The 123,388-nt window shown below is 38.0% G+C and overlaps 3 protein-coding genes and 4 long non-coding RNA genes across 12 annotated transcripts; 5 read left to right on the top strand and 2 right to left on the bottom strand.

Moving 5' to 3' along the window:
• Positions 1-8,642: 8,642 nt before the first annotated feature.
• Positions 8,643-15,178, bottom strand: LOC149647318 (uncharacterized). Its single transcript, XR_016371808.1, has 6 exons — positions 15,107-15,178; positions 13,647-13,711; positions 11,980-12,087; positions 11,083-11,124; positions 9,422-9,460; positions 8,643-8,680 (listed from the first exon to the last, which is right to left on the bottom strand). It is a non-coding gene; the product is annotated as an uncharacterized LOC149647318 (long non-coding RNA).
• A 15,747-nt stretch (positions 15,179-30,925) lies between these two features.
• LOC149647316 (thioredoxin domain-containing protein 11-like) lies at positions 30,926-51,391 on the top strand. The gene is made up of 13 exons (XM_089850181.1): positions 30,926-31,150; positions 37,534-37,744; positions 38,571-38,798; positions 40,138-40,231; positions 41,219-41,391; positions 41,525-41,653; positions 42,986-43,323; positions 43,437-43,875; positions 44,987-45,193; positions 45,493-45,605; positions 45,684-45,764; positions 45,840-46,159; positions 47,291-51,391. The coding sequence occupies exons 1-13, from the start codon at positions 31,005-31,007 to the stop codon at positions 48,244-48,246; spliced, it is 3,435 nt and encodes a 1,144-aa protein (XP_089706307.1). The 5' UTR covers positions 30,926-31,004; the 3' UTR covers positions 48,247-51,391.
• On the top strand, positions 31,496-32,736 carry LOC149647317 (uncharacterized). The gene is made up of 3 exons (XM_089850180.1): positions 31,496-31,795; positions 31,872-32,551; positions 32,625-32,736. Exons 1-3 carry the CDS (start codon positions 31,777-31,779, stop codon positions 32,628-32,630), a joined length of 705 nt encoding a protein of 234 aa, XP_089706306.1. The 5' UTR covers positions 31,496-31,776; the 3' UTR covers positions 32,631-32,736.
• Positions 51,392-55,092: 3,701 nt separating the features above from the next.
• LOC149647312 (lachesin-like) lies at positions 55,093-111,855 on the bottom strand. 2 transcript variants are annotated; one of them, XM_089850178.1, is made up of 10 exons: positions 111,618-111,855; positions 66,688-66,791; positions 61,898-62,105; positions 60,504-60,674; positions 58,582-58,710; positions 58,033-58,320; positions 57,250-57,318; positions 56,609-56,683; positions 56,097-56,189; positions 55,093-56,018 (listed from the first exon to the last, which is right to left on the bottom strand). In XM_089850178.1, exons 1-10 carry the CDS (start codon positions 111,739-111,741, stop codon positions 55,933-55,935), a joined length of 1,347 nt encoding a protein of 448 aa, XP_089706304.1. In that variant the 5' UTR covers positions 111,742-111,855; the 3' UTR covers positions 55,093-55,932. The 2 variants fall into 2 exon arrangements, with proteins under 2 accessions (XP_089706304.1, XP_089706305.1); XM_089850179.1 differs by lacking the exon at positions 57,250-57,318 and having other exon boundaries at positions 111,618-111,850.
• On the top strand, positions 83,253-87,346 carry LOC149647315 (uncharacterized). The gene is made up of 4 exons (XR_016371920.1): positions 83,253-83,944; positions 84,094-84,166; positions 84,635-86,261; positions 86,342-87,346. It is a non-coding gene; the product is annotated as an uncharacterized LOC149647315 (long non-coding RNA).
• LOC149647314 (uncharacterized) lies at positions 90,692-91,946 on the top strand. Of its 2 annotated transcripts, XR_016371806.1 has the most exons (4): positions 90,692-90,723; positions 90,783-91,038; positions 91,128-91,273; positions 91,748-91,946. It is a non-coding gene; the product is annotated as an uncharacterized LOC149647314 (long non-coding RNA). The 2 variants fall into 2 exon arrangements; XR_016371807.1 differs by having other exon boundaries at positions 90,783-91,273.
• LOC149647313 (uncharacterized) lies at positions 93,187-107,850 on the top strand. Of its 4 annotated transcripts, none has more exons than XR_016371921.1 (7): positions 93,187-94,024; positions 94,122-94,239; positions 95,429-95,739; positions 96,123-96,165; positions 98,560-98,811; positions 99,995-100,033; positions 106,183-107,850. It is a non-coding gene; the product is annotated as an uncharacterized LOC149647313 (long non-coding RNA). The 4 variants fall into 4 exon arrangements; XR_016371922.1 differs by lacking the exon at positions 106,183-107,850 and adding an exon at positions 100,770-101,646; XR_016371924.1 differs by lacking the exon at positions 106,183-107,850 and adding an exon at positions 100,660-101,646.
• Positions 111,856-123,388: the final 11,533 nt, after the last annotated feature.

The following is a 123,388-nucleotide window of genomic DNA, read 5'->3' as shown; positions in this document are numbered from 1 at the left end:
CCGCCTCTATCTCACGAGAGAGAGCGGGATTTGGGGTTGCTTAAGTAAATTTCGTTCCCCCCAATGCCTGCCTATACGAAACGTAAAAATCTCCTTTATCGCATTGGATGATTTTTTATCACGTGACCCATTTAGTAATCGTCTCGACCGCTTGGTGGCTGCACCGCGACAGAAATTTCAAAATTTTCTCTCTTCGGATCTTAGCGCTATACGAGTTCTGACGTCACAGTAGCCTGCGGAAGATGCCCAGTTGTAACCCGTATTTGTGTACTTAGAGGCATGATAAACTTATGTTATAACCTATCTTAGATAATGTTATCTTTGTCTTCAAGTAAAATGTGTTTGTTCCAAACAATATATAATAATATTTTTATTAGCCTTTCATTTATGGTTTTTATAATTTTCGCGATCCCTAAATAAGTTTTCGGGATATTGCCTTAACACTAAATGAATCAAATCAACTTTACCAAAACGGCAAAAGATAGAATTAATTACTGTGAATTCAAAAATATCAAGCTTTTAATTATCCGATTTCTAGTTATTTGGCAATATGCATTTGAAAATGCTTCATATGAAATTATTTAAAATCCACTTTTTAAAATTTTTAAGAAAGGCTACAACGTTTTCTTGTTTTTGACGTCACACACGCGAGATTGTGCCACTCTCTCCGCTATCAAAGCATGGACAGAGCACGAGACGGGTATAGCTCGGGCTCGCGCTCGCGCATATAGGTTTCCCCGTGTGATGTCATAAACCAACCGAACAAGCTCGACAAGACAAAATTACTTATATATCGAAACTGAGTTTTCGTGATTTTCCAATGGATTTTAAAAATAGAAACTTTGGTTCAATTATATTAAAAACTTGATATTTTGAAAGTAGAGACTTGAAAGTGTAATATAATACCACTTTCGTGCTAAAATATGATATGAAATTGTAAATTCCCATACCCTTTAATAGGAGGATACTTACAGCTTTCTGAGAGCTAGTTCGAGAACGATAAGCGAGAATTGCAGACTACACTCGGTTAATTTTGCAGGACTCCCATCATCCTATTTAGTCTGCATTATTAAGCCTTTGTCAGTGACTCACCAGGCGTCGCTTTACCAGAATCTATGACCTGCCTCCCTCACTTTATGACAAGTTCTCAGTAAGCAGTGACAAACTTATGGAGAAGATATCTTATGAACTTATGATAATATTATTCAGAATAGTGGATCATTCCATTAAATCCAAAAGAGAAACAAACACTACAGCTGAGAGGGTTATTTCCCTCGAGAAAAGAAGCACCGCTAGAGGCAGTGCGAGTCGACTAGACTTCCTCATTGTGTAGTGAACTCGGGATCCGTCTGTCTTTGCCTTTTGGCACGAGGGTAATAACTTGAAATCATGGCAGCCCCGATCCTGCGCGTTGGGTTCTCTCAAATTAATAGAATGGTCCATTTTAAGTTTTCTTAAATATTGTGAAAGAAGCAATAACATTTGCTTGAGCCATTCCTTAAATTAGAAGACCTGAACTCACACTATAAAGCAGTGGCACTGGCACATCATCCTTTATTCTTATGAAATTGAAAGCGTAATGATAACTGCCATAATTTATATTTCTTTAGCTTCAAGTTTTTCTCAAATATTTAACGAATAATTAGGGAAATATCTTAAATAAAAATTAGAATAAACCGTTAAGAGGCGGAAGGAAAAGTTAGTTTTTGCCACCCGGTTTTAACGGCGATTTTTCCACCCCTGGCAAAAACTAGAAAACCCTGATTTTCTTTGAAAGGAAATCTGAGATGAATATTTTAGTTTTAAACGTAATAGAATGTTTTAATATTCGACTACTTAGTTTTGTTTTAATTTTTTATTCTTTTTACTACCTAATTACATTGCAATTTTTTTTATTAATTTATAAATTTTTACTTGTTTCATTTTGGCAATATCGTGAAAAAAGCACCAACAAAACTTTGCCAGAAAAGTCTTCGTATTGGAAACATGATAGGTTAAATTTTTGCTACAATTTCGCAATCCGACATTTAAGATTAAGAGAAAACTAGTTTAGCTTTGTAATTAAGCTGCGGTTTATTCTTATTAATAGTAAATAAAGAAGATCGTATGGTATTGGTTTTGAAAATGTTACACTCTTATCTTTATCGTTTAAAATTAACATAGTTGTTTATTATTTCAAATCCATTACATAAATTTTTGTTGAAATTTAATTTCAAATGAAAATAAATTTAAAGTAAAATAAATGTAGATTTATATTAGGCCTAGGCCTATATTATATTTTATAGAGTTAAAATAATTCTATAAAATATAGGTATACTTAAGTGAACTTAATTCATATTTCTTTTTAAAGTTATTTTCAAATGAATTTCACAAATATTTCTTTCAAAAAAATTTTCGGGTGATAAAAGAAGGCTTAAACAAATTACCAGGTTAGATTTAATTTAATTCTTGTCTTTGAAAAATTATTTTTGATTTTTATAATGGAATTGTATGAATTTTCGTATGATGTCTTTAATGCAATGGTATGAGAAATATTACTTTCTGCCCTTATTCTATATTATTTTGTAACTGTTCTGAAGGATGACTTGAACACGATTGTGACTTTTTTTACAAAGGTTAATTGTTTATTCTTAATTTTGCTGTATATGCGTGACATTACCTTTTTGATGGTAAACTGTGCTATTTACCATATTGTAGGTATGACTCGTTTTTGTCGATTGTAATTCTGTTTTGCACTGCGCAAGGTCACTTTTAAGTTGTTCGATTTGTACAAAAAAGATCAAGTTTTCATCTCTAAATTTCTGTTTATCTTCGGTCAGTAAAGCCACTTTTTTCTGCAGTTCTTCCAAAGCTCGGTTTTTTTCTGCCAATTCCAAATCCCATTGTTCTTTTGATTCATTCAGTTTCTTCTCCAGGGTAAAAATTTCATAATTTTTCCTGACTTCTACGGTGATGAGAGAATTCAGGGCAATCGAGTAAACCTCTTTCGCGTCAGCTTCTTCTTGTTTCATCTTCTTCAGTTTTTCAATTTCTTCTTGTTGCATCTTCTCTAGCTTTACAATTGCTTCTCGATAGTTCTTCAGACTTGCATTTTCTTTTTGTAACATCTTATTTAGTTTTGAAATTTCTTCTTGATAATTCTTCAGTCTTGCAATTACTTCTTGTTGCATCTTCTCTAGTTTTGCAATTTCTCTTTGATAGTTGGTCTTCAGGTTTGCAATTACTTCCTGGTGCATCTCTTTTATTTTTGCAATTTCTTCTTGTTGCATCTTCTTCAGTTTTGCAATTTCTTCCATTTTTTCATTCACTGCCTCCTCTTTTTGTCTCAGGGCGGAAATCAATTCAGCTCTCAAAATTTTGAATCGTTCCTGCAGACTTGACAACTTTTCTCTCAATTCTTTGTTCATAATATCATTGCCGAAATTCGCTCCACGGTCCAAAAGAGTTTCCGTAATAATCCAATTGCGTTTACTGAAAGCCAAGTCCAAAGGGGAGTGGCCGTCATTATTGACAGTGTTGATGTTTGCGTCTGTGTCCAAGATGGCCGTTACTACTTCCGAGAGTCCCTCTAAACAGCAATAGTGTAACGGAGTCGAGCCACGCTTGTCTCTTTTGTTGGCATTCGCGCCTTTAGCGATGAGTAATTGAACCACAGGCAAATGACCCCTATTGCAAGCCTCCATTAAAGGGGTCAATCCATCGATATCCTCCGGGTCAATTTGAGCTTCTTTCTCTAGCAATAATTCCACCACATCCGAGTGACCTTTATGGGCAGCCGCAAATAGTGGTGGTCTCTCATCGATATTTGCTTGCTGAACGTTTGCTCCATTTTGGAGCAGGAACCTTACTACATTCGAGTGACCGTTTTCGGAAGCGGCGAATAACGGTGAGTTGCCATGGCTATTCGTCATATCAACTGTCAAACCTTTTTCAAGCAAAAATTCGACTACTTCTAAGTGACCGTTTTCGGACGCTAATAATAAGGCCGTTTCTCCAAAAAGATCCCTTTTACAAATCTGAGCTCCTTTTTTGATTAACAATTTCACCAAATTAATGTGACCTTTACGGGAAGCGGCGAATAGTGGTGTGCAGCTAGAAAAATCAATCGTGTCAACTGTTGAACCTTGTTCCATCAAAAATTTTGCTATTTCAAAATGACCGTTTTTGGACGCTAAGAATAGAGCAGTTTCTCCAAAGGTTTCCTTATTAACTTGAGCACCGATTTCAGTCAATACTCTAACCATATCCAATCGACCACTGGCGGACGCCTCCATTAAAGGTGTCATTCCATTTATATCGGCCGTATCAAGTTCAGCTCCTATTTCTTTGAACAATTTCACAATATCCAAGTGTCCTTCGCACGAAGCCACGAATAGAGGTGTTCTGTAATTGTTGTTCACACGCTCAATATTTGCTCCAGCATGGAGCAATATTTTTACTACGTTCAAGTGACCGTTACTAGAAGCGGCGATTAAAGGAGTCGTGCCATCAATGTCCACCGGGTCAAGTTCAGCTCCATTTTCTATTAAAAATGTCACCACATCCGAGTAGCCTGCACGGGAAGCCTTGAATAACGGTGTCTGGATATTAACATTCGTCGTGAAAACGCTGGAGCCTTTTCCGACCAAAAATTCGACTACTTTCAAATGGCCGTTTAAGGACGCGACGTGTAAGGCTGTGTTTCCATAAATGTCTTTCTTATCCAACTGAGCTCCGTTTTCGATCAACTGTTTAACAACCTCCAATTGACCTCTAAAGGAAGCATCCTTTTCTAGCAAAAATTTCACAATTTCCAAGTGTCCCTTCATTGAAGCAGCGAGTAACGGGGTTAGGCCAATACAGTTCGCTTGATCAATTTTAGCACCACGTTGGACCAAACATTTTACTATATTCACGTGACCCTCTTTGGAAGCGACGATTAACGGCGTGCATTCGCGATTATTCGACTGGTCAATTTCAGCTCCGTTTTCTATTAATATTTCAACAACATTCGAGTGACCTTCAAGGGCAGCCCGAATTAAGGGTGTATTTCCATCACTGTCAATCTGATTGGCTGGTTCCCCATTTTGGAGCAACAATTTGACTGAAGGTAAATGACCACGATGGCAGGCCTTCATCAAGGGAGTCCAATCAACATCACAACTCTCTTCGGGGTTTCCATTCCTCTTCAAATAATCCTCAACACTATATTTTTCAACAGATATAGAAGACGCCTCTTTTTTCTTTAAAAAGGATTTTAATTTTTCTATAGTTTTGGCCCCCGCTTTCTTAACTTTATCACTGTCTTTGTCGCCACCATTTTTATCCGACTTTGATTTTGAATTCCCCATCCTATTGAAAGTCACTTGATTCCTATAATTTACTCCGTCATACTTAATCTATGTGTTTTGGGCTGTTTTACCGCAAGCGTAAAATAATCCTTCATTCACTGTGGTGTCTTGGGAATTACAATGATAGTTGGGCTTAAAATTTGAAAACCCTCTATCACCAATCACCAGCAAATATCCTTACCCAAAAGATGTTGAGAGTCCATTTGAAACTGAAAAATTAATTTTAAGGTTTGTTTTAGGTATGATGAGAACGTCAGTCGTTGGTAGGCTCTTTCAACTGTTCATCATATACGTCAAGAATACAACTAGAAAGATTGAAAGGGTGACCATAATAACCAATTTTTGAATGTTAAAGTTATCGAAGAAGGCTATGATTTCATACAATAAAATGTTGCATACCGTGTTCCACCCATCCTTAATGTGGTGCGTATCCATTACAATTTCAACTGCTTGGATCCATGCAGCACGTGATCAGCTTCCTTAGTTCACTTACACCTTTAGTCTCTATTTTCCTGCTATAGATTCCAGAAATTTATCTTGGTGACACTGCATATTTTCTGCCATAAACCTTCCATTTCAATCTTCAAATGAGAACACAAATATGGTAAATAATTAATATACTAATTAAAAACCGGTTTGCCACGATTTGGCTCTAAGTAAAAATAATCTGCAGGGTTGTACCTTGTATGAGCAGTTCCCGAAATAGCAACCGCGATTTCATAAAAAAAATCGGCGTTGTTCAAAACTGCTGTTTTAGGAAGTAGCAGTTTTTAGCTTTAGTTTTGAACAATTTTTAACCCTACAGTTTACCTTACCTATTAAGTACAACAAGGACGCCATACACTAACCTAACCTAACCTTACCTGACCTAATACTATTCGGGTCGGAATAACAATACCTAAACTGACCCTACTACTGGGGTTCAAATAACCAAGACTAACCTCACCAAACCGAGCTTATTCTAACTAAACCTACACCATCATGAACGACTATAGCTTTTCACTTACCGGTTGTACTGCTCTTTAGGGAACTGCTGTAACGGTACGCCGCGTTTGCGAGAACTATACTGTAACCGGACCGCTATTAGGCGATCCACTCATACCGGAACTACTCCCTTTCTCCTCTCGCAGTGACCTTGTTTGTCGCAGGCTCTAACAATAATATTTTCACTACCACATTTAAATTATCGTTAATGGCAAAGACAGATATGGAAATAGTTCAAAATATAGTTTAAAATTGTAATTTCAAAACAAAATAGGTTAAATATATTTAAACTCAAAAAGATGTTTCGCAACTTCGAAAGCTATGTGAAACATTGCCGTAATGAGAAACCAGCGCACAGAGGCGACACCGCCCTCTTAAGTTATTTCCCTCGCGTCAAGAATCAACGCCAGACGGAGCCCGAGTTCACTACACGCCGGAGACAAGCCGACTAGCGGTCCTTCTTGGCACTAGAGAAATAACCCCAGCTTGTGGCCCCGTACCTTTTGCGTTTTATGGAATTATACAATGGAATGATCTATACCTTTCTCCTACACAATTGTACATATCTCGATATGTGTGATCGGGGATAGATGTAATTTTAGAAGCAGGAATGGAAAACATAGTAATCTGGGCGCTCCAAAGACCCGGATCCCCTTCCCCGGGAAGGAGGGGGGTGATGGTATGAAAGAAGAGGCAGGTCATAGTGACAGAGGTAAAAAGGAATTACGTATCATCAAAACGTAGTTTAAGTGAGCCAATAAGATAATTTAAAATTTTCATTACGTGTTGGAGGGAGGGGCTCTATACTGGGCTATGAGTCGGACTGAAGTAAATACTAACCGTTCTCCATTCCTGCTTCTAAATTGCATCTATCCGTGGTGTGATTATACGAAATCTATATCTATATAAATCAAAGTCCTGACTGACTGACTGACTGATAATCAACGCCCAGCCCACCCCGCTTGCCCTAAAAGGCTGAAAATTTGCTGGAACGTTACTCATAAGTAGTATAGGCGCGTATTAAGAAAGATTTTTCCAATCCGCCGCCATCTTAAAAAATGGCGTCCAGAAATGTAAAAAATATTCTCTATGCAATTAAGTACGCGCGTTTCAACCGATTTCACAAATATTTAGTACACTGGTTTGCTTTAACCTTAAGACGGGCTGAATGGTCTTTCGGGTTCGATTTTTCGCGATCTTTTAAAATGGCGGCCAGAAATGTAAGGAAATATTCTCTATGCAACAAAGTCCGCGCGTTTCAACCGATTTCACAAATATTTGGTACAATGGTTTCCTTTAACCTATAGACGGGCTGAAAGATCTTTTGTGTTCGATTTTTTGCCATATTTTTAAATGGCGGCCAGAAACTTAAAAACCCTTCTTTATGGAATAATGTCCGCGTGAAAAGTAATAAAAAATATCCCGACGGGCTGACGGACTGTGCCGAGTGCCTTCGCTCCTAGGGTGCTACAAAAATATTAGTCATCAGTAAAATCTACACATTCTTTATATCATTTTAGATGGAAGTTCTTATTACACGCGAGCGACGCCGCGGGTAACGGCTAGTTTCATATAAAAATTTGATCCAGTTAATGTCAGATTTGATTCTAAAACTTAGGATTCCGCTTTTGAAAAGCAATTTTCTTTATTTTAATAATCAGGGAAAAAGGATTTATTTTTATACCGGCATATTTATATTTCATAATAATTGTTAGCGAACGGGAGGTCAATGCCTTAATGTTAAGGGGTTTGAAAGATATCGTTTTTCTACTACCCTACACATAAATCAGATTACCCGTTTTGTAAATAATAATTATAATAATATTTAAGGATTTTATTTCTTACCATTTCGACGCGAGTCGGGAACTCTTACGAAGTATTGCCAGGATATTCTATTCTCAGAAAAACTTATCTTTCTCAAGTGTTTTCAGTAAAGTATTGATATTCTTAGCTCATGATAAGACTCGCGTCTCTGTTTTAATAACAAAGACATTGTTATCAAAAGGCAAATAAAATTCTAGGCTTCTTTCCACTTTACTGACATCTCTCGGTCAGCTTTCTATATTTGATTTGTTTACATTAAAATGTGTATTTTGGATAAAATTGACCTTTCAGTTTAGGCAATTCGAAATAAATTTGAACAATTGGCGAGAATTTGTAACGTGGCTTGGGGTATTTTGTTATAGACATCTCTTTGGGGGAAATTGTCAGGGGGATTCTGGCCCATGATTTTTGCTCTATCCCTTACCCAAACAAACGATTAAGTGTTAATTTACTAATTAAAACAACTGAGATATTTTATATATAGAATTTTATTGATCGTGGATTTATTGACCGATAAATTATCTTCATTCTGATAAGCATACCTATAAAAGAGAATCCCTTTAATAACGAAACTCAAAAGTAACATAACAATAATAAGTATGACGATAAATTAAATACATTAATGAAGGTTTTTCTTCGAATAAAACATGAATTTTTAATAACAACTTGTTATTAGCTGATCAAAACTTATGTAGAATTGATCCTTGCTGAGATATTAACACCAAGGCCTAAAATAATTTTATAGCTGCTCCAAAATTAATCAGACTGTAGAATTGATCCTTGCTGAGATATTAACACCAAGGCCTAAAATAATTTTATAGCTGCTCCAAAATTAATCAGACTGTAGAATTGATCCTTGCTGAGATATTAACACCAAGGCCTAAAATAATTTTATAGCTGCTCCAAAATTAATCAGACTGTAGAATTGATCCTTGCTGAGATATTAACACCAAGGCCTAAAATAATTTTATAGCTGCTCCAAAATTAATCAGACTGTAGAATTGATCCTTGCTGAGATATTAACACCAAGGCCTAAAATAATTTTATAGCTGCTCCAAAATTAATCAGACTGTAGAATTGATCCTTGCTGAGATATTAACACCAAGGCCTAAAATAATTTTATAGCTGCTCCAAAATTAATCAGACTGTTTTCACGTAAACCCCATATGGGAACCAAGCCTTTTAAGAAATTAGGCATCAGTGCAACTTAAAATGTCATACTTATTGTCATTACGTTACTTTTGATACTTTGATTTTTTTCTCTAAAAAAGGATTGCACCTACCATGAATGGTCCGCAATTTTCTATAAATTTCTCGTCTTTCTGCGTAAGAAATTTTAAGTCATCGTTAATATTAGGTAGAATAACTGTACCGGTGAAGAGTCCAAAATAATTTACCCGACACTTTGCTGTTATTGTGGTAGGCGAGTACTCGTTTGTATCGAGTAATTTGATCGAATATCTCTATAATAACCTAACCAAACGAAACTAAACCTTACCCTATATAACTTAACCTAACGAAACTAAATCCTACCGTATCTAACCTAACCTAGTCAAACTAAATCTTACCTTAACAAACGGAATTAAACCTTACCTTATCTAACCTAACCAAAGTCCAAAGAAACTAAACCTTACCTTATCTAACCTTACCGAAGTCCAAAGAAACGAAACCTTACCTTATCTAACCAAACGAAACAAAATCTAACCCTAACTTAACCTAACCAAACGAAATTTAATCTAACCATAACCTAACTTAACCCAACCAAACGAAACTGAATCTAACCATAACCTAACTTAACCCAACCAAACGAAACTAAATCTAACCCTAACTAACTTAATCTAACGAAACTAAATCTAACCCTAACTAACTTAATCTAACGAAACTAAACCTTACCTTACATCTAACCTATCGAAACTAAACCTTACCTTACATCTAACCTATCGAAACTAAACCTTATCTTACATCTAACCTATCGAAACTAAATCTTACCTTACATCTAACCTATCGAAACTAAACCTTACCTTACATCTAGCCTATCGAAACTAAACCTTACCTTACATCTAACCTATCGAAACTAAATCTTACCTTACATCTAACCTATCGAAACTAAACCTTACCTTACATCTAACCTATCGAAACTAAACCTAACCTTACATCTAACCTATCGAAACTAAATCTTACCTTACATCTAACCTATCGAAACTAAATCTTACCTTACATCTAACCTATCGAAACTAAACCTTATCTAACCGTATCCTAGGAGGATATAGGGGTGAAGGAGTCTTCGACTGCCCGTTCTTAGAGCTCAGGTTTCGGCCTCTCCCATGGGAGATTCGTTCACGCGCACCTAGTGACCTTGGTTACGCGCATCACGTGACGACGCAAATCCCAATTCAAAAAAGAGCGGGTTTTTCATGGTAGCTCAGGCCTTAGAAGCAACACCGCCTATATGTAGGCGGCGTTGTAAAAAGTAAGAGATTTGGGGAAAGAATGACATATTTTAATGTTATCGGGTGTTAACTCTACTCTCCCACTGGCTTCAATCCATCTTAAACACTTTTTTACTAAGTTTTTGTTTTAGAGATAGAGTAAAAAAGCGTACCCTCTACAACAGTTTTATCAAAGAACAAATAATTTACAATTAATAAAAAATGACATAATGATAAATGTTCCGTTAAAGCACTAAAAAATGCAGCCTTTACCAAAAATGAAATCAGAAGAAAAGACAACGCCCGATGACGATGTGCGCGGAACTAGTTGCGCGGCTATGAATCTCCCAGAACGAGAGAGAACGGGGGAAACCACGGCCGATAATCTGTAAGCGCGTTTCAATGGGAAATCGGGCAGTCGAAGACTCCTTCACCCCTATATCCTCCTAGCCGTATCTAACCTAACGACGGGGAAATGAGGGACACCCCATGATTCGGCTAACATTTGCACTTACTTCCATTTCCTCCATGAATTTCTTTTCATTGCACTCAGAATTCTGAAATGGAATTCAAAACAACAATAATTTAAACGATCTCTATTCGTGCCAAAGAGGCATTGTATGGTTGAAGTCTTGTTAAATTCAACTGAGAGCGCCCGCTTTTATAAGCGAGGATAATGAATGAGACACTGAGCTAAGAGATAGAAGGGTATGACGTTTGCAAGCGTAGAACTGACATTAGTCTCTACTAGTTGAAACTCTCGCGCATTCAGGCAGAACCGAGTTATTGGAACTCCACCATGGACGATGAATTTTGCAGGATCGACTTATCGGTATGAAAGGGTTGTTTTTTACCCTGCGTACCGATCAGGCGATATCATAATTGTGGGCGTGTATAAAATGCTAAAGGTTGAAGAGAGAGTGAAAAGGTGGTATCAACGACCTTGGAAGATGACCTTTTATCCCTAAAACTCCGTGACTACCCTCCATCGAGCTGATTGTTGCTGGAGGGAGATAGTTTTGTACTGAAGTACCAAAATAATTCTAACGCATTTCCCGAAGAACTGGAAACTTTAACTTCATACTGAGCTGAGTGAGAACCAGAATTCCCTAGCTTTAAACAGTACAAAGGTTTCTCCACGTGGAGTATAGGTTAAAATGGTCATCTTCAAGGTCATCGTTATCATGTGAAAGTTTTGGACCTTTTATTCATCGTTCATGGCTGGTGCATTGACCAATGAAGCTCTCGACAAAAGGACGTATCTCATCGAAATTATCAAACAGACTTTCACTAAACTCCACATTGTCACACTTCCGTTTATTTTTATTTGCCTGAAGTTGCGCATCCCGTATCAATCTGAACTTCAGATAGGGCAACTCGGACTTTATTTGAATGTCAGAAAACGTTCGTACCTTTTTGGCCATATCGGGATCTCCACCGCAAACCTTTTTGATGAATTCTTCATCGCTGAGATCTTTTCCGCCTACCTCTGCCTTGCATTCTTTGGGAATATCTTGGGCCTAGTCAACATTATTTATTAAACTTCATTTAAATGCAAATACCTCTCTCCTTTAAACTAGAGGTGTGCGGTTAACCGTTCCAAACGAATAATTCGATCGGGTATTCGATAAGGCCATTTTCACTATTCGATACGGATATCGAATACCGAACTGACTATTCGACTACCATAAATTTAGGGCCTTGCCGCCTGGGCACTGCAGCTCTCTCTACAAAAAAATATCCTCCCCATTTTAGGCCCTATTTATCTCCCATCAAAAACTACCATGAAGTGACTAGGAAAGTTTTAGAAAATATTCGGCGACCAATGAGGAGAGAGGTAGTTTGAAATTTAGGAGCTTCTAAAAGTTTTTCTCGTTGCTTGGTATTAGCAGGGATAGATAGACTTTTTTAAGACGGAATAAACAATGTTTGGCCTTTACTTCAGTCCGACTCATAGACGAGTACATAGCCCCTTCCTTCAACACGTAACCAAAAAATTAAATTTTCTTATTGGCTCACAAAAACTACGTATTGGTGACGTTGCTGACGGGGAGGGACAAAAATACGTAATTCCTGTTTACCTCTGTCGCCATGACTACGACCCCTCTTGCGTTGTGCCATAGCCCACTCGATCATGCGCGTCACGACGCAAGCTGCTCGCGCTATAGCTATAGAGCGCGGATCGAGTGGGCTATGGTTGTACAGATAAGCGTATTCACAGGGGTTCAAAATGGAGCCGTCTAAATGCGAGGGTCTGGTAATTATTCGGGAATTGTTTTTAATAGCAATTAAGAAGGTAGTTAGTGAATTTGGTGCCGGTGTTTTGGATTTGGAGTACATCTGTAAAGGTGAAAAGTGTTCGCTAATTCTTCCTTAAGCCAATCATTTCTACTATCCTCATGATTTTGTAAACTAATTTGATGAAGTTAACCAAGGCTTAGTGAATGGTCAGGAGTTTTGTGAGCTTAGTGTTTGGTTAAAACCTGTTCGTGCTGTAATATCTATGAAGACTTTTACTCAATTCTAACTCACTTTTAATTTTCTTGGGTCTTCCCCGTTTTTTTTTGTCAGTTGCAAGCCCTATGTCTTGTGTAACTTCCATTTTTAAACAATGTTATTTCAAAAATTACAATCCGAGCCCATTCCAACTTGGCAGACGAAGGGGCAGACGACGTTTATTTGACCCGGATATACATACAACGCCATAACAAAAATAAGACCCGCCTCTTCTTTCATACCCCTCCGTCACGGGTAAGGGGGTCGTGGACTAGGACGCGCACCCGAATAACCCTGTTACCCATTCCGTCTTAAAAAAGTCTATCTCTCCCTGGTATTAGGTATTCGCGAATATTAATGCTAACTATTCGCGAATAGTTAAGCCTAATATTCGCGAATATTAGGGTTAACTATTCGCGAATATTAGGGTTAACTATTCGCAAATATTAGGGTTAACAATTTGGTATTCGAAATTGAATAAACTATTCTATTCGGTTTTGGTATTCGGTAGCCGGTTCGATATCCAAAAAGTGGTATTCGCACACCCCTACTTAAAACCCTCTTTGGTGGATTTTAAACTTACTCGTTGAGGCGCCTTTTTAGCGCATCCTAATAATTTGTCCATTCCACCCTTGGTTTTAGCCATTTCTATAAAGAAATTTACCATAAAATATCAAAAATTATTTGTCCTAGTTATGACAAATCATGGTCCTATAGACCCAACCAACAATATATTTTTTTTAAATTTTTGAATCGGTTCAGGTCGCTCTCGAGTTTTGAGATGAGAAAGGGCTCGATTTTGCCATGCGCAGAACCTGTTTTACCCCAAGAGTCAGAATCTGTCGAGACTATAGTCCAATCAGAAAAAAAAAATAAATTTATTTTCGTCTCTCAACGACAGATGGTTCTACGGGCAACCTTGTTAGTCACGTGATCCTATCCCTTAGATAGAGACGAGATCCAGCCAACTTGTTTATTTGTTGGTTGGGTCTTCTCATGTGAATTTTTTTCCTATTTCACAGGTCTGTACTTTGAACAATTTTTATATATTTTGCTTTACACTATATACTACCAAAATCTTTGGTGAAACATGATTTTATAGATAAACAATACACTACACTCTTACCAGGAATACATGGATTTATTTTACATGGAATCATTAAGAGGCTATAGACCCTGCAATATCTGATTGAAAGTATGGGGAAGGATTTAAAACTTTTTTAAACCGCCCGCTCCTCCTTTCTTCGCATTTCATTGGCTGTTCACCCATATAGGACTAAAGTCGACCCTAAGTCAACTCGATTAGAACTCGCAAAGAGTACTCGTTTACATTCTGGTTTGGAGCTCATAAATCGCGTTAGTTGCGCAACAGGTCGCTAGCTAAGTCAATATCACGCAATACGAGGTTTCAAATACATTATGCATGACGTCAATGGTGACAGTTTCTACAACTCCTCCCCCCTTAATCCAAGCAGAAAGCCAATGCAGAAAATTACATGTTGAATATTTCAATGAGAAGAGATCTATGTATTCCCGCTCTTAGCAACAGTGAGATTACTTGTAAGCCAACAAGATGGCCCCGGCCAAATTACTGTTTTTGCAGCATTATTAAGTTCATTTAAAGTGACCCCGGCTTATTTTTACTTTGCAGTTTTTATTTTTTAATCGTGAACTGCAGGAGATATTTCAGTCGATAAAATTTCAAATACTTGCAACTTAAATTATAACAAAATGGAGCAGATCACACCAATACAAGCGTGCAATGGTTATAAGAACAATAGTTTTCCAGCTCTAACTAGACCAAAACTTAAAACGCCTTAGTCTAATCTGAATTATTTTTTGTTAAAGCACGTTTTTCACTAATATATCAGCTTGTCCCGTGAACATTATTAAAATTTGACTCAAAATTTCGAAACTGATCTGAAAATCTGTCTAATCAGATTTCAAATCTTACGACAAAAACACTGCTAAATATTTTTCCATTCGTGGTACCAGAATGCTAGCAGCTAATAGGAAGCGGTATAACATTGAAGGGTGACTTACCGCACATATGGTCTTGCATTTCATTGGCAGAAACAACCGCGACCAAAATCACCGATAAACAGATAGCGCTGAACATTTTTGAAGAGCTCCGCGAGAGTTATTGCTCTGAATTTCAATCAACTCAAAGCTTAAATATAAAACAAAATACGAAGGCCGTTCATATAACAGAGTTATTTTTTATATTTTCAATTAACTCCAAACACGCTATTCAATTTGTTCAGGAGGTTCGATGAGCAAACTGAAAACAATTTTCGTCCCTATTATGTTAAACATTCATAAAGGAAAGGGTAAGGCTTACCTGTATTTATTGAACGATCAAAGCGGTAATATTTTTAACGCTAGTGTAGATAACAGAGGGCAGTTTTTCCTAAACGATGTGTTGCGCAAATTACTGCGCAGTCAGATTTTAAAACTATGTTGCCCGAATTTTAAAATTTCGAGTCAATACATTGTAATTTAGGTTTATGGACAAAATTGTCACAATGTGATAGCGAAAAATGGCTTTGCCACGAGCTAGTTTTAAGTCCATTATTGGTGTGTGCTTGTTTAATACTGGCAAAAAAAATAATCATATGTTCGACACCATACTTTTATCGACTAAAGTTTAGACATAGTTGTTTCAAGTTGAGATCTCTGAAATAACAACGCTGGCAAATTCAGTATGACCGTAAGTTTATAAGATTTGTTTCATAAGTATGACAATACCTTTACTTCGTGATGCTTGAGACTTACAGCTCGAGCTAGTTCGAGCCAGAATTGAAGTCCTACACTCGGTTTTTAATTTTGCACGGACTTCCAAATAGTCCTATTTAGTCTGCATTACTAAGCCTTTGACGGCGTCTCACCAGGCGTCGCTTTACCATAAATCTATCACCCACCTAAGTCATTGACAAGCTCTCAGTAGCCAGTGACATCTTATGAACTTATGGTATGACCTAGAATTCAAGAACCCTAATCTTCTTTTGAACGTGCATTCCGTGAATTTTGTTTGGAACAAGCTTCCAGTTTTCTTCATTCCCCTTTTTTTATGGTTCCGTCTTTACCTTTAATATCTTAACAATATAATTTTAATTGAGATAATTATTTGCCTGAAATGACCTGAAATTTGAATAGGGCTATGAATAAGATGACGTCATAAATCTATTGTTTCGCCGTTTTCGTTCATTGAAGGTGCCTGAATAAACAAACCAAGTTACTCCTTAAATTTCTCCATTCAATGTGGTTACGCGGGGTAAGCTTTCAAATAGAGAGAAAATAATCGGCTGAACATTTAAATGTAATTTTGCATTTAAAGGAAAGGTGAAATGGAAAATAAATTGATTTGTTTATCGATTCTTCTAATAATTATGAGAAGAATCTGCTTGGTAAAACATCCAGGAAATACCTCCGTATGAATTTAAAATTAAATTTTTTTTGAAATGCATGGATAATTTTAAATAAGGACCTCCGACTAATCACGTATAGCCCAGCTTTTTTATTAACAAACTTCTTGAGGCACGCTCCGTGTCGAATTAAATTTATCGCGAGATTTGATAAAATTTGCGCGCGATGTGTCTGGCAGGTGGTCGCCCGTTTCCGCACAGTTTTATTTTTCACACCTTAAAAACCTATAGCCCGTTTCCGCACAATTTTTCATAACCCATTTCCGCACAGTTTGCAAAAAAAAAATATTTTCTTGTTGATTACATTTTAAACATCTTAAACTTATGCTGCTGGCCCATTGGACCGAAAATAGCCAATATATGTGAGGTATTTATGATTATAAAATCGATACTATTTAATGATAGATTTATTTTTAATGCGCATTTACAAACGGAATTAAAATATGCTCCTTTCACTTCAATTTTCTAACAAACACACACTTGGTTTAATTGCTTAGTCTATCAATACACTTTCCTATATCGATAGTGATATTGCAATAGTCAAATCAAACGTTTAATAGCATGACTATATTGATGCATGAAAGAACCGAACCAAACCAAACTTAATCCAAACCGAAACTAACCCCAATCGAACCGAACCAAACCTAACCCTAAACTATATCGATAGTGATATTGCAATGGTCAAATCACAAGTTTAATAGCATGCCTCTATTGATAGCAAAACCGAACCTAACCAAAACCCAACCGAACCTTAACCTAATCAACAAGAAAATAAAAATGTTTATTTGCAAACTGTGCGGAAATGGGTTATGGTAATGAATGTTGAACTAAAATTTCAATGTAAAAACTGTGCGGAAATGAGCCATAAAAAGTGTGCGGAATTGGGCTATGATTCTCGAAAAATGTGCGGAAATGGGCATCCTCGGTCTGGCAATCGTGACACGAGACAGGGAGCGTGCCACGATAATTTTTTAAGTAAAAGGCAGGTCGTTACGCGATTGGTCGAAGGTGCTAATTTTAAATTATCTATTAAATCTCAAACTAATTGTAATTATAAAATCATTCGGTGTTATTTCAATATGCAGATTCTTCTCATTATTATTAGAAGAATCGATAAACAAATCACTTGATTTTCCCTTTCACCCTCCCTTTCAAAGATAACTGCACCAGATAGTTAGGCTCATTTGGTTCCTTTGGTTAAATTTGCTTCCGATTCCTTCACACTTAATTTCTCTAGATAGTTGTTAAAATCAATTGCCTAATTCTCTGCGTAACAAAAACGCTTTAGAAGTATTGAGGCTATTATGCTATTAAAATAATAACGATCGTTTTTAATGCACCGTCCCTTTAAAACACATTTGCTTCATTTAAGGCATTGTGGTCACATAAGCTATGTGCGTATATCATAAGTTTATATGATAAGATCCCTAAGTTTGTCACGGGTATAACTGAGAGCTTGTCATGAAGTGATGTAGGTCATATATTCTCGTAAAGCGACACCTGGTGACTCAGGCGCTGTCAAAGGGGGCTTAGTAACACAGACTAAATAGGAGGATGAAAGTCCTGGAAAATAACCACCGAGTGTAGGACTTCAATTCTGGCTTGTCGTTCTCGAACTAGCTCGACATTATTGTCTATAGCATTTCGAAGTTTAGGTAGTGTCATACTTATGGAACATATCTTATAAACTTATGTTATATTAATAATAGGATTCTTAAACCGCAGATGAAACCATTAAACTAATTATCTTCTTTCATCAAAATTCGAAAGATACGATTACGCAGTTGCGTGTTGGCTTAGTTTACCGAGCTCTATGGTCAAACCGACTGAAATTGTATTTATGAAAATATTCAGTAATTATGCTAGTAAGTTTGTTGAAGCAGACGATATGACCTTTTATAAAAGTACATATACACAGCTTACTTTTTCAACCTTACATTTTCTTTCAGGTTTTAAGTAAAAATTTAAGATTTTTTTTGAATACTCTTAAGGTAACGTTTGTAATCTGGCAAGCATTTTATGATGCAACAGCAATTTTTCTTAAAACATTAGACGACATGAAAGGACACAACTTCAATAGATACCATCATAAGTTTATAAGATATGTACCATAAGCATGACACTTCCCATACTTCGTAATGCTAGAGACTTAATTACAGCTCGAGCTAGGCCTAGTTCGAGAACGACGGAAGTGAGAATTGAAGTCCTACACTCGGTGCTTAATTTCGCAGGACTTCCATCTTCCTATTTAGTCTGCACTAAGCCTTTGACAGCACTCTCTCACAAGGCGTCGCTTTACCCTGAATCTATGACCTACCTACCTCACTTCATGACAAGTTCCAGTTTGCAACCAATGACAAACTTATGGAAAATATCTTATGAACTTATGATAGTATTGAATTTAACACGCACATTTTCTTTCAAAATTTATTTCATCATTCATTAATTTTACAAAAGACGAAAGTTCTCGTATTTTACTTCAAGAGACATTCCTGTAAAACAATATTTTATTATCATTAATTTTATGAAGTTCAAATTTTACGTTCTATAGCAAGGGCGAATTTCTATCATAATTAACAACCCTTTTTTCTCGCCTTTTCTAGCATTAAAAACAGAAAGTTAATACTTACCACCGATTTTGTAATTTCAGCCATCTTGGCTTCGTCTTTCTGAAATATTTAATGACATTCAATTTCAGTCAAAATTGAGAGGCTAACCACTTGATTAAGAGACTATTACACTACACAGAAGCAATAAACACCAAATATCTGATTGAAAATAAGGGGAAGGGCCAAAAATTTGATACCCGTCCGATCCCCCTTCCTCACGTTTCATTGGCTATTCAAACATATAGGACAAACGTCGACCCTATAGGTTTACTCGTTTAGAACACGCAAAGAGTACTTGTTTAGATTGGGGGTTTAGCTCTCAGAGATACGTGACGGCACAAGTCGCTAGAGCTTAGTTAATATGACGCGACACGCAGTTTCAAATACATTATGTATGACGTCAAGAGTGACGGTTTCCTTAACTCCTCCCCTTTAATTCAAGCACATAGGACTTGAAAATGACCTCTTTAACGATTCCAAGTGGAAGAAATCTATGTATTCCTGCTCAAACTAGTGTTTAAACCGAACCTTGAACCCAAGGGCGGTTCTGATCAGTTGAAATAAACCAAAAAGGGGAGGACACAGTCAAGACGGGGAAACTATTGGATCTTATTCCCGTGAATTTATTCTATAATGGCCCAGAGGTAGAAATGTTGTGGTGTTTTTGAAATTTTTTGGACTAGTTTCATTCATGCATGACGGAGTGAATTAGGATTAAAACATTTCGATGTTTTGGCATCATTGTTGGGCCCTTTGATGCTTAAGGAAAACCCCTTGCCAAATTTTACCCTTCTACCTCAAAGTTGGAGGGAAAACAGCTAGACATAAAGATTCCTGTTGTAAACAGTATTTTCAATAGAATTTTGATTGGTTCCATAGACAGCTATAATCAGTTAATCACTATGCCTACGCCTGAACGAGAGTTAATGTCATCACACAAAACCCATGGTTTTACTTACCATGACATCCATAATTTTCTTTTTGTTACATTCTTTCACCTAAATCAAAAGAAAGCTTTCAATTATAATTATTAAAATAAGCTACAGCTAAGACCATTAAACACAGGTAGACTGGAATGGAGATACGGGGGCGAGTGGTTCTTTCAGGGCAGCGCCTCTCTAGGGCCACGCCGCGACCAATATTGAGAAAATTTATCGACTCAAACCATAGCCCTATAACATAAGGCTTATGAGTCGAAAGGTTACGGACTCTAACGCTAGGTCACCGACAGGCGATGCCATTAGTAGAACGAGGATTTTTAGCTTATACTTTTTCCAGTCAATCCGTGTTTAATGGTTGTATCAAGAAGTGATATTAGGGAGAAGGTATAAATTCGCCACATTTCAAGCTTTATCTCCAGTCCGGATTTAATCCCCGCCGCCTCTAAATTACAACCAGCATCTCATCGGTTCTTGAAAACTCACGTCAGCGCGACGCGAATGATGACGAAATTTAAAAGTATTTTCCGACTGAGGAGAGGCGAAATAGCTCGGCCTCCTTTTACTTCCCCCCCCCCTTGTATTTTGAAAGGGGGACTGGGACTATGGCGCCCGGCGAATACTTAGGCCTCTTATACCTTCTCCCTAATAAACTAGATATCACTTCTTGGTTGTATCTAGTAAATTAAAAGTCGTTATGCTCTCATTTTGCTTATATACCTTTTCGGCGTATGCTTTATCCTTGCAAGATTTCACTAGCATATCTTCATCAGACGTTTTTTCTTCGCCGATTTCCTTTTTGCAACCCGTATGAATGGTTTTCATCTATACCATGAAAAAAAGGTTGGTATCAACTTGGTCTGTCCCAGCATTTCAAAGTGTGTCGTGATAATTAACAAGTTGGGAAACCAAAAAACGTGGGGCCCGTTGTTTAAGTTACAAAGTATAAATAAAACGTTATCCAGACTAACATTTGCGCAAAGTTCAAATATGCTACAACACTTTTTAGGAAATGGAACATCATTTGCGGTAAATTTTGGACAGCACTTGCGTAAAAAACTGAATGAGTTTCTTATTGCCAAAAACGTTATTCAAACGATTGAACAATAATTCGCGTTCGAATAACATTAAAGTCTATGTATTTGACTCTTTATACGTAATGTTTGGACATAATAATTGCGCACGGTCTATGGACTCAACATCCAACTTTTTTCTTGTGACAAAAATATGTTCAATGTAATTGAACAAGTTACGTGGAATTTAATCAATATATTTGTCCAATGACGTTATAAGGTGTTTTTCAAAATATTGGGCATTCAACATCACGATGAATTTTTGATTTGCTTCACAATTAGTGAAGTCTTTGGCATAATCTATAAGATGATGAATTTTATAGATCTCCCCCATTTAATTTGCGCGAAACATTGAGCGTATAAAGGCCGCATTAATCTACTATTTGCCCTGGTCGAATATAAATGATAGGATATTGCAAAAAAGGGATACTTACGAACTCAGGAGCGGCATCGTAGCACTTCTTCAAACCATCCATGCCTTCCTTAGTCTCGGACTTTTCTACAAAAAAAAATTTTAATAAATAATCCAGAACATTTTAATAAACTCAAAAAATAATCGGGAGCATTAAAAAAAATAATAATAATAAAATAACAAGTTGGGAAACCAAAATAAACCTCTCAGAGTCGAGACGCAATTAAGAGGTTTTTCTTAAATTATTAAATAAATATAATTGATATTAATTATTTTAATCGCCAGTATTTTAGCTTAATTCTAGTTAAATCGTTTTAAGAAACTTTGTTCCTAAAATCATTTTAAACGTAGCTATTGTTAACGTTTGAATTCAAGCGTATGCCTCTTTAGAATTTTTGGAAGTTTAGGGCGAGATTGAAGGCAAAGTTTTACCCCCGTGTCTTTCCCTCTTAGTTACATCGGAATGGTCTATTGCGTGAACCTCTGGTGGAAGCCCTGTCATTGGGAGGCTAGACGTTTCTCGTATCCCTAGCCAATCGCCGCGTACTTCTTAACCCTAACGATGATAATGGAGTAGAAGTCAATGTTGCTTTCTGTGAACTGCGAATGCGGTTCAGAAATTGCGAACATGTTGGACCCGATTTGCCAACTGCAAACGCGGTGACAGACACAGACAAGTCCAGTGTATTACCTCTCCGTGACATCATCGTTACTCGGAGAGGTAAAAACTGTTGTGCAATAGGCGCACTTTAGGGTGATATGTAATGGAAACAAAACTTACTGCAAATGGCTTTAGTCAGTGCTTCTTCATCAAAGGAATAGACGGTGGCTACCAACAAACATAGTGCTAAAACGCAGATTTTCATCATATTGTATTTCCAGGTAGTTCAATTCAGACGCGATAACAACTAGATACAAGAACTACAAGTGACAAGTAGACACTTTGACAGTACTCGTACAGCGCTTAATATAGGGGCAGAATCAGCTCAATTGTTGAATTAGCTGCATTTTAAACTTCAACTAAACTAAATATTGCTAATATCGTAACCACAGGTAACGACAACCATTAGCGTTTAATAAATCGAATTTAAAAGGAAAGTGAAACATTTTAGAAAAAAATTTAACTTTCGACTAGTTAGTGTTTCTACACTAATATACGATTTTAACCAGTAATTTAGGAATGACCATAATTTAATATGGTAATTCGAAAAAAATATTACAGGTATTTGTTGTTTATAATGTGTAATCAACAGCCACTCCTAAATGAACTGTGTTTGTGAGAAAAATATGATTTCCACCAATCAACCATTTGTTTGTCAAAACGTTCTTTGAAGCGACACCATGTGAGACAGATTCTCGGATCTTATTGGTCAGTGTTTCCCAAAAGATTTATAGACCTAAAAATAAAATAAACAAGCTGGCCATATATATACGCCCGTTAAGGGGCAGACTGAAATTGGAGCAAGCGCCATCTAGTGAACAGAAATACAAACTCAAAGGTGACATTTTTTCATTGGTCGAAAAAATTCTGCCTTTGAAAATGGAGCAAGCGCCATCTAGTGAACAGAAATACAATCTCAAAGGTGACATTTTTTCATTGGCCGAAAACATTCTGACACTAAAATTCTGCCTCTGCGCATTTCCAAGCGAACCAATAAGATCACCCCTCATTCGTGAAAGCCCGGTTAGAAACTCGTATGGCCGTTGTAAATTTTGAATGAATTTATTTTTAGGTGTAATGGTTCGAAATTTTATTTGAAAATCTCACGACATTGAAGTAATTTGTCGGAACACGATAATTGTGAAGCACCGTGTTAAAGGGTCTCTAAAGTGTCTGAAGACCGTTGAATTCTATTCATTGAAAAAAGTCGTTATTGACGTCACAACCGCCCGGAGATAAGCAAAACGAAAGTCTTTCCTTCTTTCCAGGAAAGTATTGCTGAGGCATTTTCCTATTATTGTGTTATTCAGACTTATCCGGCGGGTGGTACAATTGGCCAATCACAGCGCCCTTGCTATTGCTACGGTCGACGGTTCTACCAAACGCAGCGGGGGTCTCGAACTCTCGGGAGTGTGTGCTGGGGAAAAGGCCGGAACGGGGCGTCTCACAACCAATCACAAGAGAGATTAAGCTGATGTGAGGAACCGCTTTACAACCAAGAAATAATTCCTCTTTGGCGCATTTTAAATCAGCTGCTGACGTCAATGATTGTGAAAAGGGGGAGGGTGTCTTTTTGCAAAAAGTTTTAACGGTCCACCGACAACTTTACAGCCCCTTTAACAAGTAATTTTCCCAATCGTGTAATTTAATATTATGATTCACCGGGTGAGTTACCGGTAACATGGACGAACCAATACTGAAGGACGGTTGGCAGAGGGAGAAAGCTGAAAAATACTTGTTAATTCGCCTTCTAGCGGCAGATAGTAGCAAACAGGACAGTGGGGGGACATATGGGGGAATCAACGTTCTAAAGAGGGAAGCATCTAACGTCTCATTTTGTCTAGATGACGCTAGCTTTTACCGGGATTTGACTCGGTATTTTTCATAACCCCCTTTCATTTTGGGGCTGAAAAGGGGGAAGTAAGCTTAACATTGGTTGTTTAGTCGCTTAGTATGGGGCTCTATGGGCTGCCATCGGTCCTTCAGTATTGCTTAGTCCATGCCGGTAATCTCGTCAGTGAAACCAAGAAAGGTTTCAGGGGAAAATTTTCAGTTCATTTTCCCTTGAATTTAAAACAGAGCTAACATTGATTTTCGTTGTAGTTTAATGATTGGAGCGATAACTCCAAATGGTTCCGAGGACAAAACCTTAATGGACTTGTTTTCCAACATTTAAATCGAATGCCAGCTACGCCAATACACGGTTGGGAAATTGGGTTAATTTTACCCAAATAATCGTCATGACTAAACATAAAAACTCATTAAGCGAAACCTTTGAGAAAACCGAAAACCCAATATAAAAATTAAAGGAAAACTTCAAGCGGGCACGGCTCAAATATTCCGCATATAATGCGCTAATGTCGTAAGCATGGAAAAATTCATCGATACCGCCGAGCTGCGTAAGGATTCTGATGTGAATTTCTCCTAAAGTTTTCCTTTAAATTATAAAAGTCGTATTTTTTCGAAAGCGAGTGCCAGCTATACAAATAGAGACGAGAAATTAAGTTTGTAGTATAAGTTAACCAAATAGTCTAACCGTCGAATTAGAGGAAGAATTCCGAACTACATGTTAAAATTTTTTCAAATGTAGCTACTGAATCATAAATATTAAAATTTCGATCCATGGTTCATACAATTATATTTCTAAATTAAAATGAGATCTGCTACTTCATGGAGGATTTTAAAAACTTTAATTGAAAGTGTTATCACGGAAGCTTTCGGACCGAGGTCCCTCTTCAGCCGTCGTTACATTTAAACTGGCAAATCCTTTGTTTAACAAGTAGTCCACTTAGCCATGCGAAAGCGTATCGTTACCGTTTTAAGTTCGTAAATCATTACCTAAGTCCGGAAGCATTGTTTTAGAAACGTTATCAGATGGCGTTCTGTTCGTATTTGGATACGTGACGTTACGTTAACGATACGGTTTCGCAAGGCTTAGTGGACTACTTGCTTAACTCTCTAAAAATCCAACTTTGACTTCATTATTTATATGGTAAAAAATTATGGTATAGGAAATAAATAATTTGAACATCAATGTATTTATTACGTCTTTATAGCGTTTTACACGAGGCAATAATAATTCTTGCTCATTTATTTGCTGGTGATGTGACTATCGTAGCATTGCTATAGTGAAAATACAAGCAAAAATTGGTTCAAATGTGAAGGGTAAATTGGAATATAATTATTGGATCGAGCTAGGTACAAATGACTCAAATTTCTCAGTAACACGCGTACACTTTAACAAAAACAAATAGAAATAGCAAAAAGTGAGGCACTGGGGTGTCGCATTTTTTGTAGCTTCTTTCGTCGAACAAATCATCGCCTTATTTAAAATTACGATACATTGTTTATCTCTCTGAGGAAACTCTGTTTTTTAAGGCATTCGAGGCGTTGAAATATGTTGGGTCCAAATGTTGTAGTTAAAACATGATAACCGTAAAGCAAGTAGTTCACTTAGCCTTGCGAAACCGTATCGTTACCGTTTTAAATTCGTAAATCATCCGAAAGAGGGCGCCCATTACCTAAGTCCGAAAGAATCGTTTAAGAAACGTTATCAGATGGCGTTCTGTTCGTATTTGGATACGTGACGTTACGTTAACGATACGGTTTCACTATAGTGGACTACTTGCTTAAATCGGTTTGCCTTCCGTGCTCACCCTACGATTTCTTAACGTACCGCTATGGGACAGTAGGACGCTATGACCTTTGAATCGTGTACTTTGTCCATTCCTCCTCATTCTCTCCTATTTCTATTTGTTTGTTACCGTGAAGTGAATCGGGAAAAGGGCAAACATCGATGTTTTCACGCCTTTCCCATGATTTTTAGGCCAGTTAAATAATAGTACGTCATTGATCGCTCAGCCAAAAACTACTCACTATAAGAGGAACCAGTTTCTCCAGAGCTTCGTCATCTTTCTAAAAAAACCAGAAAACCATAAAATAAAAGATATCGACCATCACATTATTAAAATTGAAAAATTCGTCTGAAATTTGAATTCGCAAACTTCGGAGCAGATAACGAAATGAGATGAATATTTTGTGGGACAATACACCATTTCCAGAATAACTTAATTGTGATTCGGTAAGGTGTGAAAGCGGTGCCACGTAGCGGTATTATAGATGATTGAGTGGGAACCACAAGTTCGTAATATATGTTACATAAGTTTGTCAGTGGTTACTGAGAGCTACGCCTGGTGAGGCGCTGTCAAGGCTTAGTAATGCAGACTAAATAGGACTAGATGCAAGTCCTGCAAAATTAACCATCGAGTGTAGGACTTCAATTCTCGATTCCATCTTTCTCGAACTACCTCGAGCTGTAAGTCTCTAGCATTAAGAAGTATTGGTAGTGACATACTTATGGAACATATCAGTTATAAACTTATGATACAACATACCATCGTAGCTTCTTCATATTTAGCCTGATTGCAGTCGTCAACCTACAAATGCGAAATTAAATTAGTTAAAATACTGTTGCGGCTTATGATACGCCCGCTTCATTTAACGATCGACCAGTTTTTGTAAAGACTTAACACGCATGATATGGCTTGGCAAATCAACTGTTAAATATAATGGAAGTTAAAAAAAGCAGACTATACTAGGCCTAATGCTACTTGAAACAAGAGTGAATCAACTATCAGTGACAAACTGAGCGTAATTAAATTTTGAATTTCTTCTTGTTAAGGACGGAAAAAGTCACACCATAACTCCCTCTTGTTAGCGCTAAGCACTACAATAAACACCTGTTGTTTAAAAAGTTTTACCTACAATGGCATGTCCAAACTAATTAAGCCTGGGTTATTTCCTTTGCCAAAGATAACCTCAGCAAGTTCTGATGGAAAACAGAAACCGGGGACACCGCGGACATAAACACCTTCAACAAGAAAGCTAGAGAAGTTACAAACTCTACGCAGAAGGGTTTGATCCGTGGTTATAACTCTTAGTTGATTTACTCCGGTTTTTTTAGAGAAATGAAAAGATCAACCTCTTGTGTGAACTAACCTTTGTCTTCCATTCTTTGGTTTCTTTGCAATATTTGCCCATGAACTCGTGGTACGTGGACGAATCCATTCCAGCCACTTTTTTGCATTGTTCGGCTATTTTGATGGCCTATCAATTCATATATTAATCCGATGTAATTAATTTTAAATGAAATTTATCATTTTTAGCATTGTTTTTACAAGTCATTGGCAAGTCATGCGCAATTAATATTCTATATCATAATAACTTAAAATTGAAAATAATTCAGTGTAACATAAGTTCATAAGATATGTGTTCCAGAAGTTTGTCACTGGTTGCAAACTGGAGCTAGTCATGAAGTGACGTAGGTCATAGATTCGAGGCGCTGCTGTCAAAGGCTTAGTAATGCAGATTAAATAAGAAGATTGAAAACCTACAACTAGCTCTCAGTTGTTTCCAGCATTTCGAAGTATAGGTAGTGTCATACTTATGGAACATATTATATAAACTTATGGTGAAATCATTTGTGAAACAGCAGTTTAGAAATTCAAATGAATCTTATGAGTTAAATTTATATAATTTTAATCACTAGATTTCCAAAGCCACTCGCGCCTAATATTCCCGTTTTGCAAGCTTGGAAGGAGCACGATTTTCTTTAGAAAACCGATGCAAATAACTATGAATAAAATCAGAAGTCCATTAAATTAGCCTAGGAAGTAACCAAAAGGGGGTCTAAGACTCCCATCTCTTGTGTGGTACAAGCGCGACACATTCGCCACCTCGCGATAACCTTTCTCATGCCCAATTGGGAGACAAACCAGCTATTTAAAGGCTGAAGAAGTTTAGGAAAGGGGGGAAAACGAACCCCGTCCATGGATTGTAATTGTTCACTTCCTATAGGCAAATTTAATGGATTTCTGGTAAAATTAAATATACTGACAAATTCCGGTGCGTGTTTTTCGTAACAGTCAATAACTTTCTGAGTTCCTCCTTCTTGACTCACCAACTCTGCCAGAAAAAAAAAACATTTTAAATACTTGTATTAAATTAGACTTGCCCTTAAGACATATCAAAAGTAATATAAGAAACACTTCTGGACATATTAAGAAAGATTTCTTGAACCAGCGACCATCTTTAAAATTGACGGTCATTCAGAAATGTAACAAGACGACCCAAGGGCTGGGCTCGTATAGTAGCCACATCGTACCGAACTTAACAGGTGTACAGAAAACTTGAGTGAATAGCCCCTCGATATGTTCCATAAGTTTGTCACTGGTTACTAAGACCTTGTCATGAAATGTCGTAGGTCATAGATTCTCGTAAAGCAACGCCAAAGGCTAAATAGGATGATGGACTTAAAAATTAACCGAGTGTAGTCGCAATTCTCGCTTGTCGTTCTCCCTCTCAGTAAGTCACAAGCATTACGAAGTATATAGGAAGTGTCATACTTATGGAACATATCTTATATACTTATGATGCATTTATAGAGTTGACAGTGGAGGGGGGATGTCCTGACGGGCAATGCAGAGTCTATTTGCTACTTGTATAAATAAAATATCTTACTGCAAAAGTCTTCTTGAAGCTGGTCGGCCTCTAAAGATGCCACAAAGATAAGCAAAACCAAGGCAAAACGAATCATCTTGAACGAAAATATTAGCTGCTAACTCTACGCTATTACTGCATCTAATGACTCTCAAAATAATTTATAAGAAGGGTTGGTAATTAAGGTAATTATTCTTTCATGCTAATCGAAGCCCACAAAATTAAAAAATACAGTAATTCTTTCAGCTAGACAAACACGCATTCTTCTATCTATGTAAATGTTTTGAGCCGTCCTTGGCGTTTTAACTATTTGTGGTCAGAACTAAACGTAGTACCAAAAGTATATTGATATAAAAACAAAAGGACACTTCGTTGAAACTTGCTCGGGCCATGTAATACAAGAAGCCCCCTTTATCCCAGAATAATGTCGACCCCCTCTGCGTATGATTACCTTCCCGACCGTGGCACTGGGAACAACACGTGAATAGGCTCACAAAGTAGCAGATGCTAGCTCTAGTACCAAAAATTTCTACTACTACTTTCTATAAAGCTATGACGTCAAGAAGATCTTCCCTGATTGGTTAAATCGTGTAGGTGGTTGAGCGGAGGGTAGTTTGTTTCTCAGTTTACATGTCGTCTACAGCCAAAGGCTGGGAGTTCTTAATGAAGTGTACTTTTTGTTTTTATATCTATATTCTTTTGGTAGTACTTGCGCTGATGCTATGTGACTTTGCTTGTGTTCCGTTAGGCGTACCACGTGTTACGAAAAGAGCGTCTACCACAGGGCCGAATTAAGCAATTTCGTACCCGGGGGCCGAGAAAATGTGCTCCCCCTTAAGTCGAAAAAGAAAGGAACAGCAAATGTTGCTAAGGGGGAATAGTTTAACTCAATGCGCCCCCGACAAGCCTTGCGCCCGGGGGCCAGTATCCCTAGCCCCCCCCCCCTTTAATCTGGCCCTGACTATAATCTCTAGAAGAACCAGAGTTATGAGCCTCAAAAGTTTAGTGTAATGCTATTCCTATGGAGTGTATGTTTATGAACATTACTCGGCCCCTATTTACTCGATCCCCAAGTTTTTAGTATAGGACTATAATATAATCAAAGGAAATCCCCGGATCTCTAGTAGAACCAGAGTTATGAGCCTCCAAATTTGGAAGTAATGCTATTGCTATGGAGGGTATGTTTATGAACATTTTTCTCAATTACTCGGCCCCTATTTACTCGATCTCCAAGTTTTTAGTATGGTTGGATGGGGAACTCAATGCGCCCCCAACGAGCCTTGCGCCCGGGGCTCAGTGCCACCCCCCCCCTTTAATCCGGCCCTGGTTTGGCCTGGGTTTTGATTATCAGCCAGTCGGGTCTTTTACTTAATATTATCCTTAAATGGTTCACTGAGCCTATAATACCCCATAATTTCGTGCTATAATAACTTCGCTCTTGAAGAAGATACATTTAATTGAATGTTTAATCACGTGTACAAACAAATTGTAAATTAATAAGAATTCCATGCCACATTGTAATTAAGAAAATGTATGAAAAATATATGGTAATTGAGATAAAGAGATTCCAAGGCTAAGTTTTAGAAATAACAGATAATTTTCTATATTTTTCGTATTTATTTGTATTTTTTCAAAGATATTTATTTTAATTTTCATTTGACCCTGATATATAGACCTTGAAGATTAATTGCAATTATTTTGAATTTTGTGATATGATGCCGGAAACCTATAATTACTATTAAATTCTTAATTTGATTAAATCAAAATGACTATATGACATTTAAATAGAGTAAAACTTGACCTAGAAATTCCATATATTATTTTTAGTTATTAATTTTTATTTTATTGAAGGTTTTTACGAAGTTTTAAAAATAAAATAAACTCTAGCGCGAGTAGATTGCGTCGTTGAGCGCGCGATCGAGCGGGCTATGGCTAAGCTGAGCGGGCTAGTTATATCCAATCCAACCCTCAACTATGGGAGCATCTAAGTTAATTTTAATTTTGTATTTGGAAGACAAAATTCGTTTGTGAAACCAACGTAGTGGTTTATATACTTCCTTAGTTATAACTACTTAATTTAAATCCATACTACGCCTATTCAACCTATTTTACTACTCCATGATTTTCTTATAGCAGACGACATTGAAGTTCGGCAATGTTACCACTCCAGTGTCTCTAAGTATTTTACTTCCATACATTCTGTGCCGGTGGCTGAGAATTCTGCTTGTGCCGCGAGTTAACCAGTCCTTAGTCGCGGCGGCGGGTGGTTGGTGGGGGATAGTGTGTTATTTGGTGTTTGTGTCGATAAGTGTGCAGTGGCTGGAGATGGCCGTAAACGATGAAGCCGAGGAAGATGAGAAGCGAGAGACACGTGGCTCTTATCGTTTTTTGCATATTATGTCGTCTTATGGACGCGAAGGCTGTTTTCTGTTGGCCGTCATATTCACCGCCTTCGCCGCTTTCCAAAATGGGTAAGCAAACGGTATAATAATCGAGTAACAACGTTTAATCGTTAAGCCTAACACCCCTGGAGCCGCTCCAGATTACTTTAACTGTACTGGAAGAACTCCCCGGGCTGGTACCTTCCCAGACATTACCATCTTATCCTGGTATTCCCCCTTTTTGACGGGAGCCGTACTATTTATAGAACCAGTTCGCTTCTTGCCAAACTTATATCTTAAGCGCAATAAAGATAATGTAGGCCTATATATAAAATTCCTCGGCGAGGATTTGTGCCTGAATTTGTGGCAGTGCTTTTTATGTTAGCTATTGGGGCTTCAATATGGTTAAGGTTTGTAAAGACTAAAGAGGCGGTTGGTTAGACAGTGACTAGCATCAGAGAGAATTTACAAAGGGAGTGGAAGATGTGGTTTAGAATGTAGCGCAACGTCGTCTGCTAAAAATTATCTAGGCAGGTCGACTTCCGGCATGATGCGTTTGCAACCTCCCTAAAGGGGCGGTTCCAAAGTGAAAACCGTTTGGCGCGTTTGGTAAATAAATTTGAAAATTTAGCTCCACGGTGACAGAGAGAATCGAGAGAATTTACCACGTCTCTTATTTTTTGCTAGTAGAAGCTTTGCTAGTAGTTTTTTTTACAATGAAACCATTTTTAAAAGGTAATTATATTTTCACTATAATCTATTTTATTATATTATATTCTATTATATTATTTTTCATAATGTACTGGCTTAGGTGCAGTGACCTATTCTTTGGAACAAGCTACGGCGAAATTTGTTACTCAAAAATTTGCTTTTCGTTTGGAAAAGCAAAGAGTGGACCAATTTTTAAAGACGCTCCAAGAAGTTTTGCTTTTAAGTTATAACAAAGAAACAATAGTAAAATATCTTACAAGTGCAATACAGCACATTAAATTTGTTGAAACAACGAGGGATGAATTTCTGAAACAAACTCACAAAGTCTTATTGCAAGAAAGAATGGAAAACAATGAGCAATCTCTCAGACATCTCATGTTTCAGATTTGTCCAAGCTTTATTAATTTATCAGAACAAATACAAAAAAATGTAGTCAGTCGTTTCCTAAATTTAGTTTTCCATGAGTTAATGGTAAAAATGGAAATAGGCGTGGATACTGCACTCACAAAAGAAACGACCAAAGCCATTAGGATACAAAAACAGCTAGACATGATTGACACTGATAAGAAACCGACGCCACTGAGGGTAATCACAAATACTAAGGTTCCGGAAAATCTTCCAGTAACTAGATATGTCGCTGGTTTCACCGCATTTTCCCTGATCAAAAGGAAGTGTCCTCCAGAGCTTGCCAAAGCAATGGTTAAGGATGAAGTACCCAACAATTTGGATTTCGAAGATGAAACGGAATCGTGGACCCTGAAATTATCAAGGGGTGGACTGGTATTGATTACCGATTGTTTTTTTAACCTCATCAAACTCATTAAAAGCATATCTGACCTCATATATAAAACAGACGTGAGAAAAATTCGACGTCAAGACTTAAAGGCTAAAGCTATACGCCATATTATGCAAAATGATGAAATCACTGCGAGATGGCAAGCAATATACAGCGAAAAGGATAATAAGAAATGGCTTTTGACCCTTTTAGACATATTTTTGAACACTAGAGGTAAGTGTTTGGTGCGGGATATGTTAGAAGAATACCAGTATAACACGAAAGAGGCTCTACGAGCGAAAAAAGCACTACGAAAAAGTCTGATGGATAAGAGCAAGGATTCTGAGAATATCATCACGCCAAAAAGAAAAACTATGAAGACTCACACTGACGTAAAAAAGAGGTTGAAAACTCCTAAAACGGCCACAAGAAATAAAACTCCGGATCAACTAAAAGTTACAAAAATCCCTACTATTCACATTCCTGAAAGTAACATTTCAACTCCGAGTGGGATTAACTTCGAAGTTACTCCGGATTTCAATTTCTTAACGGAAGACCCCGATTTTGACCTGTTCCAACAATTTATGCCGTCCATAAATGTGTGATATTTAAACCAATTTATTTTAAACCAAATGTTCCTAAATGTTTTTAAAAAAAGAGAGAGAACTGAAGTGTTTAAACTAGTCAATGAAATGTTTAATAATTTTATTGAGTATAAACGTGGTTCCTAAATTGTGATAGATTTGAAGTCATTAAAAAGTTTACATGACCATTTTCTCCGAAATAGTTGTATTTCCTTTAACTGCTTCTATAACCAATCCCGATAAGGCTTTTAGTTTATCCATGTTCGCTTCAAAAAGAGCAACCGAGGGATTGCTGTTACGACCACCAGAACATCTCTGTCTTCCGAAATACTGCTCCAACGGGTCTTGATTTAGATGTTGGGTCAAAACGTACTTGGCCCCTTTCTTGAGAAGGTATTTCACAATTTCTACTGTTGACAGGGCTATAATTGACAAATTAAAATTAATTACATTAATCACAGGTTCAGGAGCTTTTCTTACAAACCTGTCATTCGTAGACCTTCAATAGTAGTTGCGCTCAGTAGCATCCTACTCCTATCTGTTTTTGAAAAATCTCCCGGCCTACTCGCAACGTCTTTCTCCCAGTCATCTAAATACTTTATGAAATCTTCTTCAAGCCACTGAAAGAAATATTTTACTATTATACTATTGAATAACGGTGAACTACCCTGAGTTTGTTTAATTACCTTCAAACGTTCATCATCCTCGGTTTCGTACACTTTCTTGTTAGGTTTTCTTTTCCTGAACCCTTCAGTACAATTTTTGACGTTACACAAATCAAAAAATTTATCAAACGTCCTTATAAACTTAAGTGTTTCATGATATCGATCATTCCCAAAGAGTGTTTCAATCGCGGAGGCTACAGTTTCACTCATGACTTGTGTGGCCAGATTAACTTTCATTTTGGAATATCCATTTAGAAATACATGAGAGTACGTCAGCTTCGATGCATTTTTAAATTGGCCTTTCATTCTTAGTTGAGAATAGTAAAGCCGTAGTATCACTTTCCAGGATATTTCTTCACCATTTCTCCACAGATCACGAGACAAAGAATGAGCGCCACTGTTGCTGAAGCAGTTCCGAACAGTTTTTATCAGATGTGGAGCATCTGATAGGAAAAAAATATTTCTTTCTTCATCGGCGGCATGCACATTACAAGTGACAAAGGGAACAGTCGCTTCGCCTTCATCATTGGCGCACATACGAAAAACCTTTCGATTGGTTGAGGCCCCATCTCCGACTACAGCTAAAATTCGAAAACCGTGATTCTCCAACAAACTGATGGCCTCCCAAATAATAGAATATAGTTCTCCACTTGTAGCACCTGTTGTTGGGAAATGGGCGAATGGTATTCTTATATTGCTTGTAATTCCACGGATCATAAGTTGAAGAATACTCGTTGCAAGTGGTGGTGTAGTTGTACCCTTCAACTCTTCCTCCTTGTCATTTAGAAAATTATGATAATCGTCAATATCAGTAAAACCAGTCAGATACCCAGTGTCTTTGTGGCAGTTTAAATCGGGCTTATTGGACATTTCATCTAAAAGAAGGACAAAGTATTTCTTGTGTTCTGGAAGGTTATCTATGTCAGTAACGTCTACTAGTTCATTAAAAACATCTTCATTGAATCCAGATTTGTTTTGTGTAGTATGCTCATGGTTGTACAATGTTCTGATTGTAGGAAGTGTAATTATTCCAGACTTCTTTAAGGTTTCGTATGCAGATTTTGATTTATTTTTCATGTAGGAACACCACTTCAAAAAAACACTGTCCCATCTCATGCCATATTTTGATCGTTCCAAAGCACGCAATTGTTGCTTAATGAAAATTGACATAAACGATCCTGGTTTCTCTTTCTTCATTTTTTCCTTAAACAGCCGTTTTAACCCTGAAAGTTCTTTTTTAACATTTTCTGATAATGGCAGCTGTTTCTTCAGCTTCTTATTAGGTTTGGATGACTTGGCTTTCGCATTACAATGTTTAGTGACAACTTTGGAACGCAAACGTAGGGTTCGCAAAGTCGAGCGATATAGTCGACACGAAACACACCTCTTCCCCAAAACCTCAATGAGACCTTCACATCTATTGCTATAAACAGATTTTAAATTTTCTGAGTAATTACTGTTAACTTTATGATTGTTGGGTCGTCTCTCTCTGTAAAGTTTAACGAGATCTTCATCGTTATTCCCAGGACAGATTTTGAAATAATCCAACTTTTTCAATAGGTTATATATGTCCAAATTACACTCGATTTTCAAAGTCTTATCAATTTTATCATTGGATATTTTTTTACCCAAGGCAATAATGGTCATACTAACGGGATCATCATTGACTTCAGAAATTGTATTATTTTTAAGAACTTCACAAAATAAGACTACTTCATGGTTCCTATTTTTAGTAAATACAACACCATCAGAGAGAATTTCCATCGACCATCCAATTGGTGGTAATAAGCCTTTGAAGTCCAACGTGTTACTCTCCGGAGACGCAGGTTGATTTTCTTCTACTCCTTGATCCATTGTTTCTTGTACTTCCGGTGGTTTGGCTGTTTTATCATCTACTTTCCCTCTGACTTCTAGAGGTTTGGTTGTTATATCAACAACGTTTTCTCTGATTTCTTCCGGTTTGGTTATTCTATCTTTCTAGAAAAATATGAAAATACGTCAGTTCAATATCTGTACAAAAAAACTAAACTTAAAGTATTTTACTTGATATATTTGGTTTTGAAAAGAAAAATTAGGATCCAAGAGAGTGGCTAAAGGTATCGGATCTGGATTTTCATCTGTCGGTCCACTTAAACTGTAGAAATGTCTTGAGCAAATGTAAGTACCCCGAGAAACGTTGGCTAGCGTGAACTCTTCTCGCCCACAGGCTTTTACCCATCGTAAACATTTTTCAGTATCCTTTTTCGCGGACGGAAACTTTACGAAATACACCCCTGGAGCTCCATTAACTTGCCTGTTGGTTGAATTCTGTTTTGACGTACATAAACCATATTTGCATGAAAGCAGTCGAGGCATCCCTAGACCCCAGTAGAATTAGATCATATACGAATACGATGGAACTCCTTAAGCCTTGCACTATTTAAAATATTAGCTTCACCTTTAAGTAGAATGAAATTATTAATACCATTACAACTTGAAAATATTTAATGACATTTTTCAACGCATTCTGTATTTACCTTTATGCTTTGTTCTATAGTTTTATCAGTTTAATCAAATTCTCTCTGGTTTAATATCTGTTAATTTTTAAATTAAAAACTAGCAGTTAGCCTCTCCGGTTAGCCAACGCCCAAACAGGGGAAGAATTGCCCAACATCATTGGTTGGAACGAAAATCCAATGAAAATCGAGGTGGCTCTCATGTGACCGGAAACTCGCCTACCCCGAAAGCTCACGATTCATGCAACGCGACGTCTTATTTGGGCGTCATAACATTTAACAGAGTAAAAGGGGGGGGCTTCCACTCCCTTTGTAAATTCTCTCTGCTAGCATTTTCTATCTCACTTAATAAGATCCAGATGGCGTAACGAACGTTATTAGCCCTTTGCACAGGGCCGGAAATAGGAAAAATTTCTTATAGAGTGCTGTCAGTTGTGACGTCAGATCCAAGGTTAAACGTCACGAGTCTGCCTTTAGCAATGGGCGGCCATGACAGTTACCGTTTTTTCTTTATGGGAAAACAGCATGGGTGACGTCACACCGGCGCTTCTGACAGCACTCTATAGGACATGTATCCAGTGACCCCCCCATTTGGCTGGAAAATTTATAGGACATTGTCCACTGGAGTTGTGCAAAAATATTGTCGCATCTTCATAGTCAAGCTATAAAAACTACACAAAATTTATTGGTCAAAATGTCCAGTGATCCGCTTAGTTTTTAAAAAAGTTATGGGACATTTTAAAATTTTATGTCCAGTGTCCTGTGCTTATTTCCGGCCCTGCCTTTGCATAAGTATAGAGTGCTGTCAGTTGTGACGTCAGATCCAAGGTTAAACGTCACGAGTCTGCCTTTAGCAATGGGCGGCCATGACAGTTACCGTTTTTTCTTTATGGGAAAACAGCATGGGTGACGTCACACTTTCGCTTCTGACAGCACTCTATAGCCCACTCGATCCTCGTTCAAAGCGCGGGCAGCTTGCGTCGTGATGCGCGTGATCGAGTGGGCTATGCCATAAGATATATTCCATAAGTATGACACTACCTATATTTCGTAATGCTAGAGACTTAAAATTCGAGAACGACAAGCGAGAATTGAAGTCCTACACTTGGTTAAATGGTTTTGCAGTCCATCTTTCTATTTAGTCTGTACTAAGCCTTTGACAGCGCTTATATAATAAAGATATTAAAAAAATCCACGTTGTTGAATCAATATTTTCTTGTGTTTCTTTGTATTTTCTATGAAGGCCCTTGAAGACACGGAAGGCGAACCCGCCGCAGAGGTTTTTTCCTCTGTCGTCGCTGGTGACCGATTTCTATGTGGGAAATATGCAAGGATTGAACTCTTTGTTGTTGGAGAATGACGTCAGCATCGTCATGTATTACGCCCCTTGGGACGCCCTCTGCATTCAAGCTAGAGCCGAGTTTGAAACGGCTGCTAGATATTATCATGCTCAAGTAATTGTCATTGTCAAAATACTCAAGGAGGGAGGGATATTTAAACAAAGGGATAGTGAGGTACAAAACAACAGAGTTAAAGGGGGGAGAATGAAGAGCCATGATACAATTCTATTCAGTAACGAATAGACATCTGATTCTGTGTTATAGCCCTTTTAACCAGTTATTTCGATTTCGGTGTTGGCTTACAAGCCTATGACGCGTTTTTCGTAGTTCAAAGGGCAAATCATAAGACAGGAGGAAGGGGCCTGTCTAAGAGTAGTTGGGAAGCAACTAATAAAACCCTTACCCTTACCCACTAGACTTACATTTTAAAGAGAAATTTCAGTTAATATAACTGATTGTACCGTAATTAAATGAATGGCCTTTTTCTAAATATAAAAGGAATTAAATATTGAAAATTAAATAAATGATCTCTTGTCACAAAATAATTACTTAGTATTTAATTAGTCATAAAAATAATCAAGGATTACCGCGCCACCCACCATTGCTTTACTGGCTTCTGTTAATCCGAACCCGTTACGCGCGTGATCGAGTGGGCTATGCCCTACCTTACCGCTTACCTCTCTCAACCTGTGAGATTTCAGGGTAAGTGGTTCGATTTAGCAGACGGCACTAAACTGATGGCGGTTCTTTTTTTTTGCTACTAATTAAATGCTAATTATTTTGTAATAAGAGATAATTTATTTCTTATTCAATGTTTGATTCCTTTTATATTTATTAAAAGGCATTTTTTTTCTAATTGAACAAATTGACTAATTATTTATGGACCACAATTATTAATTTTGCTAATACTTCCTTTTTCTGAATCTATTTTGTAATGTAGGTGTTCTTTGCCGCTGTGAATTGTTGGTGGCCAGAGGGAGAGTGTCGTCGCACTCTAAAGCTTCAGTCTTATCCGTTGTTGATGGCGCACGTTCGCCGAGCAGGGACGGTGACGTATAGCGGGCCCTTATTGGCCACTTACTTGATTCCTTTTTTGGATAATGTCCTTTCTCCAGTATTCCCCATTTATCAACAAGGCGAGCTTCTTGATCTTCAAGCCCAACACGAGGTAATTATATAACCAACTCGGTAGCTACTTCATTGTTTTAAAATAGGCTCAAAATTGGTCAGGGGATTTTTAAAATAGGCCCAAAATGGCCAGGGAATTTTTGAAATAGCCCCAAAACGATTAGGGAATTTTTAAAATAGCCCCAAAACGATAAGGAAATTTTTAAAATAGCCCCAAAATGGTCCGGAAATTTTTAAAATAGCCCCAAAATGGTCCGGAATTTTTTTTAAATAGCCCCAAAATGTCCCGGAAATTTTTATAATAGCCCCAAAATGTCCCGGAAATTTTTATAATAGCCCCAAAATGTCCCGGAAATTTTTATAATAGCCCCATAATGATTAGGGAATTTTTATAATAGCCCCATAATGATTAGGGAATTTTTATAATAGCCCCATAATGATTAGGGAATTTTTATAATAGCCCCAAAATTATTAGGGAATTTTTAAAATAGCCCCAAAATTATTAGGGAATTTTTAAAATAGCCCCAAAATGGTTAAGTAATTTTTAAAATAGCCCCAAAATGGTTAGGGAATTTTTAAAATAGCCCCAAAATGGTTTGGGACATTTTAAAATAGCCCCAAAATGGTTTGGGACATTTTAAAATAGCCCCAAAATGGTTTGGGACATTTTAAAATAGCCCCAAAATGGTTTGGGACATTTTAAAATAGCCCCAAAATGGTTTGGGACATTTTAAAATAGCCCCAAAATGGTTTGGGACATTTTAAAATAGCCCCAAAATGGTCATGGAATTTTTAAAATAGCCCCAAAATGGTACTGAAAATTATAAAATAGCCCCAAAATGGTACTGAAAATTTTTAAAATAGCCCCAAAATGGTCATGGAATTTTTAAAATAGCCCCAAAATGGTCATGGAATTTTTAAAAATAGCCCCGAAACGGTCTGGAATTTTTAAAAATAGCCCCAAAACGGTCCTGAAATTTTTAAAATCGCCCCAAAACGGTCGTAGAATTTTTAAAAATAGCCCCAAAACGGTCGTAGAATTTTTAAAAATAGCCCCAAAACGATCGTAGATATTTTTTAAATAGCCCCAAAACAGTCAGAGAATTTAACCTTGATGTCATGATGACATTGCAGAATTGAAACACGTCCATTTTTATTAATTTGACAATATGCCATTTTGTCAAATGTATGCTGATGGACTAGATTGAAATTTCCCAACTACTGACTGCTCTTTTAGATTAGATTCTTAAGGGATTTGTAGAATGGAAGACAATTTAGTTGTAAAAAAACTTCGACAAAATTTGACAATTATTTTGCAAGCCGTATTTGTCGGAAATGATTCTTAGGTTGTAATATAATTAACGTTTAATGTTTCGCAGGCCGTAATGGTCGGTTATTTTGAATTTCATTCATCGCCTCAACCACCTGGTTATCGCCAATACTACATCGCTGCCTTGAAAATGCTCGGAAAAGGTCAGTTCATAAGTTCATACTCGTATCTAGGCCTATATAAATCAAAGTCCTGACAGACTGACTGATAATCAACGCCCAGCCCAAACCGCTTGCCCTAGAAGGCTGAAAATTTGCAGGAACGTCATTCATAAGTAGTAGACGCGTACTAAGAAAGATTTCCCCCAATCCGCCGCCATCTTAATAAATGGCGCCCAGAAATGTAAAAACATCTTCTCTATGCAACAAAGTCCGCGCGTTTCAACCGATTTCGCAAATATTTAGTGCACTGGTTTCCTTTAACCTATAGACGGGCTGAATGGTCTTTTGGGTTCGATTTGTTACCATCTTTTTAAATGGCGGCCAAAAACTTAAAAACCCTTCTTTATTGAATAATGTCCGCGCGAAAAGTAATGAAAAATGCATCCCTAGGGGCTGACGGGCAACGCCGAGTGCCTTCGCTCCTAGGGTGGTACAAAAATATTAGTCGAATCAGTAAAATCTACCCATTCTTTATATCATTTTCATGGAAGTTCTTATTACACGCGAGCGACGCCGCGGGTAACTGCTAGTACCCATAAAAAGTTACTAGCTAATGGTGCACTGATATCGATCCCGTTTTACCCTATTACGTCACAAAATCCGACAGAGACCACCAAGATTGTTAATTACAGATAATATTCAAGGGGCGTTGGGAATAAATGTGTTTCTATTATAAGTTCGTAAGATATGTTCCATAAACTATGACGTACACTTCCTATACTTCGTAATGCTACTGAGAGACTTACAGCTCGAGCTAGTTCGAGAACGACAAGTCAGAATTGAAGTTGTACACTCGGTGCCCCATCTAGGTCCTATTTAGTCTGCATTACTAAGCCTTTGACAGAGCCTCACCAGGCCTCCCTCGCTTTACCCTGAATCTATGACCTCCCTATAGGTCACTTCATGAAAAGATCTCAGTAACTTGTGCAACATATCTTATGAACTAATATCTATGAATTATTATCGTAGATACCACAAGGAGATTGGGTTTTGCTGTGGTAACGAGCAGAGCGGCGGCCGTTCGCTTACGGGTCACAACGGAATCGGTGGTTCTTCATTCGTGGAATGGAACCAAAGTTTATCCCGAACCCATCGTCAAGAACGAGAATCTAGTCAATTGGGCCTACAGTAACCTGCATCAGGTGAGAACTTACTCATCAGTTATCGTTACTAACATAATTACTATAAGTTCATAAGATATGTTCACCATACGTTGGTCACTGGTTAAGGAGATCTTGTCATGAAGTGACGTGGGTGTGTCTCTTTCTTCCTTAGGTTTGCACTTGGCTCTCACCTTCTGGTATGAAGAGTCGTCTAATGGCTCAAATACTCGAGAAGTCCCCCACTCTTATCCTATTCACTCCCAGAAATCTCATGTTGGGACCACCTCCCTATTATGACCTGGTAAGTAACACAATTTCAAGTACTTATGTTCAGGCGATGGTCGGAGTTTAAGGTACTTGTCGGGTATTGATCGTAGTTTAAGGTACTTGTTGGGTGTTGATCGTAGTTCAAGGTACTTGTCGGGTGTTGATCGTAGTTTAAGGTACTTGTCGGGTGTTGATCGTAGTTTAAGGTACTTGTCGGGTGTCGATCGTGGTTTAAGGTACTTGTCGGGTGTCGATCGTGGTTTAAGGTACTTGTCGGGTGTCGATCGTGGTTTAAGGTACTTGTCGGGTGTCGGATCGTGGTTTAAGGTACTTGTCGGGTGTTGATCGTGGTTTAAGGTACTTGTCGGGTGTTGATCGTGGTTTAAGGTACTTGTCGGGTGTTGATCGTCTTTTAAGGTGGGGTGGTGTAGCGGTTAGCGCTTTCGCCTCGCAACAAGAGGATCCCGGGTGGGATCCCGGACTGTGGCACCGGGTGAAAATCTGGGAACAAATCCTTCTGTGTAGAGTTTGCAAGTTCTCTCCCCGCTTGTTAAAAGGAGTTTTCCTCCGCGGTCTAACCCGGTTTCTCCTTTCCATCAAAACTTGCAGAGGTTAACGGTAATAGTTAGTGTAGGGCGCTGTAGGTTAGCTGTGGCATAGGGGCTAGCCCCCTGCACCCCTCTATGCACTGTAAAGGGACCCACCTGTAAACAAGCCTTAGTGTGGAAATCCCTTCATAGACAAAGCTTACATTATTATTATTATTATTATTACTTGTCGGGCGTTGATCGTAGTTTAAGGTACTTGTCGAGTGTCGATCGTGGTTTAAGGTACTTGTCGGGTGTTGATCGTGGTTTAAGGTACTTGTCGGGTGCCGATGATGGCTTAAAGATACTATTCAGGCCAAAACCACTATATGGCACTCTAGTTTTATATGGCACAGTGGGGTGGCGTAGCGGTTAAACAGTGGGGTGGCGTAGCGGTTAGCGCTTTCGCCTCGCAGCAAGAGGATCCCGGGTTCGATCCCGGACTGTGGCACCGGGTGAAAATCTGGGAACAAATTCTTCTGCGTAGAGTTTGCAAGTTCTCTCCCCACTTGTTAAAAGGAGTTTTCCTCCGCGGTCTAACCCGGTTTCTCCTTTCCATCAAAACTTGCAGAGGTTAATGGTAATAGTTAGTATGGGGCGCTGTAGGTTAGCTGTGGCATAGGGGCTAGCCACCACCCCTCTATGCATTGTAAAGGGACCCACCTGTAAATAAGTCGCGAGTTGACTTAGTGTGGACATCCCTTCCTAGACCAAGCTTAGATTATTATTATTATTATTATTAGTTAAAACTTAAGGCTTCACTTTTCCATGGTTTTTAGTTACGAGAGACAGCCATGAGTTACATGAATTGCGATGGTTCTCCCGGAGTGACGTCGGTCATTCACCGCATCATTCTAAAGCGTCATATCAAACAGAAGGACTTTGACAAGTTACGGGACATGTGCTCTCCTCGTAACGTGGACATGACAGGGTCGGGGGAACAACCCTTCGCTTCCGCTTGTTGCCAATCCTTCTCTGTCGCAAATCGGAAGAGGTCCTCTAAGGGCAAGCCATCAACTTGCTATTGTTCGTCCTGCGTCTATAACGCCAACGGATGGCCTCTAGCCAGTGGGGATGACATGTGCCGTAAAGGACTCAAACTCGCGGCTAAACACAGGTAATTGTCACTTTTCTTCTTGATGGTTACAATTAGGCTTAGTTGGAGGGGGAAATAGATCCTTGGTTGGTTCCTCAAATAATGAAGTTAGTGTTGTAATTGTCCTTTGACAGGAGATTACGTAAAGGGGGTTGCGAGTGTCGTCGTTTTTCCTCGAACGTGGCAGGGAATCCCTTTTACTTTTCATCCTTCAAGTGCCTTTCTCGCCAATCGGAGTTTGCCAAGCTGACTCTGTCTTTGGCTGTGGGGACGTCTCGGGCGTCGGGCGTTGAGGACGACAAGATTATTAAGATGTCCTTGACCAAGAAGAAGCAAGAGTGTCGCCACTTGAACCTGGCGCTTAAGTACAGCACCTTCAATTTCCCCTTGGCTCCCGTTCAACCGAGCCTCTCATACTGGCAAGCTAACTTCTCCGGCTTGGGTTGTCGCACCAATCGTTCTCTCAGTTTTCTTGCCTTGGACACGGTGCTTCATCACACTTTTGCCGAGCATCTAGGAGTCGATATCTACTCCATGCCTCATCAAACTGCGGCCGTTATTGTCGAAGCTAAGGTGTGTTCTCATCAGTTCTCTGGTTTTTAGATTAGAGGCCCATAGATAAAACCCTAGTGTTCACGAAGGTTTGGGTCTAGTAATGGCGAACGTTTGGGTCTAGTAATGGCGAAGGTTTGGGTCTGGTAATGGCGAAGGTTTGGGTCTGGTAATGGCGAAGGTTTGGGTCTAGTAATGGCGAAGGTTTGGGTCTAGTAATGGCGAACGTTTGGGTCTAGTAATGGCGAAGGTTTGGGTCTAGTAATGGCGAACGTTTGGGTCTAGTAATGGCGAAGGTTTGGGTCTAGTAATGGCGAACGTTTGGGTCTAGTAATGGCGAAGGTTTGGGTCTAGTAATGGCGAACGTTTGGGTCTAGTAATGGCGAACGTTTGGGTCTAGTAATGGCGAACGTTTGGGTCTAGTAATGGCGAAGGTTTGGGTCTAGTAATGGCGAACGTTTGGGTCTAGTAATGGCGAACGTTTGGGTCTAGTAATGGCGAACGTTTGGGTCTAGTAATGGCGAAGGTTTGGGTCCAGTAATGGCGAAGGTTTGGGTCCAGTAATGGCGAAGGTTTGGGTCCAGTAATGGCGAAGGTTTGGGTCCAGTAATGGCGAAGGTTTGGGTCCAGTAATGGCGAAGGTTTGGGTCCAGTAATGGCGAAGGTTTGGGTCCAGTAATGGCGAAGGTTTGGGTCCAGTAATGGCGAAGGTTTGGGTCCAGTAATGGCGAAGGTTTGGGTCCAGTAATGGCGAAGGTTTGGGTCCAGTAATGGCGAGGGTTTGGGTCCAGTAATGGCGAGGGTTTGGGTCCAGTAATGGCGAGGGTTTGGGTCCAGTAATGGCGAAGGTTTGGGTCCAGTAATGGCGAAGGTTTGGGTCTAGTAATGGCGAAGGTTTGGGTCTAGTAATGGCTAAGGTTTGGGTCTAGTAATGGCGAAGGTTTGGGTCTAGTAATGGCGAAGGTTTGGGTCTAGTAATGGCGAAGGTTTGGGTCTAGTAATGGCGAAGGTTTGGGTCTAGTAATGGCGAAGGTTTGGGTCTAGTAATGGCGAAGGTTTGGGTCTAGTAATGGCGAAGGTTTGGGTCTAGTAATGGCGAACGTTTCAGCAAATTCCCCATTGATAATTTCAGCAAGAAAGTCAGTACCTGTTGCCAGATGTCAATAAACACAGTCTAGTGGATTTTATCAAGAATTTCACCATGGGTCGGTTGGACCGCTACTTGCGCAGTGTATCCTCACCTTACCCAACCTCGCCCTTGGACGAACTAGCGGGGGCCCTATGCGTACTCGAAGTCACCACAGATACCTTTGCCGAGATTGTTCTTAACCCTAACAAGGTAAATAAGCATTTGTACCATTCACTTGAACACGCGCCCCAGAGTAGTAAATGGAGTGAGTTCTTACTCGCTTCGCGAACCACCGTCCATTTCCACAAGCGAGAATTCAATTGACTGCACTCGGTGGTTAATTTTGCAGTCCATCTTCTTATTTAGTATTTAGTCTGTACTAAGCCTTTGACAGCGCCTCACCAGGCGTATGTCGCTTTACCTCGAATCTATGACTTACCTCCCTCACTTAATGACAAGCTCCAGTTAGTAACCGGCGACAAACTTATGGAACAGTTTATTGCTTATAGGACGTGATCTTAATGTACTACGCCCCCTGGTGTGTGTTCTGCAGTGGCATCGCTCACATTTACTTAACAGTGGCCAAATTCTTCTCAGACGTTGAAGGCATCACTTTTGCCAGGTCAGTAACTAAATTATTTTGTCATCAGCCAGAGAGACGGAAGTGAACTCTTACATCACGTTTCTTTGTTGTGTTTAGAATCAACGGTGATTTAAACGATCTTCCATGGGAGTTTACAGTTGAGAAGTATCCGACCATTCTCTTCTTTCCGGCTCACAGGTTAGCGGAAAAAATCTTGCCAACTGGCTACTTTAGGCCTAAAAACTAAGAGTGTACTGAGTCTGACGTTTTTAGGAAGTCCGAGAGTGTTGAATTTCCCTCGAGTCTGGCCATCAACAACGTCAACTTGATTCAGTTCGTGTTGGCCAATGCCCGTCCCAACATCCGTTGGCAAGCGGCGATGCAACTGTGCGACGGCGATTGCCAAACGCAGAATGCCTTGCAATCCTCTCTTCAAGTGCAAGACCTCTTCTTGGAGCTGAGGACGTTGCGGAATCAATTGCATCATTTGGAGGACTATCTCTTTGGTCTGGCCAAGGACGAGTCTCTCAAATCTAAGGAACTTCCTTCGTCGCCTTTCCCAAGTGACTTACCTCAGTACAAGAGTCTCAATGGTTAGTCACTCGATCGTATCCCTGATTCATTCACTGCTAATGCTAGTTTGCGAGATCGGGCTCAATATAGTTTGTCTAGGTTCCTAATACGTGTATTAATGTCTATGACTCCTATTCCCGGACTTATTTGCTCCAGTTCCCCTGAGCTTATGAATCCTATTCTCAGACCTTATTGGTCATATTCCCGGACCTTATGGATCCTATTCCCTAACCTTTATTGGTTCTATTCCTCGGACCTTATTGGATCCTATTCCTCGGACCTTATTGGATCCTATTCCTCGGGCCTTATTGGATCCTATTCCTCGGGCCTTATTGGATCCTATTCCTCGGACCTTATTGGATCCTATTCCTCGGACCTTTATGGCTCCTGTTCCCCGGCCTTTATGGCTACTGTTCCCGGGCCTTTATGGCTCCTGTTCCCGGGCCTTTATGGCTACTGTTTCCCGGCCTTTATGGCTACTGTTTCCCGGCCTTTATGGCTCCTGTTCCCGGGCCTTTATGGCTCCTGTTCCCGGGCCTTTATGGCTCCTGTTCCCGGGCCTTTATGGCCCCTGTTTCCCGGGCCTTTATGGCTCCTGTTCCCGGGCCTTTATGGCTCCTGTTCCCGGGCCTTTATGGCTCCTGTTCCCGGGCCTTTATGGCTCCTGTTTCCCGGACCTTATTGGTTCTATTCCCCCGACCCTATTGGGTCCTATTCCTCGGACCCTATTGGTTCTATTCCCCTTGACCTTATTGGTCCAATTCCCCCGACCTTATTGGTCCAATTCCCCCGACCTTATTGGTCCAATTCCCCCGACCTTATTGGTCCAATTCCCCCGACCTTATTGGTCCAATTCCCCCGACCTTATTGGTCCAATTCCCCCGAACCTTATTGGCTCCTATTCCCGAACCTTATTGGCTCCTATTCCCGAACCTTATTGGCTCCTATTTCCCCGGACCTTATTGGTTCCTATTCCCAGGACTTCTTGGTCCTATTCCCTGACCTTGTGGCTCCTACTGCACAGTTCATTGGGCGTTTTATAACTGACTAACATCATGCACTTATTTGTTGCTGATATCTTTCACATCAAGTGCATTGCTAAGCCTTGCCACTACTTTCGTTACTATTAATATTATATTACATTTAAACAGAATATCGCAATCACTTAGTAGAGGTTTTACGAAACAAAAAGAAAAAGATTCGTCAAGCCAGAGAGTTACAGAAGTTCCTACGACGCCGATTACGAAGCGGTTCCGCCATCAGCACCGAAATGGAACTGCTTCATAAAGAACTGGCCATCACTGAGGGGCTACTCCCTAAAACACCAGCACCTAAAATGACCCCTATACCCAAATCGAAATCAACGACAACAACGACACCCGAAATTGAGGAAGTTGAAATTAAACCCAAAATAGCCAAGGCCCAATCTAAAATCACCAAGAGCCCGGAAAAACCCTTGAAAAAGTTGGAAATTGATGAAAAACCCGAGAAACTCATGGAAAAACCCTTGAAAAAGTTAGAAATTGATGAAAAGCCCAAGAAACTCACGGAAAAACCCTTGAAAAAGTTGGAAATTGATGAAAAACCCAAGAAACTCACGGAAAAACCCTTGAAAAAGTTAGAAATTGATGAAAAACCCAAGAAACTCACGGAAAAACCCTTGAAAAAGTTGGAAATTGATGAAAAATCCAAGAAACTCACTGAAAAACCCTTGAAAAAGTTAGAAATTGATGAAAAGCCCAAGAAACTCACGGAAAAACCCTTGAAAAAGTTGGAAATTGATGAAAAACCCAAGAAACTCACGGAAAAACCCTTGAAAAAGTTAGAAATTGATGAAAAACCCAAGAAACTCACGGAAAAACCCTTGAAAAAGTTGGAAATTGATGAAAAATCCAAGAAACTCACGGAAAAACCCTTGAAAAGTGACGAAATTGAGGAAAAACCTAAGAAATCGGGCTTAACCAATGAAAAGGAAGGGCTTAAATCAAAAGAAGCGGCCGAACCAAAGAAACCTATTAAGATTAAATTGGGCGCTTCCAAAAATAAGGATAAGGACAAACCCGAACGAATACCTTTGACGAAAAAGCGAAAAAATGACGAGTTATGATGATTAGTTTAGTTCCGTGACGAAAAAGATTAATATAATTATATATCGTTAATGATTATTATTATTATTATTATTATTATTTTCTTGGACGGCTTTCGCTAAAATTCAGCGCTTTTAGTCGATGGATCGTGTTGGGCAATGTTTCAAAATGAGACCCAAAAAAATAGTTGAATGGGAGATTTTGAACTTCACACCTGAACGGGGCTGCAAAGTTTCTTAATAAAGAAAAGGGAATGCCTTCTTTTCTGCACCGAATTATTTTAAAATGACTAATCGAATCTGTTGGTAATTTGAATTTCCCAATCTACAGTTACTTCAAGCAGAGTGCGGGTCAAGTTGACTTTTCTCCTGAAGTTAGCTTGGCGAAGGCTAGTGGGCGAGATTTATAAATCCCGCCCACAAATGCCTCTAGCTTTGCCAAGCCAAAACTGGAGTTCGTAAGGAAAGTCACAGGTCTTCTAGGGGATCCAGTGGACCCGCGCTTTGCTTTAAGGCCTTTTCAGACGATACAACTCTTGACCCAGCAGTGATTTGAAATACGCGTCTATTCGTTTGCATCCATGATTTTTCATCTATTCACTCAGGCCTAAGACGTAAATGAACCAAATTCAATCGAATTCTTTTAATTAAGTTCAAAATATTCTCTAAATTTATTCCGTAAATCGTGAATATTGTGACATTAGAATGAAAGAAATGTTAAGGCCAGTTTAGTCTCATTTTGAAGCTATTGATTTAAACCATTTGTAACTTAACATCAATAAGTATGACAGTCAACCAACTCGTTAGTAAGCTTTCGTAGAGGCAATGAACCCCTGAAAGGTGAGGCATACATACATAATCAGGTATAATATGGCTTGAGTGTCACACCAAGCAGCTAATATTCCCGTTTTGTAGCAACTCCACCTACTCAAACTTTCCTTAGTGTCACGCTTATTGTTATAATGTTACTTATGGTTTAACCATCCATAAGTTCATAAGATATGTTGACCATAAGTTTGTCACTGGTATCTTAGAAACTGGAGCTTGTCATGAAGTGAGTGAGGTAGGTCATAGATTCGGGGTAAAGCGACATGCGCCTGGTGAGGCGCCGCTGTCAAAGGCTTAGTAATGCAGACTAAATAGTGTGTTACCACGAACTTTGTAGTGACGTCACATGCTCTTATCTCTTACCTTATTTTCAGGCGACCATATTGGCAGTCGCGAGACGTCGTCAGCTTGGGCAATACAAATTCGGGACCCAATATTGACGTCACAGTTTCCCCCCCCCTTCTAGCTTCGTGGTAGCACACTATAGAGCTATTTCAGAGGGGGTAATGGCTACGTCACCAATGCTATTTGCCCACAGAGAAACCCTCACAAAATGGCCGCCCTCTACACTCAAAGGCAGGCCCAATTTTCGTAGTAGACGAAATTTTTCCCCCACTGAAATAGCTCTATAGGACTAGATGGACTGCAAAATTATCCACCGAGTGTAGTCTGCAATTCTCGCTTGTCGTTCTCGAACGAACTCTAGCTGTAAGTCTCCAGCATTACGAAGTATAGGAGCCAACATATCTTATAAACTTATGATAAAACTTAACACAGTATCGCTTTGAAATTGAAAGCGTATTTTTGGCGAAAGCCCTCCGTCCTTTTTAATTACAAAACAAAAAGGATTGTTTAATTTTGCAACTTGATTAAATTATAAACTTTAACTTAGATTAAAACGTTTAAAAAGAACTCCACCTGTGATATCCTAAATTCGGAAAGTACAAAAAACTGTATTTTTTGAAGAAAAAAAAACGATAACTTTTGCAATTTTTATCAAAAGAATGATGAAATAACCTTATCTTGAAATTAACTATTTAGGGAAAACTACAATAATTCAAGTGCCACTTTCAAAACTCTATTAACTATAGTGATCACGTCAATAATAGATTTAATATTAAATCAATGGTGATAAAATATTTTTGCTTCACTTAATAGGCCTTTCTATAAATTATTTCGCGGGAGGGTACGAACGCCCTTCATCTCTGCTTTTCCCCCCGGCAACATTTTCTTTTCGCGGGAGGGAAGAATAGCCTTCGTCTCTGCTTTTTCCCCCGGCAACATACGGATTTTATGTAAAGGCCTATTTAATAATGCCAGGTCCATTTCAGCCACACTGCTAGGGGTTTTGATTTTGCTTAACCCGGGGTAAACAGGGCCGGATTAAACGGGGGCCGAGGGGGTGCAAGGCTTGTTAGGGGCGCATTGAGTTAAACTATTCCCGCTTTGCAACATTTGCTGTTCCTTTTTTTCTGGCTTAAAGGGCGCGTATTATCTCGGCCCGCTGGTGCAAAATTACTTAATCCGGCCAATGGGCGTAAATACTCAGCACTATGCGATATTCAGGTAGTAACGAGTGGGGATTGTGCCAGTACTGTTTGGCAAATCAATTTGATAGTGCCGGCACTGCTTGGCTAATCAGTTTGATGGTGCCGGCATTGGCTGGCCATTCAATTCGATGGTGCCGGTGCCGTTTGGCTAATCAGTTTGATTGTGCCGGTTCTATTTGGCTAATCAGTTTGATGGTGCCGGTACTGTTTGGCAAATCGGTTCGATGGTGCCGGTTCTGTTTGGCTAATCAGTTTGATGGTGCCGGTACTGTTTGGCCCATCAGTTCGATGGTGCCGGCGCCGCTTGGCCAATCAGTTCGATGGTGCCGGCGCTGCTTGGCCAATCAGTTCGATGGTGCCGGCGCTGCTTGGCCAATCAGTTCGATGGTGCCGGCGCTGCTTGGTTAAGTATTCAAAATTCGCTGTTTTCTAAGTGATTTGTTATCAACCCCAACTCTCGCAATTTGGTTTCCTCGTGTATTGTTTGCCACATCACGGGACTGCGGGTCAATGAGTGTTTTGTTGTTTTTGTTTCAATTTTATTTCATTATTATGTTTATGAGTTAATGGTTCGAACGATAACTTCCTTGGTTCATTAGATATTACAAAATGACCAGAACTAACAGGGAGATTTGTTAGTAGTTAAAATTCTGCGCTAATTTGTAGCCGCAAGTCGAGTTTGAATCCTCTTTATTGAGTCCTGTTATTCGGTTAAGTGTTTAGCGACGAATGGTTGTTTGTAAATATCTTGTATAAAAGGGACGATTAAATTGTGTACAGAATATTAACTTATTTGTTTTCACTGTGTCAAAGGGACACTTGCGTGTAAATCGGTCATTTAATTTTGGTTAGAAGCCTTTTTTATATTTGGCTACAAGCAAAGGACCCGGAGTTGCCTATCGGGACATTTTGTTACTTTTCAGTCCGCCATTTTATAAGATGGCTCCAAATTTAACCCCAAAGGCAAAGAAGCCCGTCCGTCTATAGGATATAGACCATTCCTGTTATTATTTGTTGAGAAACCAAGGCGCACGGGTGGTGGGGTTACTTCTGACTCGCCAAGAAGCAACGCCAGATGGAGCAAAGAGATATAATCCCCACCGAAGTTCACGTCGGAAGCCTCTCCCAGCGGTATTCTGACACTACTACTACTACAACGCCTCAGGGCAGGTCAAAATAAGACCCACATCGTAGATGTTCATCATGCGATGTGGCTAAAAGGGAGCTTTCGAATAATTTATATGGCCAACGCCGGACACTTTGAAAAGCATTGCTCTCATACAATAAACTCCTGATTTAAGCAAGAAACTGAAACTGTGCTCATTTTACTACGGGGCGTATAGGGGAAAATGTCATGGAACATTTTCGGTTCTAACTGTACTTCTGTTCTGACACCCTCTTTTGAAACACACTGTATAAACATTATGTGTATTGTTTCTAGTATTTTTAAAGGTCAATTCGGGTGTGGCTTGTACGTAAGGCACGCGACTACTAGAACAACAAACACTAGTTGCTTTTGAATTTAGATCCATCAAACACACCTAAATCTATCAAAATGAGTTTACTTATGGGTGTTTCAAAGTTTACTCATGTAAATACGAACTTTTAAACCCCTGAGTGTTTAAAGGTTTTTTGGTTTGTTTACTAAAAATAGTATCTGTACCTTCGAGAGCTCAGAATTGAAGAGATAGGCAGTAAGATATCAGGAACAACAAATCCAGGGACTGAAATGGGGGCCTTTTACAAATGTCTTACTTGTAATTGAAAAAGAAATCATTTTAAAAGTTTTGGTTTCTGATAAAGCCGTGAACCACTTGTTTATATCATAGAGCAATATGGTTTGGAATGGAAAGTTTTGACAATTCACGTCAAAAAACAAATCGTTTGAGTTCTCTAACCGTTATCTGCGGCGGGGTGAGTAGTGCATTATGGGTAGGGGGTGTTCTCTCCTATTGGGTGATTAAGTGCCGTCTAGTGGGACTAACCAATGAGCACTGGGGCAGGCAAATTATTAACCAATGTGATGTGTCTACTATCTAATGTTCCCCAAAGATGTCGCTCCATCGTTAACACACAATTCACTCCCCAATTCTCGGCCATCATGTTTTATTTTTTGTCCCCCAATCTTATAATTTGTCTACATATTTTCTGTAAAATCACGTGATTAAAGGGACTGTAAAATCGGCGTCGGCGGGTAGGTAAAAATTATTTGAAATACGTCATAGCCACGTGCCTGAGGAAAGGCCTTCTTTACAGTCCCTTTAAGAAGAGAGGTTGGCTTTGTTTGCGAGTAGACGAAAAATTAGACCAATAATATTAAGGGAAACACACTTTTCCTCCTTCAATGGCCGTCAAAACCTACCAGAGACCCGGGGAACAAACCCTTTAATTAATGTTTTCATTGCATAATGGAAATCAGTTTCCATTCCTTACTCTTTCTATTCTTTGTTATGAATATCGATTTTTGCACGTAACCCGTCAAGAAATTTTCTCCATAGATTTTCATAAGACCGCTTGACTTCACATTAAACAGCACAGCGTTGTTTCTACCAGATTAAATTATAGTTTTTGCAAAACTTGGAAAATGCTGAAGCACCCGAAAAACATCATTAGTTCAAGCGCAGTATGGATAACCAGCAAGTATTTAATTTTAATATGGTTCATCTACGGTTTTATCTACGTCCATTATTTCACCTTAACCTGGCTGTTTCTGAAGAATTCACGCCAGCAAATAGAGCTCTCGTATTCCTTGAAAATGTACTTCACCTTAGTATCATGCACCTCTTTCATTATCAGCCTGTATTTTTTATTGATCAAACGCAAGAAACTTACGATACTCGTCGAAGATTTACTGGACGCTGTGCATTCAATTAACGTACGAAAATACCAAGAAATTTTCACGCGATTGGAAATATATCTCGGTGTAGTTTTGATCTACGCGACTGTTCTTTCGGTTTTGGGCATACTTGGTGTGAACAAGTGCAACGCGTTGTACAACGAGAATTTGTACGGAATGTACACTTTCGGGCAAAACGATACGCTAGTGCCCAAATGGGTGCACAAGAATGTTCTCACGGCTACTTACATCCTGTACACGTTTGCTCCTATTGGTTTCAGCCTCTTTTTGGCTTTGAGTTTTACGGTATTCTTAAGAGTAATCGGCGTCATAGTTGATGACTTGAAAAGTACCATATCCGATATAAACGTTACTTGCGAAATTGGATTCAACTCGATGTCGAATTGGCGTAAGAATCATTTAAGAGTTTGCGACTTGATTGACCGTACTAATACCATCTTTGAGAACTACTTGTTCATCTGGTACTCCTTGACTTTAATCAGTACCTGTTCAAACATTACGATCTTCATCGTGGAACTTCAAAACTTCGACCCAGTTAGCCTCTCATACTACTTCTTCGTCAATTTTCAAGATTTGTTCAATTTAACTTTCGTCACTCTGACCGCGGCTAGAGTCCCTGACACCATGGAATCTATAGTCGAAGACATTCCCAGTTTGGCGGATAAAGCCTACGAAATTGGGAAAGATAAGGATGTCCATTTGATGTACGAAGCAATTGTGGCCAGAAATTTTGGGTTCAAAATGGGTGGATGTTTTGTTATCACGAAAAGTTTATTTTTATCATTTTTGGGGCTGGGTGTTACTTACGCCGTGGTGGGGGTTCAGTTGTTTCCGGATTTGATGAAAGGCTATTCGGGTAATAGCACTTGTACTTAAAGGAAAGCATATAGTGTACTAAATAATGTATTTTATTTTAGCTGAAAATATACTGTTAATTTGTGTAATATTTATTCTATTTTGACACTCAATAATAGTTTTAATTTTAAAAGTAGGAATGGAGAACGGTTAGTATTTGCTTCAGTTTGACTCATAGCCCAGTATAGAGCTCCTCCCTTCAACACGTAACGAAAAGTTTAAATTATCTTATTAGCTCACTTAAACTAAGTTTTGATGATTTTGCTGACGGGGACGACGAAAAATACGTAATTCCTTTTTACATCTGTCGCTTCTTTCATACCCCTCCGTCCCGTGGAAGGGTGTCCGGGACTTTGACGCGCGCCCAGATTACTCTCAGCTCTGTTCTCCATTCCTACTTCTAAAATTAAATCTATCCCTGACAATATAGTAGTTACATTATTACTGCAATTAAATATCTTAATAAAGCCTATATTATCAACTTTACAAATTAAAATAACAAACTTACATTTAATTGTTTTTGATAAAACTCGGAAATGGCACACCTTGAATAGTTACTTGTTAGTTTAAAAGTGTTCCGAAAAGAAACTTAGCTGTAGTTTTTTAGTTATACGATGGAGTGGACAACCAAAAACCCCATACTTTTTCTATAGGACGCTAAGCCTAAAATTTTTTTATTTAACATTACGGAAGAGTTTCAGGTCATATCTACAAGGGCCTACCGGCCCTGTTGAATGAGGTAGTAGTATTATAAACCCGTAAATAAAGATACAGCTGTCTTCGAAAACGATCTTTATTTTGTGTTCTTCTAGTAAAAAGTACAAGCTTCTTTGTTAATTTCGTTATAAAACGCTATTTATGAAGTTTATCCGTATTGCTTTAGTAACTTTACTATACTCTGTACAAGAGCAGTTTGCAGTGAGCGCAATGACGTAAAATTGCTCTAATTTGTAAAAGTAAAATTATAAATTCGTGAAACCTTCGCCTTTTTATAACAAATATCAGCACCAATTTCTTCTTCGTAAAACGGAAAACCATAATTGAAAATATTTGTAACAAATTCCTTTCACTCTAGGTAAACAATTCTAATACTCTGTAGTACCGCGAACCATTAAGTTTTAATATTATTAATTAAATAATTTATTTAATTAAATTTGTTAATAAAATAAAATGAAAAGTTGGTTATCGAAGAAAAAAGATTATTTTCGGTATTCGTTATTGTCCTTGGAGCTTCAGTGAAAAGAAGATATTTCGAAAAACACTGGCCAATATTGTCAAATTCTTCGACTTAGTTTTATTGCCTTATTTAGTGACGTAAAAGTTACGTAACTCTCTCAAAGTGGTACTCATTTAACCATTTTAATGGTGATTACGGAAACGTCGTGCTAAGTCGTAACTAAACCAGTGAAACTAAAATTGAATCCAGGATAATATACGAAGGTCTTCGTGTTCTCCGATAGTAGTTTTCTCGTATGTGGCAGCTAGGCATAGTGAATTTTGCCTCATTTTAGTTATTTAATCTATTTGGGAGGAATATGTTTTGCACTGTTTGTTCGTGAAATGTTTTTTGTTCGGTATCGGTCATTATAGCTTGTTTTTTGTATTTTTTGTTTTTGGCTAATAGGTCCGCATCAAGAGGCGGCAAAGGATGGTTACTGTCATTCCCATTAGATGTATGACAGATATGCATTGAATCGTTGAGGCTGAAATGAAGTAAAAAAAGGCGTTTAAAGTTCTAATATCGCTTTAGAATTAATGAATAAAGTTAGAGACAGTGTTACCGGAATGGCTTTGAGTTGACCTTTGAACGGGGTCAGCCGTGTCAAAGTTGATATCGATTTGAGCGGGAATGGAACTTCGAGGACGACTCTTGTCTAATTAAAAGAAAATTAAAAACATCCCATCTTATTAATGAGAATAAATATTTTTATGTTCTAAGTAACGCAAGGGATAGATTTAATTTTATTAGTAGGAATGGAGAACAGAGTAATCTGGGCGCGCGTCGAAGTCCCGGACCCCTTTCTCCTGGAAGGGGGGTATGAAAGAAGAGGCGCGTCATAGCGACAGAAGTAAAAAGGAATTACGTATTTTTCGTCGTCCCCGTCAGCGACGTCATCAAAACGTAGTTTAAGTGTGCCAATAAAATAATTTAAATTTTTCGTTACGTGTTGGAGGGAGGGGCTCTATACTAGACTATGAGTCGGAATGAAGTAAACACTAACCGTTCTCCATTCCTACTTCTAAAATTAAATTTCTCCCTGGGAATGCAAACGGTGAAGATAAAAAGTTTTACCTATAAGAGGTCCCTGAGTTTCTTGCAGCGGGACTAAGGAATCCATTTTCGAGGCGTTTGTGAAACTGCCCACTTCTGAAATTAGTAACAAACACATTAGTGACCAATTAGGATTTCGTACTGTTTACACTGATTTCTTTTACACGAATCTACGGAACCTAGTTCAGGAAATTGGGTCAGTAAAAAACGAGAGGCAGATCACTCTAATCAGTGTTTAAGCCTGCCTCTTGCAACTTTTGGAGTGGTTTTTATTTTCATGTGTTTCCATCATACGGGTCAGAATTAAGACGGACGAATACTTTTAGAACCGTAACTTAATATTGTGGATCCCATTTTCTTTGACACTTTCCGTTCAGTTCGACTCATATTTATGTACAAATAATTATTTGGTGGCTTATGCGGAGCGAGTGATGGGCCTCTCGGGATTGGAACATTGCTTCAAATATGTAGCATGCTTTGAACGAACACTGTGTTTAGGGAAAGCGTTAGATTTTTCAGGGCAGTGGTCAAATTCGTTGTAATTTCTATAATACTATAAACGTATATCAACGTGGTACAGGAGGATTTTCTACTCCGCGGGACAAGCACATTAAAGGGGTTACGGACTTGGGTGTATTTTAAAGGGGAGAGCGATTACTGACCACCAATGTTGGAGACGAATGGATCGTAAACCAAAGTTGGTTTCGTAATAATTGTTGGTGGAAGAATTTCTGTAATTATAATAAATAACAAAAAAAGCGAAAATAAACGTCTTGTGGTTACGACCCTTCGCAGGTTACACCACAACCCCCCGTTCTCTGTTTACATTTCCTGAAAAGCGACTCATCTGAATCATGTGCTCTGTACTTGGTGACAGACTTTCTCGGATCATAGGTGATCAAAGATTTATATGGTTTTAAGTGGAAAAGTCCGTTGCGGCTAAAAACGTTGGTTAGTATTTTAATTGGAAAAATTGTTGCATCTTGTATTGAATCTTGAAACTTCACACGCTTTAACAGTTGATAATATCACGTGATTTGTGAAGACATAGGTATTTGCATAAGTTTATTAGATATGTTTCATAAGTTTGACACTTCCTATACTTCGTATAAGAGTTAGTTCGAGAACGACGCAATAATTGACTACACTCGGTTAATTTTGCAGTCCATCTTCCTATTTAGTCTGTACTAAGCCTTTGACAGCGCCTCACCAGGCGTCGCTTTACCCAGAATCTATGACCTACGTCACTTCATGACAAGCTCCAGTTTGTAACCAGTGACAAACTTATGAAACATATCTTATGAACTCATTGTCTTTGTTTTTAGAATTTAGTAATTAAACTCAAATACAGTTAATTGTAATGTTACGAGATTAGTGAATATGGCTTGTCGGTCGTGTGGGTGAACGGCCATTTCTACCTGTATAAATATAAATTGGCTTCTTACCGTATAATCGAATGTATCCCTCTTTCTCTCCTAGAAGATTTTTCCCGACACATTTGTATGAACCAAAGTCTTTAGAGGCGAGGTCGTTAATGCGCAAGCGCATGACAATTTTGTAGGAATCGTCCGTTTCACTCAAATGGAACTTTTTGCTGTTGAGGAGTAGTGCGCCGTCGCTGCGTATCCAAGAGGTCAGAGGTCGAGGCGATGCCTCCAAGATGCACTCCAAAGTGACATCCGTCTTTAATGCCGAACCCACCAGCTGGTTCGGAACACGGATTTTAGGTCTGACTGAATTCCATCGTGATATCATATACCAAAAAGTATTAAATCAATTCAGTATTTTTGAAAGATATAAAACGTATACTGTTTCTATAAAATGTAAAATTAATCTCAATCCACAACTTAATTGGGTAAGAAACTCTTGATTGTCGAGTGGCAAATGAGTTTTTTAAACATTCATTTGACAAAAGCAAATTTAAGTTATGACTATTTTTTAAAAAAAGGGTCCCAAAATGAAGCTTAAAATTTAGGCGTGTCGACCATACTCACAATTAACCTGTAACAGTATTCTTTTGCTGACGGAAGGAGGGATACCATTAGAAGCAATGCATAAATAGGCTCCCATGTCTTCTCGCGTCGCTTGAGTGATATTCAGAAATTCTCCTTCAATCGTCCTCGCTAAATATAAAACCTAGAGTTAGAAAATATTCTAACATATCAGGGATAGATTTCATTTTAGAAGTAGGAATGGAGAACCGGGTAATGTGGACACACGTCAAAGTTCCGGACCCCATTCCACGGGACGGATGGGTATGATAGAAGAGGCGGGTCATAGCGACAGAGGTAAAAAGGAATTACTTATTTTTCGCCGTCCCCCTCAGCAACGTCATCGAAACGTAGTTTAAGTGAGCAGCCAATAAGATAATTTAAACTTTTCGTTACGTGTTGGAGGGAGGGGCTCTATACTGGGCTATGAGTCGGACTGAAGTAAATACGAACCGTTCTCCAAATGTTCCTTTTTCTAAAATTAAATCTATCCCTGAACATATAAACGATATAAAAAACCAACACTTTTTAATTTAATCATAAGTTTATAAGATATGTTCCATGAGGATGACACTACCTATACTTCGTAATGCTAGAGACTTATACAGCTCTAGCTAGTTCGAGATCGACGGAAGCGAGAATAGACCCAACCAACAAATAAACAAGTTTGTATTGGTCTCGTCTCCATCTAAGGGATAGGATCACGTGACTAACGAAGTTGACTGTAGTACCATCTGTCGTTGAGCGACGAAAATAAATCTCTTCTTTTTCTGGTTGGTCTGGTCTGACTTTTGAGGTAAAACAGGTTCTGCGCATGGCAAAATCAAGCCAATCTGGTTATCCCTTTCTCGCGTCAAAACCCGTGAACGAGATCTGAGCCGTTATGAAAATTTTGCTGGACTTCCATCTTCCTATTTAGTCTGCATTACAAAGCCTTTGACAGCGCCTCACCAGGCATCGCTTTACCTTGAATCTATGACTACCTCCCTCACTTCATGGCAAGCTCTCAGCAGTAACCAGTGACAAACTTATGGAATATATCTTGTGAACAGTGAACTTATGATATATTTGTATTTTTTGAAAGGCAAAAGGCAACGCTATATTATGATCGATAACTCGTTTCCATTATGAATTTTAACGAGCTCGTTCGCGGTTGATTCAAAATGATTCAATTTTATTTTGTAAAGGCGCCACGATTTTCCAAGAACTAGTTTCGAGTTTCCCTCAAGCCCAGGCGTTAAAGCCCGACCATTGTAACTGGACTCTTTTATCTGGAGCCCTAATTATCTTGAGTCACTTCCGTGCATTAGTCGACATTCGATACTTTCTTTGGACCAAAGTCAAAAAAGATGTGTTAATGGTTTATTGATGCCTTATTTTACTCCTCAAGCAAGCCAGGAAGAGAACCCAAGGAACGATTAAACGCCTACGTTTATATTTTACCGCGCTCATCGATTGAAATTTCGTGAATCGTTTCAGAATTGTTTTATTTTCATTCATAGCAAAGACAAATGCGATAAGTTCATAAGATATGTTCCATAAAATTGTCACTGATTACTTTGAGCTTGTAATGAAGTGACGTAGGTGAAACGTTATAGATTCTGGGTAATGCGACGCCTGGTGAGGCGCTGTCAAAGGCTTAGTAAGTTCAGACTAAATAGGAAGATGGAAGTCCTTCAAAATTAACCACCGAGTGTAGGACTTCAATTCTCGCTTGTCGTTCTCGAACTAGCTTGAGATGTAAGTCTCTAGCATCAATCTATGACCTACGTCACTTCATGACAAGCTCTCAGTAATCACTGACAAACGTAAGGAACAAATCTTATGAACTTATGCTGGAACTAAATAATTTAAACTCCACTAGCATTTTCATTTTTATCTCGTAAGCAACGCTTAAAAAACCTTGAATAAACCAAGTGCTTTACTTTGCTTCCGACGTCCGGAAGTGGATCCGTAAAAGATCTCTTTGTTATCCTCTCTCCTCCAACTGATTGTGGGTGTCGGGTAACCCTTGGCTTCACATTTTAAGCTGACACGCCCCATCTCTTCCACAACCACGTCTGAACTCGTCTCTTCATCCACAAAGCTCGGGGGTACTACATAAAAAAAAACAATCAAAAATTAGAAACACTTCCGAATTCATAATCAGACCCCTGTTTTAGTTTTGAGAGAAGCTACCGGTTGAGATCTCATGATTTGATGTAAATCATCAAACATTGCAAATATTGCACTGTTTATCTTGTTGATTCATGTATTGTCATAACATTTATCCATGCACACGAAATGTGGTAAAAATCGCTTCAGTAGGAGCAGCTCAACTTGCTCAAAAGTGGGTTACAATTTTAACCCTGACAGATATGTTAAGTAGTCTTAGATTAGGCCCACTGTTCTATCACAACGAATTATACAGTTTTAGAGAAACAAATGCTTTAAATGTAAAGTTGATAAGACCTTAACAGCTTAAACAAATCATTATCCATTTTTAATCCGAGAAAGATAATAGCAGGTAAAATTATTCTTCCTAATTAGTAAGATTGCCAAAGGGAATATAGCATATGGCTATAAATTGTCGGAATGAGGGCATCCAATTAGAAACTTATCTTGCTGAAACGTCGTTCATAAACTTAATGATTCTTTAATTGGAAACAAACTTGTCAACTCTAGTCTTACTCGTGATGGATTAACATAATTATCACGTGGGCTAATTTGTCGGTTTTCAGCTCAAAAAGCATGAAATATAATACTGGTAATTCCAAATAGGGAACTACCAGTCTTTTTAAGCAAGCACACATACTTCTGACGTATTCGGGAAAAACGTCATTCATATTGACATACGTTCATAAGATATGTTCTATACGTAATGCTAGAGACTTACTGAGAGCTAGTTTGAGAACGACAAGCGACAATAGAGTGCTGTCAGTTGTGACGTCAGATCCAAGGTTAAACGTCGCGAGTCTGCCTTTAGCAATGGGCCGCCATGACAGTTACCGTTTTTTCTTTATGGGAAAACAGCATGGGTGACGTCACACCGGCGCTTCTGACAGCACTCTATTGATTGGCTTCACTCGGTTAGTTTTGCAGTCCATCTTCCAATTTAGTCTGCATTACTAAGCCTTTGACAGCGCCTCAACAGGCGTCGTTTTACTAGAATCTAAGACCCACGTCACTTCATGACAAGCTCTCATTTACCAGTGACAAACTTATGGAACATATCTTATGAACTTTCATTAAACCTTGATCTTAGATGTATCATGTTTATCAGCCAAAGTCCTTCATCAAAGACCGGAAGCATGCAGTTATAGGATATGTTCACGCTTACCCATAACGTCTAGAAACCCTCGTTGGCTGAGCATGGGTTCAGTGTTCATTTGGCACATATAGAATCCTCTGTCATCGGATTGCACTTTGTTGATGTGGAGGAACCACTGTTTGAAATTGTTGTGCGTGATTTTGATGCGATGATCACGAATTATGACGCGCGTGTGAATCGTCAAAAGAGTCTGACTGTCCACTTTGATCCAGGCAACCTTTAATACACAAAATAATACCAAATGACCTTCCATTCATCGAAAAAAAATCCCTCCAACAGAATTAGTAACTTAAGCCTATAAATTATAGTCGATGTACTGCAGCGCCTCAATTTCTTCGGCGGCAAGCGCCACCTAGGGAATATTTTGGAACAGAAAAACCCGAATGAAAAAGGAGCTTAAACTGCTAGGCATAATTGGTAGGAAACTTAGTAAGTAAATTGACAAAGTCGTCCACATTCTCTTGACAGTCTCACTATCTGTTGTTTTGGTACTCCATTACGTTCAATCATAAGTTCATAAGATGTGTTCCATAAGATTGTCACTGGTTACAAACTGGATCTTGTCATGAAGTGAAGTGGGTGAAACGTCATAGAGCCTCGTAAAACGACGCCTGGTGAGGCATTGTCAAAGGCTTAGTACAGGCTAAATAGGAAGATGGATTGCAAAACCCAGTGTCGTCACGAAGTAGCCCTCATTACGAAGTGTAGAAAGTGTTATACTTATGGAACATATCTTATAAACTTATGTTTGAAGTGATATTCTCTGCGAAGACTCGGTTTAGTGTTACGATTCCTGTAGGCCGCATTTTTCGTTTTTCCATTAGTCGTATTTATGGCATTGATTTGAGGGCATCGAGCAGCGGCCTAAGTAGAACATCAGTCTCGGGGAATTGCTCTCTCGAGTACAAAAAGAGAAGTAAAAATAACATCTAGCGAAATGTCGCTACTTAACCTTAATGGGCAAAATACTTCAACGGGGTCCACCAAGTTAAGAGGTCATCAATTCGGATAAATCATATCGTCATTTCCCTGTCGCAACAAACACTGATTGTCCTTCTAATGAGAGAAATTACATCACGAGAAAGAAAATCTTTGCCGCGAACAAGAAAACAGGTTGGGAAAGCAAAATTTTACCTCTCCGAGTAAAGTTATAGTGGGGATTGGAACTCAGGTAGAATAGTTCTGCTAACGTAGTGAAATACAATTTTCCAAAATTCTGTAAACTGTAAACTTGGTGCGGAAATTGCGAACACGTTTATTGCGATTTGTAAACTGCACTTTAGTGTAAAAACAGACATACAGAACGTCCAATTTAATACCTCTCCCTGACGTATATCACTCAGAGAGGTAAAATTATGCATTAGGTTTTTCTGTTTATTCGCGACGCCTCATATTGGTTTAAATGCGTTGTGGGGCTGTTAACAAATTAAGTATATCGTTTCCACTCTTAACATTACAAAATTAGTAAACAGCCACAGCCTGCCCAATTACCAAGAAGCGATATCTAGTTTACTAGGGAGAAGGTATAAGATGCCTAAGTATTCGCTCGCCATCCATTGTCCCAGTCCCCCTTTCAAAATACAAGGGGGGACGTAAAAGGAGGCCGCCGGGCTATTTCGCCTCTCCTCAGTCGGAAAATATGACTGTAATTTTCGTCATTCGCGTTGCGCTGACGTGAGTTTTCAAGAACCGATAGATGCTGCTTGTAATTTAAAGGCGGGGATTAACTCCGGACCTACGTTTGAACTGGAGATAAAGCTAGATTATAATGTGGCGTATATATAAACCTTCTCCCTAGTAAACTAGATCTCGCTTCTTGCAATTACTTTGTTACAGAAAGCACAAACTAAGACCGTATAATTTAATTATAAAATAAGCTAACCAAAATAGAACCCTTCACAAGCTTGAATTTCTACTCCAATCGCTATATTTTCTCTCTGTTTTATGCTTCTTCAGTCCCCATTAGGCACTCTCGCTAAGTAGACAGTTATCGTTGCTTCGTTTATGAAACAAATGGTTTCGAACTTCACAAAATGAAAGATAAGTTATGAAGAGTGCGGTGTATTTATTCAACTATGAATTAAGCGAAACGTTCGATTCTTTCAGTCCTTATCCTTGCTCTTAACCCCCCATTACCTGTCAAGTCGTTTCTTTCGTTTCGAGCTCTCATTTACAATAGCGTATATTATATTATATCAATGGGGTTTGCTTCCACGGGATCGAGTATCACCAGAAGTGAGATGAGACCAGAAGTACTGAGCTAACCAAATTCTTCACTCGGCGAAAGTGAATATTCTTGATAACACACCAACGGTTGGCCCTCTGGTGGCGGTTTCAGAATTTCCCCTCCAAAACGTGAGACGCTCGCTGCGGTATTTGGCCGAACTAGATTCAAGGAGCCGGGTCCGTGTTCCGCCGCTTTAGGTTGAGGGGAAGGTGGTAGGAAATGTTTTTGGAACTCGACCATTTTTTCCTCTCTAGTTTTAGCGCGTGGGAACCGGCATAAAATCCTCAAATTTGTTCACTAGTGCCAGGATCTACTATCAATGCTAGAGCCCTTCACTTCTAGTCTCATCTCACTTCTGGTATCACCGATATCAGCTATAAAAAGAAGACACCATTTTCACCTGCACGAAGTTTATCAAGAATATTGAACCATATTTCCCCGCTATTGTATCGAGATTTAAAGGGAGGGTGAAATTGAAAATCAAGTGACTTTTTTATCGATTCTTCTACTAATTATAAAACCAATCTGCATATAATGAAACATGCAGGAAATACAGTCACCGAATGATTTTAAAATTAAACTTAGTTTGAGATATTAGATAAATTTAAATTAGCACCTCCCACCAATCGCGTAACGTGGCTCAGTTTCTATGAAAGTAAGTGGAAGGCTCGATTACAAAATATATAAATAACGTTTTGACAAATAAGAAGTTGGTCTTCTGGAAATCATGTTTTACTCGATAAAACACAATTTAGGCCTACGTATTTCATTGAGTGTCCTACTTATTGTTGGTATGTTACTTATGACTTTAACTTGGCATGGGTGGTACATAAAATCATAAGTTCATAAGATATGTTCCATAAGTTTGTCACTGGTTACAAACTGGAGCTTGTCATGAAGCGGCGTAGGTCATAGTTTCGAGGTAAAGCGACAGCTGGTGAGGCGTTGTCAAAGGCTTAGTAATGCAGACTAAATAGGAACATGGACAGAAAAATAACATTACGAAGTATAGATACTAACTATAGTCTGTGGTAAGCCTTTGACAGCGCCTCACCAGGTGTCGCTTTACCTTGAATCTATGACGTACGTCACTTCATGACAAGCTCGCAGTAGGCGCTGTCAAAGGCTTAGTACAGACTATATGGGAATATGGACTGCAAAACCGAGTCGTTCTCGAACTATAGCTTTCAGTAAGTCTCAAACGTTACGAAGTGTAGGTAGTGTCTTAGTTATGGAACACATCTTATAAACTATAGTCTGTACTAAGCCTTTGACAGCAGCGCCTCACCAGGCGTCTCTTTGCTTCGAATCAATGACCTACCTCTCTCACTTCATGACAAGCTCCAGCTTGTAACCAGTGACAAACTTACGAACACATCTTATGAACTTAGGTTTTAACTAGTAAAAACAATTTTCTAAAAAATATTTTTCGGTAACCCGTTTAAGAATTAAGTTTAGCATGACGGCAATTTAAAGTGCCATATTTATTGTTACTACGTTACTTATGGATGGTTGTAGGAAATGACTCACTCTGAGTCTGAGTGAACCACGTTTCTTTTCATCCTTTCTCCGACGTTGCTCGCGTACGTCCGGCCATCCTTATAAAAGATAAGACGTGGCCAAAATATATGGCATTGTACGGGATCTAGGGCAATTAAGAAGAATTTATAAGGGACCCCCGTTTTAAGGGAAACGATATATTCTATAGAGTGCTACTTTTGGCTTTGTACCAGCATATTATTGCTCGTTTCGATGTTTACTCAGTCGAAAGTTGAGCTCGAAAAGCACGTTTCCTCATTAATCTAAACCAGTCTATATTGTTCGGGATACCGAACCACTTTGTTTTAGCCTTAAGCGCAACTTAATCTATTTCCATACACGTTCTTCGTTCTTGAGGGAGCAACAATAGCAAATGCTAAACAAGTTGGGAAACCAAAATAAACCTCTCCGAGTAGAGACGAGAACTATCAACAAACTTAACAGTTTTTCTTAATTAATTAAATAAATAAATATGATTGATATTAATTATTTTAATCGTCGGTAATTTACGTTAATTCTAGTTAAGTCGTTTTAAGAACCGTCATTCCTAAAATCATTTTAAACATAGTTATTGTTGACGTTTGAATTTTAGTGTATGCCTTTTTAACAGTTTTAGGTAATTTAGGGTATGTAAGTTTTCAGATTTCCGATAAGGGGTAAGAAATAGCGCGATATCGAGAACCTGTGGTGGATATACCTAGCCATTGGGAGGCTAGACGTTTCTCGTAACCCTATAGCCGACCGCCGCGTACATCTTAACCCTAACGATGATAATTCAGTAGAAACCATTATTGTTTTCTGTTAGCTTTCGAGAACGACAAGCGAGAATTGAAGTCGGTTAATTTTGGAGGACTTCCATCTTCCTGTTTAGTCTGCATTACTAAGCCTTTGACAGCGTCCCACTCACCAGTTGTCGCTTAACGAGAATCTACGACGTTTCACCGACGTCACTTCATGACAAGCTCCAGTTTGTAACCCGTGACAAACTTATGGAACATTTACTTATGATAGTATGTGTGGTAAAGATGTTTACCTTGTGATTTTCTAGATTCCTGACGGTGCATTGTAAGGTGACGTCCCTGCCAACAGCCGCTGTTACGTTCGGAATGGGCTCCACGAAATACTTCTTGATGAACTCTATGAAAAAACAAATACACAGAAATTAACCTAAATTATACTCTCTATTCAGAAATAATCTATTTCATCTCAGGCGATTTAATAAGAGGTAACAAAATTATTTATGGGTAGCCTAAAATTAAATCAGCATAAAAGCTTTGTGGAGGGCAATTATATAGATTACGATACGTGGCCGGATTGAAATTTGCTGTGCTTGATTGGTGCGTGCTTACTCTGAATCCTCGGCTGTGCGAAAAGGTAGATACGCGCATGCGCTTGGGGTACAGAGACGTTCAAGTCGCCTTCCCCCTTCGACTCTCCTCTCTATACTTACTCCATACATTAGCCAACTTTATCCTCTTTTTACTTCCCAGTGTAATGAAAGGTAAGCCTAGCTTTATTTTTACAAAACTAAAGGTCTTTTCAGACGAAACAACTTTTTTCTCATTTAGATGAGTCATCTTGAGTTGAGTAAATTAGTTGCTTCGTGTGAATAGGCATAGAAATTGGTTTTACAAGTTAAATCACCAACTTAATACTCAACTTTTTGACCGGAGCCACCGAGATGAACTAGGCCCATGCGTGTCGCGTAGCGAGAATATTTTTTTAACCAATTTATTTCGCCGTGGTTTTACGCTTGGGGGCGCTGACACGACCGTAAAATAAACAAAGTTCAACCCCGTGACCCTGTCAACTGCTTAAGTATTTGCGCCAAGATCGCGGATTGTAAGTATACGTTCTTATTACTCTTACTGAATTATTTTGATTGAAATAATTTATTTTGTAGTCATCAATACAATCTAACCGAAAGATTCGATAAAAAGTGAATAGTCCCAATTTTCCCAAAACATCTACGTTAATTTTAGGATAAAACTTTTCTCTATCATAAAAATTTTATGACTGACCCCTAAAATATCAACGATAATGTAAGGAAGACCCCTGTCACAACGGTTATATAAGCGCCATCTCGTACACATATATGGTGAAAATATTTTCCTTAACAAACTGGATATTTCCCCACATAAAATTTGACATGCATGGGCCTAGTTCATTTCGGAGGCTCCGTTTTGACCAATCCAGTTGAGTCAAAATTTGTATCGTCTGAAAAGGCCTTAAGATAATACGATGGTAAAATCAAATCTACAACACAAATGATTGTTAATCGGTTTCAGTTTAGTCGTAACATAGTTGGCACCACACGCATACGTGTCGATATTATTGCATTTAATTAACCGCCTCATTTGGCAAAAGGAGAACATCAGTACATCAACCGGGACTATTTAAGGAGATTAGTACGCACTTCATTAACCCAGTTGTTCCGCTTAAACAGAAACATTACGCTACAAGCTTCTCTCACAACTCCCCCGTCTTTACAACTCGATAATTTAATTAGCGCTCTTCGTTTGATTCTGGAAATACGGAAAGCTAACGTCTGTGACTCGTATATTAGGAAGGTCGAGAAACAAGTTTTATTGTGTGTTCATGGTAAGAGATGCAAAATTAACCTAATTTTTAACATTGGTAAATTACTGGTTAACTACCCATTCAAATTACCGTTCTGTTGGTAATTTATGGGAAATTATTGCTTCACTTGTATTTAAAGGAATAGCGACCTTGTTTAAAAATTATCTCAAATCTAAAGGAAATTTTACTTTTTTGATTGTTTTAACTCTTCTGATTCCAAAATGTGTTTGATCAATATTTAAATATGAGGGAAAACACAGAAGAAACACTTCGAAAACTTGAAATTTGGGGGACAAAAGCAAATTTTCGGAGATTTTTGGCGCTTTTTCTTCTTGATTCGTCACTCACGGCATCTCGCGGAAAAGCCAAGCGCGAGCGCCGGAGACTCCCAAGTGTACTAATGCCGCGCTAATCTGAATAAAATAGGCTTAACAGACGTCACATGAGCGACGTCTAGAAAGAAAATTTCTCCTTACTACGTCATCAAACGAAACAAAATTTTAACTAGGCTTTTTCCAAACACAATACTTTCATTGTAATTTTATAAATTGCTCCGAAACCAAATAAAGAAGTAAACATATCATAATAAACTAGATTTTTCCAAGGATTTGTTTCGCCTTTTTAAGTTTGTGGATGAAGAAAATTATGTCACTAACACTTTAAACTAAACACTTTTTCTCAAAAATGAAACCAGAAGTAAATTAGCAGTGTATTATATATTGGAGAAAACGATGTGACTTGTATTATGGACCAACTCTTCGGCTATCTTGTTTTTCAAAACGTGGGTAACAACTCGTGACTAAATATAAGGAATAAGTTGCGATTATTTCAGCTAGAACATTTATATGACGTCTTCAAGAGCAGTTTGCAAACTATTGGAAAATCAAGCCAGTACAAAATTCTGCTAAGTGGGTCGAAAGCCCTGATCTCGACTCGGAGAGGGTTTATTTTGGCTTCCCAACTTGTTTCTTTTTTCTCTCTCTGTTGAACGGGAGCCTATACGAAATGCCTTGTGGAACCGGAGCCTTCGAGATGATCTAGGCCCGTGCGTGTCGATTTTTATTTGGGGAAATATCCAGTTTCATAGAGGAAATATTTTCACCCTATATGTGTACTAGATGGCGCTTTTATTACAGTTGCGAAGGGGGTCTTCCATAAATTGTAGTTGATATTTTAGGGGCCAATTATAAAAATTTTATGAAAGAGAAAGGTTTCACCCTTAAATTAACGTAATTATTTTAGGGGATATTTACTTTTTATTTAATCTTTTGGTTAGATTGTGTGGACAACAAAATTAATTATGAGATTTTGACATTGTTGTTTTTTTAGTAAAACAAAACTTCTTGAAGTTGCTAATTCGCAGTTTTATTATACCATAACCATAAGAGGAATTTTTTACCCCTTCGTAACCTTTCATTTTTTTTATCCTTTACTTCTTTGGCATGATTGTTTAATAAAGGTCTTCGGAAATTTCTAAAACGTTTTTTACTATCCTCGACCTCGGCTTCACCGCTCTACGTCTATGCCTTGCCTAGCAGTCGACGGGGTCACGAGGCTGAACTTATTTTTATTTTACCGCCCCAAGCGAGGAAACACGGCGAACTAAATTAGTTAAAAAAATATTCTCACTTCGCGATAGGCACGGGCCTAGATCATCTCAGAGGCTTCGGTGGAACGTATGGGATGGAAATCCATAATACCTTAGTATTTATACATATCCATGACTCTATGGTGACATTTGAAACGATGTTTATTTATTCAAAATATCGTTCACGCTACGTTAACACAACTATGTGTGTGTGGCTCTAACGGTAAAAATGGTGAATTTTATTGCTGATGCTAAGAAAAGAAAATACGTAGGCCTATATCGTACAAAGGAGAAGGCGGTAGGTCACGCAAGGTGGGGGTGTTGAACTTTGGACAGAAATGACTCTCAGGAGAGAAAGAGAAAGGGTTATATTAAAAAAAATTAAATCCGTAATATTTGAGGCGTTACCAATGGATTTTTGTCGTTCCCCTCGCTTAATGCAAGGCCTACTCTTCCATCAAAAACTGCCTATTTTCTCTTATACTGCCACCCAGGAACAGATTTTATATTCCACCAACTTATTCTTGAAATTCTTTCATGAATATATTTAAATTTCGCAGAGTATTGCTTCAATTCTGCCACGAAAAAATGTCCAGAATTTTTATTTTAATATTAGTTAAATTAATATTTTGTGCTCAAAAGATGATGAATACCATAAGTTTAAAAGGTATGTTCCATAAGTTTGACACTACCTATGCTTCGTTATGCTAGAGACTTACTGAGGCATATATATCAGTATCTAAATATTAGGGTACGAATTTCCCGTCTTTTTCTGGTCAACTGAACACCAGTACAACCAAAAGTAAATAGATTAAAAACAAAAAGCACACTTCTTTGAAACTTGTTCGCGCCGTGTAATATGAGAAGCCCTCCTTTATTCCAGAATAGTGTCGACCCCCTCTCCGCATGATTTTCCGACCCAGGCACAAGGAACAAGCCGTGAATAGGCTCATAAAGTAGCAGATGCTAGCTCAAGCACCCAAAATTAACGTTTGGATCGCCAGCATCATGTACTACTTTCTAAAAACGTATGACGTTCAGAATCTCTTCCTTGATTGGTTAGTTCCTGTAGGCGCTTGAGCGGAGGGTAGTTTGCTTCTCAGGTTACATGTCATTTACAGCCAAAAGCAGGGAATCGTTAATGAAGTGTACTTTTTGTTTTTATTCTATACACTTTTGATTTAACGTGTATATTCTTGAGAGAATGAAATAAATATTCTGAAAAAGATGGCAGAATGTTCTTTAAAGTTTCATATGTAAACGTCACTGTCTTCTTAAAAGTCGAACAGCGAAAGGTGTCAAGGGAATCTTACAATTTCCCACTTCTTGTCGAAAATTTTCAGAAGTATCTTGAAGAATTCCCACTATGTATCAACAAAACTTGTTCTTGAAAATGGAAGCGTATAAAATGTTTAATTAAAAACTCGCGTCAGTGCATGGTTGCTGCAAAAGTCAAATACGAAGTTTGTAAATTTATAAGTTGACACGGAATTTTAGTAACGATTTTCGGGTGATGGAACAGTTTTGTAATGAAAGTTTTTCGTCGATTGGCATCCCACTCAAGTGTAAATAGACTTTTTCAATTTCGAAAGTCAGGTTTTGGACAATAATCTGAATTTTTGATGAAAAATAATATTTGCCTATCGGCACAAATTGCAGGTATCAAAAGTAACCTGGATTTGTTCGCATCGGAACGCTGAGCCAACTCGGCCTTTGCGATGAGTTTTTGTAAGGTTGTGATAGCAGCGCTAGATGCGGACTTATGGTGACGTCAGTACTCTTAAAAAAGATCCTTTCTCTAATCTCAACACGTCACGACTTTACAGGGGGAAACAATTTTCACCCCATGTGGACTAAAATTGGGGTTTTCTTAAAATTATCACTGTCAATGTTGATCACAGTAAAAAGCATAGCTCATTGTAACTCCCTATATAATAACAGGGATAAATTTAATTTTATAAGTAGGAATGGAGAACGGTTAGTATTTACTTCAGTCCGACTCAAAGACCACCCCTACCTACAATTCAACACGTAACGAAAAGTTTAAGTTATCTTATTGGTTGCTCGCTTAAACTGCGTTTTGATGACGTTGCTGACGGGGACGGCGAAAAATACGTAATTCATTTTTACCTCTGTCGCTATGACCCGCCTCTTCTTTCATAACCCCCCCCCCGTCCCGTGGAAGGGGGTCCGGGACTTTGACGCGCGCCCACACTACTCTGTTCTCCATTCCTACTTCTAAAATTAAATCTATCCCTAATAACAAATTCATGCTAAAGATTTCAGCAAGATATCATAATTAGAACTATTTTCATTATCCAAGTATCGAACTAGCACATTGTAAGTAACATGTTAGGAAGCGATATTTTGAAATAAAGTATGCGCTTAAAATATATTACATATTACATACAAGATAGTTAGCAAGTCAGCTAGGGCCTTCTTACTACTTTCATTTATACGTAAGTACCTCTAATCGCCTTGCCTTTTCTTTAATGCCTCTACCCATTAAGTCGAGGGCTCGCATACTTGGCATGCGAGCAACGTCTGAGAGTAGGGATAAATATGGTAAGATGGATTAGAAATGTGACGGGCGACCAGCGGCACTGTAACTCTCCCAGTGTACCTCGCGCAATCCCTACCCTTGTTAAGTGCTGTCGCGTATTGAACTAGCTTCTATTTTTGAGACAGAGAGGGTGTCCACTACGATTTCGCACAGTACGACCCTACCTAAATGGGAGGACTACGGTGCAATCCATAGGTAGGGTACAGAGGAAACGTTAGAGGTATGGAGATTACCACTCCATCCCTCTCTCCTTTAAGATGAGGGACACGAAGATTCAAAATATTTTTGTAACAAGGCGATATCAAACGCCTGAATCATTCCTTCTTGAAAGGTTAGCCAAATAGTGGGAAAACTGAAATAAATTTACCAAGTCTGCACAGAATAATCTATGATTACAAATAAGCAAATAATATAATTGACCCCAATTGCCTTAAAAGTCGAACTCATTATACCAGAGAAAAGATGAATAAAAAGTCAGAGGAAACAACACAGTGGACACCCAAGAAGACTTTCATTCACAACAGTGTCTCGCGTTCTGTTCTTTCTATTTGCTTTTGTTGATAGTTTATGTCCGACTCCTTGAGAAGATTAGCGTTTAAATATGGATGAAGACGTAGGGGACGTTAATAGCGATGTTAAGTTTGCTTACTCTTCAAGTTCTTTGCTCATTTATTTTCACCCCCTTTCTAATCAATAAGGTAAATATCTCGAATGCTTGCCTTCTAGAACCTCGTGGGATTTCACGTGTTTTATTGTTGCAAACAATTAAAGGTCGAACCACAGAGCTACATATGGTCTCACCAATACTTTCTCATTGGATTCTTCCTGGGTGAATGTAGAAGCGAATCATTATAGTCTTTCTCTTTTATAGACGTGTAGGTAGCCTTACATGACACTATACACAGAAAAAAGTGTGTTAATGATTTGAACACATTTTTGTGTTCAAAAATCAGATTTTGGTTTCTTGATATGTTTAAGTGATGAAAAAGTGTAATTTATTGAACACTTCGCTTAATTTTGGCGTTCAACTTCTAATTTTTGTTTCTATTTGGAAAAATTGTTACAGTTGAACACAAAATCTTAACACTTTCACAATGAACGCATTAAAAATTTAGGAACAGCGAACGCGATCATTTGTTTTCATGTTCTGTAAACCTTGTAGTTGAAGGCGTACTTCGTCGAAGCTTATTCGATATATACTCTGTTCCAGCTTTGGTTCTCAGCACACTCTAAGCTAGATCTCTATGTAACGTAGCTTTGTGCGTGCTGACGACTAAAGCTGGAACAGAGTATACACCGAATAAGGTCCCGTCGGAGATAGGAAGTTGCTTATCATATAGCGTGAAAACCTATTTCCTCACGCGCATTCTTTATATCCATGGTTTTTCTTTGTCGCCCAGGAATGAATTTAAACTTGAAGTAATTATACAATTCAATGATTCAGTGGCGTCGCTAGGCCTTTATTTCGGGGGGGGGGGGGGGTAAAGCCCCCTATTCCCCCCCGCCCAAATTTCAAACTTAGACCCCTCTAAAATAATCACCAGACTGGTAAGCATATTTTAAAATAATAAATATTTGGAATGCGAATTTAATTTAACTATACGCCTTGAAAACGTTTCTTGGCAAAGCGCAGACGATGAGACGAACTCTCTGACAAATCAATTTTGCAATTGCATTTACTTATGTTTGGGAAATTTTAATATTCCCTAAAATTCGTCTGCAACCTTTACTGCTGCTAATGTGCTAATAAGAAAACCGATCCCGAAAGTAACAGCACATAAGTTTTGGGCAGGATTTTTAAGCCTTGGCCCTTCAGAATATTAAAGGTGTAATCCTTTTTGTGGGTAAGTTTTAAGTAACTATTACAAGACAAAAATATATTTCAATACTTAATAGTCCTATTTTACTAGCAAAATAACTTAAACCTCAGTACAGTAATACCTATTAATTATTAATTACAAGTAAGAAATTCTCGTACATATCTCTCTTGGACTCTAGAATGAGAGAGGTACAGTCGCCGCAATTAAAACCTTTTTTTCTCGCGACGTCTTGTTTCAACAATAAGCCGCAAATCTTTATTAAAACAACAATATACGATAAGTTTTTTTTATCAATTGTATCAGATCAATAATTTGCGGCTTATTGTTGAAACAAGACGTCGCGAGAGAGAAAGTTTTTAATTGCGGCGACTGTACTTAACATGGTCGTACACTCTAAGAAAGGGAAGTGTAATTTAAGAAAACACTTTTTTACACCTTAAAAACACCCAAAGAGAGTTTTATTACCTTGAGTTTTTGTGGGGCCAATTTAAGGTGTAAATTCGGTGTAAAATAAAACTTTTTAAAACCGTTTTGAAATTAAAAATGGAAAATTATAGTACTGCGGGTTTCTTAAATAAGGTCTTTCATTTTCATTAATGTTTTAATATTAAAGTCAATACAAACAGTAAAAAATTATTGAAAAACTTGATTGTTAAGCATTTTTTAAAGATGATATTCATGAAAGAATATATTTTTATCCTTTAAATAAAACACTGCTAAACGTGTTAGGCGACACTCTGAAACGTGTTAGGTGACACTCTTAAAAGCGTCATGCGACACTCTTGCAGTGGGGTCGCTAAGTCTTTTTGGGGGCTTTAGCACCCCTAAAATTTCAAAGTTAGCCCCCTTAAAATAATCCGTAAATTCTACTAAAAAATTGCTCGTAGCCCCTAAAATTTTGTAGCAATATAGTGTAAAAAATTATTATGATAATTTCGTTCAGTTTCATCTTTGTAGAGATGAATTTCAATATCAGACAGTAGTGGGGACTAAAAGCAAACGGAAACTGAACTTATAAAAGACGAGTGAAATTCTTTCATCCACAATTGTCTCATAGTCACTAACTGATCGGTTCCGTACTCTTTATTAATAAAAGTTTGTAAATCTTTAATATACGAATAATAAACTTAAACCCCCCCCCCACCCCCCCAAATTTCAAACCCTAGCAACGCTACTGCACTCTTGAAAGTGTTAAGCGATACTCTTAAAAGTATTGTGCGACACAAAAAAACGAGACTATGTTAGTAGGGCGACTACAGACGCCAACTTTTGTGACATGTCTTATATTTATTTTGAGAATCATTAGAGTAGAAAATCAAATTTTTTTTAAATATTGTAGAGTAGATTAGGTCAAACGCGTTTCTGGTGCTCGAAAAATTCTTAGTGAAAAGCGATTATTAAATTTAACAAGAACGTTTATATCTACTGCTTGGATATTATGGCCTCCAAAACCAACTTAATACCCGATGAAATTATAGTAATTAAAAACTTTCTGCCTTTTTCAGAGGCTATTAAGTCGGTAAAAATTACCAACTTTTATGCAGTTTCACACTGAATGCTAGAACTAGCATTCAGGGCCGGATTAAGCAATTTTGCACCGGGGGCCGCCCCCTTTAGTCGGAAAAAACAGAACAGCAAATGTCCTTAAGAGGGAATAGTTTAACTCTATGCGCCCCCAACAAGACTTGCGCCCGGGGGCCAGTGCCCCCTCGCCCCCCTCTTAATCCGGCCCTGCAAGCATTGCTTAAAGCGGTATAGTTCTGCATGTAAGAACTTTCCTCTTAATTTAACTCAAAGTGGAACCTTGCTGTGATTGCTAATAAATCACCCACTCTTTAAGGTGTTATGAGACACTCTGAAAGGTGATATGCGACACTTTGAAAGGTGTTATGCGACACTCTGAAAGGTGTTATGCGACACTCTGAAAGGTGCTATGCCGCACCCTTTAAAGAATTGCACAACACTCATGTGAGAGTAAAAATTAAGTTTTAGTTCGATATAAGAGTTAAAAAGGTGTTAAACTGCACCTCTGTTGCACCATATTATAGCACCAATTGCTCCATAAGTGTTATTAAACCCTTTCAGGGGTGTAAATGAACACCTGTAATGATGTCAAATTTGGCCCCAAACTACTTTTAAAGGTGTTAAAACGCGCCCCATTTTCTTAGAGTGATATATATGCTTAACACGTAAAAGACGTTCAAAACCGAAACAAGAATCGTCTTGAACACATTAGAAAGTGAACATATTTTCACTTGAACATGTGCTCATTTTTGAACATGTATAATAGAAAGAGTCGCATGAAGGTGTTCAGGGATTGTGTTCAGCTCCTGAACACATTTTCTGCATAATTAACATGTTCAGAGGCAGAACACTTAAATAAAAACACGTTCAAAATCAAACACAAAATGGCTTGAATGCATTAGAAAAAAGAACAGATTTCTATTTGAACATGTTCTCATTTTTGAACATGTATAGGAGAGTGTTGCATGAAGATGTTCAGGGATTGTGTTCAATTTCCTAACACATTTTTTTCTGTGTAAGGAAAGAGAGGAAGAGAGAGTCTTGGATCAGCAAAGCTATTAGAATTTTCTCCCAACCGTTACACTGGCAATATGGGCCTCTTAAAGATAAATAAATGCTAATATTATGCACGACGTATTACGCAAAAATTACAAACCGCTTTTATGCTTTAAAGGTGTTCAAAATTCGCAAGCTGTAAAGTTTTATAGACACTATAGATTTAGCTAAGAGTGGTTAGGCAACGATTGAGGTAGAGAGGTTAAGCAGTGACAGGGCTAGAGAGGTTAAGCAGTGACTGGGCTAGAGAGGTTAAGCAGTGACTGGGCTAGAGATGTTTATCAGCGATACACCGTGCCATTAATTGGGCTAGGAAAACTGTAACAGTAAGGCTAAATGTTTAATTCTAAAATGGACAAGCAGGTAGGTTTTTTGAAAAAGTCTTATCCCTGTGACTTACACCGCGTATCTACTATTAACTTTGTGACTACGTCTTGGCTAGCCAAGGGTAAACCAAATAATGTCAGGTATCTGAGAGAAAATTGCTGAAATAATGCCGAAGAAGAACCATTTTTTGTATTCCAAACTAAGAAACCATACCAGAAACGGCAAGAGAGGTTTTTCATAAACTGATTTGTTAACTGCTGACCGGAAATAGTGAGTGAGGAGCCCTTGCACTAAAGGGTGGAAATGGGTTCAATGCTCGACACCACATTGACCGCTATTGCACAGGTACCGGCACTAAATATCTGGCAGCCCAGCTGTATAAAAGATAGTTTTAAACTTTATTTTGTGGTTAAGTGGGGGATGAAAATCTTCTGACTTAATTGAACGGAGTATTGACAAATGACTCAGTCCTACAGTTCCGCAGTCAGCGCAATAGAGAGAAATATTTTACTGCCGCTGTTATTCGTTTTTTGATTGTGCTGCTGTGCATGCTAACATTACAGTTTTCTGGCTCCTCTACTCTGCACCGATGTAGGTTCGAGCTTGCGCGTGAGACACAGAAACGACTGTGCCGATCAAGTTTCGACTCTCCAGTCTCTACTTCCTCCGCGTTTCTATTTAACAAAAATAGTACAAATGCTATGTTTCGAAATTTTGGTGCCTCATCTTAAACTAAGCTCAAATCCGGAATCATCGCTTTTTGAAGAAAATCGATTAAAAAAAGAATGAAAAGGAGGATGGGGCCGTGGACTTAGTCAACCCCTGTCAAATATCAATTTTTCAAGTAGCTCAAATCCCAATTGGGAGAAAAATAATCCCTTTCGAAAAAACTAGCTACAAACATATATCGCTATCAACAACGAAACAATGGAGTTAAACTCACTCGCCAAAACAACTTTAGAAGGGATAGGCCAGTGTGCCAGGAAGGGGGGTAGAGGAACCTCCCAAGACAATCATTGTAAATCCCACCGCGAGTCCGAGCTAAAAAATGAAATCGCTCAAATCCTTTCCGCAATTCAATAAATTCGTCCCTTCAATGAAAAATCCGCTTCCAGGGGTACCATAAGTTCATAATATATGTGGGCCATAAGTTTGTCGCACTGGTTACAAACTGGAGCTTGTCATGAAGTGAAGTCAAGGTAAAGCGACGCCTGGCGAGGCGCTGTCAAAGGCTTAGTACAGATTATAAATAGGAAGATGGAAGTCGTGCAAAGTTAACCGAGTGCAGGACTTCAATTCTCGCTTCCGTCGTTCTCGAACTAGCTCTCAGTAAGTGTCTAGCATTACGAAGTATAGGTAGTGTATTACTTATGTAACATATCTTATAAACTTACGAGTATCTTATACATCGTTCTGAAAGTGGTTTTTTTGTATGTTTGTTCTTCAATTCGTTACCAACTTTGACTACACTACTAGCTAGTCTTGATATTAGCATAAGTTTATAAGATATGTTACATAAGTAATACACTACTTATACAGTTCGTAATGCTAGAGACTTAAATTCGAGCTAGTTTGAGAACGCCAAACGAGAATTGCAGACTACACTCGGTGGTTAATTTTTGAAGGACTTCCATCTACTCCTATTTAGTCGGCATTACTAAGACTTTGACTGCGCCTCACCAGGTGTCGCTTTACCCAGAATCTATGACCTACCACCCTCACTTCATGACAAGCTCCAGTTTGTAACCACCGACAAATTCATGGAACATATCCTATGTATTAATGATATTAGTAACACTATGGGAAGGTTTTACAAGTGGTTTGGTTGAGCCTGTTAAGACTATGAATCGTTATAATGAGAGAATTAAAGAGATTCGGTGTGAGAGTTGATTGTGGAGCGGGTGAGTTTAGATCTATCACGGAGCACTACAGTTACTACACGCCTTTTAAATCGGCTTTCCCCCGATAGTGGTGGCGGCTAGCGCTTAAGGCGTCTTTGATTGATTACAAAAATCCGGATTCCATCCCTGGGGATTACTCCCCTAAATCCCATCCGTTCGTCGCGGAGCAGTGCAACGATTCATTCCTAGAATAGTCCAATTTTTCAAGTAGAATTCACACGGAAACAGTACTGTACATAGGCGATTCAAATTAGAGCTCTGCTTTGTTTACCTCTCCGAATGACGATAACGTCACAGAGAGGTATTAAACTGGACGTTTCTGTGTGTGTGTGTCTGTCTCCGCTGGCAAGTCGGAGCAAATGTGTTTGCATTATCCGGACCGCGTTTACAGTTGACAGAAAGAAATATTGGCTTCTACTCCATTATCATCGTTAGGGTTAAGATGTACGCGGCGATCGGATAGGGTTACGAGAAACGTCTAGCCTCCCAATGACAGGGCTTCCACCAAAGGTTCACGCAATTGCGCCCATTCTTACCCCTTATCGGGAATCGACCAACTTATGTACCCTAAATTCCCAAAAATTGTTAAAAAGGCAGACGCTAGAATTTTAACGTCAACAATAGCTATGTTTAAAATGATTTTACGGATAAACTTTCTTAAAACGACTTAACTAAATTTAAGGTAAATTACTGACGATTAAAATAATTAAGATCAATTATATTTATTTCATCATTTAAGAAAAACCTCTTCCTTTAGTGGGTAGATAGCCCTTGTCACGACTCGGAGAGGTTTCTTTTTGGTTTCCCAACTTGTTAGTTTATCTTTCCTCAGAAGTATGTTAAATTGCTTTTTGTAAACTCCGATGAACAGATAATTTCGAGCACTTCTTTTAAAGGTTTTTGGAATATCAATGCTACAAATGCAATCGGTTTTTAGCCACATCACAGACTAATTTTAACAATGGCACGCTTTGTCTTAGACAGTTCAGTTCGGTATATTTCTCGCTAAATCTCTCCAGACGTATTGGGGGAAAAGAACCAGAGGTTAAAGCAACTCCGAAACTTATGCGTCTTTTATTTTTTGAGCAATCTGTGAAAGATCTTCATCCTCTCTATCCAAAGTTATGACGTAATAGAGCAAATCGCGGGCTATCTTAGAGCTGCAAAATGGCTATTGCGTGTACTTCCTCTGTACAGACAGAACGGACGTATGTCTAGTTGCATTAAAGTTCTAATTTCTCAAGTTCATTTCCTTTCGAAGGTTTAACAGATTTTTAACAGTGTTTAGACATACTGTATTCTATATATCAGGAATCTCAGTCCCGTATTATCCTAAATAACGTAATATTTACCTAAATCCTCGAAAACAGAAGAAAATAACTTACTTTCCTAATAGGAAAACCCAATTTGGATGGACTCCCTGCATTGGGACGGTGTAACAGTCTGGAATAACAAGTCGTCGCTGAAAATGCCGGAAGTGTACAGTGCATTCAGTGTATTTCAGCATAAGTTCATAAGATATGTTCCATAAATTTGTCAAAGGTTCTGAGAACTTGTCATGAAGTGACGTAGGTCATAGATTCGAAGTGAAACGACTCCTGGTGAGTTGTTGTCAAATGGGGCTTAGTAACGCAGACTAAACAGGAAGATGGAAGTCCTGCAAAATTAACCACCGAGTGTATGACTTCAATTCTCGCTTGTCGTTCTCGAACTAGCTCTCAGCAAGTGTCTAACATTACGAAGTATTGAATGGGTCATACTTATGGAACATATCTTATAAACTTATGATTTCAGTCATTTCTGTGGCTAAAGGGAGGTATTTTTCATGTAAAAAAGATGGTAGTTAGGTGGAGTGTTTTCTAGGGAATTCTTCTTGCTTTAGAGAAATGATACAATCTCGCTGTCTGTCAGCTCCACTTTGGCCCAATTTTGCTTCTTGTTTTCCAAATGTAGAAAGACTGCGCCAATCTTTGAGATACAACACACCTTACTATCAATTGATGGGTTATGCACCAATCTTTGAGTTACAACATGGGCTTGACTTCGATCGAAGATGAAATGATTAAGACAACCTGACAGACACTCAGAATGAAATTTGTTGTAAAACACTCAATGATGTATGAAGATGCGTCTTAAAGATTTTCCGGCTTGCCTTAGCAGACAATACTGAAGAAAGTCCAAGCAAGCAGCACTGATAGAAGCGTTGTAAATTGAGAACCGAGACTGTTGAAATCGGTTCAAACTCGTAATGAAGAGTGTTTCAAAACTATAGTTGAGAAAACCAGTTCTGAACCGATTTCCAGGTAAGTGAACATAGCTTTAGAGTGTATATTCGGAAATAGCCGACGCGAACCTGAAATTGAGAACACGTTTGGACGTAGGATCTTCAACACTAAACACGGCGACAAGTAGACAAACACGACCACAAAAAGTGTTCTTTAAAATTTAAATGTCTTGCCAGGTTATTCTTATAATCATTCTGTCTTTTGTGGCACTTCACCCCCACTCTTGATTACAATCACGTTTATGTCATAACTATAATTAACCATCCTTATACTTGTTTCTATTTTTACGTTATTCCAATCTTCGATACTTGTTAGTTTTACGTTTACTAACAGCAGACAGGCGGACAAAGTTTCGTGTTTTTACTCCATAAAGGGATTCACCACAAATCAAGTTACGATTGATTTTATTAGATTGCCTCCCCTATAAAAACGTAAAAGAACCTGTTCCCAATACTAAGAGATTTGTTTCTTTCAAATAACGGTAGCCCTAAGGTTCATGATCTTCTCTGCATGAGACTCGTTCGTACAGGGTTTCTTAAAAATAAACCTGTAAAGATACATATGATTAGAAAATCATTAGATCATACAAGCTTTGGGTGCCAACCTTTATAATAATCGAAAATGGGGCCAAGTCAATTTTCTCAAGAAGAAGAAGAAAGAAAAAGGGCTTGCGCAGGACGTTTAACAAGAAAATGTGAGATGGTAGAAGAAATATGAAAATTGCTCAGAGATCAGATCAGACGCTTCACTACTTCAGACAACTTCTTCAAAGTTAAATCAACTACTACAATCATTCAAGGTTCCTTAGCGCATACCTATCTCCTAGTGAAATGGTATCAAAGAGAATGGAAGTAGAGGAGTGGAAGGAATGCCTCAACTTGTTGCCCTTTTTCCTGGTACAGGGCAACTTCCGCTAAGCAAAATTAAACGGGCCGGAAGCAGGTTTTCGACTATATTCTGTCGCTTCTAAGTTTGTGACAGCGACTAGCGCCATCGAGGGAATATTATGGTAATTAAAAATCCGTACAAGATGGCAGCCTCCATGCAAAGGGAGCTTGAAGTAAGAAAATTGTAAATGGACCTACTAATATCAATAATTTCACAAGATATGTTCCATATGTTTGTCACTGGTTATTGAGAGCTTGTCATGAAGTGATTGAAGTAGTTCATAGATTCTCGTAAAGTAAAGTTACGCCTGGTGAGGCGCTGTCAAAGGCTTAGTACAGACTAAATACGAAGATGGAGTGTAGTACCGAGTGTAGTCAATTCTCGCTTCCGTCGTTCTCGAACTAGCTCTAGCTGTAAGCATTATGAAGTATAGGAAGTGTAAAACTTATGGAACATATCTTATAAACTTATGCTAATATTAAACCATTCGTTAATGCAATTTGACCTATTTTGTAATTTTGTATCGCATGTACATCCGGTGTAATTGCACTTTTTCTGCCACCGCCAAAAACTAATTTTGTACTAGTTAATCACGAACTGAAATTGTGAATTTTTAGTCCAAGCGAGTAACGCACGAGGTCGCCGCGGTTGAACAGCGCGGCAGTTCGAAGCTTAATTCTCTATGTTTAGTGTTGAACCTTTTATGGTACGTTGTGAAAAGATTCCAAAAGAAAGTATCGATGGTAAACTTCCGCTCGACATGATTCTCAAAAAAGAACAGAATAAAAAAATTAAACCCAAAGTTTTTCAAACTTTTTCCACTCCAGTCGATTTACCCTTTTTTAGCTACATCGTATGATGGCTATCTTCGATGAGGCTATTAGTTTTGCCTGCCCTGTAGTAGTAGTAGTAGGCGTCGTCGTAGGCCTATTTTTGATCGATTTGTTTCCCGGCTGACTGCCAGCAAACGTTTTACCAATTTACTACGATAATTTATAATATATTTTACAAGAAATCTCCAAACGCTTGACCTATTATTGTGAATTATCTATTTATTTTTGTCATTGTAGGAGTTCTTATGTTTGTAAATATCACTAGTAGATAAGGTTACCCGTGTTATAATGGTCACGGATTCAGTTTATTTATGGCTATCAGCAGAAGTGAGATAATTGACTAGAAGTATCGAGGTAACCAAATTCTTCACTTGGAAAAAGTGAATATTCTTGATAACACACCAACGGTTGGCCCTCTGGTAGCCGTTTCTCAATTTTTCCTCCAAAACGTGAGACGCTCGCGGCGGTAGACGGCCGAACTAGATTCAAGCACCCGCGTCCGTGCTCCGCGGCTTTAGATTGAGGGGAAGGGGGTAGGATATTTATTTCTCTCTAGTGGAGGCGCGATGGAAGTGGCGAATAAAATCCTCAAATTTGTTCACTAGTGCCAGGATCTATTACCAATGCTAGAGCACTTAACTTCTAGTCCCTTATCTTACTTCTGCTATCAGTTAAGTTTGGGTTAGTGATTTGTCCGTCTTCATGAGTTGTTACCCTAGCCATTATTGTCTCCTCGGTTCAAGTGAATATAGTCAGTTCTAGTATATCAGGCTTAAGATACCACTCCACTCTTATTTTCTTCTTGAACTTAGTTCTTAACTAGCTTGGTTATAAGCGCAGTTATTCCGTAGTACTATCTTTCCTCGAAAAGTTCTAGCGCAAGATATGAACTAACATCTAATTATTAAACTTATCTTTTGCCATGGTAAAAATATTATAATAAAGACTAATTTACGAAGAAATACTCATGTTAAACAATCTAATAAAGTTTTATTGTTTACCATGAGTATTTCTTCGTAAATTAGTCTTTATTGTAACATCTAATTGCCATAATTTGTTGCTATATTATTTTAGAAAGAGAAGTGAGAACGATGCTGCATTAATAAGGCCATGCTTCACCATCTTGTTTGGTTCTACTTGGTTTTAGGTTTTTTTTTTCTTTTCACAAAACTAAAGCATAAATATACTGAGCTTTCAACCCTTTAACATAAAGAAGGATAAATATATCTGAGGTTTTTAAGGAAATCCCTTCTTGGAATAGACCTTGCATAACAGGGAAAAAACAAATAAATGGGGGCTTGGATATAAAATATTTTTTTATAATGGGGCAGGTTCAAGTCGACAGACGACAGCCCAACCTACAAACAATTGAATATATTTAATTGCCCTAAAAATCAAGGAGAACAGTAGACAAAATGTCTAGTTGTTTCTACTTACGCGTCTGAATGGGTAATTTACGCGGGATTTACAAGAGCTAGTTGAGAAATTAAAGAAATTTGACATACATAAGTGTTTTTGCTATAATCCTTTTAGTTAAACGCAAAACCAAGTTTTCAAAAAACTTAAACAGTATGTATTTTTAAACTTAAATCGGTAAAACTATTTCCATTTAAAGATATGGTGCTTTTCTGCAAAGCAAGAGGGACTGCGATACGTCACTCCAAGGTATGGATGTAACCAAGAGGGAAAGACACTGGGATGAAACTTTGCCTTCCATCTCGCTTTTGGCACCTGCGCAGTAGTCTTTTGTATCATTAGACTGCGCGGAGATAGCAATGTATCAACTCCCTCGTACGTCCCAATAACGAGGGTAGCCCAACCCCTTTCTTTAAGTCGTATTTGGGCGTATAGGTCTACCTCTTTGAATAACGTTTTACGACAGTTGGTGGCATGGTACAATTTTGCCCATTTGCAGAGAAAAAAAATATGATCTTCCTTCTCACTCACAAAGTTGGGAGTTAACAAGTCATATTTCTGCATTGCTTGTGCAAAATGCCTTGTGGAAGTTAAGACGCTGGCAATCCACAATACGTTAGCGTTTACCCATATCCATGGTGTTAGACACGGCATATTTCTGTGGTTAGTGCTGAGTTGGAACGGAGACACGTTACAACCCCAGGCTTAATAGGCTTTAAAAGCCTATCGCTACAGGCCAATCATCTCACGCGACTAGTCGAGCACGACAGTGAAGCAACATTTTGGTCACTAAAACTGTGATGTACCAGTGCACAATTTGAAGTAACTCCATGGCATCTACGTCTGTTACACTTTATTTCTTTCTTCGCCGGTATCGTGGCGTCAGATATGTCAGGGGCTAAGATATGACGATGCATCACGGATGACTTCCGATAAACGAAGCAGCGACGTCTCCTTCCCCTGATGACGAGGAAAAAGGCGATATTCTTTTGTATGAGCGGTTTAATAGGGAAATATATTCTATTCAGCAAACTAGCCTTTGCAAACAGTAACCTATTTTACAAGCAAGACGTATATTCTAACGCTATAGGTTTTATCATAAGTGAATCACAGCCTGTAAGTACCTGTATTTATTGGCTTCCTATGGCCATATGGTGTTTTTTTTTATTGACACCGGAATTCGACAGTCTTAATATTGCAAAACTATCTACCTTGATCAACAATCAGCAGCTCGAGAAGGGGTAGGCACGGGTTTTGGGCCTTTTCGCGCTCTCGTCAACCCGTAGCATCTTATACACCCCACCATTACTATATTTGTTTAGTGACACAGTCCGGCGATTGTCTCAAAACACAGGACGTGAATTCATCAAAAACTGTCTATTGTATTCTATTCGAGAAAAGATTTTAAATCCTTTTAATTATGAATTTATGTGTAGACCTATTTAAAGGCGACCGAGTGAGTACTCAAGGTTTAGGCTATAGCTCAACTCTTCTAAATACCCACGTGTGTTTCGTGGAACGTAAGACCATTAAAAGCAGATGGACTGGAAAAATAAGCTAAAACCCCTGTTTTTCTAATGGCATCGTCTGACAGCAGCGTCCCTAGCGGGAGAGTCTCGAAACTTAATTCGACTCATAAGCCTTATATTATGGCTATGGTTTGAGGCGAAAAAGTTTCAATATTGGTCGCTGCGTAGCGCTAGAGAGGCGCTGCTCTAAAAGAACCACGCGTCATACCTTCATTCCAGTAAATCTGTGTTTGATGGTACTCGAAAACCATTGTTTAATTTTCTCACTTCGGATCCTCTAAACGTTCTAACGACGCTGTAAGTCAGACAAAGATGCAAAACCGAAATTCGAAATTTGTGAACTTAGAGCGTATGATTTACTTATGGTTCTATTATAGGCTCAACGGGAAAGACTGAAAAAAAGAAGAAAAGATTGAAGCGGTGAAAAAAGCGATGTCATTTACGCCTTAAGCACTCATTCCTCTCTAGTAACAAAATTTTTATAGGAATATATTTGTCGCTATAAAAATAAATTGCTTTTAACGCGACGACGAATTGGTATAAAACATTCTTGTACCGTATACTGATTTCTTTCAAGTCCTGTCTTTTCGAAAATAAAGTTTCATTCGCTTTATTTTAAACAAGATGGAAGCGTGGATATGCAAAAAATATTAAATTTATCAAAGATATGTTGGCCATAAGTTTGTCACTGGTTACAAACTGGAGCTTGTCATGAAGTCAGTGAGGTAGGTCATAGATTCGAAGTAAAGCGACCCCTGGTGAGGCGCTGCCAAAGGCTTAATACAGACTAAATAGTACTAGATGGACCAGAGGTCAACATTTGATAGAAAAAAGGGGATAAAATTTGTAAAGCCAAGCTTGGTGAAACCCAGGAAATTTCTCGGAAATGCCCAGCTCTGAGATGGACAGCAAAATTAACCACCGAGTGTAGGACTTCAATTCTCGCTTGTCGTTCTCGAACTAGCTCGAGCTGTCTCTAGCATTACGATATATAGCATATATAGGCCTAGTGTCATGCTTATGGAACTTAAGTTATAAACTTATGGTTTATATATATCTATGGGTTTAAGTACCCCAAAAGCTCCTGTAAATTGGTTAAAACAATTTCTTCAATATAAGCATTAAGTGATGTATTGATTTGAGACTGGTGGTTAGCGATGGTTTTCACCTTGTATTTTATTTACGCTTTTGCACGGGTTTGTACTTTACGTGTCAATATAACGCTTTCTTCTCGGTGATACGATGGTGAAGTTGAGGGAATCAGAAAAGTGGATTTACTACTTAGTTAACGTATCCATGCGTGGTGTCGTTTTAAATTATCTACCTAGTTACAAGATTACAAATTTGTATAACCATTAAAATAAGTAAAGTTTTAAATCTGAGATTTTGCCCTATATTTATTTACAAGGGAAAGCATTAATCGCTCGGAAGTGGCACCTTTCAGAGCACTTCCGAAATAAAAGGAAATAAACGTACAGAGCCGGCGAGGAAAAACACGAAGGAAGTCAGCGTAAAAGCCGTCTTCCGGAAGAAAAAAAAATCGATCAGTCAATATGGATGATTCCAAAGATGGAGAGGACTATCCGAGGCGCGAGGCTTCAGCTTCGTAAAACCATAAGTTTATCATATATATTCTTTCCATAAGTATGACTCTACCAGTATTTCGTAATGCTGAGCTTCGACTTACAGCTCGAGCTAGTTCGAGAACGACAAGCGAGAATTGAAGTCCTACACTCGGCGGTTAGTTTTGCAGGGCTTCCATCTTCCTGTTTAGTCTGTACTAAGCCTTTGACAGCTCCTCACCAGGCGTCGCTTTACCTCGAATCTATGACCTACCTCCCCTCGTTTCACGACAAGCTCCAGTTTGTAACCAGTGACAAACATATGGCCAACATATCTTATGAATTTATGGTGAACCTAAAAGCTTATAACTCTCACGGAAGTTGATACCCGAAACCTCTAACTCCCAGCTCGGCGGTTGCCATGATTTTCACTACAGATGCACCACTGCTATAATGGCTTGGTTTTCCAAACACCTATCGCTTGTGCTTGCCTTTCTACCTTACCTTCTGTTATGTTTATTTGCATTAACGTAATCGTTTCATATGACACTAAGGTTTAGGTCACCGAACTTCTCGCCGCCCTGTCAAGGCATTCTTATATCTGACATCTAATAAATTAAGGTTTAATTTGTATGTTTAATTAAATGAACTGTAAATTCGCTCCTGCTCAGCCGCGGCTACTTTAATCTTTCAATCGTTCGGGAGTTACTTTTGTCTATAGATTGCATTCACGATTTATTAAATCATTGTAAGTAATTACGCTTAACAATGCATCTTTAACTACGAAGGCTCTACACCAGGACATGGAGGGAGGGATACGGATCTTCCATTATGCCTTGAATTGAGAGAGTTGTTAAGCTCAATTCTCACTCTGCCAAAACATGACGGAAAATTTTGCGTCGACGTGACGAATCTCGTTTATCTGTTCTAAATCAGGGTTTTTGCCTTTTCACTAATCTTCTAGGAGGATAGTTTCGATTCTGGGGTAGCACCTTGAAGGAGAGAGGGATGGAGTCGTACAACCCAGACCTATAACGGTGCCTCTGTACCCGCACCTACGTAACGACACTGAAGTCTTCCCAGCATCCTCATGGGCGTTTAGGTATGGTCGTACAATAAAAAATCGTGATGGATGTCTCCTTTGTCTTAAAATTGGAAGCTAGTTCTCAAACAAATGCAATGGCACTACGCGGCAGCACTTAACAATCGCCTGCAGCGAAGGGTAGGGGCGTGCGCAAGGTACACTGGGAAAGTTACAGTGCCGCAGGTCATTCATCTTACCTCATTTATCCCCGGTAGCTCACTCTACAGTGCTTCGATAGCCCTTTCCAGGTATCAAATTTACCCATTGTACCCCAGTTTTTGGTTGGGCATAATATTAAGATACCACAAGAACTTATATTTACACGTGACGATAAAAATGTGTTAAAAAATATTTCCACCGAGTGGTGGCTCCACTCACTGATGCCCAAAGACTAAAACAAAAGCAACCTTGGATTTTTCTCGTCCTAATGGGTTGAATAGTGGAAATCGAGCTTTAGTGATTTATTTCCAATTTGACATATTTGTGTCGGATTTATCGGTCACTTCGGAGCTAAACCACGGAGGAAAGACGAGTAAATTCACTGATGGGAGAATAGATCCTTTATAATGAATACCTTTCCGCTTACGCCTATAATTATGGAATACTAAAAGAGATGGTTTAGTCGAGAAAATGGGTTTGCAATTTTACCCATTTGTGGGGAGTTGAGCTAACACTTTGGCAAGGCATTGTGAGATTTGGTTCAAGCGAGTCCAGAAACTGAAAGTAAAAGTTTGAAAACGAGAAATGTCCAGGCAGCTGCTTTCCCCTCCTTACCTTGACAACCTATTTCCTTAGAATGATATTCGATTACTTAAATAGTAACTTCTCTTTGTTCTTGCCGTGGTTTTTGCATAGACAAATATCCCAGTTGACCTATCACCCAAAAATTCTTAAGATATGTTCCATAGGTTTGTCACTGGTAACTTAGAAACTGGAGCTTGTCATGAAGCGACGTAGGTCATAGATTCAGGGTAAAGCCACGCCTGGTGAGACGCTGTCAAAGGCTTAGTAATGCAGACTAAATAGGAAGATGGAAGTCCTGCAAAATTAACCACCGAGTGTAGTACTTCAATTCTCGCCTGTCGTTCTCGAACTAGCTCGAGCTGTAAGTCTCTAGCATTTCGAAGTATAAGTATATGGAACATATCACTTATAAACTTTTGCTAACCCTTATAAGATCCGTGGTACCAAAAACGTCTTGACCGTCTGCCAGTGTGATAATCAAGGCTCAGCCCAAATCACTTTACTTTGCAATGCCCGCTATAGTCCATGCTGGGCTAGTTTCCCTATTGTCCCTTTAGAAATGTTTACCAATGTTACTCAACTCTAATGGCTCCATCTATACGTGCTTTGATCGTATTCCACTTAAGCCCCGTTTAGACGATCCAAATGTTCTGCAATAATTATTTGAATTGTGTGTATTGTACTTGAGGGAACGGAAATATTTTATGACGTGAATGCGGGCCTTTAGTCTCATAGTTTAAGGTAGATACAACCATCTCGTCAAATATTTATACTGACTGAAAACGGGAGACCGTATAGATTAGTGATGTTTACGTGACGGCCGTGGAATGACTCAATAGGACAGATTAGCTCCAATTTATAACGGTAGTCCCCCCTGCATACGCGTTATTATGCTGACGTTTAAAAGAATACGATTATATTCTATATTATGTGATTTAGCCTTTAGCCTCCAATGGAATTAAGCGTTACTTTTCGATGTTTCAAATAAATGCTAACGTGCTGCATACAAAAATATTCGTCCATCTTTAATTCATATACTGTAAGTTCAGTTAGCACGCAGGTTTCATATGAACTGATATTTTTACCTTTCCAAGTGACGATGACGTCATGAAGAGGTATTACACTGGACTTGTCTGTCTGTCACCCACTGCATTGGCGCGTATACACTATATCCGGACCACGTTCGCAGTTCACAGAAAGCAATATGTGCTTCCACTCAACTATAGTCGTTCGGGTTGTAAATCAATCGCCTTAAATACCCTAAATTTCCAAAAATTGTTGAAGAGGCATACGCTGGAATTCAAACGTCAACAGTAGCTCTGTTTAAAATTATTTTAGGAATGGCGTTTCTTGAAACGACTTAACTAGAGTTAAGGTAAATTAGTGAAGATCAAAATAATTAATATCAATTTAATTTAATTATTTAAGGAAAACAACTTAACTGGGTAGATAGCCCTAGTCTCGACTCGGAGAGGTTTATTTTGGCTTTCCAAACTTGTTCTTCAATGTTATATCAAAATTTTGCTGTTAGTTACATCAAAATGGTCTATTTAATGGGCTTCTGATAACGCTGTGAACCATAAACTCGACGCTATTAAACAAAACCATTCTTTTTATAAACACCGACCGTTATTAATGAAGTTTGTCCAAAACCAAACAAACTTTAAACGCGAGAACACCTGAGGTATTTAAACAACTAACTCAACTATTTAAATATCTTGGGAAATTAATGGGTTCTCCAAAACGTAAATTAACTCTCGTGTCTCTGAACAGCAACAGTATAAAAACCGGAGCGGCGTACTTTGAAAAATCAGTGTTAAACTTGCGTTAGTTCTAACCCAAATCCACGATGCAAAACAAAATCCTGATCTCCATTATGGCTCTGACCGTCTTGGGATGCGTCACTCAAGTTCTATCACGTAAATATGTACTTTCTTCCATTTTTTGTAGGGAACTATTACAATACGTATCTCTAAAGTTGCGACTAAATGCTTGCAAATTTTTTTTTTAAATTTTATTGCAGTGCGGGTAGTTATGTTTGGGTTTCGGGTAGGAACGGGTACGTTCTCTGTCGGGTATCAGGTCAGGTACCCGAATTTTGAGGGGTACAAGAAAAATTCTCTTATCTGTTATCGGGTCTGATACACAGTACCCGGAATATTTACGGGTAGTCGAATAATTAGGTGTAACAAAAGAAACAATTGTCAAGTGCTTTTTCGGGTAGTAAAATACATATCGGGTATTAATAGAGGCAAAATATTTTTAATTCCGAATAAAATACAGTAGTAAAAAGAATTCGTTTTTGATCACGTATTAAGGAAGACAAAATATTAATTTGTTAACGTTTTGAAATGTTGAAAAGTGTATATGTTTGTGTGTTTTCAAAAACATAGGTAACCGACCGTGTCAAACGGACGCGGAATGCAATCATCGGTACTATTGCTATTCAACTGAAGATTATGCCGAAGACCCTAACCTGGAGCTGTACTGCACGCAAGAAAGGACTTGCGCTTGCCGAGAAAGAGGAGGAGGACGCAGAAATGCCAACCTCGCCAGAAGAAGTCTTGATTAATAAATAAAAACCCCGAAGAATGTGCGGAAGAATATAACTAAATAAAATTACTTCATTTTGGAAAACGTAATATTGGACTACAATTGAATTCCTTATTTGTAAACTTAAGTTCAAAAAATGAGTAAACAATTGTGTTTTTAGAACGTTTTTACATGTCTACATAAGTAATGTTAAATTTCATAAGGTTTTCACCCATATTATACAGGGTGTTTTTGAAAAGGAGCGTATTTATTGGGCCCAATTTAGTGGAATGTATCAAAGAAAACGGGTGCAAAACACTTGGTTACGAAGATATGGATCCCCAAACATTGCTCCCTAAAACAAGGAAATATCCAACAATGTAGAGTGCGACTTTAAACCGAGTAACCAACTTGTTTAGAACTATGGACAATTTCAATTTAGCTTTCAATTTAAAACGTTTTGTACCTTTACTCAGCAGAAGGGTATGAAATGTGTAAAAGTATGCCTACGACGTGAATGTCTAGCCAATCCCAAGTTTTATGGTGTTAGCGTACAAGAGCGCAGTCTGTGATGTTAAAGACTTGTCAGGGATCCAACAATGAATCCAAAATTGTTCGAATCGAGATCTGTTTCCCCTCTCTAAAAAAGGAACCTTTCAACTTTTTAAGTCGATGCATTGTGACACGAGAGGCGCTATTTTGTAAAAACATTAACGTCATCTTATTACAAATTTTGCTCTTCCCGAGATTTCCCGCCTCTCTGCGCATGCTCTGCGAGTTGAAAAACGTTCCATAGCAATGATATTTTTACAAGAGGGTTTATGATAAATAATCATGCTAAACAAGATACTGACCAGTTACCCACATTAACCCTTGGTATTTTGGTACGATGTTTTGTTAAAGGAGTTTTCTTCCTCGGTCTAACCAGGTTGGTTTCTCCTTTCCATCAAAACTTGCAGAGGTTAACGGTAATAGTTATTTAGTATAGGACGCTGTTGGTTAGCTGTACATGGCATAGGGGCTAGTCATCACCCCTATATGCATTGTAAACGGGATCAGCCCATAATCAAACCACGGGTTTAGTCTAGACATCCCTTGATCGACAAAGCTTAGATTAGATTATGGTCGTACGAGGGTTGTATGGTCTCCACTTAAAAATATAAGATATTTCTCACAAAAACGGTACAACAATTTCCAGTAATGACATTAGGCTGCACGACTTATGCTCAAGATACACTTGGTCGTGCATGACTCACGAACGTTTCTACTCCGTACTGCTATCTCCTCTAAGATTGCAGTTTCAAAAATTTAAAAGCGCTAATAATATCTTTCTTACACTTTGCATCCATCGTTTTCACTTTAACTCGACGCGACGCACCTAACGACGGTTGGTGGCTCTTTATGCTTAAACGGTCGTGCTCTCCTTCCGCGCATCGCTTGTATAATCTACACTGATGGATGTAGTTGGGGGAATTAAGACATCCCGGCCGAGACTATCAAGCCAATTTCCCTAGAGCATTCTCAAAACCTTCCTATGATGTTATCATAAGTTTATAAGATACGTTGTGTTCCATAAGTTTGACACTGGTTACTGCAGCTGGAGCTTGTCATGAAGTGAATGAGGTAGGTCATAGATTCGAGGTAAAGCGACATACGCCTGATGAGGCGCTGCTGTCAAAGGCTTAGTAACGCAGAATAAATAGGAAGATGGAAGTCTGCAAAATTAACCACCGCGTGTTTTCTGCAATTCTCGACTGTCTCGAGCTGTCTCTAGCATTACTAAATATAAGAAGTGTCATACTTATGTAACATATCTTATAAACTTATGGTGATACTGAGATAAGATGGGGAAAACTGAATTTCCCGCTCACGAAAACCGCCCGCATCATAAAAGATTTCATATTTCGGATATGAGATTACCCTGACAACCAGTCTGGCAACAAGAACGCTTGCGGGATGATTTTGATAAAAAATCCCTGGTCAAAACTCCTGGTTTTATTGAACATTTACTAAAATAACAATAATAATAAAAAAATTAATATCAATTCATGCATTGCCTCCGATTAAATTTTATCATAAGATATATTCCATAAGTTTGTCGCTGGTTACAAACTGGAGCTTGTCATGAAGTGAATGAGGTAGGTCATAGATTCGAGGTAAAGCGAAGAACGCCTGGTGAGGCGCTGTCAAAGGCTTAGTAATGCAGACTAAATAGGATCATTTTATCTATTTCAGCAAGATTCAGAGGATCAGTGAAATAGACTTGAACTTTGTTGGATCTGCTGCTCGAAACCACCAAGGAAAGACAAAAATCCGTTTACTTTAACCCGTTGCCATCTACTGTGTTCAAATAGTAAGTACTCTCTAGGAGCATGAATAGGAAGGAGAGGAAAACAGTATGCTGGGGGGGTTTCCAAATTCAAGTCCTTGGGGGTGAGGGGAAAAAATGAGAGGTGAGCTAGTAAGATCTCTACGGCGCAAATGCGGAACTCGACCGAGTTTGTAGTCTAGACAGAGGACTCTCCAAAAGTAGCCTAGGCTTAGCAACCAGCTGGCTTTTAAGGTTAGTTCTGCAAATTATTATGTTGTACGTGAAGAAATGTTCATATTTAAATTGCCAAAACAGTACTAAATTTAAGGATCGATTGGAAATGACCAATGTCATATTCCATCCTTTTCCAAAACCTAAAACTAAGTTAGATCTTTGTGAGAAATGGATAGTTGCCACTGGAAGGACGGATTTAACTCCCGAGAATATTTCTAAACGACATTATGTATGTTCGTGTTATTTTAACGGCGGATTAGTACCTTTGGCAAATTATGGGGTTATCGACTAAACTATATCTTTAAATAGGGCAAGGTATAATGTATTAATATAGTTTGTGTATGTTTAGTGTAATGATGAAAACTTACTCAGCCACGCGATAGATCTATCGCTAAAAAAATCCCCAGTCCGATAAGGCTTAGTGAAACAAATTCGAGGTTAAGCAGACTACAGAGTCGCGAGATCTGGCGAGATCACGCGCCTGCGCGTTAAAGCTCAGTCACTCTCCTCGTCTGAGACCCGCAAAACGAGAGAAAACGGTCCTATTTCTTAACGTTAGTCGGCGTCTCCTTCCTATTCATGCTCCTAGGTACTCTGACCTTTAAGGAACTGTATCTCACCTTATCTTAAATTTATGCTTGCAAACTATAAATATGTGAAACAGAATAGTAGTCTCTTAAAATTTCCAAGAATTCTTATTTGTAACTACGTATGACTCAGTTGATTTATCAAAAGTCCATAAGATATGTTCCATAAGTTGTTACTGAGATCTTGTCATGAAGCCACGTAGGTCATAGATTCTCGTAAAGCAATGCCTGGTAAGGCGGTGTAAAAGGCTCTGTACAAACTAAGTAGGACCTAGATGAAAGTCCTGCAAAATTTACCACCTATTCTCGCTTCCGTCGTTCTCGAACTAGCTCTTAGCAAGTCTCTAGCATTACGAAGTATAGGTAGTGTCATGCTTATGGAACATATCTTATAAACTAAGCGTTTCTAGATCAGATTGGGTGATCACGAACGAAAAGGATTTAATAGCCTCCAAAGTGGCAGGATGAGGATTACATGATCAGTTGGGCCGGAAAAGAGATTTGAGACTTGAGCCAACGGATTAAGATGGCACCGTAGGATATACCATGGGGAAGACACCCTCACATTTTGGTTCTCTTTTATTTGCTTTAACCTTGATAGAAGATAGGGAACTGGGTGCACTTTGGCGATACAAAAACAACAACACGAGCAATGGGAGATTAGGATTTTAAAACAAAAGTGTCACCCTTAAATCATAGCGCTGTTTAAAGCTAGCGAGAGGTAGTGAAAGGTATAATCAGGGATAGATTTAATTTTAGAAGTAGGAATGGAGAACAGAGTAATCTGGGCGCGCATCAAAGTCCCGTATGAAAGAAGACTGGTGGTTCATAGCGACAGAGGTGAAAAGGAATTACGTATTTTTCGCCGCCGTCCCCGTCAGCAACGTCATCAAAACGTAGCTGTTTAAGTGAGCAGCCAATAAGATCATTAAAACTTTTCGTTACGTGTTGGAGGGAGCGGCTCTATACGTGGCCACGAGTCGGACAGAAGTAAATACTAACCGTTCTCCATTCCTACTTCTGAAATTAAATCTATCTCTGGTATTCACCTTTTCTCTTTGTGCTTAGTCGCCGTAAATTTACTTATTTGTTGTTGTTCTTTAGAACTACTAGCTATTCCGCGCACGTTGGCCAAATTCAATTGAGGGTAAGCTCATAGACAGGCTATTCTATTTATTTACAATCGATTTTTACACGGTGTTTACTGAATTCTTTATTTTGAGTTCAGAGGAAATTCAGACCTTTATCATCAATTCTTTCGTTCAAAGGTTCGTTTCAAAGGTTAAACCAAAAGGTGACCTATTTACCTGTCTAAGGAAAACTATTTATTTTAGTGCTTTTATTTTCCACGAGCAGACTAAAATTTACATTTTTTAAATATTTAAATTTCCAAAATGGAAAATTAAATTATTACATGTTAAATTTTGACGTATAAACTACAATTTCTAGAAACCGTTTACTCTTTATATTTGAAAGAGCTTACTAGTGAATGTTTCAAATTTTTATCACCATTTTGTCCAGTCTGTCGTCATCTTTATGGATGGGTCTAACCCATGCTAGTATATTTTTAAACATTATGAAAAGCATTGTGTAGTTGCGCAAATTTTCAGCGTATTTTTGAGGTTGGTCGAACTTGCGTTAGAATCCTGTAGCCAAATCGCCCCCCCCCTTTGCTTATTATTCACTTCTGATTATATCATAAGCTCATAAGATATGTTCCATAAGTTTGTCACTGGTTACTGAAAGCTTGTCATGAAGTGACGTAGGTCATAGAATCTCTTAATGGGACGCCTGGTGAGGCGCCGTCAAAGGGGGCTTAGTAATGCAGACTAAATAGGATGATGGACTGCAAAAGTAACCGAGTGCAGTCTGCAATTCTCGCTTCCGTCGTTCTCGAATTAGCTCGAGCTGTAAGTCTCTAGCATTACGAAGTATAGGCAGTGTCATACTTATGGAAGGAACATATCTTATAAACTTATGATGATGTAGATGGACAAACACAATATCCATTATTTTATATGCTCTTTCGAGTAAAGCAACAAAGATTCTAGTAACTAACGTTCCACTAAAACTACCAAAATCGAAGTTAAACATTACTATCACTTTAACAGATTAATTAGTCAATCATTTGCTAAGTTAGTTCTAATTGTGGTTAAAAAGTTAAAACAGTTTTGATGTTTCTTTTGGTAGCTGATTAAGATGTCGTGCGTGAGAAGCGAATTTTTAATGGAATTAAAGTGGAGCAGCCCACGATGGAGGATTAAATTCTTTATTTGAGGAGATTGCGATGCTTGGGTTGGGTTGGGTTGGGTTGGGTTTGGGGGGATTCTCCGCGGTTTTTGGGTTTGATTTGATAAGGCTTAAGTAACTTTCGGACCAAGAAAGGAGTTTCCCAAAGCAATGAGAGAAACAGAGTTAATGTAAGGTTGGAAATCGAAAACTCTTGAATCTCCCCCTCTGTCTCCCCTTCCGTCTTCCCTCCTCTCTGTTTAATCTAACAAATTGAGTTTTCTCTTTCTCAAGAGAGTGAGCGCAACCGAAAAAAAATATTACTTTTCATAAAATCTAAAATTTCCAGCTTCAGTTCTCAACCAAGGGTCTGTAAAGTCGTCGGCGGACCAATGAATTATTTTAAATCGTTATTTACTTCAGAGCCACCCCCCGGATAAGCAAAATGAAAGTCTCGCCTTTCGGAAAAATAGTGTTTAGGCATTTCCCTACTTTTGTGTTATTCAGCCTTATCCGGCAAGTGATGCAATTGAGCCATTCACAGCGCCTTCACTATTGCTACGGTCGACGGTTCAAACAAATGCAGCGGGGGTCTTGGACTTTTGGAGTGGGAGCTGGGGAAACGTCGGATGGGGCGGCTCACAACCAATCACGAGAGAGATTAAGCGGATGTGAGGAACCTCTCTACAACCACTAAATAATTCATCTTTGACGCGTTTTACATCAGCTGCTGACGTCAATGATTGTGAGGGAAGTCCGGTGATTTTTCAAACAAACGAATTCAATGGTCCGCCAAAACTTTACAGTCCCTTTAATGCTATCAAAAGCAAATAAGAACAACCAATAGTGAGGTAACGAGGAATGATAAAGTATCCCGTATAATGTTTACGATGCGAATCCTCAACCAATAAGCGCTCAATGAAAATATAATGATAGAATTTGTGCCATTTGCAGCGTTTTTTTGTTACTACGATCATAGATTTCACATTTATTAATGCAGGAATCCATAGATTTCATATACTTGGGATCTTTAACTTGAGATTTTCTAGGCCTTTGTGTTTGAACTAATGGAGAGGAAATGTAACAAGTTGGGAAACCAAAATAAACCTCTCCGAGTCGAGACCCAATTAAGAGTTTTTTCTTAAATAGTTAAATAAATATAATTGATATTAATTATTATATTCGTCATTAATTTACCTTAATATTAGTTAAGTCGTTTCAAGAATGGTTACCCCTAAAATAATTTTAAACATAGCTATTGTTGACGTTTGAATTCTAATGTAAGCCTCTTTAATAACCTTTGGAAATTTAGGGTATATATGGCGATTGATTTACAATAAATGAAAAGAAAACTCGCAATTGCGTGAACCTTTGATGGAAGCCCTGCCATTTGGAGGCTAGACGTTTCTCGTAACCGTAGCAAATCGCCGCATACATCAACTCGGTCTGGATATTGCATATACGTTTGCTCCGATTTGCCAATTGCGAACACGGTGACAGACAGACACACACGCAGACACATCCAGTGTAATACCTCTCCATAACGTCATCGTCACAAGGAAAGGTAAAAACCAAGAAAATTTAATCGATACGGGTACATATTTTTGCAAATTATGTATAATTGTTTTATGATTTTAAAAGGGGATTAGTTTCATTCTCAGAATGCGGAAAAAGCTTCACTCTTCAATTGTTTTAAATCTCCCTCTTTTCTTTGTCTTTACTGGATTAGTGTAATCGAATTAGAAATGATTTAAGCTCTTTTTATAACTATAAAAAAAGGGAACAATCTTATCTCGCTAATGGAAAGAAATGGGAAGATGTAGAAAACCATAAATTACATTAATTTGGGATAAACGGAATCGTTCGTAGTATCATAAGTTCATTAGATATGGTGGCCATAAGTTTGTCACTGGTAACTTAGAAACTGGAGCTTGTCATGAAATGAATGAGTTAGGTCATAGATTCGAAGTAAAGCGACATACGCCTGGTTAGACGCTGCTGTCAAAGGCTTCGTAATGCAGACTAAATAGGACCTAGATGGAAGTCCTGCAAAATTAACCACCACCGAGTGTAGGACTTCAATTCTCGCTTCCGTCGTTCTCGAACTAGGTCGAGCTGCAAGTCTGAAGAAGTGGGAGTTACTGATCCTGGGGACCAGTTTATTAATTGAAAGTCTGTAGTAAATCTAACGATCGACCAGTTATTTTGGACAATAGGGGGTCACTGGTCCTAAGGACTAGTTTCAAAAATATTACTATTTCCCAGACTGCTGGTGAGGCGCTGTCAAAGGCTTGGTAATGCCGACTCTCGCTTCCGTCGTTCTTGAACTAGCTCTAACTACAAGTCTCTCAGTGGCATTACGAAGTATAGGAATTTTCATACTTATGGAGCATATCTTATAAACTTATGGTAGTATTCAATAGTTCATTAATTAATTTTCTTTGGATGAAATAAAATAAAGTAAGAGCTTCTTTATATGGAGAAACGATGTAAAAGCTTTTCCTTATCCCTTCGGTTAAAAGCAAGAATTCGTACATTAAACGTCTTCCTTTTCTAATCATTACAACTTGTGAAAAATGAGGATGAACCAACCGCGAAGGCTTTCACAAACATAGCGTATTTCCGTGTAAAGCAAATTGAGGGTGATGCGCGTAGCTTCATTACATTGTCGGTTTTCAAAGAAGAGTTTTTTTTTCTTTTTTTGGACTTTCCTGGCGCCATTTGTGGTCGTTTGTGTGGTCATTCAGGAGGGGTCAAGTACTTTCCATTTCAAATCAAGTATACGTGTGAGTTACGGATATTTTAGTATTCACTCAAATTTTCTGTTTGTCTATTAAAGGAAAAAGTAACATAACACTATACCATGATTAAAAAATCGGATTTTTCTAAATATAATAAGAATTAAATATTAAAATAAAGAATAAATTATTTTTACCACTAAATAATTAGCGTTTAATTAGTCTTAAAATCAAGGACTCCGCCATTGGTTTACTGGCGTCTGCTAAATCGAACCACTTACCCCTATGGGATTGGTTGAATTCTCACAGGCTGAGAGAGGTAAGAGCCCACTCGATCACGCGCGTAAGAGGTTCGAATTAGCAGACGCCACTAATCCAATGGCGGATGGCGCATTAATCCTTGATAATTTTTAAGATGAATTCAAAGCTAATTATTTTGTAATTAGAGATAATTTTTTTTAAATATGTTTCCTTTTATATTTAGAAAAAGGACGTTCTTTTAAGGTATAATTTTATGTTACCTGAATTTTTCCTCTAAAGTTAAAATATTGTCAAATGCGTGTCCGTTCCCTCAAAATAACTTTAATGGAAGACTTGGTGTAGACACGAAGTCGCCCATTTTTGGCGGACTCTATTCTAAATAAAGTTTTTTGCCTTAAAATTCCACCCGAAAGGCAAAGACCGCAAATTCTTAAACTTGAGCCACAAACAGAGTATAGTGGATGATGGGAGTTCATAGTCTTTCATTAGGGTGATTCACCCATTTAAACCTTTAATGGTACAGCGCTTCAAACATAAGGCCATATGGATTACTGTGCCATCCGCTATTGGTTTAGTGGCGTCTGCTAAACCGAATCTCTTATCCCTAACCTCTCTCAGCCTGTGAGAATTCAAGCGGAGCCTCCAAAGTTCATTTCGGAGGCTCCGATTCAAGCAATCCCTTTACGGGCAAGTAAATATAATTAAATATACTAATTATTTTGTAATAAGAGACCATTTATTTTATTTTTAATATTTAACTCCTTTTAGATTTAGAAAAAGACCGTTCTTTTAAGGTACAATGTTATGTTACCTGATCTTTTTCTTTAATTACTCATGATCCAATTTTAATTGTTGAAAACAAATGATATTTAAGGCAAATTATGCTGCTTTTAGCTGCAAAATTCGCTCATTTTTTAAGAGTTTATAAATTTTCTAGAACTTAAACAGAAATATTTCCATCTCTTGCATAATATGAAAGTTAGCAAAAGCTTAACAAAATTGGAAAAAGAAAAACATAATTTTTTAGGTCAAACCTTAATTAAATCGCCTTACAGTAATCCAACCCAACCCATTTTTTCGACTTATCTCGGCGGAAATTAATGAAAACCTTAGATTTTTTTTTTATTTCAGTTCCCCATACTCTCAGAAAAAATTATGTATTTACTAATCGTATAAAAACACAGAAACAGTTTTCTTTAAACTTAATATTTCTTAAGTCATAAGTTTATAAATGATATGTTTCATAAGTATGACACTACCTATACTTCGTAATGCTAGAGAAACTTACAACTCTAGCGAGTTCGTGAACGACAAGCGACAATTGCCACTCGGTTAATTTTTGCAGTCCATCTTCCTATCTAGTCTGTATCAGAAGTAGAATCAAACTAGAAGTAAAGAGCTCTAGCATTGGTAATAGATCCTGGCACTAGTGAACAAATTTGAGGATTTTATGCCTCTTCCATCGCGCCTACACTAGAGAGAAAACAAGGTTGGTCGAGTTCTAAAATAATTTCCTACCCCCTTCCCCTCAACCTAAAGCCGCGGAACACGGACGCGGGTGCTTGAATCTAGTTCGGCCGTCTACCACCGCGAGCGTCTCACGTTTTGGAGGGAAAATTCAGAAACCGCCACTAGAGGGCCAACCGTTGGTGTGTTGTCAAGAATATTCACTTTCGCCAAGAATTTTGTTACCTCAATACTTCCAGTCCCTTATCCTACTTCTGTCTGTACTAAGTCTTTGACGGCGCCTCACCAGGCGTCGCTTTACTTCAAACACTTCATGACAACCTCTTAGCAACCTGAAACTTATGGAACATATCTTATGAACTTACGATATTTCTAAAATTAACGCCAAACACATTTCCTATTTCTCCTAATAAGGATAAGAAACTCTCCCTCGCTGTATGAAAAAAACCTAGCTTTTTCTTGTGACCTGGTTTTTCTACTGGGTATTTTCGTAGAAAAAGCTAGTCTACGTTGCACGAAGCCTCGAAATTCAAGTCAGATGCACATAGAAATTATTCGAAATGCCAAATGTATGATCGAGGTGGTTGTTTGAACGTTTCCTTTATGGTTTTACTCGTAATAACATGAGTAAGATAAGGGACTAGAAGTATCGAGGTAACCAAATTCTTCACTTGGCGAAAGTGAATATTCTTGATAACGCACCAACGGTTGGCCCTCTGGTAGCGGTTTCTGAATTTTCCCTCCAATACGTGAGACGCTCGTGGTGGTAGACGGCCGAACTAGATTCAAGCCCCCGCGTCCGTGTTCCGCGGCTTTAGGTTGTGGGGAAGGGGGGTAGAAATCTTTTGTGGAACTCGACCAATTTTTTTCTCTCTAGTGTAGGCGCGATGGAAGCGGCATAAAATCCTCAAATTTGTTCACTAGTGCCAGGATCTATTACCAATGCTAGAGCTCTTTACTTTTAATCCGTTATCTTACTTCTGGCAATCGAGATTACAGCGTAGAGGAGTAGACAGTTCTGGTTAAAATTTTTGGAGCTACTTCCGGTAGCATTCAGTTTCTCAATAGACACGTGGTTAGGCCTACCGTTGTCTAATTATCTCTCTTCGCCACCACAGAGAGTATACAGTAAAGCTGATGACATTTTTCAACCAACAGTGATATGATATCACCCAATCGAAATGAATAGTCAAAATTTGGCTTCAGAAGGGGATAATGGAAGAAGGATGACACTCTGTACCTTCTAAATGCTTTAGTTATGTAACGTGATTCTTCTCTGGCTCACCCCTTTTGTTTGCTTTCCCGCTCATCAAACTTAATTGAGATGGGCATCGCATGAATTCTGCAATTGTTTGGCACTAAATCCCCAGCAATCAACCAGGCACAAAACTTGATTGTCTTGACGTGGGACAAAAATCCACAAACGCATGTGCCTTGCCAAATAAACGCTAGTAGAGTAATGACGAGGGAACTGATTCGGTTTAGTAACCTAGCTACAAATATTCCGAATGTTGGGAAGAATGACGTTACACTTAACCCACTTTGTGCAGTACACTTCTCTCGAGGAGAAGTATTATACACTTTTGATATTATATATATTTTGATCAAGTATGAGTGGGGAAAACTAAGGAAGCTCCAAATACTTAAAAGTTTTCACTAGATCACATATTTCATATCGGCTGTTTCTTTATTATCCCAAGGCCTAGTTGATGGACTACGTAACATCTGCGAAACTCCGTTTTTACTTTAGCTTCATAGTATATACGTTTGCTATCATAGAAAGTCCAGACTTTTCAATTGAAAAAGTTTCTCTGGGCAAATATCGATCCAATCTTAGGTTAAAATAGTGTGAATGAAAGATGAGCAAGGCTAAAGACTGGTTTTCACGGAGAAGAAAATCGAGGCGAACACGTGCCGCAATCCGAAACGAGAAGTATTTGTCGCACGACTAGAATGGAGCTCTAATTTTTCAAAACGTTTCGCAGCCAATCATAAGCCTGGAATCAGAAAGACGTAGATTTCATCATAATCATAAACTTGCCATTTTCTATTCCTTTCTGGTTGAACTAAAGGGGAGATGTAGAAACTTTCACCTCTGACGTCACACCTAATGTATTAGAACCTAGAGGTCAAGTGACCTATCCGCGCCGATCCCAAATGTAAACAAGTTTTTCTTTGCGTTGTGTGAACGGCAAAACCTAGGGTGAATAGCCAACCAATGAAACGCCAGCAAGGAGGAACGGGCGGTTTAACAAAGTTTTAAGCCATTCCCCTTACCTTCATTCAGATATTAGTATGGGTAGGCCTATATGACTTGTTATAGATTTTATGTAGAAGAAATCTATGTATTCCTATTCAAATGTCTGATAAAGTCATGAATGATGCCACATCTATGCGTAAGTAGAATCATAAGTTTATGAGATATGTTCCATAAGTGTGAAACTTCCTATACTTCGTAATGCTAGAGACTTACTGACTTACTGAGAGCTAGTTCGATAATGACAAGCGAGAATTGTCTACACTCGGTAGTTAATTTTGCAGGACTTCCATCTTCCTATTTAGTCTGTACTAAGCCTTGACAGTGCCTCACCAGGCGTCGCTTTACGAGAACCTATGACCTACGTCACGACATGACAAGCTCCAGTTTGTAACCAGTGACAAACTTATGGAACATATCTTATGAGCTTATGGTAGAATAGTATATTGCTAATTCCTCTCAAGGCCTAGAGAAGACGACATAATTGCACGCTGGATGTTTAAAGTACACAAAGCAGACAATTGAGCAGACGCTAATTAGGACTAGTTGCGTGAAAATGCATATTTTAGTGGCGTAAAAACGATATTTTGCTGTATATTTCGGGGCCATGAAAACCGTGCTTAAAGCTGAAAGTGGGGCCGTAAATTTGAGGCATATTCCCAGCTCTTTAGTCTGAAGTGCCTCGATTTCTCTTTCCCGGCTTTTCAGGTGAACGCTTTCGGGTTCTGGGCGAGGGTAGCTAATTAGGAAGGCCAGAAGTTTCGCATTAAAAGCGAGAAGCGTGTTTCGTGGCCGAATTACTCGTTTGGAATGAACTATTATTTTGCTTTTAGAGATAACTCTCACCGAAAAGACTTTAGCCGGAAAAAAAAACCACCGCCAAGCCAACGAGGTCCATTATTTAGGTCTTAAATGTTGAAAGATCGCGCTTTAGCTGATATTATTCATTAGTAATGAGAACAGGAATTCATAATTTATAAGCTAAAAAGAATCGTTGTGTAGTCATTTTATCAATGTATCAAGGCGAGGCCAGACTACCCTTACCTCTCTCAGCCTGTGAGAATTCGACCAATCCTTTTGGGGTACATGGTTCGATTTAGCAGACGCCACTAAAACAATGGCGGGTGGCGCAGTAGTCCTTGATTGTTTTTAAGACTAATTAAAGAAAATTTATTTATTTTTCCTAAGGCTGTTCTTTTAATGTATAATCAGGGATAGATTTAATTTTAGAAGTAGGAATGGAGAACAGAGTAATCTGGGCGCGCGTTAAAGTCCCGGACCCACTTCCACGGGACGAGGGTGAGTATGGAAGAAGAGGCGGGTCATAGCGACAGATGTGAAAAGGAATTACGAATTTATCGCCGTTTCCGCCAGAAACGTCATCAAAACGTAGTTTAAGTGCGCCAACCAATAGGGAGCTAACAACTGGCTAGGGGGAAGAGATAGTCTACGTCATGCAGCCCCCCTTTGGTTGGCATTTTTGCGCGTAGAATAGTGTTTCCAACCGTTAGAGGAGTATGAAACTCCAGTAAGAGATAGAAGGGTGTGACGTTTCAGGGTCAGAACTGTTAGCTCCCTATAAGATAATTTAAAGTTTTCGTTACGTGTTGGAGGGCTATGAGTCAGACCAGAAGTGAGATGAGACCAGAAGTACTGAGCTAACCAAATTCTTCACTCGGCGAAAGTGAATATTCTTGATAAGACACCAACGGTTGGCCCTCTAGTAGCGGTTTCTGAATTTTCCCTCAAAAACGTGAGACGCTCGCTGTGGTAGACGGCCGAACTAGATTCAAGGAGCCGCGTCCGTGTTTCACGGCTTTAGGTTGAGGGGAAGGGGGTAGGAAATGTTTTTGGAACTCGACCAATTTTTTTCTCTCTAGTTTTAGCGCGTGGGAAGCGGCATAAAATCCTCAAATTTGTTCAGTAGTGCCAGGATCTACTACCAATGCTAGAGCCCTTCACTTCTAGTCTCATCATACTTCTGGTCAGACTGAAGTAAAGGCTAACCGTTCTCCATTCCTACTTCTAAAATTAAATCTATCCCTGGTTACTATAATGTTATGTTACCTGCACTTTACAGTAATCGCAAAGTTTCTTTTATCAATTGAAATATGAAGATGCAGTCAGATTTGAATTTTGTGACTGTTTTTATTCTTATGTCATCCGTGTATAAAATTTATTTATTTTAAATAAAATAAACCTTTAAATTTAGGTCATGGAAGTTAGGACGGTGCTCTACCCCTGTCTACCTCAACCAAGACGCAATGATGTCCTTTACATTTTTACATTTAAAGCTTCAATCGGTCGTTTTTATCTTGAAAAATAAATGAAATATTCATGAAGTGCCATCGTCTTCGGGGAATAAAAATGTATATACAAAGATTCCCTGAATTACATTTGATCGTTTTTATCGATAACTTGACTTCAGGAAAGAGAGTGGACGGGGTAAGGCTAAAGAAACAAGGTGACATTTTATTGCAGTTAAACCGTGGATATTATAAAAATCCCAAAGAAATCAGTATTTAATGTGCAGTACTTAATGTTGAAAATGTTAAGTTTGGCATCGTGGATAATTTGACCAAAACTTTTAGTCTGGGACTTTTTCGCGTCCCACGGAAAACTGTGTCGTGAGGTTTACTGATGAACTTCCTAAATTCGAGACAAAGTGGTAAATAGGTTCATAAGTTCATAAGATATGTTCCATAAGTTTGTCACTGGTTACTGAGCTTGTCATGAAGTGAAACGTCATAGATTCTTGTTAAGCAACACCTGGTGAGGCGCTGTCAAGGGCTTAATAATGCAGAATAAATAGGAAGACGGAAGTCCTGCAAAATTAACAAATTGCAATCCATTGTCGCTTGTCGTTCTCGAACTCTCATTAAGTCTCTAGGCAGTGACGTCATACTTATGGAACATATCTTATAAACTTATGATACGTTTCATAGTTGAAATCGCCATAACATGTTACTGAAATAGGTGTATGTCAAGTTTTGAGTAACTTTTGGCTTAAAAATTATTATTTTCATCGCGTCTTTTAGTCTATTCTAGGCTTTATAATCATATTTACATTGAATTGAAATCCATTTATAGAAATTGTTTAACAAATAGCTCTATTAAATCAAAAAACGTTACTTCACGTATAAAGATTTGTCATATATTAAACTTCGAGGACTTGGAAACAATATGCATTACATTCGAGTCCAAGCTAATCATTGAAAACAGCGCAGGTGTTTATGACTTAAGACATTTTGCATTTCATACGTGCCTTATTTTATGTTTATATACAATGTCATAATTTAATCTTAAATATCAGCATAAGTTCATAAGATATGTTGGCCGTAAGTTTGTCACTGGTTACAAACTGGAGCTTGTCATGAAGTGACGTATAGGTTATAGATTCAGAGTAAAGCGACGTCGGGTGAGGCGTTGTTGTCAAAGGCTAAAAGTAATGCAGACTAAATAGGAAGATGAACTGCAAAATTAACCACCGAGTGTAGCCATTCAATTCTCGCTTCCGTCGTTCTCGAACTAGCTCGAGATGTATCGTTAACGTAACGTCACGTATATAAATACGAACAGAACGCCATCTGATAACGTTTTTAAACGATGCTTTCGGAATTAGGCAATGGGTGCCCTCTTTCGCATGATTTACGAACTTAAAACGGTAAAGATACGCTTTCGCAAGGCTAAGTGGACTACTTGCTTTAGTCTTTAGCATTACGAAGTATAATTAATGTCATACTTATGGAACATATCTTATAAACTAATGATATCAGTTTGCTTATCTAAGAGCAAAATCTCAAGAGCTCTGAATGGTTTCAGTATTTATTATTAAACATTTCGCTACTAAACTTTTGTCTTGGCGTTTCACGTCATCCTATTTCTGTCTCTCGTATTTTTACCTCTCCGTGTGACGTAGTCCAGGAGAGGTTCTGTAACGGCCGTGTCTGTGTGTGTGTCTGTCTGTGTGTGTGTCTGTCTGTGTGTCTGTCTGTCTGTCCGTTGTTACACCCACGTGACCGCGTTCGCAGTTTGCGTATCGGAGCAAACGTGTTCGCCATTTCCGAACTGCTTTCACAGTCACGGAAATGGCTCCTCTACTTGAGTTCTCACACCACCATCTTCTGGTCTTTGTCCATCCCACACGGACACCAGTCTGTTCTTACTGGCTTCTAATCACCACCATCTTCTGCTCTTTGTCAATCCCACATTGACACCAGTCTGCACTTACACTGGCTTCTAACACCACCATCCACTGGTCTTCCGTCTATTCCACATAGACACCAATCTGTATCATTGGCTTCTACTCCATTATCATCGTTTGGTTTTAGGATATACGCGGCGATCAGCTAGGGTTACGAGAAACGTCTAGCCTCCCTAAGGTGGGATCGCCACCAAAGGTTTTCGCAATTGCGCTTTTTCCTTACTATTATAATGGAAACGAATCGTATATATACCCCAAATTTGAAAAAAGCGGGCAAGAGGGGTACCCTTAACTTTAAACGTCAATATTAGCAAAGTTTGAGAAGATAATAGGTATAACTTTATTTTAAACGATTTAACTATTATTAATGTTAATTATTGAAGATTAAAATAATTAAAAATAATTATATTTATTTAAATATTAAAGATAAACCTCTGGTGCAAAGAGAGAGATTATCATTGCCTCCTATATCTACCAAGGCCCGTGCATGCGATATATTTCCTTCATTGCCTCTTATATCTATCAAGGCCCGTGCATTGTGATATATTTCATTCATTGCCTCCTATATCTATCAAGGCCCGTGCATTGCGATATATTTTTCAAAACAACAACAAAAATGGGAAACCCCAACTCAGAAACATAATAACGTTTTCATTGGATACTTTAAGTTTATATAATCTTCTTGACACGGAGAGGTAATATTTTGGTTTTCCCAACTTGTAATTATTTAAAGTATGTCGTTCTGAAACGACATTTTAGAGTCGTTCTATTCAGAATTGGTTCGATTTCTCATTAGGAATTTCGTTATGTAGCGTCATTCTCAATAGAGAATACCCCATTTAAAGTCAATAGTGCATGCTTTCAAGAGATACAGGGTTTTATAGTATTTACAATACCGGTCTTAATATTACAATAGTTTCAAGACTCTAACCGCGAATAAAGTTCATTCAGCATTTATTGAGAGGTCTTAATTGATTCTTTGGTTTTGAACTCTGCTCTCGAAAACCTTCATAGAGTGAGGATTAAGTTATTGTGATATCATGTTAGGCCATTTTTTAATTTCAAACGACCATCAAATTACCATAACAGAGCGTGCAATTTTAGCGCTAGTGCAAGAACTATTTGACTTGTGCAAAACTGCTATCTGTTTTTATCTGAAAAGCCTGTTCGTTTTAGCATAAGTTCATATGATCTGTTCCATAAGTTTCTAACGGGTTACAAACTGGAGCTTATCATGAAGTGAATGAGGTAATTCATAGATTCGAGGTAAAGCGACACCTGGTCAGGCGCTGTCAAAGTCAAAGGCTTAGCAATGCAGACTAAATAGGACTAGGTGGAAGTCCTGCAAAATTAACCACCGAGTGTAGAACTGCAATTCTCGCTTCCGTCGTTCTCCTTCGAACTAGATATCTCGAGCTTTAAGTCTCTCATTAAGCATTACGAAGTATATAGAAGTGTCAGACTTATGTAACATATCTTATAAACTTATGGTAAAATTAAGAAAAAGTTTAACTTTCTTTTTCGGAATCTGGTTTGTTCACTTTCATCGTATTCATTTTTGTTAAATTGATTAATAGCTTAACCCTGAATAAATCCTGACTCAGTTTTATATCGCCGATATGAATATGTGAAGAGGGACTTGGTCGGTCATTAGTATCAACGCAGAATGCAAATTCCTTGGATCCGGTAAGAGAAAATAAAAAAAGCTCAAAATTCAGATTTTTTAATAAAAAATTCAAGACAATGGAAGACTGCGGTGGGTGCAGTCCCAAGCTTTATCTTTTCAATCATTACGGAGAAAAAATAGAAGAAAAAAGAATGGAAAGAGCAGCGACTCCAGTTAACTGCCTTAAAAATTCTTGCTCCACCCATCCTGCCCTTCTAAAAATATATGACTGAAAAAACCATAAGTTTATAAGTGATATGTTCCATAAGTTTGGCAATACCTATACTTCGTAATGCTACTAAGAGACTAACTTACTGGGAGCTAGTTCGAGAACGACAAGCGAGAATTGCAGACTATCACTCGTTTAATTTTCCTATTTAGTCTGCATTACTAAGCCTTTGACAGCGCCTCACCTGCAGTCTGGGAAATAGTAATATTTTTGAAACTAGTCCTTAGGACCAGTGACACCCTAGTGTCCAAAATAACTGGTCGACCCTTAGATTAACTACAGACTTTCAATTACTAAACTGGTCCCCAGGATCAGTAACCCCCACTTCTAGAGACTTACAGCTCGACCTAGTTCGAGAACGACGGAAGCGAGAATTGAAGTTAGTTTTGCAGGACTTCCATCTTCCTATTTAGTCTGCATTATACTAAGCCTTTGACAGCGCCTCACCAGGCCTTCTTCGCTTTACCTTGAATCTATGACCTACCTCACTCACTTCAAAACTACAAGCTCCAGTTTGTAACCAGAGATGAACAAACTTATGGATGGAACATATCTTATGAACTTATGATAAACCAGTAAGAAGAAAAGAAGGAAATTTCCTTTGATTTTTCCTTTTTCCTTGTTTTCTCTTGTTTTCGCGATGTGTTTCCCGAAACAGAAATTCTAAAATTCTAAAAAAAAAATTCTGTCTTGGCCCCCGAAGAGTTGCTCACTTATTTTTAAACCTCAAGACAATGTCTAGAGCTTTTTTGATTTTGTCGTTTGTGTAAAACTTTAAAATTATTATTTCTTTTGCGGCGTAAAATTTGCATGTCTCATTTTGATGCCTAGTTTTTATAAAAGGTGTAAATACCCAAATTTTGGATGCATATTTAGCTTATGGTACCATGGTTAGGTTAAAGGTTAAGTTATCAGATAACGACGAAAATCATCTTTAAGTCAAAAGTGTGATAATTTTTGGATTTACGGAACGATTTAAATAGAATTAAGGTAAATTAATGACGATTAAAATAATTAATATCAATTATATTTATTTAATTATTTAAGAAAAACCTCTTAATTGCGTCTCGACTTGGAGAGCTTTATTTTGGTTTTCCAACTTGTTTTTAGTACAATTTAATTTTATTTTTTGGGGCAAAATGTGGTAGAACATTTCGACTCAAAATAACCCATAGAACCAATGGGTACTTCGGTACTACCGCCCATTTGGAACCCCTGCATAAGGTTCAAAAGGTCACGTGGGATGTCTAACGTGTGTTATCTATATATATGCCATAGGGAACTAAAACTAATTAGCGACCACGTGATGTTTTCAGCTGAACACGTGCAAAAAAGTTTTTCATTCTCATTATTATTGCTATTGTTATGGAAGCACAAACACTTGATTTGTTTATCAAAATAAAGTATAAGTTTTAGCACCTCAACTCAAGCTTTTCATTATTTTATGCGAATGAATCTAAAACAATTAATAAAAACTGGCGTACCATTTCATTCTCACTTTAAAGTTAACTATTTGTACCGCATTTTGAAACTAAAACGTAATCTTACCGGGAGAAGCGGTACTTTTAGTTCGTGAAATGACTGTGGTCCAAATAGTAAGAACCAGTAACGAAAGTGCCCAAGCTCCTCGATGAGCTCCTTTACAATCTTGGAAGATTTTCGATGACTTCATTTACAGTTGTAGCTTAATCAAACATTTTTAAAACTTCAAAACAACCGTACTGCAATTTTTTATATCAGAGTTGTAATTATAACAAGTGTCTAATCGGTGTTTTCAACATTTTTGATATTTCTCAATTTCACTTGACAATAAGTTTCAATCATCGCTTTACAATCGTTTCCTTTTTTGATGGTTCTTTTCGTTGCCAAAGTGCCATCATAGATCGACCCTCTCTCAAAAGTAAGCGCTATTTAACACGAGATGACCCGCGATGAGCGCGTGCTGCGAACACAATGAACTGCGTGTTTCTCCAAACACTAAGCTCGAGACATTCCGAGCCCCTTTTCCATCCCAAAGACAAGCAAGCTCTAGCCTCTTCCGCGTTTTCGGGATCAGCTAGGATAGAATGATCCCAAACACGAGCATCTTTAGCGCATGCACCGGTGGTATTTTGGAGCTAGCAATAGGTTTGTCTGGCATTTGACTCTATCGTGTAAAGTTAAGGCTTTCATTTATACGATCTAAGACTAGTACGGACATGGTTACGGAAGGGCAAAGCGTTCTTCGGTTTATTGGGGCCCGTGCATTTGTAGATGTATCAGTGGGTATAAGTTACCGTAGGTGAATTAAAGATTATTAGGGGATTATATATTGCTGTAAGTCACCTACATAAAACAGGCCTACCAGTCTCCGCCAGGCAGGTAAGGTAGCGTTCAGTTTGAAATGCACAGCTATAATGTTGAGGCTAGAGTCAAGAAAGAGAAAAAACGTTTGGGGATTTTATAATTGTTTTTCTCGTTTTTCATTTGTACATGCCAGAATTATGGGTATCTCCGGAGCATGCGCGGAGTGGTGGGAAAGCCCAGGTAAAAATTTGAAATAAGATGACGTAAAGTTTTTTTTTCCAAAACAGCACCTCTAGTGGCAAAATACGGCAACTAAAATTGGCACTTTTTGAGAGGGAAACCAAGGGCTCGCCGGCCTTGTAGTATCTAGATACCCATGGCAGAACATATCAAGTGGCCAGAGGCATTCTCGTGAGTGTCAGACTGACATTTTTGTTGGAGATATGTTGCAAAATAGTAATTCATTACAACATTAACCCACGTGACAGAAGGAACAAATAAAACCTCGCTTTTCTTTAGCCGCTCCTTTCTCCCACTTTACAAAGTTAGACTAGCGGTGTAAAATACAAGTTCACCCCTTTACTGTCTCCCTGAGCAAGCTAACCTGATAAATACTACTTCCTTTCTTATACCGTATACCAACGTGTATTCATACGCTTCAGTTTCCCCAGTATTATGAAGGCACTCGTAGGAAAACATGTTTACTTTAGTTTTGTCGATAACGCTGATTCTACTTCTTGTCCTTCTGTTTTCTAAATAGCGACACATTCGAGGGACTCATCACTCATTTCAAAGTTCATTTTCAATCCTATTTAGACATCGGGTTGAAAAGCATAGGCGCTTTATAGACAATTCTATTAAATACTATATAGCAGAGTATTGATGGGGAGATTTAAAATGAATTGTCTGAGATGGGTAGTGCTTTCTCTAATTCAATACGGAAGGCAGCAACTGAGGAAGTTTGATTATGGGAGATAGTATGACTTCTGTGGCGAAGTTGGTAAAACGCTTGCACTTTGAAATAGAGGCCGGCATGTTCGAGTCCCGTCGAAGAGCAGAATTAAATTGTCTTAGATGGATAGCGCCATCTTTTAATCCTAAAGGAAAGCAGCAACTGAGGAACACAAAACAGTTTAAAAACACGATAAAGCAGTTTAAAAGCACATAAAACATCATCAAAACCCTATAAAAAGCACAAAGTGCAATAAACACCACAAAAATACACTTAAACAGTATATAACACAATTAAACTGCATAAAAAATAAAGCAGCATAAAAACACATTGCAGTGTAAACACAATTTAACAGCATAAAAACAATATAAAAACGCACAAACGCAATTATACAGTATAAATACACATTAAACAGCATGACTTTTCATATGTTCAAGTATCTCAAATTAAAGCTGCAATCCTATAACCTATACTGAAAATGTTTTAAATGTTCCGCTGTTACGCTGAGATGCGATTCGGCCCCTGGCGAAATATTTTTACGCTTCCCTGGGTTTCCGTTTACGGCTAGTTTCCCATTGTTTTTGTCTCCTTGAGCAAACAAACATCCTTAAGTCAAGACTACCATCGATCCCCTTCTTCGTATTGAGCTGACTTAAAGACGTTGGCTTACTCTATACCCCTCGATTCTGGTAAATGCCTACAAAAAGGCGCTGGTCCCAATGGAGCGGTAATAGGCCTGTTCATAAGATATGTTCCATAAGTTTGTCACTGCTTAATGTGAGCTTATCACGAAGTGACGACGGTAAAACATCGTAGAGTCTCATAAAGGTACACCTGGTGAGGCGCTGTCAAAGGCTTCTAAATATTAAGATGGACTGCAAAACCTCGTGTAGTCAATTCTCGCGTCGTTCTCGAACTAGCTCTCAGTAAGTCTCAAGCATGACGAAGTATGGGTAGTGTCTTTTGTTTATAAACTGTACGTGAAATCTATGGTGAAATAAACTTCGAGATACAACTGTTCATGGTCTTTTTGAAGTAAAATTATTCTAGAGGACCGATCTATGCAAGCTTCTTGGGCAGCGTTACACTTGGCAGTTGGTAAGCAATCTATTAAATTTTAAGTATCATAAAAACCATAAGTATGACACTCAGTATGGTTTGTTCCCGTGATAGCAGGGTTTTGCTTGAAAACAAATGACGAACATAAGTTTTGGACGATTTCACCGACTTTCATACTAAAGCTATGTTCACACTTACATGACAAACCGGTTTGAAGCGATTCAAAACAATTCTAAAGTTAAGTGTGAGAAAATCTGAGAAGCCCTAAAAGATAGCACCAACGATAGCATAAGCAGACAGGACTAACAGAAGCGTCTTAAGGTGTTAACTGATGCTGTTGAAATCTGGTTTTAAAACTATTTGGGCAACTACAGCTGCTCAAACAAAATACTAGCAAGGACTTATAGAAAGTAAGAGCTAAGCAAGAGAACATTTAATAAAACGCAGACATACGAATATTCATATTTACCTTAATAATTCGTCCGTCACACTTTAATTACTTTGCGCAAACCGCTGTTCACACATTTTTTCTCGTTCTTTTAGTGAATGGTGGCGAGGAAAACTGTTTGAAGGACATCCATCTGGAAATGTACACCACGAACAAAGATCAAAAGGAAATGAAAACGTATGATTTTCCAACGAAGACAACATAATTTAGAAACAACTGAAGTTGAAACTAAGGCAAACATTTGTGATTTGTAAAAGAAATTAATTTTTTTAATACATATAGATACACTCATACAGTTATAATTTGTACAGTTATTTGTTTAAGTAAACATTTGCAAATTTAAAATAATTTTACATGTAAAATGTAAAATGTAATGACATTTTTTCTAATCAGTATTAACATAAGCAATTTAATAAAACGACCCGCGACTTCTTAAAATTAATTGAACTGTTCAATTATTTGGCAAGTTTAAATTAAAAATCAGAATAAATTAATTTAATTAAACTTCAAGAAAACATTTGTAAAAGATTCAAAATAACTTCAGATGTAAAATCTAGTGATCAAAAGTGAATATTTTTTCTAATTAGTATTAACATAAGTAATATCATACAACGACCCGTGATTTATTTCTTAATATAACTGTTTAATCATTTGAGAAGTTAGTTTAGTTAAAAATCAAACCGAATTAAATTATTTGAATGGAATAAAAACTAAGATTTCGTTCAAAAAGTACGTGAGTCACTTAGAAAATTTTAATATGTATATTTATACAGTTTTAATTTGAAGAGTTATTTATACATTAAAGAAAACATGCAAATGCAGTGCTCAAAAGAGAATATTTTTTGAAATTACAAAAAATATAAGTAATATAACGACCCGTAATTTATTTCTTAAGATTTTTTTGAACTGTTTAATTATTTGAGAAGTTTATATTAAAAATCATAATAAATTAAATTATTTTAATGGAATAAAAAAGATTAAGTTTAAAAAGTGCGCGATTTATTTCTTAGAATTAATTTAGCTGTTTAATTATTTGAGAAGTTTATATTAAAAATCATAATAAATTAAATTATTTTAATGGAATAAAAAAGATTAAGTTTAAAAAGTGCGCGATTTATTTCTTAGAATTAATTTAGCTGTTTAATTATTTGAGAAGCTTTAAATCAAAAATCATAATAAATTAAATTTAAATGGAATAAAACTAACCATTTCGTTTAAATAGTGCGTGGGTCATTTAGTTAGTTTAAGACCACATTTTTGAATGCAGTTATTAATCATTCGCTTTCATATTAAAATTACTAATATTTTGAACTGCATTAAAAAATGTACTCTACAACAGTAACGACCCTCACCTCGAGAAGGTATGACCACTCCGACTTCGAGAGTCACCTGTTGGGAGTAAAAAGGTTAGCACGCGACACCTGTAAACAGCAACTTCATTATTAAAACATTTGAGAAAATAACATTTTTTTTATTTTCAAATTACAATAAAATCTTCATTTTGAAATTAAACAATTTTATCAGAAGTACCAGTACTTATCAAACCTTAAATAAAATTCACAGCAAACGCGATATTCACAGCCACGCGAAACGCGATAAAGTCACAATTACGCGATGAAGTCACAAATTTTTGTAATTCAAAAATCACCATCAAATTCATGATAAATTTACAAAACATATAAGACAATCAAGCAAGTCTAATTTATTTTTAATTAAATTAAACATTCCTCGTAATAATTTATAATATACCGCACCGGATCCGAAGTGATTAGTTAAGGACGGGAGGGGATTCCTTAAAGCCCTAACGTGCTCGGGGTCCAAACCCGTAGGCGTGCACTTGGACCCCTTGTTTGTGTGTGTTGGGTTTCATGGTTAGTAAAATAGATAGTTTAAAATTTACCCCAGACCGGAGTCGACCAACTTTAGCGGAAGCTACCGGAAAGGGGGTCCAGTCGAAAACAGAAATTGTACAACGCGAAGATAAACTGTACCAATCGTACTCAAGGTCTCTGGAGGTCAACGCAAGGCGGACAATAGTTAAAAATCAAATTGTTTAATTTAATTTCAACTTCTGTTGGACGCATTAAACAATTGTTTAGCGTTAACTATTACTCTGACTAGACTGAATTTCATTTAATGGTACAATACGTTTTCGAAAGGACACAACACAAACATAAAAATGCCTCGCATTAGGAGGACTTTTTGATGAGAAGTTCGCATGATGAGCTGCTTTAGGAAGTGAAGGGTTAATGCATCATATTATACACTTGGTAAATAAATTTCTAATGGTTCCGAGAAACCCTCGTCTGGCCGTGGAACTTTATCATTACTAATGTTTATTTCGTAAGCAACGTTACTAGCAACCACAAAGGCAGAAGAGCTTATTATAATAAAAATTAACCAGTTGCCAGTAGCCAGACGAGAGTGACTAGACACCATGGTAAGTCCTGGCTAAGGCTAACTATAAATACTTAACAGGGGTGGATGGACCATGATCTTTGATCATTTGTTTGTCCAATTGCGAAGATAGAAGAAAGGAAGAGAAGGAAGAGAAAAAGATGAATCGAAAGACGATTCTCGCGATCGAGATCGCGCCTATGTATCTCGATTTACGCGCCGATGTCTCTAATCTTAAATAATCGCCGATTCTATGATGACTATTCTAATTGCTCACTAAAATATCGTTGATTCTACGTTGACTAGTATCGCGATTGCTGCCTAAATTATCGTTCACTCTTCTAGCAATCGCTCTCTAAAATATCGTCGATTCTACGCCGATAATTCATTTTTTCCCTAAATTGATCATCGATAAGTCTAGCATGATAACCTAAAATATCGCGACAACAACGCGTGTTTCGCCGATTTCCCAGTTTCCCACCAAAATAAGTAAAACAAGACACCTTAAAAAGTAAATTTATTTGAAGTTGTACAATTCCCAAAGTTATAGAATTAGAAGTCCACCTCTTAACAAGTAACTTTCTACCTTTCGGTAACCACCGAATCCGCAGAGCTCCTCATACCTCAAGTTCAAAACTATGCTACTTGAAAACCTTTGAGCTCTTAACATTGAAGGCGATGTGTTAAAAAAATAAACAAACCAGAACTATTAACTCGACTGGTAAAAGCATAAACTTTTGTATTTGCAATTTTAACTTGTCATTGCGTATTCAAATTATTTGTCGGTTTTTTTTTCAAAATGTCGGTTTTTTTTTTTCAAAATGTCGGTTTTTTTCAAATTTGACGTTTCAATTCTGGGGGATTGTATATAACAACTACTTCTAGCCTAAATCAAGAGTCTCTCATCGCATTCAAAAATAAAACATTTTATCATTTGTCAAATTATGCAAGATAAAACGCTTATTGAATTATTTAAGTAATATACTTCGTACATTTTCTAATATCTTTGAGATTTAAGAAGTTCAATCCTAACAATAAAATCGTGAATATAATCTAATATTTAAATAAATGCTTTTCAAAATGATAACTTCGAAATAAAACAATTAAAATTGCAAATTAAAAGAATAGTTTAACCTTCTTAAAAGCAACATGCCTATTAATTGCAATTCTGTTTTTATAATAAAAGGCTTATTTTCAATTCCAGTTCATTATGAAATTCAGTTTCTTAATTATTCAATAAAGAAACACTACAAATTTTTGAATTTTGTAACAAATATTAAAATTGACAAAATTCAAAATTTATAATCATGGCATCATTATAAAACACTTTCAATGGCAATTCATTTTTAATTTAAGCCACAGAATATGCGCTTTAAAACGAAGTTAAAGTCTGATCATACTTTGTGTTCAAATTTAAGAGAGACTCTTGTATTAACCTAATCTAATTTCTTAACGTGTACTAATAAAAAAGAGGTTAAAAACTCACTCAGTTACGTCATCAAAATATTAAACCTTTATGAAGAAGATGGGCGCTCCCACGTCGGGATTCCAAAACATCCTTAATCCCATATCGTTTCTCGCATCAGATCGTCATCTTCTGTTATAAAATAGACTTATTAATTGCGAGTCCAAAAGGCCCAGATGGTACAGTATGATTTCAAACGGGACCAATATAACCTGACTAAGAAAATTCTGATTTTGCTCAAATTTGCGCTCAAAAGGCAATAAAATTATGGGTCCACAAAAACCACGTGTCAAGCTTGAGTTAACTTACTGATGAAACAGTGTCAAATTAACTTGATAGCTGATATTAAGACATTTCTGACTACATGTATCAGTCATATCAGACAGTGATATGACAACAAGAATGTCAGTATAATAATATTCAGGCTTATGTTGGCAAAATTGGCAAACTCAAAACTTTCCTGAAATAGCTAAAATTTTACCAAAATGGGGAGTCATAGCAACTTATGCTTGACTTGTAATTCAAATTCAATATTCATGACAAATTAGCAACTTGTGCTACAAATAAATGTCAAATTCAATACTCGTGGCAAATTAGCAACTTGTGCTTCAAATTTATCTCCAAATGAACATTCATGGTAAATTAGCACAACTTTTGTTTCAAATAAATGTCAAAATCAATATTCATGGCAAATTAGCAACTTGTGCTTCAAATTTATCTCCAAATGAACATTCATGGTAAATTAGCACAACTTTTGTTTCAAATAAATGTCAAAATCAATATTCATGGCAAATTAGCAACTTGTGCTTGGGTCAGAATTCATAATAAATATTCAAGTAGAAAATTGTGCATCAAATTAAGTACAAAATCAACATTCATGGAATAATTTGCAACAGATCCATCAATAAAATTAAATTTTCATGGGATATACAACTTGCCGTTTGCATAAACATTCGCAGAACTAAAAATATTCACAATTACGGTTTCGTCAGTCGCTTCTAAACAGCGAATCTTTAAAATTAAAATATAAAAACCCAGAATTTTAGAGCATTTTATATTTGAATTAAAAAGAAGGACACCAATGTCCCAGACTTTGTCACAAAACATTTGCCAAATATTAAATATATAAACTCTAAAACAGAGCAAAGTATCGAACACGTTTATCCCAATTGTATACCAAGAGCGTCTCCGCAAAATCGAATACATTTATTGGGAAAAACTTTAGAAAATAAATTACTTCAAATGCAAAACCACTTTCTATTCGATCAAATCAAACTAATCTACAGCAATATTTGATATTCATATCTAATAACCTATAAACAATCGTTGATAGATTCCTAATTAGTTGATAATTATATCCTAATTTTTTAATTCTTAACTAAATGAAATGTTTGAAACGTGAATTCAATTTTGGGGGATAATGGTTGCTGGACCCTAGCAGACTTTGTGTAAATGGGTTAGATTTAGTTCTGATGTTGGGTTGATTTAAAAGTACCAAGGAAGCGGGGTTCAAAGGTTAAACTAATTAATTTGGAGAGAATTCAAATTTCTCAGACTGAGTGAGATAAATTTAGGCTTTGAAGTTTGAGACCACTTCATTAAAATAAATTCTATTAAATAACTCTAATCCAAGTTCTGTATTTTTATTTTTAATTTTAATATAATTTAACGAAAATAGAGATAATTCCATGCAAAATCGGAGGGGATGATAACTTGCAGACCGATCACGATATACAACAACGCGAACGCGATGCTACCGCGACCCGAACGCGAACGCGATGTTACCGCGACGCGAACGCGTGGTAAGGCGACGCGACAACACGAGCGCAAACTTTGGCAAGTGACCAGCCCCTCCAAATTAAAATTATTTAAATTTAATACAAACTAGGATCAGCCTAAATTGTTATAATTATTAAATACAGAACTGTGATATTGAGATATTTATTGAATATAAAATTAAGATTTGGGTGACAAAATTCATAGCTACCCTTAATAGATTGCAAATATATTTGTAGAATGTAATGGAACTAAATTGTTGTCTAATATTTCCAGAAAAAGATAGCTTTAGTTCAGAAATAAATTGTTGTCTAATATTTCTAGAAAAAGGTAGCTTTAGTTCAAAAATCTAAATCACCATTTTTGAATTCACATTTCAATAAATTTCATGAAATTTAAAAATTGTGATGAAAACATTAACTGAAAAATGCTCAATACACGAATCTAACAAATTATCTAGGTTTTCAAATTATTTCCTCAATGAGAATAAAACCTAATTTACTATCGCCAAACACCTTAGTGTTGGGTATGACTTTCAAATTGTGAGCTTCCCTTTAATTTTACCAATCAATGAATAATATAATACCGTAGCAGACTCCACACTTTAATTATTCTTAATAATACGAATTTAAAAGTATGGGAATTTTCTTCCATGATCTGTCTGAAACCCAGAACTAAAATTAACCGTACGTACATAGTGTAATTTTATAAATCCTATATATTTAAAGGATTTGCATGGGTTCTTTAGGGAGTCTGCTATGGTGAAAAATCGTCCCATGCATAAATCAGGACAAAAAAACATTACCGTATAAGACGTCCAATGACCCATTTGGACGTGTCCGGAATCCATCCACGCCACAGTTTCTCAGGTGAAGTTCGGAATTTTAGGCGCCATGAACATGGGTCAACAACCTTTTAAAATTCAAAATTAAAATTATTGAAATGCCTTCCATTAATTGGAAAGTTAATTTCCTTATTTCACTCGCGTAAAATAAAAATTTCATCGATTGAATTGAATTGAATTGAATTGAGTTACTAACCCTAAAAATTCAAACTAGGTCTAAAGAAAAAACTATTTAAAAATAATTAAATCTAAGAAGTATAATTAATTAATAAATTTAATTTAGTAACTCATTAGCTCTATTTAAAATTAAATCGAATTAATAACGCGGAACTAAATAACATTTAAGATAACGAAGGCTTAAGCCTAATGAAATTCAAACGAGCACGTTGTTTAACTTTGTAACGGTAAATACCAAGGCTTAACCATAATAAAATATTAGTAACCGTAAAAATTCAAACTAGCTAAGAAAAAACTATTTAAAAATAATTAAATTGAGTACCTAAGTAGAATTCCTTAATATATTTAATTTAGTAACTCATTAGCTCTATTTAAAATAAAATCGAATTAATAACGCGCAACTAAATACCGTCTAAGAAAACGAAGGCTCAGGCCTAATGAAATTCAAACGAGCAAGTTGTTGAAATTTGTAACGGTAAAGACCAAGGCTTAACCCTAATGAAATTCAAACGAGCACGTTGTTGAACTTCAACCAAGGCTTATTTATAATTTTACACCCCTTCAATTAAAAATTAAAAATACATAATTATTATTATATAATTCCTATCTTAATTCAACCTAATTGCGACTAAAAATTCCTACCAATATTCTATCTAATTAAGATTAACAATCGCTATCATATTTCAACGTAACTGAGATTAACCTTGGCTGATTAACCTTGGCTAATTAACTAAAGAAATTAGAGAACTCACCATTGTGAAAGCCGGCGCAAAAATGACACGAGAGCTCAGAGATTTTCGTAACGAAAAAGCAAGAATTGGTCATAGGGTGACGTCACAAACGCAAAATGGCCTAAAAAGATGTAAAAAAATAATTACTTTTAAAAAAATGATAATAAACGACGTCAATTATTATTTTTTAAGTAATTTTAGGGCTAATAGTAATATTTTTAAATCATAAAATAATCAAAATAAAAAAATTACCTGAAAACTTGCCGAAAACCAAACGGAAGTTGCAATATCCTCCGCCGGCAGACTGCGCCCCCTTTTTTACGAATTTTGGCGCCAAGAAGAAACTGGGTAATATTAAGACAACTAATGTATTAAAATAATTCGAATTGTGCCAACCATTTCACATAAATGAAACGAAAGAAATTATTATAAAAATCACAAACAGTTAACTCTCAACTCGCTCCCAATATTTATTATTGCATTTTATTTTGTAAAATAAAATTTTACTACGTAGAAAAAACTGTTGTAAATTTTTTTTTTTCGTTTTAAGTTGTTGTAAGCTAAAATCACTTTTTTTTTTTTTTTTTCCACCTACTAGCACTAGTGCTTAGCCGTTAGGCCTTGAGCACCAGGAAGAATTGAGCGGGAGACCCTACGCGGCCCAGCACTGACGGGGGCCGCTAGGTCGTATGTGTGTAAGCAGGGAAGGAAATGAGGTTTACTTGGGAGGCGACGGAAGGTGGCATTGGGGTAAGTCACCTCCGGCGGACACGGGACAGTCGGCACCTATAGGGTAGGAACGCCGACATGTGTCGTATTCCCTCAAACTTTGCCGCCCAGAAGCTTGGCTTACAGGAGTGCGCCACACTCCCGGCAAATCACTTATCAATACTAGCAGAAGTGGTATGAGACTAGAAGTATTGAGCTAACCAAATTCTTCACTCGGCATTAGTGAAAAGACTTGATAACGCAAGAGCGGTTGGCCCTCTAGTAGCGGTTTCTGAATTTTCCCTCCAAAACGGTGAGACGCTCGCGGTGGTAGACGGCCGAACTAGATTCAAGGAGCCGCGTCGTGTTCGGGCGCTTTAGGTTGAGGGGAAGGGGGTGGGAAATGTTTTTGGAACTCGACCAATTTTTCTCTCTCTAGTTTTAGCGCGTGGGAATCGGCATAAAATCCTCAAATT

Source organism: Phalangium opilio, unplaced genomic scaffold (assembly GCF_054372755.1).
Source record: "Phalangium opilio isolate 3A_F unplaced genomic scaffold, DU_Popi_V2 ptg000089l_1, whole genome shotgun sequence".
Classification (NCBI taxonomy): domain Eukaryota; kingdom Metazoa; phylum Arthropoda; class Arachnida; order Opiliones; family Phalangiidae; genus Phalangium; species Phalangium opilio.
The sequence above is the reverse complement of the archived record's forward strand: the minus strand, read 5'-3'. Positions and strand labels throughout refer to the sequence as shown.

Coding starts and splice junctions, on each gene's coding strand:
- LOC149647316 (XM_089850181.1), top strand. CDS start 31,005: ATGGCCGTAAACGATGAAGCCGAGGAAGATGAGAAGCGAGAGACACGT. Junction 45,194..45,492: donor TTGTTCTTAACCCTAACAAG/GTAAATAAGCAT, acceptor TATTGCTTATAG/GACGTGATCTTAATGTACTA. Junction 46,160..47,290: donor TCAGTACAAGAGTCTCAATG/GTTAGTCACTCG, acceptor ACATTTAAACAG/AATATCGCAATCACTTAGTA.
- LOC149647312 (XM_089850178.1), bottom strand. CDS start 111,741: ATGAAGTCATCGAAAATCTTCCAAGATTGTAAAGGAGCTCATCGAGGA. Junction 60,675..61,897: donor AGGGTTTCTAGACGTTATGG/GTAAGCGTGAAC, acceptor TTTTTTATGTAG/TACCCCCGAGCTTTGTGGAT. Junction 58,711..60,503: donor TTCCGGACGTCGGAAGCAAA/GTAAAGCACTTG, acceptor TTTTATATTTAG/CGAGGACGATTGAAGGAGAA.